Here is a 118789-nt window from a genome sequence, read left to right as displayed (position 1 = left end):
CCCCCCCTCATTCCTCAGTCTCTCCTCACACCAGTATCCCCACTCCACGCTGGCCCCGCTCTCTTCATGGAGACCCATTCCCCTCAGGTCAGGGCTCCAGCCCCAGGTCCTACTGGGACAGGCGTGCTAAGAGGTGGGTCTCAGGGAGCCAACCTCTGTCTTTCTAAAGGTGCAGAGCAGTGTCTTCTCAACCCCTTCCTCCGGGGTCCTTGTTGATGAATCATCGCAAAAAGTAGACAGGAGAGGAATCCAGGGCAGGGCCAGGTTTCTGACCCTGCCTCACTGGAAAGTGAGGTCAGAGGGAGGAGGAGCTCCCCAGCCTTCACAAACCATGGGATGTGGCTGGTCCAGGCCTCTGTCTTTCTGATATGCTGACAGCAGGACACATCTCCCTTCAGGAGCCAGGTCTCAGGGCTACCCCGTTCCACTAATGTAACCCATGAGGAAGGGTCAGCATCTGAGGAGGCCGTTCTAGGGAACTAAGGGACGCGTGATTTGAGGAGATTGCAGCTTCGTGAAAGGCCCCTGGATGAAAGATTTTTCCCATTTCTGAGGCAGGGGCAATGGAAGTGGCGCTGGTCAAGGAAGGCCTGGCCCTCCCTCAGGCAGGATGGTGACCTTGCCTTTCACACCTGGTGCAATGTGCTCCAGGGCCAGCAGGTGGCGCTGTGGGCACGTGCCTCAACCACAAGGTAGCGCCCAGAGCTGGAGACCAAGCACCTGGCTGCTTAGTAGGTGTCCCCTGCTCAGGGATGCCTGGGGCCCAGCAGCCCCTTTCTCCCAAGGCCCTAGATGTCCCCACAGAAGAAATTCACCAGTCCCATGCTCTTTAAATACAACTTTGAAGCAGAGGGTATTGATTCCTGGTTGATGGAGAGGTTGGGGCAATCCGGAGGGATGGGGAATAATCTGAATGATGGGCCCTGTTCCCATCAGAGTGAGGGAAGGGATAAGAGAGGCTGGGGGATCTCTATCCCAGCGGGAGTACGGGGAGAAAGTTCTTGGGTCATCTCTACCATGCCCTGGACCCCTCTCCTCTTCACCTTTCTCACATACTACACAGACGACTGAACTCTGACGTCAGTGGTGGGGGAGGGGGGGTCCTTCGGGGGATAACTGGGTCTTTTCTTTCTCCTGGGTCCTTATCTTGAGTTGTTGGTGGTACCCTGACTCTCTCACTCTGTCCTTCACTTTAGGGTCCTTGGCATGGTCTTTGGTGAACCAGTCACCATCACCTACACTCGGAGTAGCAGCAGCACCAGATCTGATAATGGTGTGGGTTCCAACTCTTAGTGCTGTTGTTCCCCCAAATACTGGCTTTTGGAAGTACCTGGCCATCAGGGGTTCTAGATTGATCTTCTGCCTCCAAGTCAGATAGATACATGGCTTCACAGACCATCTGTGGGCTCCAACCTGAGGATGAGGTTGATTCTTACTGTCTCACAAATGACAGAGACCTCAATGCCCACACGGTGCTGTGTTCCCAGGAGAGATTGAAACATAATACACCCTCTGGGGTCCCTGATCAGACCTTCCCACCCTTGCAAATTGCTGTCACCATGACACCAGCACCTGAAGGTCTGAAACCCTCTGTATATCTGTTGATTCAATAATGTCCCCACCTCTGATCCCATCCAGGCTTGAGGCTGAGACATTCTTATGATGACTCCTCTTCCCAGACATGTCCACATAGGCAGGAGCTCAGAGTCTGTCTCAAACACAGAGACATGAAGAAGGCACTAGAGCTGAACCCAGCAGCCTCTGAACTCACGTGGATCCTCAGTTACTGCAGATGAGTATAAACAAGTTAGTGTATTAAGGGTTGGCCAACTGGCCGCATGAGGTGCAAGAGGAAATATTCTCGTTTTCACAGTTGTAATACATGATCTAATCATCAGGAATCCTAAGCATCAGGAATAGGTGATATAATAAAATTCTGCTGATGCAGCTGAGACACAAGCTTTCTATGGCCCCTTTGTAGTGAGAGGGGCCTCCCTTAAGCCCGATGCCCCCTTCTTCAAAATTCCCAGATGCCCTGGGTCTCTCTGTGACATCAGGAGCAGCTCAGAAAAGAGGGTCAGGACAACCCGTGGAACTCTAACTGGGGTGACAGGAGTGCAAGAGAGGACAGGGAGTGTCTGGGGTCTGATGGCTTGTGAGACAGGCTGGGACAATCCTGTGTGGCCCCTGCCAGCAGAGACAGCACTCAGGGCCTCCAGGGTGGTCAGGCATCAGTGTGCTCACCAGATATTGCTGACCTGCCAGGACCCAGGGGCCATCACCACACGGGCCACCTCTATCCCTGAGTCAGCTCCTCACCTGCTCCTCTGTTTCCTTCTACCTGTGAGAGGCCCTGACAGGGAGGCCGGACAGATGGACAGCAAGGGCTTAACTGAGCACAGCAAGCCCACCCCTGTGGAACTTTCCAGAGAAGTAAAGAGACTTTGGGGTGCTCAGTATCCATGACAGAGCTTTAGCGTCAGAGTCTGGGTCTTAGGACCTGGGTTCCTCTCCTCCTCACCCTCCCCACTCTCTGCACAGATGAGGGCAGACCTCTCCAGGGTGAAAGAACCCCCCAACTCTGCTCCACACCCCCACTCTCCCATGCAGTGGGATGCCATCCTTTTCACATTCCTCTCTGTCCCCTTACAGTGTCTGTGACCCAGGTGGGGCTGAATCAGCCACCGTCGGTGACCAAGCCCACCCTCAGTGACCAAGCCCACCCACAGATGGCCACATTCACCTGCACTGGAAATAGGAACACTATTGGCAAAAAGTGAGCAGCTTGAAGGCAGCAACACCCGGGCCATGTCCCTACACTTCAAATCAACAAGAAGAAAGAACACCTGGCCCTCTTGTTCTCCCATAGAGCTTCTGGATGCAAGTCAAGCAGGCTGGCCTCTCTGACCACCCCTGAGTCCCAGGCTGAGGACGAGGCTGATCACTCCTGCTCAGCATGGGAATGCAGCCTTGAAGTTTGCACAGCACTTCAGGCCAGTGGGGAAATGAGACACCAACCCTGAGCTCCCAGGCCTCACTGGCATGCGGGGCCCTCGCAGAGCACCATGTCACCGGCCCACAAAGAGACAAGGGCTGGGTTCCACCTGACAGTTGTGTGGACTACTCGGGATTATAAGAAATAATAACGTCAAGAAAAAAAGGCTGGATCTGCAGAATTAGCAAGTGCATATGGACAGCTTCATTATGACTCTATTTGGCCTTTATGAATACATGTACACTCGCGTGCTTTCACAAAGAGTGAAAACAGATTTCAGGTTTAAGTGAAAGGATATTTACTTTCCTAGGTCTTTCTCTCTATTTCATTTGGAGATGCTGGATTCATGTGCTCAGCTGGTCCATCCCTATGACCTTGAGTACATATCCGCCAGGGTCACCAGCCACCAGCCCCCCCTCCCCGTTTCTCCAGCCTTGACACATGTCCTGACCTCTGACCCAGGGCTCCTCCACTTCTTCAGGGACTTCACTCGGCTCACCCTACAGATCTCACCTTACATACCATAGCTGTGCTCAGATTCCTCTGTCCCAGCTGCCCATGTGCACCCCACATGCACACAGGCAGTCTCCCCATATGTGTGCCCCTGCCGCACCCCCTTCTGTCCTTCCAGGTACCACATGCAGCAGGAGACACGGTTGGAGCTCCAGGGATACAGTTGACAGAGATGGACCTTTTGAAATAAATCATAGATTTCCACTGAGGTGACATTCCAGTTAGGAGGCTGTCACTGTTCCCAATGAGAACTTAGACATTTTCTATTCCTTTAGATACTATGGGAAAAAAATAGAAACCAAATAAATTGGAACCATCTGATCTCTGAGTGGTTTCTATATGTTCCCTGGGAAAATGTCTGTATCTTCTGACAATCTGTGGAGGGGTTTTAAAATCACATTTTTTTTATTGTTTCTAATAAAAGTATTCTACTTACTCAATTTATGTCTGCTGGAGCCAGTTTTGTATCTTCCTAGGAAAGCGTGTATTTTTTCCAGTGGAGCAGAGTTGAAACAAAATGTTAGTTTATACCTATGCTTAATACAGGCTCTCAGATTTTTCGTTTTTCATTTTTCCACATAGGACCACCAGGTGATGCTGTGGGACTGTCCTGTGATCCATACACAGCTGCTCAATAAAGATCTTTCTTTCACTCAAAGGAGATTTGCTTCAGGGATGGGCCTTGTGCTCCTGTTGGAGACTCAGAACCTGTGTCCTCTCTGGTCTGATAGAGTCCTCCGAGTAGGAACATGTGTTCCCTCAGCAGGTGTTTCCTCCCAGGGCTCTCCACAGGGGTGAGGCCAACCTCCATGGTCCCCAGTGTATGGTCTGAGCTGAGCTCCAGCACCAGGGCTCAGGGACGGGCTGGGCAGTCACTGGATGAACCACATTTGCATGGACAGCCCCTCCTGTGGCAGAGGGTGGAGGAGAAAAGGAGGCCCGGGGCGGCCCAGCCCACTGTGGGGACCAGGGGCTTTGTCACCATGGCCTGAACTCCTGTCCTCCTCGCGGTCCTCTCTCAATGCACACGTAGGGACAGGCACCAGGGACACAGAGAAGCCTTCCAGATGGTCTCAGCCCACCTGGCTCAGACACTAGGAAACTTTTTACACTGGTCCCCGCCCCATCGCCCATGAGTGTCTGTGTTTGTAAGTTCCCTGTCCCAGTCTGTGCTGACCCAGCCGCCCTCCCTCTCTGCATCTCTGGGAACAACAGCCAGACTCACCTGCACCCTGAGCAGTGGCTTTGGTGTTAATGCTGTATCCTGGTTCCAGCGGAAGCCAGGGAGCCCTCCCCAGTATCTCCTGTACTACTACTCAGACTCAATTAAGGAGTTAGTATCTGAAGTCCCCCGCCGCTTCTCTGGATCCAAAGATGCCTCGGCCAAGGCAGGGCTTCTGCTCCTCTCTGGGCCTCAGCCTGGGGACGAGGCTGACTATTACTGTGCTACAGCTCATGGCAGTGGGAGTGGCTTTCATTAGTCACAGCATCTCAGATAAGGAGGATGTGAGGCAAAAACTCCTGAACCCACAGACCTAGTCTCTGAGTATTTTTCCTGACAAGCTTCTGTGGAGGCTCCTGTAGGGGAGACACCTCTGTGGTGAGCCCTGTCCTTGAGGAGAAAGGAAGATTACACTGTTGCTGGGACAGCACAGGGGTTCCAGGAGCACATGTGGGTGGGAGCATAGATCCCAAGTGCACATGCCCCAGGGTGTGGAGAAAATTAATAAGAATGAATCATATAAAAGCAAAAGGCCTCAGTTTTTCCCTCCCACTGTATCTCTTTTATTATTCATCCAGAATGTTTTATTTCTCACACTTTGGGTCACCAATTCTATGTTTTGTTTGTCAAGTGATTGTCTACAACATCAGTTGCGGGTTCTACAATTTAAATAAATGTAACACTCAACTTATCTGCCTGGAAATGGTGTCAGATACACAGGTTAGGGGCTCTGTCCCAGGAGACGACTTCTATTCCAACGCCGACAACAAATAGTAGTTAACCCATAAGTTCTGTCCAACGTGATGCTAACAGGGGTTCCCGTGAACCCTCCACAGGTTTGATTTATTTGCTAGAGCTGCTCACAGAACTCAGGGCAACTCTTACTTCCACTTGCCAGTTCACAGAATGATACTGAAAGAGTAGGATGAACGGTCAGACGAAGAAGCACATGGGTAGGGGTCTGAAAGGAGCCCCCAAACAAGAGCTCCCGTCCCCGTGCAGTTGGGGTGTGTCAACTTCCCTATATGAATGTGTCCACCTATGTGGGAGTCTTTGAATCCCATATTTTGGCATTTTTATTGAGTCTTCATGTAGACGTAATCAACCATTGACTCCACATTCAGCTCTTCTCCCCTCTCAGCAAGGGGGAGGCTGGATATTCCAAGCGTCTGGTCATGGCTGAGACTTTCTGGGGACCACCCCCAGCCAGGAGCCTTTCTAGGGTTGCCTCACTGAAACAAAAATGCTCCTAGTGGCCTTGTCACCTAGGAAATGCTGAAGGCTTCGGGAGCTCTATGCCAGGAATCGGGACAGAAACCCGTGGTTTCTAAGATCTCACAATATCGTCTCAACTGAAAATGATGACAGTCATACTCATCCATTAAATGTAACTCTTTGTACTAATGATACATCCATAGCTGATATGTTAATACCTACCTTGGTCACAGACACAATTTTCTCTTTCTCTTAACCAGCTGACAAAAAAGTGGTCACAACTGCTTCTTACACTGACAATACCCCCCCCGCCCCCCCGCGTACCATACCCCACCTTTTCTCCCCTCTGTTCCTGCCTCCCTCAGGCTTCAGTCTATCCCTCTGGCTATTCAGGTGTGAATGCTGTCTCCAGGTTAGGATTTTAGAGAACACTGGAAACGATCTTGCTGTAGTTTCCAGTGTGCAGTGTCCATCTGTAGGGAGAAGTCGCAGAGATTGGATCAGCAGGAAATCCCTTCATCATTTGATTCCTGCTGTCATCCCCAGATTGTAGCTCCTATGCAGCATCAGCCTCCGTCAGTCTCTAATATGCCGACACGATTACTGTATTTCTTACAAACGAATGCTTATCTAGACTTGGAGCTATCGGTGTACTTATTTATCTTCTTCAGAATTAGTGAGGACCCGCAAAAGGTCACTGTTGAAATAGTCAAAAAAAGGAAGGATTGATTGCATATTTCAATACATGCTAACTTCTCTTGTTCCCCAAAATATTTGTTTCCTAAGACCATCAGGACACTCACTCAGCCACACACACTTTGCTCCAATCAGCGGAGTCTCATGCATCGGCCCTTTGCCAGAATAAGAGTAGATGCTCTCTCATGGTCAACACAAGGGAGGCATCGGGAGATCCTGGAGGTGCAGGGAGGATGGCTGTGATGCAGGAGTTGGGGGAGGGGGAATAATGGGGATGTCTGGTAACCCCTGGTCCTGTGCCTGCGAGACCTGAAGACCCCAAAGCTGCGGGGCTTTGTGTCTAGAGGGATGAAAATGGACAGAAGTCTCTCCATCCAGAAGACTTGGACTTCTGATTCAGTGGAATTACTGTCAGAGCTAATCTGCACCAAATTCCTCCTCCTCATGTAAATTCCATCCTTGTGCAAGAGAAATAGCACTCAGGACACTGACCTTCTTTAGCTCCAAGCTTCAGGACACTGGTGTGTGTTGCAATGAGCCAGCCCCAGGAATCAGTTTGCATGGAGATCAACACTCAGGGAGTTGAGAAATCAGAGACGGGCAGGGGAACACTTGTATTCATGCTTGTCCACTGAGTGAAAATCTTCCTGAGGGCACCGGGGCGTATTTTTGTTCTTTCTTTCTCTCTCTTTCATACACACACACACACACACACACACACACAGCTCTCTCCTCTCTCTCAGTGTCTATTGTCATGGGCTCTGCAGTTTCTGGGATTCTCTGTCTTTCCAGAAGTCAGGTTCAGCCTGTGCTCACCCTCAGAGTCACAACGTCCGGGAGGCAGAATCTTTTCAGCAGGAAATACCATGGACATCGAGTGTGACTGGGATTCTGTCACCGGGGCAGAACATGCCGCGAACACCTGCTCTCCTGGGACAAGGCTGATGCTCAGGAATCCCAGGGCAAGTCTCTATCTCTGTGGGCAGTTCAGCCCTAATAATCTTTGAGCTCCAGTCCATGCCTGAGGCTGATCAGCATGTTGATTCTGGGACAGCAGCCTCAGTGTTGCTCCCACAGAGCTCAAGGCCCTGGGGATGTAACACAGTCTCCCTGCGCTCTCAGGGCTGAACTGTCACTCCTGTGACACTCCAGTGGCACCTCCAGCCAGGATGGACCTCTGTTGAAAAGTCAATCTAACCAAGGGCTACAGGGACTGTGACCTCAGGGACATAGTGCCCCTTATCTCCACCTTACCCAGAGTCAAATGTGGGATCTTTGAAAGAATTTTCTGGGTCAAATTGGCCTTGGGTAATAGAAATACATTCCTCTGGTCATGGGTGACTGAATGAGCAATTAATTGCTCTGTCTTGAACATATGGGACACACAAAACACAGCAACGATTGTTTTACCCACCCCTGAGATGAGTCTGACTCCTAGTCAGTCCATCCTGGAAGTTCTGTGTTTAATTCCATCACTGAGATGAGTCTGAAGTTCACAGGAACAGGCTACTAATGGTGCTTCCCTGGGCACCATGTTGGGCTTTCCTTCTTGAAGGACCAGACCTAATATGCAAAGTCATGATTAAAAAATAAATTAATAATAATAACAACAGTAATAAAAATGATTTATTTTTTATTTTTTTCTTAACTTTATAATGTTTATTTAGTTTTGAGAAAGAGAGAGAGAGAGAGAGCAAGCATGAGCAGGGGAGGGGCAGAGAGGGAGATACAGAATCCAAAGCAGTCTCCAAACTCCAAGCTGTCAGCATAGAGCCCTATGCGGGACTCCAACCCATGAACTGTGAGATTATGACCTGAGCTGAAGTTGGATGCTTAGCCAACTAAGCCACCCAGGTGCCCAAAAGCATGAAGTGATTTAGAAACAAGTTTACAACACCCCAATTAAACCAAGAACTAAAGTCACATCTTTTCCATTAGGTTTTCATCCATTTTCTCAACTACTGTTTCAATCCATAATTTCTCTGCAATAAGCATGAATCTATGAAAACATACTCATGATTGTACCCGCATCTTCCCATTAATAGTGTCATTGAGTTTAAATAATTCCTGCTGAACTGAATTTTGTATAAAATCACCCACCTTCACTTTGAGGTAGCAGTTGTCCAAGTGGTGACAGACACATAAAGTCTGCGACGAGGTCCCCATCAGAGCACCCGCAGCTGTCACTCCTTCCCTCCTGGAGCTTCCTGCAGGTTTGCCCTTCGTGCTCTGAGGTCAGTGCCACACCCGGGCTCCTGCAGACTTGGGTCTGTGTGCTGGGGGGACAGATCATAGGAGGGAAGTACTAAGCACAGGGTGTGGAGAACTGTTGTTTCGCGGAGGTGGAAGTAGTGACAGACGACGAAGATGGTCAGTGTGTAACCCCCCTAGGAAGGCACAGGAGAGCATCTACCCACAACCTGGAGAAAAGGGCTCCCTGTCTTCTCAGTGCTGAGGGAACTTCTGGGAAAGGATAACTTTGAAACCAGAAAGGAAACAAGCAGAGGAAAGAAATCAGCCTCCTGCACAGAACTGGCCAGGTGCCAATGTGGACCCATCACTGTTCTGGAGCTGATCCTCATCTGTGTGGTTGTACAAGAGTCACCACCTTAGTCCTGCCCCATCAACAGACAAGGGAGCCGTGGACACACTCACTATGTGGAGCCTGAGTAGAGCACAGTTTGTCCTGAGGTGATGGGAAGTCACACAGGGGGACACCTGGCCTGGCCTGAAGGAATGGGACAGTGGACACAGCAGTGAGGGGGCAGGAACTCTCTCTGATGGGCTCTAGTCACCATGTCACATAATGTTGTGTCCAGACCTGGACACCAGGGGGCACATATCACTTGTTTCTGAGGAGTCACAGATGACCAGAGCTGGGACCTGCCACCTGCCATTGCTTGTGCCCTCTGCTCAGGGCTCACAACTGTGACCTCACCACCCTCTTACCCAACAGAGCCCCTCCCCTTCCCTCCACCCTGACATCCTCAGGCAGAGGGACCTGACCCCGTGCCATTGAAATGTCGAAGAGCTGAAGGTCTCATTTGCATGGATGGGCCCTCCCTCTCTCAGAGGATGAAAAGGAGAAGGAACAGATTAGGGGACGTCTGCTCAGCTGTTCAGCCACAGAAGGCAGGATCAGTGATGATCTCGACCATGGCCTGATCCCCTCTCCTCCTCACCCTCCTCATTCACTGCACAGGTGACTAGATGTGGGAACAAGGGAAGCGGTCCTGGGATAACATGTGTGACCTGATTCTTCATCACCTTCTCTTTGTCTCTCCCACTTCCAGGGTCCTAGGCCCAGTCTGTGTTGAGTCAGCCACCCTCAGTGTCTGGGGCCCTGGGCCACACGGTCACATCCCCTGCGCTGGAGGTGCCAACAACATCGGTATTGCTGGTGTGAACTGGTACCAACAGCTTCCAGGAAAGGCCCCTAAACTCCTCATCTATGATAGTAGCGATCAACCCTCAGGGGTCCCTGACAGATTTTCTGGCTCCACATCTGGCAACACAGGCTCCTTGACCATCACTGGGCTGCAGGCTAAGGACGAGGCTGATTATTACTGCCAGTCTCTTGACTTTACTCAAGGTGCTGACACAGTGCTCCAGGCCTGTGGGGAAGTGAGACAAAAACCTGCTGTCCTCCCAGCAATGGGACTTCCCATCTATCCCTGATTTTTGGCCAACTGAGCTGCTGCTTTGTTTGATATAAACTGGGGTCTGAGACCCACCTCAAGGAAGTTTGTCTACAGTCTTTCCACATTCTCTGAAATTTCTCCTTGAAGCCTCTCATTGGGAGCAAGATATTGTGTGATTTTCTCAAACTGAGCACAAATTTCTGCATTCCAGGGGCAGGCTGTCCTGAAGACACAGTCCATGACAGGTCACGGCAGACACAGGGACACAATATTCAGCTCTGTCTGAGTCAGGACACATGAGGAATGTCCAATATGTGTCCTGATAACAACAGTTCCCATAAATTGCCCCTAAATCCTCATCTATTATGATGGTTAGACCCTCTGGGGACCCTGATTCATTCTTTGATTCTGTGTCTGGAAACTCTCACTCTGAGATCATCACAGGGCTGATGTCTGAGGATAAGGCTGCTCCTCCCTGCCCCCTCACCCCCTCTGTGACAGCATCTTGGGCTCACACAGAGTCCCAGGCCCATGAGAACTGAAAGCAGACCCCTTTCTCACCTTCAGAGAGGGCGAGGCCGCAGCAGCTTACCAGGCTCAGCTTGTGGCTTCTGCTTCTGATGCTCCTGCTGCTGCCACCATGGGCCCGGTGCATGCAGCAGCACCACCTGGGAGTGAGGGCTCCTCCTTCTCTTCTGTCCCCAACGTCACGCGCAGCAGCCCCTTCCTAGACAAAGGGTCTCAAAGGACACAAGGAAGCTCCTCTTGCCCATCAGGTTGAGACACAAGGTTTCTTTGCACCGAAGTTCATGGACTGGGGGTTGTAGTTCCAGTGTTCTCAAGTCCCACCTGACCTCTGACGAATCCAGGGTCTCCATCCTTGGTCGTTTACCCATTTCTAGAAGTTTTCAGACCTATGTAACCCTCTTATTAGTCTTCAATAAGAATTCCTGTACTTTTTTTGCTCTTTGGGATGATTTCTTCTCTCACTGCAGCATAAGCCCTGGATTACCTATAGCTGAAACATATATTTCAGTCATTTGAAATGAGTCCCTGTCCATTCCCATCAATGCTGAGACCCAACCAATGACTTTTCTTCTTCACTTTCATTGTATAATACTTGCAGAAAGATGTTGAATAATAATGGTGTTTAGCTCAGATTAGTCTTTTCATCTTATAGAAATGTCCCCCCGTCCCCACCCCATTAGCTAATTTTCTGGTTGTGGGACTGAGTCTGATGTGTGGGTACAGAGTGTGTTATCACATTATAAAATCTCTGCTTCCATTTTATGTGGTTTTTATTAGAGCTTTGCTTTCAGGTGGAGTGGACCAAGATGGTGGAGCAGCATGGAAGTTCTAGGCTTCTTTCATCCCTAAAATGCAGCTAGATCAGCACCAAACCACTATTTCTAGCACACCTAGAAAATTGCTCTGAGGATTCACACAACAATCCGCATAACTTGAGCCACAGAACTTGGAAGGTACTTGGCATGGAGAGGTGAACTGGGGGAGAGAGAAGCCACAGAGGGTAGGGAATGGTATTTGGGGACAGAGGACAGAGAATGGAAGGAACATACAGGAAAAGCACTCCCTTCAAAAGTAGTTGGAGAGAAAGAGTGGAAGCACCCATAAGTGCCTGAATAAGAAAGGGAGAAAGCAGAAAGCAGAAAGGAGAGGGTTTTAGTATCATTAGGACTCTATTACCAGGGCAGGACAGCACTGGAAACACTGCAGCGCATTACCTGGCAGCGTGCTGGTGGGAAGACCGAATTCCCAAGGACAGGCAGTGAGGTCTGAGGGATCGACGGGCCACATGGGAGAAGCAGTTTCCCTGGTACCCTGCTAGGAGGGCATTTGGTAGAGGTTGTACAGACTCCCCACAGGCAAAGCTCCCAGCGGACCACGGAGAACACAATTGCTGGTATCGGAACAGAAACGCCAGGGTGAGGCAAAACCTGACGTGGGTAGTGTGTTGTTATTGCGTTGAAATGCTACCACTACACGATCGCACAAACTTATTCTGTGGCAGGCCAGCATCCAGCCACACCTCTGAGCCTCTACAGCTGCGTGATAGCAGGAACTTTCCTGGGGGCAAGCCGGCATCTGGCCATGGCCTAGGGAAACCATCCGTGAAAAGGTTGGAGCGGGTCCAGGTGGCAGGGCCCTCAGAAGTGAAGGGTTTGGAAATACAGCCCCATATGACATAAAATTTGGGAGGGAGGTGCTGCCTGGCAGGCTGATGTCTTGGACAGGGACAGTATAGAAGTGGGGAATGGAAGGACCCCAGAGACCAAGGAGGGGTGCTTGATTGCCAGTCAGAGCACAAAGTTCTGATCTAGAGACTGGAAAGTTAGGTGACGCCATTTTAACCTCTCCCATGCATCAACACACATCCCGCACACGGTGCCACACCAATCCACTTCAGTAAGTTAAGTAGCACCACCTAGTGGAGAATGGAGCCATGACAAGAAGCCCCGACCAACTGCACCAACCAAGCCCTAGAAGAACACCACAGGTCTCTCCCACTCCTTAGGGTATGGACCATAAAGTGCTTCATAGTTTGACTTGTAGGGGAAACTGGATGTAATTTCATTCGGATTTCATTGTGTTTGCTGGTCCATCTATTCATTTCTTTGTTTTGTGTTTTCTTTTTTTTCCCTCTTCTTTCTTATTCTTGGATACAGAAAGAGAAAAAATTATTTTTTACTTTCCACTTTCATATAATTTTTTTAATTTTTTGACTATATTTTTTGGAAATTTATGTTTTATTCTATTTTACCTTCTTCAACTCATTTTATTCTGTTTTATTGTATACATTTTCTTAATTTTTAAACATTTATTTTTTTTTCTTTTCTTTCCATTCCCTTTTTTCACTGTTCAATCAAGCTTCTTTCAACAACAAGACCAAAGCATACCTAGGATCTAGCTTCCTTTATTTGATTTTTTGGTTTGTTTTTAATCTTCTTAATTTTTATTTTTTATTTTATTAATTCTTTTTCTTCCTCCAAAATGACAAAACAAAGGAATTCATCCTAAAAGAAAGAATAGGAAGAAATGACAGCCAGAGACCTCATCAACACAGATATCAGTAAGATGTCTGAACTAGAATTTAGAATCATGATAATAAGAATATTAACTGGAGTTGAAAAAAAAGAAAAAAATCCCTTTCTATGGAGATAAAAGAAATAAAATCTAGTCAGGAAGAAATTAAAAATGCTATAACTAGGGGCGCCTGGGTGGCGCAGTCAGTTAAGCGTCCGACTTCAGCCAGGTCACGATCTCGCGGACCGTGAGTTCGAGCCCCGTGTCGGGCTCTGGGCTGATGGCTCAGAGCCTGGAGCCTGTTTCCGATTCTGTGTCTCCCTCTCTCTCTGCCCCTCCCCCGTTCATGCTCTGTCTCTCTCTGTCCCAAAAATAAATAAACGTTGAAAAAAATTTTTTTTTTTAAAAAATTAAAAAAAAAACAAAAAAAAAACCAAAAAAAATACCGCTATAAATAAGCTGCAATCTCGAATTGATGCCATGGCTGCAAGGTTGGATGAAGCAGAAAAGCAAATTAGTGATATAGAAGATACAATTACAGAGAATAAGGAAGCAGAAAAAAGGAGAGAAACTAAGGCAAAAGAGCACAATATAAGAATTAGAGAACTCAGTGACTCACTAAAAAGGAATAACATCCAAATCATAGGAGTCCCAGAAGATAAAAAGAGAGAAAAACAAGTAGAAAGTTTATGCAAGCAAATCATAATGGAAAACGTTCCTAACCTGGGGAAAGACACAAACATCAAAATCTAAGAAGCACAGAGAACTCCCATTAGATTCAACAAAAACCAACTATCAATAGGCATAACATAGTCAAATTCACAAAATAGACAAGGAAAGAATTATGAAAACAGCAAGGGGAAAAAAGTCCTTAACCTATAAGGTAAGACATATCAGGTTCACAGCAGACCTATCCACAGAAACTTAGCAGGCCAGAAAAGAGTCGCAGGACATATTCAATGTGCTGAATTGGAAAAATATGCAAGAAATAAAGAAGTTCCCAGACAAACAAAAACTAAAGGAGTTTGTGACCATTAAACCAGCCTGCAAGAAACTTTAAGAGGGAGTCTCTGAGAGAAGAAAAGACAAAACGAAACAAAAAAGGCCAAAAGCAACAAAGAGTAGAAAGGACCAGAGAACACCACCAGAAACTCCAATTCTACACGCAACACAATGGCACTAAATTCATATCTTTTAGTACTCACTCTAAATGTCAAAGTTCTAAACATTCCAATCAAAAGACATAGGATAACAGAATGGATAAGAAGAGAAGATCCATCTATATGCTGTTTACAAGAGACCCATTTTAGAATTAAAGTCACCTTCAGGTTGAAAGTAAGGGAATGGAGAACCATCTATCATGCTAATAGTCACCAAAAGAAAGCCAGAGTAACCGTACTTATATCAGACAATCTAGATTTTAAAATAAGGACTGTAAAAAGAGATGAAGAAGGGAATTATATTAAAAATAAGGGGTCTATCCACCAAGATCTAAGAATTGTAAACATTTATATCCCCAATGTGTAGATACCCAAATATATAAATCAATTAATCACAAACATACAGAACCTCCTTGAAAATAATACCATAAGAGTAGGGGACTTCAATACCCCACTAAACAGCAATGAACAGATCATCTAAACAGAAAATCAACAAGAAAACAATGACTTTGAGTTATACACTGGACCAGATGGACTTAACAGATATATTCAGAACACTTCATCCTAAAGCAGCAGAATACACATTCTTCTCGAGTGCACATGGAATATTCTCCAGAATAGATCACATACTGGGTCACAAATCAGCCACCAGCAAGTTCAAAAAGACAGAGATCATACCATGCTTATTTTCAGACCACAATGCTATGAAACTCGAAATCAAACACATGAAAAAATTTGGAAAGACAATGAATACTTGGAAATTATAGAACACCCTACTAAAGAATGAATGGGCTAACCAAGAAGTTAAATAGGAAATTAAAAAGTACATGGAAGCCAATGAAAATGATAATCTGACAGCCCAAAACTTCTAGGATGCAGCAAAGGCAGTCATAAGAGGAAAGTATATAGCAATCCAGGCCTTCCTAAAGAAGGAAGAAAGGTCTCAGATACACAACCTAACCTTACACCTTAAGGAGCTGGAAAAAGAACAGTAAATAAAACCCCAAACCAGCAGAAGACATGAAATAATAAAGATTAGAGCAGAAATCAATGCTATGGAAATCAAAAAAATAGTAGAACAGATAAATAAAAACAGGAGCTGGTTCTTTAAAATAATTAACAGAATTGATAAACCCCTAGCCAGTTTGATCAAAAAAAAAAGGAAAGGACCCAAATAAATAAAATCAGAAATGAAAGAGGAGAAGTCACAACCAACACTGTAGAAATACGAAGAAGAAGAAGAAGAAGACGAAGAAGAAGAAGAAGAAGAATATTATGAGCAATTATATGTCAACAAACTGGGCAATCTGGAAGAAATGGACAAATTCCTAGAAACATATAAACTACCAAAACTGAAACAGGAAGAAATAGATTATTTGAACAAACCCATAACCGGTAAAGAAATTGAATTAGTAATAAAGAACCTCCCAAAAAACAAGACTCCAGGGCTGGATGGCTTTCCAGGAAAATTCTACCAAACCTTTAAAGAAGAGGTAACTCCTATTCTTTTGAAGCTGTACTAAAAAATAGAAATGGAAGAAAAACTTCAAAACTCATTCTATGAGGCCAGAATTACCTTGATTCCAAAACCAGACAAAGACTCCACTAAAAAGGAGAACTATAGTCCAATTTCCCTGATGAAAATGGATGCAAAAATTCTCAACAAGATACTAACCAACCAATCCAACAATGCATTAAAAGAATTATTCATCACAATCAAGTGGTATTTATATTTAACATGCAGGACTGATTCAATATCTGCAAATCAATCAATGTTATACATCACATTAATAAAAGAAAGGACAAGAACCACATGATCCTCTCAATAGATGCAGAGAAAGCATTTGACAAAATGCAGCATCCTTTCTTGATAAAAACCCTCAAGAAAGTAGGGATAGAAAGATAATACCACAATATCATAAAAGCCAAATATGAAAGACCCACCGCTAATATCATCCTCCATGGGGAAAAACTGAGAGCTTCCCCCCAAAGGTCAGGAACACGACAGAGGTGTCCACTCTCACCACTGTTGTTTAACATAGTATTGGAAGTCCTGGCCTCAGCAATCAGACAACACAAAGACACAAAAGGCATCCAAATAGGCAGGGAGGAAGTCAAACGTTCACTCTTCACAGATGACATGACACTCTATAAGGAAAATCCAAAATATTCCCCCAAAAAACTGCTAGAACAGATCCATGAATTCAGCAAAGTTGCTGGATATAAAATCAATGCACAAAAATTGGTTGCATTTCTATACACCAATAATGAACAACAGAAAGAGAAGTCAAGGTATAAAACCCATTTACACCTGCACCAAAACCCATAAAATACCTAGGAATAAACCTAACCAAAGAGGTGAAAATCTACACACTGAAAACTATAGAAAGCTTAAGAAAGAAATTGAAGAAGACGCAAAAAAATTGAAAAATATCCCATGCTCAAGTATTGGAAGAACAAATATTGCTAAAATGTCGATACTACCCAAAGCAATCTACATAGTCAATGAAATCTCTATCAAAATAACACCAGCATTCTTCACAGAGCTAGAACGAACAAATCCTAAAAATTATGAGGAACTAGAAAAGACCCTGAAGAGCCAAAACAATCCTGAAAAAGAAAATCAAAGCTGGAGGCATCATAATTTCAGACCTCAAGATGTGTTACAGAGCTATAATCATCGAGACAGTATGGTACTGGCACAAAAACAGACATTCAGATCAATGGAACAGAATAGACAACCCACAAATGGACCCACAAACGTATGGCCAACTAATCTTTGACAAAGTAGGAAAAAATATCCAATGGAATAAAGACAGTCTCTTCAGCAAATCGTGTTGGGAAAACTGGACAATGGCATGCAGAAGAATGAACCTGGACGACTTTCTCACATCATACACAAAAATAAACTCAAAATGGATGAAAGACCTAAACATAAGACAGGAAGCCTTCAAAATCCTAGAGGAAGTAGCAGACAAAAACCTCTTTTACCTCCACTGCAGCAACATCTTACTCAATATGTCTCCAGAGGCAAGGGAAACAAAAGCAAAAATGAACTATTGGGACTTCATCAAGATGAAAATCTTCTGCACAGCGAAGGAAACAATCAACAAAACTAAAAGGCAACCTACGAATGGGAAAAGATATTTGCAAATGACATAAAGGATAAAGTGTTAGTATCAAAAATCTATAAAGAACTTGTCAAACTCAACACCCAAAAAGCAAATAATCCAGGGAAGAAATGACATGAATAGACACTTTTCCAAAGAAGACATCCAGATGGCCAACCGACACATGAAAAAAATGTGCAACATGACTCATCATCAAGGAAATATAAGTCAAAATCACAATGAGCTACCACCTCACACCTGTCATAATGGCTAAAATGAAAAACTCAGGCAAAGACAGATGTTGGTGAGGATGGGGAGAAAGAGGAACACTTTTGCATTGCTGGTGGGAATGCAAACTGGTGCAGCCACTCTGGAAAACAGTATGGAGGTTCCTCAAAAAATTAGAAATAGAACTACGCTACGACCCAGCAATTGCAATACTATGTATTTATCCAAAGGGTACAGGGGTGCTGTTTTGAAGGGGCACATGCACCCCAATGTTTATAGAAGCACTATTGACAATAGCCAAAGTAAGGAAAGAGCCCAAATGTCTATCAACAGATGAATGGATTAAGATGTGGTACATATATACAATGGAGTATTACTCGGCAATCAAAAAGAATGAAATCTTGCCATTTGCAATAATGTGGATGGAACTAGAGGGTATTATGCTGAGCAAAATTATTTAGCCAGAGAAAGACAAATATCATATGACTTCACTCATGTGTGGAATTTAAGATACAAAATAGATGAACAGAAGGGAAAGGAAGTAAAAATAATATAAAAACAGGGAGGGGGACAAAACATAAGGGACTCTTATAATACAGAGAATCAACTGAGGGTTGCTAGAGTGGTTGTTATTGGGGGGATGGGCTAAATGGGCAAGGGGGCATTAAGGAGGACACTTGGGTTCAGCTATGGGTGTTATGTGTAGGAGACGAATCACTGGATTCTACTCCTGAAATCATTATTGCACTATATGCCCACTAACTTGGATGTAAATTTTAAAAAATAAATAAAATAATTTTAAAAACTTTGCTTTCAATTATGCAGATGACTTTTCACAGTCCAGAGAGATCACGTGATTTTCATCTGTTGATTTACTAATTTGTTGTCTTACCTTAGAGGAATCACCCATATGTAATCCCACTCCATATTTACAAAACTCACATGTGGTCATAGTATATGACTATTTTAGTCTGACAAGGGTATCCCACTATTGATATTTTATTTAGAATATTTATGTCAATATTTCATAATATTCCACAATTTTCCTTTTTCTGTATTTTATGTGCCAAGTGTTTGTATCACTGTATATTTCTTTCCATAAGAATTTAAGTTTTCCATTGTTTTTTGATGATTTGAATATATATATATATATGCTTCATATATACATATATGCTTCATATACATGTTATGCTTATATGCATATATATATGCTTCATATATATATATATATGAAGCAAGCAAATGAAATTATGATCTCTGAAGATTGCTAGTGGTTTTTTGTGAAGTTAATCACATCTTATGCCTTTTTGTGGAAAAGTTCCTAATAAATTATCTATTCTTTTTCTAAGGAAATTGGTCTGCTTTTATTTTTGGAACTTTGTTTATTTTTTAAATGAAACCATTTTTATTTCCTAGTAAAGTATGCTTTTATTTATTATTAAGAGAGGTTAACAGTATTATTTTTTTTCATTTTTGATTTTTGTCCACGTGTCATTTCTCCTTTGCATATTTGTGTATTATCCACTTTCATGTAAAGGTTAGTAAGTGGATTGTTCTATTTTCTTATCAAAATCCTGATTGTTGGGGCGCCTAGGTGGCTCAATCGGTTAAGTGTCTGACTTCGGCTCAGGTCATGATCTCAGAGCTCGTGAGTTCGAGCCCCTCATCAGCCTCTGTGCTGACCGCTCAGAGCCTGGAGCCTGCTTCGGGTTCTGTGTCTCTATCTCTCTCTGCCCCTCCCCTTCTCTCTCTCTCTCTCTCTCTCTCTCTCTCTCTCTCTCAAAAATAAATAAGCATTTAAAAATGCATCTTCAAAAGACTAAACAAAAACCTGATTTGGGGGAGGAGGAGTTAGGATGGCAGAGCAGCATGGAGACCCTGAACTTGCCATATCCCTGAAATGCAGCTACATCAGCACCAAACTATTTTGAACACTTAGGAAATTGATCTGAGGGTTAACGCAACAATCTGTGCAACTTGAGCCACGGAACTGTACAGGTATGCGATGCAGAGCGGTCATCTGGGGGAGAGAAAATCTGCAGAGGGTATGGAGCCATTTTCGCTGAGGGAAGAGAGAAAGAGAAAGAGAAGGAGGTGGGGGGAGTGCAGTGCATCAGGATCGTGCCAGAAAAGCAGTCCCCCTGCAAAAGTAGCTGGAGACAAAGAAAGAGGGAAAAAATACTTGCAGGGGGCTGAACAAAACAGTCTGTTCCCCAAAACCATTGATGGGGAGAAAGGAGAGGTTTTCAGTGCCACCAGGATTCTATCAATAGTGAAGCACAGAGTCTGAAGTTTTCAGAGCTCAGCCCATGGCAGTGTCCTCAGGACTGGAACTGTGACCTCCTCCCTTTGCCTCCTCTTGCACCTGGACCTCAAACAGGTCAAAGCTGAGGTGTCTCAGGGAATGAGAGCCTTGTAAACCTGCAGGTCCTTGCACGCACAGAGACAACTACCTCTGCCCCAAGCTGCATGCCTGGGAGGGAAGACTCTGTGGGAGACTCACACATCTTAGCCCTCAGCATCTCTGGGGGACACGGTGAAGTCCTCAGACCCTGGAGTAGCCATGGGACCATCGCCATCATGCTCAATTATCAGTTCCTTGTGCTGCCGTGACCTAGACCCTGTCCTTGCCCCCATTATACTTCCAGTCTGACACATGTGGACATTCCATATGCATTTGCTTAAAGAATGAATGAGTGAGTGATTGAATGGATGAATCAATGATGCAGACAAAGCTCTCAGGTAGGCAGTTACTGTAACAACTGCATTCTTCCTATAGGGGAGGAAAGGCATTCCTGCAGCCTTGATTGTCTGTGACATTTCTACACCTCTCCACACTTCATGGTTTCAATGTGACACAGGGACAGCAGACCCATCACCTGCCCTCCACCTGCTCTCCCACCTGACCTCACCTGTGACATTCGGGGCACCCCTATCTCTGTAGTATCACGATCCATCCACCTGACACTCTGGACCATCCCTCCCTCTCCCATAGCCCAGGGTCCAGTCAGTCATCTCCCTATGCCCCATCCGGGGACTTGTGCCATTTCTCCCTTCCCTGTTTCCTCTGCTGCCATCTTCCTCCAGCTGCCCCTCTGCCCAGTGTCCCCTTCCAGGTATCCCTGTCTCAAGTTCTGTCCTGGAACTTCCCTCAGAGCTCTATCTCTAATAAGCAGCACTGATGACAGGCATAGCTGGTATTAAAAGTCTCCCAGCACATGGAGTGGAGGTCACAGGATGGCGCCGTAGTGGTCCCTGCCCTGCCCAGGTCCTATTCTATCCCCACAACTGCAGCAGCCGCATCAGGGTTTGCTGAGTCCTGTCTGTCCTGCTCCAGAAAGGCCTCACATTCCCACAATGTGTGTCCTCCTCAGTGAAGGTGTGTGTCCCCTAAGATAGCTCCTGTCCACACTCTGCCCCCAGAGTCAACCCACCTCCTCTGAGCCCTTCCCGGGGACAGATCCCCTCTGTTCTCTGTTCCCTGTGTCTTGTCCTCAGCTCCACAGCAGTTCACAGGCTTTCCCGGGTCAGGACTGCCTATGTCCTTCCCCTTGACTCCCATCCACAGAGGATGCATTATCAGGGACAGCACACCAGGATGGCATCTCTGTCCTTCCCTGGAGGGCCACTCTCATTTGATGGAAACACAAGCATCAGGGAAGCAGGAGAAAGAGATTTGAGCACAAAGGGAATGAAGGAGGGGTTCTCGTGGCGACCAGCCGGGGGCGATGTAAGACCATGTCTGGGGGTTTCTGTAGGACAGGGGTCCCAGCTGACAGGAGGCCTCAGGGCCTGACCCTGGCTTCCTAAGGGGACAGGGCAGGCATGCCCTCTCTGAGCCTGGCTGAGTCCCCTTTACACGGACCTGTGTGTGGTCTCAACAATTGCTTCCTCCAGGCCCAGTCATGGGGAAAACTAGAACATCAGATAGGCTTCCTGTCCAAAGGCTCCAGACCCTGCGTGTGCATACAAGGAGAGGCAGGGATGGGTCACATGTGCATGAGAAGCCCCACATGTGTGAGTTCCATGGGGAGGGGATAAAAGAAGCCAGAGGCAGCCCAGCCCCAGCTCTGTGGCCTAAGAAGAGGCTGTGTCACCATGGTCTGGCCCCTGTCCTCCTCATGCTCCACTGTCACCGCATAAGTAGAGACAGCCCTCAGGGCCTCAGGGAAGCCCCCTAGCCTGAGACAAATGCCTTTGGCTCGGGTTCCAAATAGCTGCAAATTGTCCCTTCTCTTCATTCTGATGTGCCGGTGTTTGCAGATTCTCTGTCCCAGCCACCCTCCCTCTCGGAATCCCTGGAATCATCACCAGACTCACCTGCACACTGAACAATGACATCAGTGTTGGCGGCTGTGGCACATACTGTTAACAGGAATATCAGCATTAGCTGGATATTACCTCAACACCTAAATTTTCCATATTTTTAATATAAACAAACACTAACAAAAAGAATACTTCTTGGGAAATTAGAGGCAGATAAAAAATAAATTGTTTTATTTCATTTTTTATCTTATATCTAACATTGACATAGAGGGTAAAAATTATCAAAGAATATTGCTATGGCCAATACTACTTAATATTTCTCTTCAATTTCTTACTAATACAAAACGAATCTAACTAAAATGAGAAGTAAAGTGTAATGAGAAGGAGTCGAGTTTTTTTTTTTAACTTTATTTATTTATTCTGAGGGGGGAGGGGCAGAGATTGAGGGAGAGAGAGAATCCCAAGCCCGCTCCACACTGTCAGCTCCGAGCCTGATCCAGGAACCGTGAGATCATGACCTGAGCTGAAATCAAGGGTCAGATGCTTAACTGACTGAGCAAACCAGGGACCCCAGGGTTTTTATTTGAGAGAAGAAATATATTACATAGTGAGTTCAGGGTACTTACTTTAAAAATATTTTACTGATAAAATAATTCAGTAAAACCATTAGAAATATATAAAATAAAACTTGTATTACTTATTTTAATCATTTTAAAGAAGAATTATACTTCTTCATAAATTAAAGATAATGAAAGTGATTCTAATGGTGTTACCAAAAAGGTAAACGTGCCAAGTAAACATCTTGAGACGTGTGCAATCTGTTTTAAAAAATAATTGCAAACTCCCTGAAAAATATGAAAGCAAATTGGAAAAACAAATTGAACATTTTTTTTGTCTTGAATGAGAAAACCAACTGAGTACATCAACAGTTAGTAGGTGATGCCATATAACTTACTTTCTACTTTCTGTTTTCCAGTGTGGAGTCTGAATGGAAGATGTTTTCTAACTACAAAGAAATTGAGGAAAATCTGACTATGTATTGCAGACAGGGAAAGACATAACAATGGATTACAGAAAGGAATGTGAGAAATGAAAGGTCATGGAGTGTCTGAACTAGGGACACCCCGGAGGGAGTTTCATAAATCCATGGTGGGAGCCGTCAGCATGGCCGTGTGCACCTGCAGCCACAGTCAGGGGGCAGATTGAGGGGGAGAAGAAGCATCCTGGTGGATGCCATGGGCGTGGGGAGGGGCTAGTGAGGTGAGGAGACTAATCCTTGGTGGGTGATGAGGGATGGAGCACGGTGATAATGGTGACCCATGACTTGATGTAAGTGAGGAGGGACAAGGGGTATAAGGAAGTGAAGAAATCAGCAGGGAAAGGGAAAGAGAAAATGCAGTTTCTTTCCTATTCCAAAAACCCTCCAACTCACCTTCACCCTGGACAGGAGGGGGTGCTATCTCTCCCACCCTGCCTCCTGCCTGGTCACCTTGACACCTCGGTTGTCGTAATTGTCACAAAAAATTGATTGTGATAAAAGTTGATCTATTAAAAACTAGATGACAGCAGGGCTCCCTCAGCCTCTCAGGAGGTGTGATTCTCTTCCAGAGACTTCCTGCAAACTTCAGAATATAGAATCATTTTTCTTATGCCCCAGAATCTCTTTCTTAAGAACTATCTGGACAGTAGATCCCCCATGGAACCATTCTCCTCTTGTCCCTTATATCACAGGCTTTAGCCCATCTCTGTCTCCTACTCAATCCCAGGAGACACCTGGGGACCCAGGGGGCTGTGGGTTGGCTGTGGGTTGGCTGTGGGTTGGCTGTGGCTGTGGGGGCAGGAAGGAGGGGGTGTGTGCTCACCCCCTGTCCTGTGATCTCTGACACTTGAGGATAGGATGACTATAAGCTTTGTGTCTGTAGACAAAAAAATGGGACAGATTCCTGTCACTCAATAAGACCTGGACTTCTGATTCAGTGAATTGCTAACAGGTCTGTTCTTAAAGGAGTCCTCACTGCCGAATTAAATACTCCTCCAAGAAAAGTTCTTTCAGACCCTTGCCCTTTTAATCCAGAATCCAGGGTCCTGAACATTTTAACAGAGAATCAGCTTCATGGATAGATTTTTATGGAGAATCATCTTTCACAGTGTAAGAAAGCCACAAGAAGAACTGAGGGCCAGTTGGCCTCATTTTTGGTCACACAGAAACACACACACACACACACACACACACACACACACACTCATAGACACACAAGGATCTTCCCTCTCTCTGAGTGTCTACTATTTTTGACTCTTCAGTTCCTAGGCCTCTTTGTCCCTCCAGAAGTCAGGGACAACCTATGGTCACCCAGCCATCCTCAGGATCTCAGTAACTGGGAGGCAGAATCCCCATTAGCAGAAAACCCCAGGAATAATGAGTGTAACTGGGGTCCTGTCACCAGGTAGCCAGGATGTGCACTAAACACCAGCTCTCCCGGGACAAGGCCGATATCAGGAAACCTATAGCAGGTCTCTGTCCCCATGGGAAGCTCAGTCCACAACCATCTCTGGACTCCAATCTGCACCTGAGGGGCTGTGTGTTACATTGATTCTGAGAGCAGCAGCCTGAATGCTGCTCTCATGAGGCCAAGGCCATAGGGAAGTGACACACAATCTCCCCCTGCTGTCAGGGCTGGGCTGACACTCTCTCAGCGACACCTCCAGACAGGGTGGACTTTTACAGCAAACTCTACCATTCGAACCCAGAGCCACAAGGCTTGTGACCTCAGGGACACAGTCCCCCTTATCTCCACCTCTCCACCACTCACATGTGGGCTCTTTGAATGACCTGGAACTTCTGGGTCCAGGTGGCCTTGGGTAACAGAAATTCATTCTTTTAGTCATGGATGGATGAATGAGTACTTGCTCTGTCCTGAATATGCTGCACACAAGGCACAGGGATACAACTTTGCACACCCCAGAGACAATTCTGACCCCAAATAGTTTTGTCCTGGAACCTCTCTCAGTGTTTAATAATTCCATCACCGAGATGGCTCTGAGATTCAAAGGAACAGGCCCCTTATAGGGTTTCACTGGATACCATGTTGGGCTTTCCATCTTGCTAAATCAGACCCATGATAATAAAACTCATGACTAAAAAAAAAATAAGAAGAAATGAATAAAAAATCAAACTACTTTAGTAAAATTTTATAGACTCCTATTCACCTGAAAACAGAAGGCATTCCTATTCCATTGTTTTTCTATCCTTGATTTTAACCACAATCTCCATCCATATTCTCTCTGGAGTAAGCACAGACCTGGGAAAAATACACTAATGATTTTACCTGCATCTTCTCAATGACATCAGCATCAAAATTAAATCAATCTTAATGAGACGAATTTTATGTAAAAGGACACACCCATTTATATGCAGGTTTGGCTAAGTGGTGACTAATACATAATCTCTGTCAACGGATCCTTGTCAGAGCATCCGCAATTGTTATTCATTTTCTCCTAGAACTTCCTACAGGTTTGTTCCTTGTGCTCTGAGGTCAGTGCCACACACAGCCTCACATGGCAGGGCTCCTGCAGACTGTGCGCTGGGAGAACAGATCCTAGGAGGGAATCACTGCCCACAATGTATGCAGAACTGTTGTTTTAAGCAGGTGGAAATCATAATGGATTACAAAGATTTTCAGTGAGTAACCCCTCTATGCATGGGCACTAGGACTTCTATGCACAACCTGGAGAGAATCTCTCCCCATCTCCTCAGTGCTGCAAGAACCTCAGAGGAAGGAAATCCTGGAAACCAGGGAGGAATCACATAAGAGGAAAGATCCAGTGACCTGCACAAAAGGGGCCACGTGTCCATGGGGACCGGTCAGTGCTTTGGACTTGAACCTGATCTAAGAAGAGTTTGTGTAGAGACACCTCATCAGACCAGACCCATGAATAGCCAAGAGAGACATGGACAGACTCACCCTGAAGAATCTGAGTAGAGCATAGAGTCTGCCTTCAGGTGATGGGAAGACATATAAGGGGACACTTGACTTGGTCCTAATGCAGGAAACCGTGGACAGAGCAGTGAGGAGGCAAGAGCTGTCTCTGATGAGCTCTGGTCACCATGTCACACAATGGTGTGTCTGTGTCTGGACATTAGGGGGAGCTCAAGGCCAGCTTCAGAGGAGTCAGGGGTGATCAGAGCTGGGACCTGGCACCTGGCACTGCTTGTGCTTTCTGCTCAGGGCTCACAGCTGTGACCTCACTGATGGCCAAGGGACCTGACCACGCCCAGTGAGGGATCTAGAGCTCAGGTTCTCATTTGCATGGATGGGCCCTCCCTCTCTCCGAGGATGAAGAGGGGAAGGGAGACATTAGGGGAGGTCTGCCCTGCTGTGGGCCTGCAGAAGGAAGGAAGGATCCGCAATAACCTCCACCATGGCCTGGTCTCCTCTCCTCCTCATCCTCCTCGCTCACTGCACAGGTGACTGATGTGGGGACAGGGGAAAGGGACACACTTTCCTGGGAGGACAAAATGGGCCCTGCTTCTTCCTCCTGTCTCTATACCAGCATCACCTTCTCTGTCTCTCCCCCCTTTACAGTGTCCTGGGCCCAGTCTAGGCTGACTCAGCCGCCCTCAGTGTCTGGTTCTCTGGGCCAGAGGGTCACCATCTCCTGCGCTGGAAGCAGCTCTAATATTGGTGGTTATGTTGTGAACTGGCACCAACAATTCCCAGGAATGACCCCCAAAACCATCATCTATGGTAATAGCAATCGACCCTCTGGGGTCCCAGATCGATTCTCCGGCTCCAAGTCTGGCAACACAGGCACCCTGACCATCACTGGGCTCCAGGCTGAGGACGAGGCTGATTATTACTGCTCATCGTGGGACAGCAGTAGCAGTGCTCGCACAGTGTTCCAGGCCTGTGGGGAAGTGAGACAAAAACCTGCTTTCTCGTCTGTAAAGAGAGGGAACAGACCAGCAGTCGCCTGCTCAGCTAGGCCTGTGATGCTCCTTATTTTTTTGCTGATACTCTGGGCCCAGGTCCATCCAGCGACACCTCGTGTGACTGAGGCTCTTCCTGTCCCTTCTGTTCTCAAATTCACTCTGAGCAGACCATTCTTAGACAAAGAGTCTTCACGAAACAGATGTTTTGGTTTTGTTTTTTGTTTTCTGAGTTATTTTGCTTCTAGGCTGGATCATATTATTTTTTTCTTTTTTTTTTTTAAATAAATGAAACATTTTATTTTGCCTCTGAACTTACCATGGGACCTCAGTTACACCCATGCTCTTCTTGAAGAAAAAGTCAGTCTTGTTTGCGTATGATATTTTACCCAATTGGTTATAAATGGTGCTGGTTAGTTTTTGTCTTATTTCCTGATTTGAGAAATAGATGCCAACTTAAAATTACAAAATTATAAAAATAAACCCCAAAAAAATTTGTCCATAGGAAAAAAACTGCCTGTGAGTGTCTATAGCAGTTTCATTCATAAACACTAAAAATTGAAAGCAACCAGAAATCTGCACAGGGATGTTTTTTCCAGGCTTATCTCTAATCACTCAAACCTGGAACCAACTAAGATGCCACCAAATAGGTGGTACATTTATAAAATGGGATATGATTCACAGGACGATTAGAGTTATAGCACATACTGGAAAGGGCAAAACTCTCAAGAGTATGAACATTTGTGGTTCCTGGGGGACTGAAAGTAGAAAAAGAGTTGATCATATGAAGAGAGGAAAATGTTTCCCAGCAATACAATTATTCTATATGATAGTAATGACCCTGAAATGACACTATGGCATTGCCAGAACTCATGGAAAACTGTACAGCCACATGACAGAACCTTAGAGTGCACATGCAAAAAACTAATTTAGGAGAGTTGGGGCCCATGATGGAATGCAGAATGTGACAATTCTATTGACTTCCAAGACAAATGCGTGAACCCACCTCGGTGCAGTGGTTGGGAGAAAGCTGCTGAGCTGTGTGACTTTGCAAATGAGTGGAGCCTCTACATGTAAAGACGTAAGAAACTGCATGCAAGTTCTGAACTCTAGGAGATAAGGTGGTATCCCATGGGGGAACAGGTAGATTATTTTGAATTGGCTGCACTATGTACTGGAACGGAACAAGCAAGTAAATGGTGGTGGTGGGGCCAGATTGCTCACTTTAAGAATGGAAAGTCACAGCTATAACCAAGGGAAGAGACTTAAGTGAAGTGTGTGGTCATGGATTAGAGCGGGAGACGGCAGTTTGGAATCATGTGTAATATGGAAATAGTCACCAATATGTGCACATTGTTGGGTTAGTGTACTCATATATATGTCTTTGTCATCTGAACAAGACTGGAAGCAATGATGCCTCATAGCCATGAGATGCATTTTCCCACATACTGCCTTCTAATACTGTTCTCCAGGGAAGAGATGTAGGCTTCTTTGGAGAAATGCTTAATTCCTAGTCAGGAATTACACAGGATGAGCATAGAGTAACCTGTAGTGTCAGAAAGTGAAGAATCCTTCAAAACACACAAGCGCATCCATGCACACCCACCACATACATGCAAGTGTGTGTGCGTGTGCGCGTGTGCACACACACACACACACACACAGCAGGGTGTGTCAAGGACCTCATGAGCCAAATTAAAGGGCTCCCATTGGGCAAAACTGGAAAGATTTGAGCAACCAAATAAATGTAATAGTATGGGGTTAAAACTCAAAGTCTAAAATATCTGTCCATGATCCATATTGTTAACTGGTTGTGTAAGTGAATAAATGGAAGGAGAAGAGACATATTCCCATGCAGATATTTCAAGGAACAAGTGTAAATACTTGGCCCTGAAGGATGTCAGGCATAATCCCCACTCAGTAAGTATGGACAAAGGTACAAAAAAGGAGAGTCTAGGGGCGCCTGGGTGGCTCAGTCGGTTAAGCGGCCGGCTTTGGCTCAGGTCATGATCTCACGGTCCATGAATTTGAGCCCCGCGTCGGGCTCTGTGCTGACAGCTCAGAGCCTGGAGCCTGTTTCAGATTCTGTGTCTCCCTCTCTCTCTAACGCTCCCCCGTTCATGCTCTGTCTCTCTCTGTCTCAAAAGTAAATACACGTTAAAAATTTTTTTTTAAAAAAAGGAGAGTCTAAGAAAGTTTCACAATAAGAGAAGCTTAAGGAAACATCATGACTAAACATCACAAAGAATCCTTGAACTGGATCTTAGAACAGAAGAAGGACATTAGGTAAAAACTAAGAAAATCTGAATAAATTGTTATGGGTTAAACTGTGTCTCTACCAATTCATGTGATAAAAAGTTCCCCCAAATCTTATATTTCAGGATGTAACCTTATTTGAAATGAGATTGCTGCAGATCTAATTGGCTAAGGTGAGACCACTAAGGTTTAATTGCATGTGTCATAATTCTTTTCTCTCTTTGGTTTTCCTCTGACTCTTTGGTTGGAGTGATGGTCAATTGTGTATGAATATTTTAGAGAACAGAGCCTATGAACCCATTCTTCAATTTCATAGAAGGCCTTGAGATTACAGAAAAGAAATATATAAAATGCTGTTTTCTTTTTAAGGTCAATCCCTAGGGCATTTACCAAATAAACATGATTAAGGCTAAATATGGGTTGGGTACCTTATCCTGGAGGCCCTTTCATGTAGAAATGGAGAAATTCTAAGACAGCAGAGGGCCCTTGTACAGTGTAATGGTTTATACCGGTCCTCATACTGAGAACAATTATAAATCTGGACTAATAAAAAGGAAAGTGAATCATATGTATGTCAGAGAGACAGAAGAAATAATGAATTCCCAGGGTAACTGTAAAGGGTAAGTGAAAACCCAGCCTGAGAAGCATGAACAGTAGACACGTTTTGGTTGAAAGCATTTTAGTCTCATGACAAATACAGACATCAAATCTCAGGACCTGTGCAGGGGGTTATGGTATGTAACAGGACACTCTCATAATACAGCAACATTGGTCTCCCTGTAAGGAAAACTGAAACAAACTTTTTAAATTTTTATTTACTTAAACTCAATTAGTTAACATACAGTGTAGTATTGGCTTCAGGGGTAGAACCCAGTGATTCATCACTTACATATAACACTCAGTGCTCATCCCAACAAGTGCCCTTCCTAACGCCCATCAGCCATTTAGCCCATCCCCCCACATACCTCTCCTCCAGCAACTCTTAGTTTTTTATGATGTATTTAAGAGTCTTTTATGGTTTTCTTCCCTCTCTGTTTTTATCTTATTTTTGCTTCCCTTCCCTATGTTCATCTGTTCTGTTACTTAAATTCCACATATGAGTGAAATCAGTCTTTCTCTATCTCACTTAGCATAATACACACTGGTTCCATTCACATTGTTATAAATGACAAGATTTCATTCTTTGTGATTGCTGAGTAGTATTCCAATGTATATATAGATACCACATCTTCTTCAATCATTCATCAGACGATGGACATTTGGGCTTTTTTCATACTTTGTTGATTGTTGATAGTTCTTCTATAAACACCAAGGTGCATATGCCCCTTCAAATCAGCAGTTTTTGTATACTTTGGATAAATACTTAGTAGTGCAGCTGCTGGGCCATAGGGTAACTCTATTTGTAATTTTTTGAGGAGTCTCCATACTGTTTCCCAGAGTGGCTGCACCAGTCTGCAATCCCACCAACAGTGCAAAAGTGTTCCCCTTCTACACATGCTCACCAACACCTGTTGTATTTAGCCATTCTGACAGGTGTGAGGTGGTATCTCATTGTGGTTTTGATTTGTATTTCTCTGATGATGAGGGATGTTGAGCATCTTTTCATGTGTCTGTCAACCATCTGGATGTCTTCTTTGGAAAACTGTCTATTTATGTCTTCTGCCCATTTCTTCATTGGATTATTTTTGGGAGATGTTGAGTTTGATAAGTTCTTTATAGATTTTGGATATTAACCCTTTATCTGATATGTCATTTGCAAATATCTTCTCCCATTCCGTCGGTTGCCTTTTAGTTTTGTCGATTGTTTCCTTCACCATGCAAAAGCTTTTTATCTTGAAGTCCCAATAGTTCATGTTTGCTTTTATTGCCTCCAGAGACATGTCTAGTAGGAAGTTGCTGTGGCCAAGGTCAAAGAGGTTGCTGCCTGTTTTGTCCTGTAGGATTTTGGGTTTTTGTTTTGGGTTTTTTATTAATATAATTTATTGTCAAATTGGCTTACATACAACACTCATTCCAACAAGTGCCCTCTTCAATACCCTTCATCCATTTTCCCCTCTCCCCCACCCCCATCCACTCTCAATTTGTTCTCTTAAATACAGAGGCAAACCCTCCCTCTCTGTAACTATGTTTTCCCCTTCCCTTCTCCCATGGACTTCTGTTAAGTTTCTCAAGATCCACATATGAGTGAAAACATGATATCTGTCCTTCTCTGACTGACTTATTTCACTCAGCATAATACCTTCCAGTTCCATCCATGTTACTGCAAATGGCATGATTTCATTCTTTCTCATTGCCAAGTAGTATTCCATTGTATATATAAACCACATCTTTTTTATCCATTCATCATTTGGTGGACATTTAGGCTCTTTCCCTAATTTGGCTATTGTTGAAATCACAGCTATAAACATTGGGGTACATGTGCTCCTATGACTTAGAACTTCTATATCCTTTGGGTAAATTCCTAGCAGTTCTATCGCTGGGTCATAGGGCAGTTCTATTTTTAATTTTTTGTTTTCGAGAGCAGCTGCAACAGTTTGTATTCCCACCAACAGTTCAAGAGGCTTCCCGTTTCTCCACATCCTCGCCAGCATCTATAGTTTCCTGATTTGTTAATTTTAGCCACTCTCACTGGTGTGAGGTGGTATCTCAGTGTGGCTTTGATTTGTATAACCCTGATGATGACTGATGTTGAGCATCATTTCATGTCTGTTGGCTATCTGGATGTCTTCTTTGGAACAGTGTCTAATCATGTCTTCTGCCCATTTTTTTCACTAGATTATTTGTTTTTGGGATGTGGAGGTTGACAAGTTCTTTATAGATTTTGGATACTAGCCCTTTATCTGATATGTCATTTGCAAATACCTTTTCCCATTCTATTGGTTGCCTTCTAGTTTTATTGATTGTTTCTTTTGCAGTGCAGAAGCTTTTTATCTTGATGAGGTCCCAATAGTTCATTTTTTGCTTTTAATTCCGTTTCCTTTGGAGATGTGTTAAGCAAGAAATTGCTGCGGCTGAGGTAAAAGAGGTTGTTGCCTGCTTTCTCCTCTAGGTTTTGATGGTTTCCTGTGTCACATTTAGGATATTGTTGTGTTTCATTGCATCACTTAGTTCTCTAATTCTCCCCTCATACTCCTGGATTTTTTATCTCTCTTTTTCTCAGCTTCCTCTTTTTCCATAATTTTATCATCTAGCTCACCTATTCTCTCCTCTGTCTCTTCAATCCGGGCTGTGGTCGCCTGCATTTTATTTTGCACCTCATTTATAGCATTTTTTAGCTCCTCATGACTGTTTCTTAGTCCCAAGGTATCTGTAGCAATAGATTCTCTGCTGTCCTCTTTGCTTTTCTCAAGCCCTGCGATTAATTTTATGACTATTATTTTAAATTCATGTTCCGTGATATTGCTTAAATTGTTTTTGATCAATTCGTTAGCTGCTGCTACTTCCTGGAGTTTCTTTTGAGGAGAATTCTTCCATTTTGTCATTTTGGATAGTCTGTGGGGTGGCACAGAACTGCAGGGCACTTCCCCTGTACTGTCTGGAGTAACTTGTGTTGGTGGGCGGAGCTGCAGTCACACCCGATGTCTGTTCCTAGTCAACCGCTGGCATCACAGTGAGACTGGTGTGTACCTTATCTTCCCCTCTGCCTGGGGCAGGACTCATTGTGGAGTGGTGTGGCCCCCGTCTGGGCTACTTGCACACTGCCAGGATTGCGGTGCTGCTTGTATGGGATCTGGTGTATTAGCCAGGGTGGATCCGCAAGGTGCACCAGGGAGGGAGGGGTAGGCTCAGCTCAGTTTGCTGTCAGTGGTCACCTGCGGGAAGGGCTCTGCAGCACCAGGAGGGAAGCAGACAGAACCTTCCAAGGGATGGATCTACAGAAGCACAGTGTTGGGTGTTTGTGCGGTGCAATCAAGTTCGTGATGCAACTGGTTCCCTTTGGGAGTTCGGCTCCAGGATGGGAGAGGGAGATGGTGCTGGAGAGCACCCTTGTTCCCCGTGGAGCTGAGCTCTGTCTTCTGGGGCTCAACACCTCTCCCACCCGGTGTCCTTTTGCCCTCCCGCTCTCCGAGCAGGGCTGTTGACTTTTAACATTCCAGATGTCAAGTCCCGCTGGTTTTCCGAACTCATGGAATCCGGCCCCTCCGCTTTTGCAAGCCATACTTGGGGGCTCTGCCTTGCCTGGCACGCTGCCCGCCCTCTGCCCCAGATCCCTCCCACCAGTCCGTGTAGTGGGCACCACCTCTCAGCCCTTCCTACCCTCTTCCATGGGCCACTTGTGTACGCTTGACTCTGGAGAGTCCATTCTGCTAGTCTTCTGCTGGTTTTATGGGTTATTGAGCAGATGTGGGTGCAATCTAAGTGATCAGCAGGACTCAGTGAGCCCAGCATCTTCCTACGCAGTCAGCTTCTCTGAAGAACCTGCCTGTGTATATAAAATTCTAAAGATTGTACCAAAAAAATGTCAGAAGCAAGAAATAAATTCAGTAAAGTCACAGGATACAAAATCAATGTACAGAACTCTGTTGCATTTCTATACACTGATAACGAAGCTGCAGAAAGAGAAATTAAGAAATCAATCCACCTGTCTCTGGTTCTCACTGTGGCTTATCCTCTGGGTGCTCACAGGCCCTTGGGGAGCCCCAGGTCAGGCCCCACAGCTTTCGCTCCATCCCCTCCTGGGGTGAGATTTCCAGACAAGGGTCAGGTTCAGGGTTCAGGCTGGGGCTGGCCAGCCAGGGGGAGGGGACTGGTTTGCATGAAGGGTCTCTCCCTCCCCTTGGGCTGCTGGAGGCAATAAGAGAGACTCTGGGAGCCCATCTGAGGGACATTGAGGACACACTGCTGAACAGGGGTCTCCACCATGGCCTGGGCTCCTCTCCTGCTCACACTGCTGGCTCACTGCACAGGTGGCTGGAGGCTGGGATCAGGGCTGGAGACGACAGGACTGTGGAACCATGTATGGGCGGTATCCATTGACCCCTCTCTCTCACCCCGTGTCTCTCTTCTGACTTGCAGGGTCCTGGGCCCAGTCGGTGGTGACTCAGCCATCTGCAGTATCCTAGCCTGTGAATAAGACTGTTACCATCTCCTGCACCAGAAGCAGCAGCAATGTTGGGGCTGGAGGTGTGTCCTGGTACCAGCAGCTCCCAGGCAGTGTCCCCAACATTGTCATCTATGGTAGCAGTGCTCCGCCTGCGGGGGTCCCGTCCAGACTCCCAGGCTCCAGGTCAGGGAACGTGACCTCCCTGAGCATCTTTAGCCTCCAGGCTGAGGATGAGGCTGATTATTACTGCTCAGTGTGGGATCACAGTCTCAAAGCTCACACACTGCTCCAGGCCTGTGGGGAAGGGAGACCCAAACCTACTGTCCCCTCAGCAATGGGACTTCCTGTGCAGCTCACACCCCTTGGCCCACGCAGCTGCTTCTTTTTCGTGTCTTCTAATAGTGGAGTCTTAGGCAAGGCTAGGGAATTTCGTCTAGAAATAGTGTCCTTGTTCTCTCCAATTGTGCCCGTTAACCCAGCCCTACTCAGCAAAACATTGTCTCATTTTCTTCCGTTGGGCAAGATTTACTGCACACCTGGGGTCAGGCTGTCCTGAGAATTGAGTCCCCGTTGGGTCAGACCCCGGCAGGTTTCATGTGTTCCTGATCAGGATAGACGACTGTACAGAGATCCGTCCCTGCACAGCCTGTGGTGAATACCAAGTATGTGCCAGGCATGACTCTTGGGCTTAGATACAGCATGAGTGCGCTAGGGACAATCTACGTCCTCATGCTGCTGAAAATGTCCTGGGAGAGAAAGAGGACAAAGAAGTATGAATAGCAACACATAAGATGTTTCTGGAGAGTGAACAAGGGTGAGGCAGTGAGGTGGACCTGGAACATTGGAGGGGTTGACAGGAAACCCCTGAATCTGACGTGCTGAGATGATGTCTCAGTGCTACATAGATGATCAAGGAGCCAGAGGGGAGCGTGAAGAGAGGACCTGGCAGAGGCTGTTGACTGTGTCCCCATCAGACCCCTCCTCCTCAGGTCAGGGGTCCAGGCTTGGGTCCTGCTGGAAGAGCTGTGCTGAGAGGTGGGTCCCAGGGAGCCACCTCTGTCTTTCTGACAAGGCAGAGCTGCCTTTTTCCAATCCCTTCCCCTGTGGTCCTTGTTGATGGACTCCCCAACTCCCACAAGCAGTAGACAGAAGAGGAATCCAGGGGAGGGCCCGGGGGTCTGACCCTGCTCAGTAAAGTGGGGTCAGAGGGAGAAGGAGCGCCCCAGCCTTCCCAAGCAGTGGGATGTGGCCAGTCCAGGCTTCTGTCTGCCCCCTATGCCAGCCGCAGGACACATCATTCCTCAGGGGCCAGGTCTCTGGTCACCCTGTCCTCCACTCATGTAAACCCATGAGGGAGGGTCAGGATCTGGGGAGGCTGCTGTAAGGAATGGAAGGGTGGGTGGGGGTCAGAAGGTTGCAGCCTAGTAATGGGCCCAGAGGTGAGGGATCTCCCCCAGTAGTGAGGAGGGGGCCTTGGAACTGGCGGGAGTCAAGAGGGCCTTCCCTTCCCCCAGGCGCGATACTCACATTGCCTTTCACGTGCTTTGTCACCTGTAACGGGGCCAGAAAGGGGTGCTGTGGGCACGTGTATGAAGCACACGGGTGAGCCCAGAGCTGTGGACCCAGCACCTGGCAGCCATCAGGAGCAGCTCAGTAACGAGGGTCCAGACAACCACAGGCCTCTAACTGGGGTGCCAGTTTTGTCACAGAAGACAGGGTGTTTTTGGGGTGTGAAGGTATGTGGGATAGAATGGAATAATCCATGTGGTTTTGGCCAGCAATCAGGGACAGAAGTCAGCGCCACCAGGGGGCCAGCCATCAGTGTGATCGCTAGAGGATACTCACCTGATAGGACCTGGGGCTCATCACCACCCAGGCTGCCTGTGCCCTTAGGTTAGCTCCTCTCTTCTTCCTCTGGCTCATTCCACCTGTGAAATCCCAGGGCACGGGAGCTGGACAGACGTACAGCAAGGGCGTACCTGAGTGCAGCAACTCCACCCACATGGGAATTTCTGGATAGAAGGAGATTTTCAGGAGCCCAGTCTCCGTAACAGAGCTTTAGAGGTCAGAGTCTGCGTGTCCATCATGACCTGGGCCCCTCTCGTCCTCACCTCCTTTCCTCCCCACACAGCTGAGAGCCAGACTCACCCAAGGTGGGTGGGAGATGCACCAGCTCTGCTCCAAACCCTCACTCTCATTCACAGTGGACTCCTGCCCTGCTCAGACTCCTCTGGGTCCCTTTAGAGTGTCTGTGAGACAGGCAGAGCTGACTCGGCCACTGTCAGTGATCAAGGTCCTAGAATGATGGCCAAGTTCTCTTATACTGGACACAGTAACATTGCTGGCAATGAGGCAGAAGCTTGGCTTCAGCAACACCTGAGCCATGTCCTCAAACTTCATTTCAATGGAAGAACAAACATCTAGCCCTCTGGGATCTCCACAGATTTTCTGGATGCAGGGCAAGCAGCCTGGCTTCCCTGAACATCCCTGGTTCCGGCTGAGGGGGAGGCTGTTTATTTCCGGTCAGCATGGAAAAACAGCCTTGGAGTTGCACAGTGCCTCAGGCCAGTTGGGAAGCGACACCCCAACCCTGAGCTCCCAGGCGTCACCCATCACCTGAAGACCACGTCACTGGCCCCTGAAGAGACAAGAGCTGGGTTTCCACTGACAATCCTGTGGACCACTCAGGATTGGAAGACATAATAATGTGAGGATAAAAGGTCATATCTGCAGAATTAGCAAGTGCATGGGAAGTATCATTATGAATCTATTTGGCCTTTATGAATATATGTACATTCACGTGCTTTCCTGAAGGGGAGACACAGATTTCATGTTTAAGTAAATCGGTACTTATTTTTCCAGGTCTTTCTGTTCCATTTGGAGATGCTGAATTCATGTGTTCAGCTGGTCCATCTCTCTTCCCTCCAGGAGACATGTTCACCAGGGTCACCAGCCCCCACCCTCCCCTGTTTCTTGGGCCTTGGCACATGTTCTGCCCTCTGACCCAGGGCTATCTCCCTTCTGCAGGGACATCAGTTGGGTCACCTTACAAGATCCCACCTTACATACCACAGCTGTGCTCAGACCTCTGTGTCCTGATTCCCGTGCACACCGCTCATGCACCTGGGCAGTATCCCTGTCTGTATGTCCTTGGAGCACCCCGTGTGTCCTTCCAGGTACCACATGCAGTGTCTGACAACAGGAGACATAGTTGCAGCTCCACGGATACAGTTGACAGAGGTGGCCCTTTTGCGATAAATCATAGTCTTCACTGAGGTGCTCTGCCCTGAACACCTGCTCTCCTGGGCTGAGGCTGATGGTCAGGAATCCCCAGGAGAGTCTCTATCCCTGTGGACAGCTCATCCCCCAACCATCTACAGCTCCACTCAGAGCTTGGTCAGGACACTGATTTTGTGACATAGCCTCAGTGCTGCTCTCACGGAGCTCGAGCCTCATGGGGACAACAGACACAAACCCCCTGTGCTGTCAGCGGTGGGCTGTCACTCCCTCAGTCACTGCAGTGGTACCTCTATCCAGGCTGCATTCTGAAGGAAAGTCTTCTGTCCCAAACCAGAGCCACAGGGGCTGTGATCTCAAGGACAAAGCCTGACTTTTCTCCACCTCTCCATCACTCAGATGAGATAGCTTTGACACAATCTTTGGGGTCCAGGTGGCCTGGGGTACTAGAAATTCATTCATCTCGTCACGGGTTGTTGAATGAATAATTGCTCTATACACAACATGCTGGACACAAATTGCGGGGACTGTAGCTGTTCCCACTGCAGAGAGTGGTCAGCCCCAAATCCTTTTGCCTTAGAAGCTCTGTCTTTTGGTAATTTTATGAGTATTATTGTTCTGAGTGCCTAAGTAGAGACCCCTCAAAGGGTTTCATTGGGCATCATGTTGACCTTTCCTACCTGGAAGACTAGACCCACAATATAAATAAGTGATTTTAGAAAAAGGATATAAACCCCTCTTATACTGAGAACAGAACAAATTCCTGCACAGCAAGACCTTTCTCTTTCCCAGGAGGGTCAATCTCAAGTTATGGAAACACAGGCATCAGGGAAGCCAGTGGTGGGAAAGGAGAGGTTCACCCAGAGACCAGCAGGGGGCACTGTGACACTGTGTCTGGGGCTCTCTGCAGGACAGGGGCATCCAGCTGGGCAGTCCTCCACTGACAGAAAGCAAGGACTGGGCCCCTTGCGTCTAGTGGGCCAGGGCAGGTGTGTCTGGTCAGGACCTGGAGGAGTCCCTGGACCTGGGGCTGTGTGTGGTCCCCACAGCTGCTGCTTCCAGGCCCACCCAGGGGAACCCAGTGCATCAGGAAGTCTCCGTGTCCAAGGGCCACAGACCCTGTGTGTGCACATGGAGAAGAGGCAGGTGTGGGTCTCATTTGCATGAGCAGCCCCTCCTCTGTGACCCTGTGGTCGGGGATAAGACAGGCCAGGGCCATCCAGCCCCAGCTCTGTGGCCTAAGAAGGGCGTCTCTGTGTGTCACCATGACCTGGATCCCCATCCTCCTCGTGCTCCTCTGTCACTGCACAGGTAGGGACAGGATCCAGGGCACCAGGGTGGGCCCGCAGCCAGAGTCAAATCCCTGTGGCTCAGCTCCCCAATCTCATGTACCCTGTCCCTTGTCTTCCGTCTGCTGTGTCTGTGGTTGCAGGTTCCCTGTCCCAGCATGTCGTGACTCAGCCAGCCTCCCTCTCTGCATCTCTGGGAGCCACAGCCAGACTCACCTGCACCCTGAGCAGGGACATCAATGTTGGAAGCTATAACATATACTGGTACCAACAGAAGCCAGGGAGCCCTCCCCGGTATCTCCTGTACTACTACTCAGACTCAGATAAGCACCAGGGCCCTGGGGTCCCCAGCCGCTTCTCCGGGTCCTAAGATGCCTCGGCCAATGCAGGGCTTCTGCTCATCTCTGGGCTGCAGCCTGAGGACGAGGCTGACTATTACTGTGCAATTTGGCACAGTAGTGCTGGTCACAGTGACACGCACTCATGGGGAAGTGGGACAAATACCTCAGCCTGCTCAGACCCCTGCACTCTGACTCTCTTCCAGTTGAAAATAACTTGAATGCACACTGACTGTCTTTGGAAGTAGCTTCTAGGTCACAATACGCTTCCTCCTCCCACTGTCCTATTCAAGTTCTTTGTGTTGTCAGGAAAACAAACAAGCCAACAAACAAACAGGCATCAAAGAAACCCACGACAATGCCAACATTTTGTCTGGTGGTTAAAGTGTAAAACTCAGAGAGTGTTGAGCTGGCCCTTTTTCTCTTTACAAAGGCACATCCACTGTCTTAGTTTTCTGGTCAGAGTCTGGACCATCGCAGCAGGTGGACAGTCCTCCAGAATGTGGACTCTGTTCCTCCAGGGATTGGGGCAGAGGCTCCCTTCCCTGCAAGCTCCTGTGCTCAGAGCTGGCTGAACAGCTGTGTGTTCCAGGTAGGATGTACTAAATACGATTGGTGCCCAAGGAAGACTCAGAAGAGAAGAAATAGCGGGCACAGAGCTGGCTGGGCAACCAGGCTAGCTACTTGGCCCTTAAATTGTGACGTCAGGGGAGGGGGGTTAGCCAGGGGAGAAACTTAGGTGTCAGCAAAACTCTCCGTAGTGCTTGTGAAGGTAACATGCAGCGCTCCTTCATTGCTACAAAATGCTGGGTCTGCTCTTGGGAAGGTGGGAAGTAGATCCCACAGATGTGAATTTACCAAAGCAGACACCATCAGGGACTTTGGGTACCTCTGTGGCTGGTTTCCTGAACTCCAAGGCCCTGACTCTGTCCTCCTCTCTTCTCCTGTGACATCAGGGCTCATCTGTGATCCAAGCAGCAGGGAGGTTGTGGGGCGACAGGGCAGGAGGTCCCCTATCTGTGCACAAAGAAGTCCAGTCCTATGTCTTTCCAGAACGAAGTTCTTCCATTTGTGACAACATGGACGAACCTGCCAGATATTACCCTAGGAGAAATAAGCCCTACAGAGAAAAAAAATGCTATATGATCTCATTTATATGTGGAATCTACAGGAAAAATAATTTTAAAAATTACTGTCAAGTTTTACTGATGACGATGAGTTACAATAGGGTACCACATACCAGGACAAGAAGGATATTTGTATTAGTACAGCTTCTTACATATAATTTGATTTTGAACTGATAATTTATAGTGATGAAAATAAACATAACAAGATTTAATATTTTAATCACTCTTTATTGTGGAATTCAGAGATACTGAGTATACTCACCATGTTTTGTAACCACCACAACTGTCCATTTCCAGAGCTTTTTCATCATCGCGAGCACCCAACAGGGGAATGGGTAATCAGGAATGGCAGAGGAGCCAGGCCCCAGGAACCCATGCCAATGCAGGAAGCAGCAGAGGGCAGAGGGCAGCTCCCATGGGGGCTGTTGGCAGATGTGGCCTGACGCGGCTGAGAGAGTCTTTAGGCTGGGCTTCTTACCCCGGATTGACCATGTCGATGCATGCTGACCACCATGGCATGCGTACCAATGTGTCCCATTGCCAGGTGTCCAAGAATACCAGCTTTCTCTCCCAGAGTGTGTCAGGAACACCAGTGAGAACCTTAGGATCTCGATTGGGTCACCTGCTGTATGATTCATCCATATGCCTATCTGAATCCCCTCCAAACTCCATGTCACTTCTCCTCTAGGAACTTTGCAAAGGCCCTGTTTTCAGTGTACTTACTCCTTGGTGGTCAAGAGGAACTTGGACTACCTTCTGGTCTTTTTATTCTGTGGTATCTATCTATGTGTGGCTTTCTAGGCCAGTTTCATACTGTTTGTATTCCTAGAACCTTGTGTTAAATTTAAGCAGGAAGTATGGTGCCTCCAGATTTATTCTCCTTTCTCAAGATAGCTTGGGCACTTTTAGGTCTTTTTCTGCCTCTATATAAAAGTCAGGACTTTTTTTTCTATTTCTGTGAAAAATATCATAGGAATTTTCATAGGAATTGCCGTGAATCTATAGATTGTTTTGGGTAGTATGGTCATTTTAAGGTTACTTTTGTTGTGGAAAACACTGGATATAGGAATTCTGGATGAAATACATTATACACACAGCTTCCCTTATCAGCAATAGTCACAGATAAGGTTCAGAGTATTCTGTGACTTCTCATGTGCTTCAGCATTTTGTAGTGACGGATGTGAACTGATAACTTTTCTCTTAAGTTTTAGGTCTTCTTCTTCATCTTGAAATCTGATGCATATAATTACACCTTAACCACTGCCTCAAGAATGATTTTGGCTAATAGAATTGGATTTAATATGAATCTTTTTTTGACATTTATTTATTTTTGAGGGGGTGCAGAGAGAGAGGGAAACAGAGGAACAGAAGCAGGCTTGGCATTGATAGCAGAAAGTCCAATGCAGGGCTTGAACCCAGGAACTGTGAGATCACGACCTGAGCTGAAATCGAAAGTCAGATAGTTAATGTACTGAGATACCCAGGTGCCCGAATTTACTATAAATCTTTATGTCTGATGTGAGTTAAGTCTCTGAACACAGTTGATGACAAAGAAAGCAATGGCCGTATACGTATCACGAAACAATCTACTAACCATTCAGAAACGAGCATTGGATCACATTCTTATTCCACAGTGGGATGAAGTCCAATTTTGTGGCTTTTCTTTCACCTATTACTCCAGAAATTGTATGTTTTTCCATTTCCCCGGCCACCCTTCTAGTTCTTTCTGCTGCATAGCGACTACACAAGGCAAGGGTATTTTACAATGCCTCGGGATGGTTACACAATGTTTTCAGACAGTGCCATTTTCGTTCAGATTCTTATTTTCCCTGATGTTTGGAGAAATCTCATAATTTAATGGTGATATGATTACCTTCCCCTCAAAACCAGCAGTTACACTGTTGCTACTTCAGATAATAGATGGCTTCCAAGAGCAAATGAGGGTGACTTCCACAGCCTGGGGTGCCTCTGGTGTAGACTCCCCCACCTCTGGTCTTCTGCCCCGTGGCTATCAGGAGACAGGGACTAGGACTGAGTCAGAAGAGACCCTGTTTGTTCATACCCAGTGCGGGCTTTGAAATTCCCAGTGGACTCACTCCTGGAGGACTGACCACTAAGTTTCTCCAAAGAGACAAGAGTCCATTTCATTGGGGAGGGCAGAAAATATTCCCAGGGATGGGGTACATGTGGAATGAACTAGAAGCATGGCCAGGATGTGAGAAGCAGATGCATGCCCTCAGTCTGCCTTTCCAGGCAAGAAACTTGGGACTGAGGCCACCAGGGACATGGAGGAGATGACTCGGGGCAAGATGTCACCTTGTCACTCAGTGTCCCAGGCTCCCTGCAGTCATTGATTCTGGGTAGTCCCAATATATGCCTCTTTCAAGGTCTCCCCCAGGGGACATCAGGGTGACCAAGGGGCAGTAAAAGAGAGGAAGTTAATTTGCATGAAGCACCTCTCCTCCTCATAGGTCTGCAGGCATGAAAAGGCCCAGAGGAGACCCCAATCCAACCCAAGAACATGAGGAGGAAAGACTTGTGAGGATCCCCACCATGGCCTGGATGGTGCTTCTTCTCAGGTTCCTTGCTTATGGCTCAGGTCAGGGGAAGAGACTGCTTTCTTGGAGGGCACATAAAATCAAGGTTTCAGGGTGACCCTTGCTTCTCATAATAACACATGTGCCTCCTTTTGGTTTTAGGAACCAATTCTCATACTGTGGTTATCCAAGAGCTATCACAGTCAGTGTCTGCAGGAGTCATGGTGACACTCACCTGTGACTAGCTCTGGGTCAGTATCTATCAGTAACTTCCCTGGCTGGTACCAAAAGACTCCAGGCAGGGGTGCCCACACCCTTATCTACCATAAACAGTCACCTGTCTCAGGTCCTTGATCACATCTCCAGGTCCATCTCCAGGAACAAAGCCGTCCTCACCATCACAGGGGCCAGCTTGAGGATGTGGCAGATTAGCACTGTATGCTGTCTCCGGGTAGTGGCATTCCACAGTGATCTCAATCTATGGAGATGTGCAACCAGGGCTCAGAATGTCTCAGCCCTGAGCAGCAGGGAAGCAAGCGAGGGGGAGGATGGTCGACACCACCATGGGAAGGGAGGCTCCCTAGCCTGATTGTGCTGTGCAGTGGTTCATCCCGATGTGCCCATCCCATCTCTCCCAGTGTGTGTCCATCTCACCAGTGTGACCCCAAGACTGGGCTTCCTTTCTACATCTGCACATATAATGAAGGGGAGGGGGTTCAGCACCTAAATATATCAACAAATGGTCAGAGCCAGCAACCTCAGCAACCTGCTCCCTGTGAGATGCTTATTCATATGACATTAAGAGCCATGTTGTCATTCACTAATCTGCTGATGGGGACAACTGAATAAGTTATGCAGGCCAAGCCGTCAGTCAGGCAAATACTGTAACACCCACATCCTTCCTATGGGGGACAGAAGGCGTCTCTAAAGCCCTGGTTGTCTGTGATGTTTCCACGCCTCTCAACATGTCACACCGTGGTCTCAGTTTGACACGGGGACAACAGACCCATCACCTGCCCTCCATCTGCTCTCCCACCTGACTTCCCCTGTGTCAGTCAGAGCATTCCTGTCTCTGTGGGCATCACCCTCTAGCCACGTAACTCTCTGGACCATCACTCCCTCTCCCACAGCCTGCGGTCCATTCAGTTACCTCCCTGTGTCCCACTAGGGGACACAACCCATTTCACCCTTCCTGTTTTCTCTGCTGTCATCTTCCTCCAACCATCCCCCGGGGTTGCCTTCTACTTCTCCTCGCCCCAAAATCTGTCTTAGAACTTCCTGCAGTACTAAATCTCTAATGAGCAGCACTGACCAGGAGAAGCCCAGCTGGAATGAAAAGACTCCCAGCACAGGGATGGGAGGTTGCAGGATGGCCCCACAGTGGTCCTACTGGACTCCCAGGCCCTGCTCTGTCCCCATACCCTCAGCAGCCTCATCAGAGTTTGTGGAGTCCTTTCTGCCATGCTCCAGAAAGGCACAGATTTCCATAATCTGTGTCCTTCTCTGTGAAGGTTTGTGACCGCTCACCAAGTTCCTGTTCACTCATCACCCAGAGTCAGCCTGCCCCCTAGGAGCCCCCTGTGGGGGCAGATCCCCTGCTCTCTGTTCCCTGCATCTTGTCATCAGTTCCACCGGGATTCCTAGACTGTCCTGGGTCAAGATTGCTCCTGTTCTTCCCACAATAGCCCTGCCCAAGGAAAAACCCGGTTCAGGGAGAGAACACCAGGACCTCCATCCTTCTCTGAAGGGTCTGTCTCACATGGTGGAAGCACAAACATCAGGGACGCAGGTCAAGGAGAGCATTAGCAGCAGTGGGAAAGAACGAGAAAGTGGAAAGAATGAGACGTTTGCCCGGAGAGCAGCAGGGGTTGATGTGAGATCATGTCTAAGGGTTTCTGCAGGACAGGGGATCCAGCTGGCAGTCCTGCACTGACAGGAGGCCCCAGGTCTGGGCCCCCGTGTTTCCTGTGGGGACAGGGCAGGTGTGTCCCATCAGGGCCTGGTGGAATCCCCTGGACTTTGACCTGTGTGTGGTCCCCTCAGCTGCTGCCTCCAGGCCCACCCAGGGGGAACACAGTGCATCAGGAAGTCTCCGTGTGCAAGGGCCACAGACCCTGTGTGTGCACATGGAGAAGAGGCAGGTGTGGGTCCCATTTGCATGAGCAGCCCCTCCTCTCTGAGGCCTGTGCACAGGGGATAAGAGAGACCCGGGGCAGACAAGCCCTAGCTGTGGGCCGAAGAAGGGGGTGTGTCACCATGACCTGGATCCCCATCCTCCTCGTGCTCCTCTGTCACTGCACAGGTAGGGACAGGATCCAGGGCACCAGGGTGGGCCCGCAGCCAGAGTCAAATCCCTGTGGCTCAACTCCCCAATCTCATGTACCCTGTCCCTTGTCTTCCGTCTGCTGTGTCTGTGGTTGCAGGTTCCCTGTCCCAGCATGTCGTGACTCAGCCAGCCTCCCTCTCTGCATCTCTGGGAGCCACAGCCAGACTCACCTGCACCCTGAGCAGGGACATCAATGTTGGAAGCTATAACATATACTGGTACCAACAGAAGCCAGGGAGCCCTCCCCGGTATCTCCTGTACTACTACTCAGACTCAGATAAGCACCAGGGCCCTGGGGTCCCCAGCCGCCTCTCTGGATCCAAAGATGCCTCGGCCAATGCAGGGCTTCTGCTCATCTCTGGGCTGCAGCCTGAGGACGAGGCTGACTATTACTGTGCTATATATCAAGGTAGTGGGAGCAGCTATCGTTACTCACAGTGATTCAGATAAGCAGGAAGTGAGACAAAAACCCCTGCATCTCTTTTATTGAGAAGCTTCAGTGGAGGCTTGTGTATGGGACACCACTGTGGGAACACCTGTCTTTGAGGAGGAAGGAGTGGCACAGTGTTATTGCCTGACACAGCACAGGCATCCTAGGAGTGCACACAGGTGAGGGAATAGAGCCAAGTACACATGCCCCAGGGTCTACAATAGGTAGACCCTTTATGATGATACAAACCCAGTTGGAGGTTTTAGTCACATTCGGTTTGCAGAAATGACTGAGTTTATATCTCCTAGCTGAGGCCAGAAGGTATCTGTGTCCTGCTAAAGGGTCAATCAGGGAACATAAAAAAAAGTCTACGGTTTGATTGAACGACCTTCCTCCCCCTGGGACTGGGCAACATAAGGATGGTTTTCCTGGAAAGAAACCTGGTCATGGCTACGCTGCCTTCTTTCTCTTTTAGGACCTGTGGCTTCAATACGCATATGCCTAATTGTTGCCCCTTCCCCCCTCCAATTTAATCCACTTTTGAACTTTGTGTCCTCCAGAATGCAAGAATTCCATATATGAATGATGGTTCAACAAGGATTCCAGCCCGGGGCAACAGAGGATCCGCCCCTCCTAAATCCCATGGACCAGGCCACCAAGGAATTTCACTCAAATCACCCGTCAGCATGATAGTATAATAACATGCTCTGGTCTATAACTGCACATAACCCCAGACGGACAGACAAGTTTATGTATAGACAGCACACCCCCACTGTTCAACATGAGCCGCTACTGAAGATGAGACCTCTGCCCAAATGGCAAGGATTTGTCATTGTTGATCTAGCAAGCGGGAACATAGAGGCCAGTTTTAGGCGACAGGCTTGAGCAATGGTCACCTGAGTATGGTAGAAGGTCCCACAGTGACGAGTGGGCTGGGTGCAAACAGGCCCGTTAGACAAGTCACCTCAAAATATCTATAAGCCCTAGCTGACTCCTACCCAGACACAGGTACCAAAAAAGGAAAAAAAAAGCCAAATATTTCACACCTCCTTACCTTCCCCTCTTGACCACAGCCCCCACCACTGCCTCCTGGGAGACCATCTCTGCTTTGCTGTCCTGCCTGCTGCTCCCTTACAGCGTATTCCCTAAACTTCTATCTCCTTTGCTCTGCTTGGGTGAATTCTTTCACCACCCATGCTGCTGGCCTACACCTGATTGGGTTGCCCAACAATCCAAAGTTTACTCCTAAATTAATCTAAGAAAGCAAAAACCTTTGTTGCACAGGTGGTAAGGAGGCTGTAGTGAAAATGGCGCCCCCAGTCTCACGGGTAATTATGACACAACGGTGCCACAGGCCCACTAAACTGGGACACTGGGCTGGTGCTCCTGGAATAGACCTTCCAGCACAAACAAACTTGAAGGTTGAGGTGACAGATGTTTCCTAGGGTCTGGAAACTCTCATGACTAACTCCCCCAACAGCAGGCCCATCTGGACCAAGAGAGAGACAGAGGCATAGACAGACAGAGGGAGAATGTTCTCCAGTCTGTTTGGTTGGCCAAAAAGTTGCACCCAAACAGGTACATTTTCCAGACTGTGAACACCAGGCAGAATATGCTCACTAGTCATAAAGCCAAGATATTAAGGTCATACAAGATGAAAGAGAAATCCACATCTGTTTATAATAATAATAACAATAATTATTATTATTCATTTATTCTGGCTAGGGCTTGGTTTCTTCAGCCACACCAATCCCTAGGAGGGATGTGGCATGGGGTTGGGAACTGAGGGGTGCTTTACAGTATACCTTCTTTCATGGAAGTTTTCCTCAGATTGACAGATCACCTAGTATCAATCTAATTTATTCTGCGACCAATTTATACTAACACATGTGTCTTCTTGAAGTGCTGAGTGCTCTAAATGCTTTGAAGACCTAAGCTCTGGGGAACTAGATGGCTCAGTTGGTTAAGCATTCCCATGTTGGCTCAGGTGATGATCTCATGGTTCATGGGTTTGACCCCATATTGGGCTCTGTACTGACAGCTGAGAGCCTGGCACCTGCTTCCAATTCTGTGTCTCCATCTCTCTCTCTGCCCTTCCCCTGCTCACACTGTGTCTCGCTCTCTCAAAATAAATAAATAAACACAGACAGTGTAAATAAATAAATAAACACAGTGGGTAATGGACAGAAGCCTGAGACAAAGGAGAGGTGACAGGGTGCGCATCCAAGAGGGTGTGAAATTTTTCTGCTCAGGAGACTAGAGAGCAGGATGCAGCCATTTTCGCCTGTAGCAGACCCACACTTACCCACCCCAGTGAGCGAAGCAGCACCACCAAATGGAGAATGGAGCCATTACACAGAGCCCTATCCATCTGCAACCTCTGGGCACATCCCCCAGAACAAGGCAAACCCCTTCCATGGGCTGAATCTGGGGACCATGTTGTGCTACAAAGTTTCAGTTCTAGGAGACACTGGATCTAGCTTCTTTCAATTTCATTTTGTTTGCTTGTTCGTTTGTTCTTTTGTTTGCTCCAGTTTTTGTTGTTGTTTTTATTTCTTTTCTTTCTTGGATAAAAAAAGAGCAAAACTTTTTACTCTATTTTATTTTCTTCATTTTGTATACTTTTATTTTTTAAAAAATATTGTAAATTTGTAAACTGTTTTTCTTTTCTCTTTTTTCTCTTTTCCATCAAAGATCTCTCCTCAAGCAGACCAAGACACATCTAGCATCTAGCTTCCTTTCTTTGCTTATTTTAAAAAATTTGTTTAATTTTAATTTTTAATTTTAATTTATTATTATTTTTCCCCAAAGTGACAAGATGGAGAAATTCACCCCAAAAGAATGTAAAAGGAGAAATGATGTGCAGGGATATAATCAACACAGATATAAGTAAGATGTCTAAATTAGAATTTAAAACCATGATTATAAGAATTCTAGCTGAGATTGAAAAAAACATAGTAGACCCCTGAGAATCCCTTTTTGCAGAGACAAAAGAACTAAAATCTAGTCAAGCCCAAGTTGTAAATGCTGTAACTGAGATGCAATCTTGAATGGATGCCATGACAGTGAGGATGGATGAAACAGAGCACAATCAGTGTTACAGAAGATAAAATTATGGAAAATAATGATGCCGAAAAAAAAGAGAAAAACAAAGGCAAAAGATGACAACACAGGATTTAGAGAACTCAGGGACTTACAAAGAGGCATACGTTCATATCATGGGTGTCCCAGATGATGAAGAGAGAGAAAAAGGGGAGAACATATATGTGAGCAAATTATAGCTGAAAAGTTCCCTAATCTAGGGAAGGTACAGACATCAAAATCCAAAAGGACAGAGAGCACAAATTAGATTCAACAAATAATGGGCATTACCAAGGCATATCATAGCTAAATTCACAAAATACACAGAAAAACTGAGAGTCATGAAAGCAGCATGGTGGAAAAGGTCCTTAACCTCTAAGGGAAGACAGATCAAGGTCACAGCAGATCTGTCCACGGAAATTTGGAAGGCCAGAAAGGAGTGTCAGGATATACTCAATGGGCTGAATGGGAAAAATATGTAGCCAAGAATCTTTCCTCCAGGAAGGCTGTCATTCAGAATGTAAGGAGAGATAAAGAGTTAACAGGGAAACAGAAGCTAAAGGAATTTGTGACCACTAAACAAATCCTGCAAGAAATTTTAAGGGGGAGACTCAGAATGGAGAAGACTCCAGGGTGCCCAGCCTCTTCGCTGGATCCAAAGATGCCTTGGCCAAGTCAGGGCTTCTGCTCCTCTCTGGGCCGCAGCCTGGGGACGAGGATGACTATTACTGTGCTACAGCTCATGGCAGTGGGAGCGGCTTTCATTGCTCACAGCATCTCAGATAGTGAGCAAGCGAGAGAAAATACCTTTGAACAAAGATCATGATCCCAACATCTTTTCAGTATGAAACTTACCTGGAGACACATGCAGATGGGATTCTACTGCAGAAAGATCTTTCCTTGAACAGGGAAAATAGAAATGCTCATGTTTGAATGTAATGTGAGAAAAAATTGGGCATCCCGGGAAGACACTGACAGTTGACATAACAGAGGCCAACCGCACATCCCCATGGGGTCTGGAGAAGATGTACAAGAATAAATACTGTGTCTGCACCTGAACGTGCTGCCCAGCAAACATTCATCCACACATCAGTGTCACCATGTGGTCCTTAAAGGGCTTTGTGTCACTACTGATGTACCCACAGGTGACATATGGACAATAACCCTAGTCATAGTCAAAGTGCCCTCTGTCTGAACCAGCTACATGTGAATCTGGACCAGATCCTGCAGACTCTCCCTGCCAACACCCCCCAAACCCTCCCTCCTCTTTTCCCATCTGTTCCCATGTCCCTCAGACCCTCAGTCTCTCCCTCTGGCTCTTCAGGTCTGACATCCATCTCCATATTAGGATTTCAGAGGAAACTAGAAGTGATCTTGCTGTAGTTTCCTATCTCCAGGGTCCATCCCTCGGGAGGAAAATGGACAGAACATACAACTGCATGTAGACCCCTCACATTCCCTTCCAGTTCTCAGACAACTGGGGAGTCCCCTGTCCCTCTGTCAACCCCTTTGGATCAGACCCCCAAGCAACTTCACCTCCATCCCTGCCCCATTACACAGGAGTGTCTGTGTTTGGAAGAAGCAAACCTCTCCCAGCCGGTGCTGACCCACATCTGCACCCTGAGAAGTGACACCATATATAGGCACTGGCAGAAGGCAAAGAACCATCCCTGGTTTCTGCTGAGATACAAATCAGAGTCAGATGCACTCCAGGGATCTTGGGTCTCCTATCATTTTCCGGATCCAAAGATGCTTTGACCAGTTCAGGTTTTCTGATATCTCTGGACTCCAGCATGAGGACAAGCTGACTATTACTGTCTCATATGCCAGGATAGTGCTAATGCTTATGTAGTGCGTCAGTCCCATTGGGAAGTGAGACAAAATCTCCCTTCACTCTCTGGGTCTGGTGACATTACCCTTCAGGTGGCTCAGGGGGTGACTTCTGTGCTCAGATCTTCAACAGACCCTCCGTTGTCCCAGAGACAGATGATGTGACACTGTCATATCCTTTCCTTCAGTTATATTTTTAGACTGATGACCCATTCTCACCGTGCTCATGTTTTCAAAGGCAAACTTTGTTGCTGAGAGATAAAGAAAATATTCAGTGGAGATGTCCGAGAAGAAAAGGTGTTGATTCCCAATCAGATCTAGGGCTCAGTCGCAGATGGTTTGGGTCTGATTGCTTCAATTCTGGCCTTCAGGTTACAAAAACAGAATGAGGAGATAAATGGTAGTCTATATAGAGGCAATAAACCATCAATACATAAAAATAAAAGCAGTTCCATTTATAGTGATATAATTATGCAATTCTTAAGGATGTATTTTGGAAAAATTGAAAGCCTTGTATATGGAAAACTACAAAGCATCGTAAGAGAAATTAGAGAAAACTGGAATGAATGAATAGATATTCCTTGCTTGTCGATCAATATGCTGAATTGGGTTAAGGTAAGAATTCTTTCTTTTTTTTAAGTTTGTTTGTTTTTGAGAGAGAGAGAGAGAGAGAGAGAGAGAGAGAAAACGAAAGAGGGGAAGAGAGAGAGAAACCCAAGCAGATTCTGCACTGTCAGCACAGAACCCTCTGATGGGCTTGATACCATGAACCGTGAGACCACAACGTGTGCAGAAATCATGAATAGTACGCTGTGCCACCCTGGTGCCCCAGAAATCATTCTTTCTTAGATTGTCATTCAGTAGCTGGTGTCAATAGCACCCTAGCACAAAATAGACAAAAAATGGAATATGTCACACAAATAAGCAGAAAACTATTTCAAAGAAAATAAAAAAAAAAAGGTATTCAGTTATCTACATGTATCACAAGAAATACACACAACGATGAAATGGGGTGTATTGTGGGTATGCAAGGCCAGTTTTATATTAAACAATCATTCAATGTAATCTCTAATATTAACAGGCTAAATAAGAAAAACCCTGGGGCACCAGATTGGCTCAGTTAAGCATAGGACTCTTGATTTCAGCTCAGGTCATGATCTCAGGGTTCCTGAGGTCAAGTGCTCCATGGGGCTCCACGCTGACAACATGGAACCTGCTTGAGATCCTTTCTCTCCTCTTCTCTCTCCCCCTCCCCAGCTCAAGCTATCATTCTCTCTCTAAATAAATAAATGAATACACTGAATTTTAAAAATTATTTAAAAAAAAACCTGGTCTTATCAATCAATACAGAAAAAGCATTTCACACAATGCAAAACCTATTCATGACAAAGAATGAGAATGAATGAATGAATGAATGAATGAAAAAGACAACATTTCTCAGGGAATGAAAATAGAGGAGCACATCCTCAGCTTGATAAAGAAAATGATGAAACACCACAGCTAACACACACTGAGGTGAAGCTCTGAAAGCTTTTCCCCCAGGGTGGCAACCAAGGTCATCATGTCCAGTCTCAATACTGCTGTTAGCCATAGGACTGGATGTGACTGACCAAACCATAAGGCAAGTCAAACAATGAGAGGCACCAGACTAAGGAGAACAAGAGCCAAAGGTCCCTATTTTCAGGCCAGAGGATGATATAGGGGAAAAATACAAAGGGAGCTATGAATATGTATGTAAATATATGAATTCAAAGGGTAATAAGCAATTTCGGGAAGGTGGCAGAACACATGATCAATGTAGAAAGATCATTTAGTTGCGTCTATACGAGCAATAAACTTGTGAAAAACAATGTAAAAATAACACTTCAAACCACTCCATGATGAAGTATTTGGGTGAATATTTAACAAAATATGTACAGGACATGGATGCTGAAATCTCGACAATGCTGGGAATGTAATCAAAGTGGATCTAAAACCGTGGAGGGATATGTTGTGTTCAAGGATTAGAAGAGTCAATATAGTAGAGATGACAATTCTTCCCAACTTGTAGAGAAGTGTAATTCAATTCCTATCACAAGACAGAGTGGTGTGGATGGAAGGTAGACACAGTGGCCAAAGTAACAGAACAGAAAACTCAGAACCAAACTCACAAAAGCATGGATAAGAAATACGTATGGATACTTATGGATAAGAAAACCTTATTGACAAGGTTGCAGAAGCCTTTCAGAGGAGGAAGGATGGCCTTTGAACAAATGTCCACAGAACCACTGGATGTCCATCGAGAGAAATGAAGCTCACCGAAAACTGTCACTTCATAAAAAAATTCACTAAAAGGATTATTGACATACTGTAAAGTATACAGTTGTAAACATAAAAATGGAAAAAATCTTCAGGCTCTAGGGTTTGTATAAACATGTTTAGATAAGACCCCATTAGCACAAGCCATAAAAAAACTGATCCATTGGACTTCATCAAAGATAAATTCATTGTTTTCCCTTTCCTTGATAAATCACTTAGCCAATAAATGAGCTAAAAAATCGCAGATTAAAACAAAACCCAATTTACTGGACACTCGTTGGCATCCATTGCTACAATGCATAGGAGCTGAAAAACATTCCCAAGGTTTACAGATGCTACATCACACACCAGTGCAGGGATATGATGTCAGCAGTATCTTCTGCCAGATGTCAACAACTTACCACTAACGGGAGGTAATGTTTGCATCTCACAGAGACCAGGACTCCTTCTGAGAGTGCAAAATACTGCAGTCATCACAGGCGGTACTATGGGATCACGTTGGCCATGATTCAGCTCAAGGATGTGTGAACAAAAGGAGCTGAGGAAACCAGCTGGGCTCTCAGGGCTGTTGGACACAGTGAGGTATGTGCCTGTCAGCCAAGAGGGGGCGCTGTGGGAGTACCCTGTGGTATCTTCACAACTGTGCAGAGCCTGGGTCTGGGGACTGGGCTCTGCGCTCCCTGATGGGAAGTCGGCACGTGTGTCCCTTCTGGTGTGGCAAGGTCCCCCGAGCAGGGACCTGTGCATTGTGCATGCAGGTGCTTCCTCCCAGGGTTCTCCCCAGTGGTGAAGCCAACCTCCATCGTCCCCAGGGTATGTCCTTCAGCTGGGCTGAAGCACCAGGGCTCAGGGAGGGGCTGGGCAGTCACTAGATGGACTTCATTTGCATGGACAGCTCCTCCTGCAGCAAGGGTAGAGGAGAAAAGGAGGCCTGGGGCAGCCCAGCCCAGTGTGGGTACTAGGGTCTATGTCACCATGGCTTGGACTCTTCTAGTCCTCATGTTTGTGTCTCAATGGACAGGTAGGGGCTTGCCTCAGGGACACAGGGGGATCTCAAAGGGTGCTTGCCATGCTCAGCATCCTGGGACATTTTCCTTGCATTTCTGGTTCCATTACTGACGAGTGTCTGTGTTTGCAGGTTCCCTGTCCCAGCCTGTGCTGACCCAGCCGTCCTCCCTGTCTACATCTCCGGGAACAACAGCCAGACTCACCTGCACCCTGAGCAGCGGGTTCAGTGTTGGAAGCTACCACATATACTGGTACCAACAGAAGCCAGGGAGCCCTCCCTGGTATCTCCTGTACTACTACTCAGATTCAAATAAGCACCAGGGCCCTGGGGTCCCCAGCCGCTTCTCCGGGTCCAAAGATGCCTCGGCCAATGCAGGGCTTCTGCTCATCTCTGGGCCACAGCCTGAGGACGAGGCTGACTATTACTGTGCCATAGCACATGGCAGTGGAAGCAGCTTTGGTTACTCACAGTGTCTCAGATAACGAGGAAGTGAGACCAAAACCCCTGGGTCCACAGACCTTGTGTCCAAGCCTCTTTTATTGAGAAGCTTCTGTGGAGGCTCCTGTAGGGGAGAGTCCTCTATGGTGAGACCTGTCCTTGAGGAGGTTGAAATGACACACAAGAAATTTAATAGTGAACATATGGGAATCAACAGAGACCTAGAAAGTCAAAAGACATGTAGAGAAAATGAGATCTATGTTTTTCTGAATTACATGGACGAGGTAGGGGTCTAGTATTCAATGCAAAGAAATGCACATCACAGAGAGAAAAGCATAGAGTAGATGTTGGGAAAACAATGTGTGCAGGGCCCCTGAGAAATGATGGGACACAGAGGACTGTGACCAAACAGGCCTTGCTGGCCGCCCCTCCCCCCACCACGGTCTCCCCCACCATGTCCATATCCTAGTGCAGTTGTCTGTGGTGCCAGCTGGCTTCCCAGAGCAGGTGCTCACACTGAATTTTTTATTCAGTTGAAGAGACATGAAGAGCTTCTCCTGTGTGTGTGGACCTTGACTGCTTTTTAACTCAAAATAATCTTCATCCCAGGGAGCCTGGGTGCCTCAGTCATTAAGTGTCTATTTCTGTCGGGTCATGGTCTCCCGGTTCGTGGGATCGAGCCCTGCATGGGGCTTTGTGCTGACAGCTCGGAGCCTGGAAGCTGCTTCAGGTTCTGTGTTTCCCTCTCTCTCTGCCCCTCCCCCACCGTTGCTCTGTTGCTCTCTGTCTCAAAAGTAAATAAACACACGAACGTTTTTTAAAAATAATACATAAAAAAACTTCATGCCCAGTGGCTCATCGAGGGGAGGCCTGCCCTTGTGTCCTGCAGTTCCAGTAAGAATTTGCTATGGCCGAGGTCAAAGTTTGCTGTCTGCGCGCTTCTCTTGAATTTTGACGGTTCCCTGTCTCACCCGTGGGCCTTTCATCTATTTTGAGTTCATTTTTTTAAATTTTTTTTAAAAATTTTTTTTCAATGTTTATTTATTTTGGGGACAGAGAGAGACAGAGCATGAACGGGGGAGGGGCAGAGAGAGAGGGAGACACAGAATTGGAAACACGCTCCAGGCTCTGAGCCATCAGCCCAGAGCCGGACGAGGGGCTCGAACTCACGAACTGCGAGATCGTGACCTGGCTGAAGTCGGACGCTTAACCGACTGCGCCACCCAGGCGCCCCTATTTTGAGTCATTTTTGATATTGGTGTAAGAAAGTGGTGCAGTCGTTCTTCTGCATGTTCTGCACGTTGCTGTCCAGTTTACTCCACACCATTTGTTGAAGACACTGTCTTCTTCCCATTGGATATTCTTTCCTGCTTTGTCCAGCATGAGCTAGTGTATAGTGTCCTGGACTTGACACTTTCCAGGTTCCTCTGTCTCCCCAGGAGTCATTGTCAACCTGTGCTCACCCAGCCTTCATCAGCGTCACAATCGAGGAAACAGAATCCCCATGAGCAGGAGACCCAGTGACAGCGAGTGACAAACGAGAGCTTCTACACAACCTGGAAAGGAGTGCTCCCCAACTCCTCAGGGCTGGGTGAACACGTGTGGAAGGGAAGTTCCGGAAACCAGGGAGGATTCCCATAAGAGGAACAGCCAGCCTCCTGGACGGAAGGGAACACCTGTCCATGGAGACCTGTCACTGTTCTGAGCTTGATCATGATCTCAAAGGAGTGTGTCCCAGAGATGCCAGCTCAGTCTTGACCCATGAACGAGCAAGGGAGCAGTGGGGAGGCTGGAGCTCTCTCTGATGGGCTCTGGTCACTATGTCACACAATGGTGTGTCTGTGACTGGACACTAGGGGTCACTCAGGGCCTGGTTCTGAGGGGTCAGGGTTATTGACTCTTGGGATGTGCCACCTGGCACGGCCTTTGCCTTCTGCTCAGGGCTCCCATCTGGGACCTCCCCACCCCCTGGCCCCACACAGACCCTGCCCTGCCCACCCCTGACCTCCTCAGGATGAGGGACCAACCGGGGCCTGTGAAGGGTCAGAGAGCTGGGGGTCTCATGCATGGATGGGCCCTCCCTCTCTCAGAGGATGAAGAGGGGAAGGAGGGGTTAGGGAAGGTCTGCTCAGCTGTGGGGTCACAGAGGGCAGGAGCAGTCATGAGGAACGGGCCTCCACCAAGGACTGGGTCTCTCTCTTCCTCATCGTACTTGCTCACTGCACAGGTGACTGGATGCAGAGACAGAGGAAGGGGCCCTGCTTCCTCCTCTTGTCTCTAGACCCCAGCCTCATCCTCTCTGTCTCTTCTTCTTCCAGGGTCCTTGGCCCAGTCTGGGCTGACTCAGCCATCTTCATTGTCTGGGTCCCTAGGCCAGATGCTCACCATTTCCTGCACTGGAAGCCCAGCCAACATTGGGGCCGGTTATTGTGTGTTTTGGTACCTACAGCTCCCAAGGATGACCCCTAAAACCATCATCTATGAGAACACTCGTCTTTTGGGGGTCCCAGACCAGTTCTCTGGCTCTGGGTCTGGCAATTCTGGCTCCTTGACCATCACTGGGCTCCAGGCGGACGACGAGGCTGATTATTACGACTAAGCGTGGGACAAGAATCTCACTGCTTACACAGTGCTCAGTCCTTTGGGGAAGTGAGACAAAAATCTGCTGTTTCCCCAGCAACGGGGCTCTTCTCACAGCCTCCTCTCTTTGACCAAGTCAGCTGCTTCCTTCGTTTGGTGTAAACTGTAGTGTGAGAACAATGTCAAGGAACTTTGGTTAGCAAATGATCCATATTCTATTACCTTCAGGCCCCCAAGCCTGTCCTCGGCAGGAACACAGTGTAGGAGATTCTTCTACCGAGGAGAAATTCCTGGGCGTCAGGGGCCAGCTGTCCTGGGGACAGATCTGTGACGGGTCAGGACAGAGCCAGGAACAAAGAGTCCAGGTGTGTCTGAGTGTTGATACAGTGCTGCCCAGATAATGTGCATCCATAGCACTTCCTGAACACGTAGTGTGTGCCACAATGACTCTAGGGATGTGGGATCCATGTGGACGTGACAGGAAGGGTCCCCATGTTCAGGGCGTTGACGGTGTCTAGGACAAGAGAGAGGACACAGAACCTAAACGTGTTGTAAAGGAAGGTTGTGTCCCAGGATCTTGAGGAGGGGTGAGGTTTTTGGGGTTGGAGCTGGAGCACTGTAGAGTTTGACAGTGAACCCCAGATCTGATGCCCCGTAATGACATCCCAGTTGTGCACAGATAAGGAAGGAGCAGGAGGGGAGCAGGAAGGTGTGACTTGGCAGGGGCTGTGGACTGAGCCATAGTCAGGTTTGGGGTTCCGGATGAGAGGTGGAGGGATGGGGAAGGTCAAGGGCCTCATGACAGGAAGGAATCAGGGGCTGAGGATGGGGAAGGGAAGGAGAGGAAGAACATGAAGGCTCCCTCTGTGTGAGCTGCTGTGAAGGTACATCAACTTTCTCTGAAGTTACAGCAAGTTGTTCAGATTTACTTTGCACGACTCCTGGCAAAGGGCAGTGTTAGTCCAGCTCAGCTGCTGGGAGAAAATTCACAATGTTAGGCTTGAGGGGCACCTGGTGGCTCAGTCAGTTAAGTGCCTGAATTTGGCCCCTGTCATGATCTCAGGGTTTGTGGGTTCAAGCCCCGCGTCGGGCTCTGTGCTGACAGCTCAGAGCCTGGAGCCCTGCTTTGGGTCCTGTGTCTCCCTCTCTCTCTGCCCCTCCCCTCCTCAAGCTTTGTCTCTCTCTGTCTCTCAAAAATAAACAAATGTTGAAAAAAATTAAGATAAAACAATATTACATTTGAGACTTGTAGTCAGACAGTGTAGGAAGCTATAGAAATCAGTTTCTAGTCCAGGTTATAATGAACAGGATTAGAATCAAGTATTTACTCATGTGTTTATTGAAAAAATTGTTTTTCTCTACAACGCCCCCTGTATCTCCAACTTACAGCCAAATGGACATTCATTTGTTTGCAAAATAAGTGTAGTTTGAAAAAGAACTTGCTGTGATGATTATTTACCTAACTACAGCAAAATAGCTGTTGAAAACCTGCTTTGCTGGAACTTTTATAAGAAAGCTCTACGGTGAACATTTAGCAGCCCCTGCAGGCCAAAAGTCCAGCCAAACTGGTGCCAAAAACCTGCCATCAGACTTAGCCTGCAACGTCTACAGAAGTGGGCAATTTCTCTGTGCTCAGGGTCCCAGTATATCCCAAGTTTCCTGCAACTTCCAGAAAATGTCCTGCTTGACACACTGGAAGAGTTGCTGGGAACTCTGTAAGCAGGTGGCAGGCTGATACTTCCAAGAAGCTGCATTGGAACCATAAAGTCAAGGTTAGGTCCGTAAAGCTGTCTGGTGATATTGAGTATCTGCATCTGCATATCTCTTTCAAATACGACATTCTTGTCAACCTCTTGGTAATACGACCAATGTTTCCAATTGTAGTCTGTTACAAGAAAAATGGAATCTTATCAAACTTGTGCTAATAAATGTATCACCATAAAAATATGAGAGAGTCACTGACAGTTTCTGAGGTCTGGAGGGATCAGGTAGGGAAAAAAATTAAATGGCTTCATTGGTTGACAAAGGTAGATTTCATCATGTCATTATGTGTAAGTGAGCTTAAAAGAAGTGTCTTGAAACTGAAGGAAAAAAACCTGTTTTTAAAAGGCAGCAATGTTTTAAAGAAAACATCACGAAAATTGTACGTATCCTTCTCTGTACATTCAGTGTCATGATATTAAGTTTTGTGCCATTTGAATCCAGTTTTCCTATTTGTTCTTGGAATTTATACCTCTGTGTTACTATCCTAACGGTATCAAAACCCGAAGTTTGTCAAAAGACCTCTCCATGAATATCCTTGACGATGAAACACATTGCAGGAGCCTGGGAGTAACATGGTCACTGTACATGAGAAGCCGTACGTCTTCTCATGGCCATGGTCATGGCCAAAGACGTGAGTAGAGTTCATTACGATGCAATCGACACGAAAATGTGTTTATTCCTGTGACACCCAACACAAACACATTTTAAAAGCAAGTAAAGTTACCTAGTTATAAGCAACACGTAGGACTTCTGAAATGTTATAAATAATTTGTTTTCAATGAATGACATTTCTGATGAACATAGGAAATATTTTGGCAAAACAGAGTGCTTGTATTCTAGGCAGATAAGGTTAAAAGTGAATAAGCCTTTTGTTTACCGTTTTTAATAAGAGCAGACCAATAGTTCAAGAAAATTTTCACCTTTTAACCCAGAGAAAACACAATTTTAACTTTTCATCCATGTATTTTGATATGAAACACCACTTCTTTACTGAATATTTTTAAAATTTGAACCAGTACTGACCACACTTAAAATTCCTTTCCAGGTTTCTTTTCCAAAATCCTACTACAGCTTTCTCTTATACATTTAGATCTTGATCTAAGGATTCTTTGAATAACCAGACTCATGTTAGGACAAAATTATTTTTCTTTTCCTTCAACACAAAATGTATTCCCATTCTTCATACCTTCCCCCCCCCCCCCCAAAAAAAAAAAACACATGTCTTACTTTCCTGGAGCACATAGTTGTTTTCCTTATTATTTTTAGTCGTCTAAATTATATTTATTAGAATTCCTAACTCTAGAAACCTTAGTTTTCTGGTGAAAATTAAATAGGAAGTAAATGTGAACTATTTGCTATGCTAGTATTCTTTAGAATAGCAACTTTATGACTACATTTCACAATTTCCAGAAACATAATAAAATATTTGAGTAAAAAACAACCCGTGTTTACTAATGGACCCGTATTTATCTTTATAGTTTTTCTGTACTAAGACAAAAGTAGATAAACAGATGTTTAACATGAATGTTTTATTATTTTACCTTATTTAACTTGTAACACAAATAAAGAACTACAATTGTTAGGAAGCCATACTCTCCGTAGCAATTGGTAGATTACATGCAATCCCTATCAAATGTCCAAATGTCTATTTTGCACTGTAAGAAAAGATGACCTTAAAATTTCTGTGGATTTGCAGGGACTCAGAACATCCAAAAAATCCTGAAGAAGAACACATTTTCAGGACTGACAATTCTAGATTTCAAAACTCACTGGGACACCTGGTCGGCTCAGTTGTTTGGGAGTCCGACTTCTGTTCAGGTCATGTTCTCACAACTGTTGAGTGCAAGCCCCGCATTGGGCTCTGTGCTGAAAGCTCGGAGCCTGGAGCCTGCTTCCGATTCTGTGTGTCCCTGTCTCTCCGCTCCTCCCCTGCTCGCACTCTGTGTCCATCTCTCTCTCTCTCAAAAATATATAAACATTAAAAAAATTTTTTTTTAGATTTCAAAACTCACTTACAAAGCTATAGTCAAGATGAATGTGGTACCGGCCTAAGGATAGACAGAGGTATAAATTAAACTTATCTCGGGGCACCTGGGTGGCGCAGTCGGTTAAGCGTCCGACTTCAGCCAGGTCACGATCTCGCGGTCCGTGAGTTCGAGCCACGATCTCGCGGTCCGTGAGTTCGAGCCCCGCGTCAGGCTCTGGGCTGATGGCTCAGAGCCTGGAGCCTGTTTCCGATTCTGTGTCTCCCTCTCTCTCTGCCCCTCCCCCGTTCATGCTCTGTCTCTCTCTGTCCCAAAAATAAACATTGAAAAAAAAATGTAAACATATCTCAGAGGCCAGAAAGAAATCATTCATCTATGGTGAACTGATTTTCAAAAGGGTTCTCAAAGAATGTAGTGTGAAAAAAAGTTCTCTCCTACCAATGGTGCTGGACCAACTAGATATCCACACACAAAAGAATGAAGTTAGACCCTTACCACATACTATAAACAAAAATGGGTGTAAAATGGATCAAAGATCTAAATTTTAGAGCTAAAACTATAAAGATCTTAGAGGAAAACAAGAAGGAAATCCCTATGATTTTTGGGTTTCGCAATAGATTCTTCACTTAGGATATCATAAGAAACAGCAGAAAAAGGGGGGAGATCATCAATTGAGCCTCTCAAAAGTTACTATATTTGAACACCCAAATATACTATCAAGAAAGAAAATGCAACCCTAAGTATAACCCCATCTCCCAGACACCACTGAAGGAGATAAGAAATGTCTGGGACAGCCTAGCTCCAGCCATGGGTTCTCAGTAGGGCTGTGACCACCATGGTGTAACCTCTTCTCCTTGCGTTCTCTTCTTACCACACAGGTAAGGACGGTCCTCGGTGACCCAAGCAGCCTCTGAGCCTATGTCCACACCTTTGGATCAGACCTCCAAGCAGCTTCACCTCCATCCCTGCCCTATCACCCATGAGTGTGGGTGTTTGCAAGTTCTTTCTGCCAGCTTTTGCTGACTCAGTCACCCTCCTTGTCCGCATCTCTGAAGAATCTAATAGACTCATTTTCACCCTGGGAAGTGACATCATTGTTGTTTTAAGAAATATGCATAATGGTGCCAGTAGAAGCCATGGAATCCTCTGTGGTATCTCCTGCGATTCAAGGCAGGGTCAAATACCACACCAGAGATCCCAGTGCCCTGTCATTTTCTGGATCCAAAGATGTTTTGACCAATGCATATGTTCTGACGTCTCTGGAATCTTGTGTGCAAGGAAGTGACTCTGTGTCATATATGCCAAGATAGTACCAATGCTTACACAGTGCTTTAGATCCATGGGGAAGTGAGAGAAATTCTCCCTCCACTCTCTAGACCTGGTGGCATCCCCTGTCAAGAGGTTCCAGGAGTGACTTTTGTTGTCAGATCTTCCAAAAGATTATTTGTTGTCCGGGAATAAGATGATCTGAGAGTGCCATATCCCTTCCTTCAGTTATATCTTCAGAGTGATCCTTACTCACCCTGTGTTCATATTTTCGAAGGCAAACTAGCTTGTTCAGAGTTACAAATGACTCAGTGGAGGAGAGCCTGGCTGTCTCAGTGGTTAGAGCATGCAACTCTTGACCTTGGGTTCATGAGTTCAAACCCCACTTTAGGTACAGAGGTTACTTAAAAACAAACTGTTGAGGGTCACCTGGGTGGCTCAGTTGGTGGAGCGTCCAACTCTTTGATTTCAGCTAGGTCATGATCCCAGGGTGTTGGGATCGAGTCCTGTGTCAGACTCCACACTCACTTTCTCCCTTTTTCCTGAGATGGAGCTCTGCTGAGCTCCTGAGTTCCCTGGTGCTGGGCAGTGCCTTCCCAATGAGCAGATCTGAACAGATCCCTTAACAAGGAAGATAGACAAAATGACTATTACACATGCAAAGTGATTTCCAACTTCATATGTCATTGTGGTATTACAAATTGAACAAGGACATACCAGAAGCCTCCCATGACCATGGCTAAAGTTCAATACAGTGACAGCAGCAATACTACCGAGGATGTGGGGCAGCAGGAACTCTCATTCACTGCTGGTGGGAGTGCGAAAAGCCCCATCACTTGGGAAGATTCCTTGGCAGTGTCTTCCATGGCAAACAAAGCCTTAAGGATAATGCAAAAAGAACAGTCCTACGGATTACTCTAAATGAGGTTCTTGTGTGCAAATGAGAATATGCACCTAAATGTTTCTTGCTGTCTTATTTATGATTGCCAGGACTCGAAAGTGACCAACGTACCCTTTAGAATGGGTAAACAATATCTGTGTGTCCACACATGGAATAGGATGCAGGAGACAGACATGAGTTATCAGGCCACAAAACACATGGATGAAACTTCCATGCATATGTCTTAGTGTCAGAATCCACTGTGAAGAGTCTGCAACAGTGAGCAGGGGGGATGAGGGGCTGGGACCCAGGCCTTGGGTCACTGTGCATCCCATGTCCACCAGAGGGCGATGGTGTTCCCCCAGTTCCTTAGCTGAAAGGTCCCCTTTCCCTGTATCTAGAAGGTTCTCCTGATGATTTTCACAGATGGGATTGCAAGTCTGCCAGAACACGGAGGTGAGGTCGCAAGATGGCCTTGAAGTGGTCCCTGCACTGTCCCCACACCTGCAGCACCCTCATCAGGGTTTGCTGTGTCTTGTCTAGAGGGACCCAGCATGCCCATTCTACGTGTCCTTCTGTGTGAGTGTGTGTTCCCTAGGTGAGCTCCTGTCCACATCCGGCACCCAGAGCCAGCATGCATTGTCTGAGCTGGACCATTGGGACAGATGGTTTCTATTCCCTCTCCCATGTGTCTTGTCCTCAGCTCCATAGTGGTTCACAGGTTCTCCTGGGTCAGGACTGCATGTGTCCTTGTCACAGACCCCGCCATCCATGAATGATACCTGATGGTACAGCAAGATCTTTCTCTTTCCCTGGAGGATCACTCTCAGGTGGTGGAAACATAGACACCAGGGAAGCCTGCATTGGCAAACGAGAGGTTCACCCAGACACCAGCAGGGGGCATGGTGACAAGGTCTGGGGGTTTCTGCAGGATGGGGGCTCCATGCTGAGGAGCCCTCCATGAAAGAAAGCTCCAGGGCTGGGCCCCTTGTTTTTAGTGGGGACAGGGCATCTGTGTCCTCTCTGTTCCTGGACGAATCTCTGAACTTGGGCCTGTGTGTGGTCCCAACAGCTGCTTCTTCCAGGCCCACCCAGGGGGAAACCAGTGCATTACATGGTCTTGCTGTCAACGTGCTACAGGCCTCTAAGTGCACAGGAGCGAGAAGCAGGCGTGGGTCCCATTTGCATGAATAGCCCCTCCTTGTGAGCTCTGTGGACTGGGGATAAGACAGGCCTGGGACAGCCCAGCCCCAGCTCTGTGGTCTAGGAAGGGCGTGTGTCATCATGGCCTGGACCCATGCTCTCCTCGTGCTCCTCTGCCACTGCACAGGTAGGGACCGGACACAGGGCCCCAGGGTGGGCCTGCAGCCAGGGTCAAATCCCTCTGGCTCAGCTCCCTAATCCCATGTGCGCTGTTCCTTCTCTTCTCTCTGCTGTGTCTGTGTTTGCAGGTGTCCTGTCCCAGCCTGTCGCGACTCAGCCAGCCTCTCTCTCTGCATCTCTGGGAGCAACAGCCAGACTCACCTGCACCCTCAGCAGGGACGTGAGCGTTGGTAGTAAAAACATATACTGGTACCAACAGAAGCCAGGGAGCCCTCCTCGGTATTTCCTGTACTACTACTCAGACTCCAGCAATGAGCTGGGACCCGGGGTCCCCAATCGAGTGTCTGGGTCCAAAGATGCCTCGGCCAATGCAGGGCTTCTGCTCATCTCTGGGCTGCAGCCTGAGGACGAGGCTGACTATTACTGTGCAATCTGGCACAGTGGTGCTGGTCACAGTGACACAGACACATGGGGAAGTGGTACAAATACCCAGTCTGCTTAGACCACTGTACTCTGACTCTCTGAAGTCTAATATAACTTGAATGCACAAGTACTATACTTGGGTGTAGCTACTGGATCTGAATGTCCTTCTTCCCAGTTTCCTACCAAACCTGAGTGAACTCTCTGGAAAAAAGAAAAAAAAAGAAAGACAAACGACAACAACAATAAAGCAAACCAAAGACAACAAAAAAGTCATAATGATGCAGAAATTTCACCTACTGATTCACACATAAAATTAGAGCCTGTGGATTTGGCTTTTTTCTCTTCACAAGGGTAAATCAACTTGCCTTTTTTTCTGGTCAGAGTGTACAGACCATCTCCCCAGCAGACAGTCCTCCACTGCATGGCCTGTGTTCCTCCAGGGGTCAGAGCAGAGGCCTTCCCTTCCCTCCAGGCTCCTGTGCTCAGGGCTGACTCAGTAGCTCTGTGTCCCAGCGAGGAGACACTAAGGGATCACAGGCGCAGAGCTGGCCTGGCCCACTGGCTGGGTACCTGCCCTTCAGTTTTGATGTCAGGAGAGCGTGACTGCCCTGGGAGAAACTGTGTGTGCAAGTCAGCAAACTTCTCAATGGGGCTTGTGAGGGAAAGGGGGGAGTGCCACCATTGCACCAAAATTCTCAGTCTGCTTGAGAGGTTTCACCAATGTGACTTTCCTACAGCTGACATCATCAGGGCCCACGGCAGACTTGTGGCTGGTTTCTGGAGCCCAGAAGAATGGACTGTGTCCTCCTCTCCTCTCCTGCCACATCGGGGTTGTCTGTGATCCATGCAGTAGAGGGGCTGCGGGGCACGATGTTGTATAAAGGAAGTCGATCCCATGAGCCTTTCCAGGAGAACGTCTTGTCATTTGTGACAACATGGACGAACCTGTGGGACATGACCCTAAGAGAAATAAGGCCTACACAGAAAGGCAAATGCTTTATCTCATTTACATGTGGAATCTACAGGAAAAAGATAATAAAATCTCTGTCAATTTTTAGTGATGAGGATGGGTTAGAATAGGGTAACACATATAAAGATGGGAAAGAGATTTGTGTGAGTGCAACTTCTTAAACATAATTTGCATTTTCAGCTAGTAATTTTTAATTATGAAAATACACACAACAGATATTTACTCTTTTCATTACTTTCTTGTGCAATTCAGAGATATGAAATATATTCCCCATGCTGTGTGACCATCAAAACTCCCCATTTCTCAAAACTTGTTATCATCCCAAACAGTAACTGTGCACCCAGTAGGAAAATGGGTCAGCTGGGTATACAGAGAAGCCAGGGCCCCAGGAGCCCATGACAATGCAGGAAGCAGCAGAGGGCAGAGGGCAGCTCCCATGGGGCTCTTTGCCGATGTGGCCTGACCCAGGTGGGCTTCTTACCGCGGAATGACCATGTGGGTGCACGCTGCAGCCCATGGCACGGGGATCCGTGTGCCCGCTGCAGGAGGTCCAGAAACTCCAGCTTTCTTTCCCAAAGTGTGTCAGGGAACATCTGTGAGAACTGAGGTCCTCCTATGAGGCATCTGCGATATGATTCATGCTTATTCTTGTCTGAATTCCCTGCAAAACCCATGTGTGCTCTCCTCCAGACACTGAGGAAAGCCCTCATTTTCAGTCTCCATTCTCTGTGCTTGTCAAGGGGAACTTGCACTTATTTCTGGTCTTCTTATTTATTCTATTTGGGTATTTTTAGGTTTATTTATTTATTTTAAGAGAGAGAAAGAGAGAGAGAGAGAGAGAGAGAGAGAGAGAGAGGAAGGAGCAGAGAGAGAGGGAGAGATTATCCCAAGCAGGCTCAGAACCCGGCTCAGGGCTCAATTATACAAGTTGAGGTCATGACCTGAACTGAAATCAAGAGTCTGACACCCAACCGACTGAGCCACCCTATTTCTGGCCTTTTGAATCTGTACCACTGATATATGTGTCTGTTTGGGACCGATACCATGCCAATTATAGGTAATGTAGAAAATGCAAAGTTTGATAGATGATAGAGAGATAGAATATACTCACGTGATCTATAGCCATGCACCGTCATTGATCTACCTCATCGAGGTCAGTGCAGAGGGTAATGGGGACTGGCCCACCAGAATGGGAATTGAGATGAGAAAACTGGGATGTCCCCTCAGGGCTCCCGAAAAGGCTGTGGAGGGGCGTGCATGCTCTCGGCTCTTGTGCTCACTGGGCAGAAACATCATCTCCGAGCGGTCCAAGAGTCTTGGCCCCAACAACACAAGTCTCTAAGTAGTGGGAGGAGCCCAGGGTGATTCATGCTGAGGAGGCCCTGTGTCTGCAGCAAGGACTGAGGTGTGGTGGCACCTGCAGCACAGGAAGAAGCCCTGAGGGAGGAGAAGATCTGGCCCTGTGTGGGGGTGGACAGTATGCCAGGCTGACTGAAGTCCTTAGTGCCCTGGTGTCTCTCTCACAGCTCCAGGATGTCCTTTCCAGTCATGGGTGTGGCTGGACACTGAGACAGCAGGGGGCGCTGTGGGCCTGTCCCCGAGGGGTGTGTGTGGGGGCAGAGGTCCCAGCTGAGCACCCAGGCCTGGAGCCCTGCCTTGTGCCCCCTGCAAAATTGTGCCTAGAGGAGTTTCCCTGGTCCCACCCCACACTCAGCTGTCACCACATTCAGTCCCAGGGGAAGGAGAGATTTGCATGAAGGCTTCCTCTCTCTCTTCCAGGAAGGCAGAGGATAAGAGAGGCTTTGTGCAGGTCTCTCCCTTGAGGGCTCAGAAGCACAGCCTGGGGTGTCTCCACCCTAGTCTGGATCCCTCCCCTCCTCACCTTCCTTGCTCTCTGCTCAGGTTACTGGCTGTGGAAAGCAGAAGAATTGCTTCTGGGGGACCCCTAAGTTGCTTGTTTCCCCCATTTTGAGAACACACTGTGAGTAATAACCTGACACTGACCTGTGTCTCCACTGCTGTGTTGCTGGGTCCTGGGCACTGTCTGTGTTGACACAGGAAACCTCTTTATCAGGGTCTGTGGGCTAGAAGGTCACCCTCAGCTGCACGGGAATCAGCAACAATGTTGGGTCGTATTAGGTGGGCTGGTACCCACAGATTCCCCACCGTGTCCCCAAAGCTGAGATGCTCAGAAGCACTAGGCCCTCCGGGATCCCAGCTGGGTTCTCGAGAACAGGGCCTCTCTGATCATCTCGGGCCTGCGGCCTGAGGACGAGGCTGGTCATTACTGACACAGTGCTCTAAGCCCGTGGGCAAATGATACAGCAACGTGCCCCAGTTTCCCATGGTCACTGCCAGTGACAAATAAACAGGGAGACCGAGGACACCCCGGAGGGTCTGAGGGTCTGACTCTCTGAGCACAGAACAACTATGAAGAGTCAGTGACAGTAGCTGCGTCTTGTGTTGTTTTCTTCTGAAAATAAGACAAATCTCTTAAGATAATTTACAGGCATAAAGTGCAGTGATTTAAATGGTACGATTCAGTGGTCTGTAGTATGTTTCCTGAGTTTGGCAAACATCATCAGGATCAAATTGACAACATTTCCATCACCTGCAGAAAAACCCCTGACCCCCGAGCAGTGAGTCCATGGCCCCCCTGCATCAGCCCTTTGGAGCCAAAAATTCCTTTCTGTCTGCAGTGATTTTCCTGTTGTGCACATTTCACAGGTGCCGAATCACACCACGTGCCCCCGGAAGCGCACCTTTCAGTGGCATCAGCGTGTGCATTGTTGAAGGAACATCATGGGCACCATATTTAAATACAGGGAACGTTTCATCGTTTCATCTAGAAACGTGTTCATCTTGTGCCTAGGACACACGGATCTATATAGATGGCTGCAATTTTAATAGAGGCTGTCCAAATAACATAATTATTTTCCATGATGGTGTGTAATCACAGATTCTTCTTTAAAAGTTTATTTTCCGATGGCTATTGTCCCCCATTGTCAATTTTTATTTTGTAGATTTTTGCATACTGCAATTTTATTCAATAATTTAGCCGGCATTTGTTTATTATTATGAAGAATAATATTATGTGTTACGGTCCATATTTCAAGTTTTTGTCTCATACCTTTTTCCTTTCCTTGTGGTGGGGAGGTGGGCTCTCTGGCCTTTCTCTTTTTCCCATTCCCTCATGCCCAGCAGACTCTACATGTCTCCTCCGCCCTCTTTTTCCTTCGTGAGATGTTTCCAGAACGTCCTTCCTGACTTGGCTTTCTCTCCCATATACCCACAGCACTGCATCTGAGAACTCCCGTTTCACTATTGCTTGCCCTCAATGCCCATCCTGTGGTCAGGGCTTGGGTCTCTCCACTTGCTGTCCTGTGTCTTCACTCTCAGGGGCTGCCTCGAGTGATGGTGGTTCAGACCCACGGCTAGCTTTCCCTTTCTGTCACCCCAGCCTTTTTGGGAACTGACTTCTCTTTCCACTGACACTCATGATTTGTGATGTGAGCCTGGGAGCCAGGCCACCAGGGATTCTAGGCTGGTTTTGTGTTCATTTATCATTGATTTTCACTTCCAGGTTGGAGAAGTTGATACATAATAAGTCTCATTTGGATATTACTTCAGCTACCCAGAATTTTTCATGAAAAATATTAAGTCTAAACTAATAACAATAAAAGGAGACCTCCCTTAACAACAGATACCCTTAAAATTATTTCATTTTTTTCTAACTTACTTCGATATAAAGGGTGAAAATGAGCAGACAAAGATAATTTTAAGATAACTGTTACTTAATATTTGTCTGAAATTTCTTATTAAGAGACTTAAATGTCACTAAAACCACAGGTAGAGAGTAGAGAGAAGAAGGCAGGTTTCCAAGTTAAGGGATGAAATATATTACTTAGAAGTGTTGGAGCTCCTTTGAGTTCACTCCTTGGTGAGGTACAGTCAGAGGCTTCAGCAGATGCTGTCACACAAAGGAAACTTTATTTGCCACAGATAAGGGGATCAGGGACAAGAATTATCAAAGCTGTGTCTCCCTGAGTGGAGGCGAGTGGGTTCCTTTCGTTCGGGGTTAGGATGGATACCCAGAAAAGGGAGTTTTGTCATCTTATGCAAGAGTGGGCATGAGGTTGTGTAGGAATCTGGAGCAAAGGAGCTTGTGTCCCCATCATGTGGTAGGTCAATGAAGCTTGTCCTCCTCCTAGGGCAGAGGCTTAACGTTATAAAGAGGCAGAGGTCCCTGGAGGACACTCCCTGGTCCACCTGCACTGGTGGAGCTGTTGCAGGAGATAAAACTGGTCTAGGCTCCCAGGCTCTTTCTGCTGTTTGCCTCTGAAATACTGGAACATTCCTGTGAAAAAGAGGGGTTGTCAGCGGGGGTCCTGCTGGTGACTGTTTTAACCTCATTACCCTGTGGGGCAAGGTTTCAATCCTGCAAAAACAACTCAAGCATGTGCTTTAGGTCAAAGTTTACTTTTGTTCCTGCACTGGGACTTTTCCTCTGGGTCACTGTCTCTGAAGCACTCAGGCTATTTCCTGGCCTGGTGGAGACTGGTAGGTTGGCATCCCCTTTGTTCTCCTCAAACCCTGAACTCCTGACCTTGTTGCATTTCTGTTTTCTTTTCCTCCCAGGAAAGTGCTCAGTATGGGTGCTGTGCACGTAGAACCTGCAGGGCACAGACCACAGAAAATAGCTCGGGGCCTCAAATGAGTGCTCTTGGGGCAGGAAAGCTGTCTCCTCTTTATATACAGAGATTGTTTTCCCACCTGGGGACCCCTTCAGTTCTGCTTTCAGACGGCTCAGGGTATTTAGTTTAAAAACATGGTGCTAACAAGCGGCCCTGGACGGCTTAGTCAGTTGAATGTCAGACCTCAGCTCAAGTCATGATCTCCTGGTTTGTGATTTCAATTCCCAAGTCCACCTGTCTGCTGTCAGCAAGGAGCCAGCCTAGGGGCTAAGGCAGACAGGGGGAACAACCTCAGGGTTAACAAGGCACCTTTTCTTTTGTTAACCATCTCTGCTCTGGGCTGCTTTGCCTGCAGTGTAGAGGTCTGTAGCTCAATTTACCTGTTTATCTAACTTGGTCCTTTCCTCCAGTGAAAGCAGCTTTTCTGCTATAGTGCTAAGTTGGAGAGTGCTTCTGCCCTAAATGCCTAATCTGGCTTACCTCATATACCTTTGTATGGGGAGCCTTTGTGCCTGTTCTTATTTTAGGCCTTTTCCCCTCCCTCTCTATTCTGGGGGCTCTGCAACCCCTTTCTATTCTGGGGTGCCTTTGCAGCTCCCTATTCTTGGGATGCCTTTACATCCACCTAGTCTTGGGGTGCCAATCCGGTTTGCCCAAACTCAGTTGCCAGAGTGCAGCTCCAGCAGATCCAGGGGTTCCCGAAGGATGAACGGCCTTGGCGATAAAGTGAAAATAAAACAAAACTAAAATAAAAAACTAAAATAAAAACAAAAAATAAAAATGGACACAGACAACAGCATTGTGTTGAACCGCCCGATTTATTGCAGGAAATGTGGAATTATATACGTTAGTGATTTCCTTGTAGCATACGTCAACTATGTTTTTCTAACATTACCTAATTTTGAAAATGTTCCTATGTGCAAACAACCTTTAAGAAATAACATGGTGATTTTGCCCTAACTTTGCCGCATACCCTTTGATTATAGATTAATTTCTTACATTATTCCATTATGCATCTGCGTTTGTCTATAATCTACAAAGGATTTGCTTAGCTGTTCTGGTGAAAGGCCCTCCATTTCTTAACACCTCAAGTGGAACAGTTATAGGGACATGACCTCCTAACCACATGAGGCCAGAAGAACAATGTGTTTGCCTCGGTCCGAGGTGCCAGAAAGGGGCTGGAAAAGCCTTAGAAACCCATGCCTCATACATTCTCAGAGAGACAATGCACCTAGGAACCAATGAACCATTCTGTAGCTTAACAGACTAGGTTCAGTCACCATTTGGAATGCCTCTGGGGGGCCAGGTGGGCCTAGAGGTTGAAGTCACCTGTGCCCAGAGATACACTCCTTAGTTGCCACAGTGAGGCTTTCAGATCCGTATGTCTCTCCTTACAGGCCCTCTTTGCTGGCAAATGCATGAGGCTAACCTTCCTGCAAGTAGAGGAGTCTCCATAGGGGATGGCAAGGGCTAACCGTAAGGCCGCCCTAAGTCACCAATGCGTCCACAGCCCGGGGCCTGCCACTCAGGCTGGGAGAGCTTGGCTCCCAGCTCTCAGTTGTGAGCATTCTATGGCATTGTATTTCTTTATGCCTTGTTAGCCCCTTGGTGTAAGCCCAGGAGACTCCGACGCTTATGCCCCACAGTGAACATCTTCTTTTGTCATCAATAAGAAAACAAAACTTAAGCCTGTTCACAATTAGTGGGTGACACCATGAAACTTACATTCTAGCTTCTATTTTCCGTGTGGAGTCTGGGTGGAAGATACTTTCTCATTTCAAGGAGATTGCAGAAGTCTGACTGTGCACTGTAGATAAGGACAGCCCTAACAATGGACTACAGAGAGGAATGTGAGAAATGAAGGATCACAGGGTGTCTGACTTGGGATGCCCTGAAGAGAGTCTCATACATTCACAGCGGGAGCAGCCATCACGGCCATGTGCACCTGCAGCCAGTCAGGTGGGGGATTCAGCTGGAGAGGGAGCAGTATGTGGATTTGAGGGGGTGGGTGGTCAGTGAGGCGGGTGGGACTAAACCTCGAGGGGTATTTGGAATGGATTGTGATCATGCTAATGATGACCCAGGATTTTAAGAAAGTGAGGAGGGATAGGGAGTCTAAGGAAGTGAAGAAACCAGCAGGAAAAGGGAGAGAGAAAATGCCATTTCTTCCATGTCATAAGTATCCTCTCACCCACCCTCATATTGGACAAGAGGGAGTGGTATCTGTCTCACCAGGCCTCCTGCCTTGTCTCCTTGACACCAAAGGAGAAGTAGAAATAAATCAGTTGCGATAATAGCTAAAGTATTAAATGACAGCTGAGGGGCCCCTGGGTGGCTCCGTCAGTTAAATATGTGATTTCGGTTCAGGTCATGATCTCATGGCTACTGAGTTCAAGTCCCATGTCGGGCTCTCTGCTGACAACTCGGAGCCTGCAGCCTGCTTCCCATTCTGTCTCCCTCTCTCTCTGCCCTTCCCCCACTTGGGTTCCGTCTGTCTCTCTCTCAGATATGTATAAACATTAAAAAAATTAAAAAAAGAAAGACCGATGAAAGCTTCTTCCTCACTCTCTCAGGTAGGATGAATTCTCTTCCACTTCCTGCACAGCTCAAGACCTATTTGTGCTCATGGAAAAGAATGAATGAGTATATGAATGAGAGTGATAAAAGTTTTCAGAGCACAAAGAAGAGCACATCTTCAGTTTGGTAAAGAAAACTATAAAACACCTTCCCTTCGGTGAACACACACAGAGATGAAGCACTGAAAGCTTTCCCACCTCGGGTAGGGAGCAAGGCCTCCATGTGCTATCTCAACACTGCTGTTCCACATAGGACTGGATATGTCTGTCAGAACCATAAGGTAAGACAAACAATGAGAGGCATTCCGATGAGGAAGAACAAGAGACAATTGTCCCATTTCAGGTGAGAGAATGACCTACAGGAAAACTACAAAGGAAGCTACAATTGAGTATGCAAATATATAAATTCAAAGAGTCATAAATAATTTTGGAAACATTTTAGAATAAAGATCAACATAGAAAGATCATATAGATGTATACATACTAGCAATAAACAGGTGAAAATAATAAAAAAAACCTTAAAACCACTCGATGAACTATTTAGGGGCATATTTCACAAAACAAGTATAGGCCACAGGTGCTGAAATCTGGACAATGCTGGTAAATGTAATCAAAGTGGATCTAAAACAAGGAAAGGTAAGTTCCGTTCATGGGTTAGAAGACTCATTATAGTAAATATGCCAGTTCTTCCCAAATTGGATAAAAGTGTAATTCAGTTCCTGTCCTAGCAAGTGAGGGTGGTATGGATAGAGGATAGACACATTGGCCAAGATAACAGAACATAAAACCCAGAAACGGACCCACAGAGTGAAGGATAAACACTTTTTTTCTTTTACAAAGTAGAAGAATCCTTTCCAAGGAGAAAGGATGGACTTTTGGACAAATGGCCACAGAACAATTGGATATCCTGAGAGAGAAATGAATCATACATAAAACTCATTTTATATATATTAAAAAATCACTAAAAGGATTATAGAAATAACTGTAAACATAAAGCTACAAACATAATAAAGGAGAAAATATTCAGGATCTAGGGTTTTATAAAAATGTTTAAATAAGACACTGTCAGGCTAACCCATGAAAAAACAAAAAAAGAAAAACAAAAAATGACACTTGCTAAATAGGACTTCATCAAATATAAATTCGTTGTTATTTCCTTTTCTTTTTAATGTAGTAAGCCAAGGAAATTACCTAAAAATATAGAAGATTAACATAATACTCAATTTAATGGACAGTAGCTGGAATCCATTGCTTTAATGCACAGGAGTTTTCAAACATTCACGAGATAGACATATTCTCAATTATAGGCCAGAGGAGGGACATGAGGTCTGGAGTATCTTCTGCAAAGAACTGGCAACTTACCATTTAATTGAGGTAAATGCCTCCAAATTCTATGGACTAGGGCTTCTTTGGAGACTGAAAAATACTGCATTGAACATGGGCAGCACTACAGGGTCACATTATCCAAGATTCAGCTCAATGATGTGTGAATAAACAGAAGTGAGGAAACCCGCTGGGCTCTCAGGGCTGTGGGACACAGTGGGGTGTGTGCCTTTCAGCCAGGAGGGGGCGCTGTGGGACTGCCCTGTCTCCCTACACAGGGCCTCAGTGGGGACCATTCACCAAAAGGAACCTGGGACTGGGGACTGGGCCCTGTACTTCCTGAGGGAGACTCAGCAGCTGCGTCCTTTCTGGTGTGGCAGAGTCCCCACTTGAGCAAGGACATGTGTATTGCTTCAACAGGTGCTTCCTTGCTGAGGTCTCCCCAGGGGTGAAGCCAACATCCATCTTCCCCAGTATGTGATGTGAGGTGGCAAGAGTGACAGCTGACAAAGATTTTCAGTGTGGAACCCTGTAGGAATGCACACGAGGGATATGGGCTTCTACCCACAACCTGGAGAAAAGGTCTCCCTGTGTCCTTAGTGCTGAGGGAGCTTCTCGGAAAGGAAAACTCTCAGACCAGAGAGGAAGCAGGGAAGGGGGAAGAAATCAGCCTCCTGCACAGAACTGGCCATGTGTCAATGTGGACCCATCGCTCTGTGGCCCTGATCCTCATCTGTGTGGTTGAACAAGAGTCACCACGTCAGTGCTGCCCCATCAATAATAGCCAAGGGCGCTGTGGACAGACTCACTATGCGGAGCCAGAGGAGAGCACAGTGTGTCGTCAGGGGATCGGAAGCCACACAGGGGACACCTGTCCTGTCCCGAAGGAAGGGGATGGTGGACAGAGCAGTGGGAAGGCAGGAACTCTGATGAGATCTGCTCACCATGTCACATATGCTGTGTCTGGGCCTGGACACCAGGGGGTGGTCGTCACCTGCTTCTGAGGGTCGGCCATGATTAGAGCTGGGACCTGAACCTGGACAATGCCTGTGCCCTCTGCTCAGGACTCCAAACTGTGACCTCCCGTCTCCTGGCATGGCCCCAGAGACCACCTCCCCATCCAACCCACCTGACATCCTCAGGCAGAGGGACTTGACCCAGGGTCAGTGAAGTGTCAGAGAGCTGCTGGTCTGATTTGCATGGATGGGCCCTCCCTCTCTCAGAGGATGAAAAGGGGAAGGAAGGGATTAGAGGAGATCTGCTCAGCTGTGGATCCACAGAAGGCAGGGTCGGTGATGACCTCCACCATGGCCTGGTTCCCTCTTCTCCTCACCCTTCTCATCCAAAGCACAGGTGACTAGATGAGGGAACAGAGGAAGTGGTCCAGGGAGGACACTTGGGCCTTGGATTCTCCTCTGGTCTCTAGATTCCAGCATCATGCTCTCTTTGTCTCTCCCCTTCCAGGGTCCTGGGCCCAGTCTGAGCTGACTCAGCCGCCCTCAGTGTCTGGGGGCCTGGGCCAGAAGGTCACCATCTCCTGCGCTGGAAGTAGGAGCAACATCGGTATTGCTGGTGTGAACTGGTACCAACAGCTTCCAGGAAAGGCCCCTAAACTCCTCATCTATGGTAGTAGCAATCGACCCTCAGGGGTCCCTGACAGATTTTCTGGCTCCACGTCTGGCAACACAGGCTCCTTGACCATCACTAGGCTCCAGGCCGAGGACGAGGCTGATTATTACTGCCTGTCTGTTGATGTTACTCAAGGTGCTGACACAGTGCTCCAGGCCTGTGGGGAAGTGAGACAAAAACCTGCTGTCCCCACAGCAATGGGACTTCCTGTGCAGGCCTGACTTTTTGGCCAAGTCATGTGCTTCCATGTTTGTTTTGTACAAATTAGGGTCTGAGACACTCCACAAGCAATATGTCTACAAAGTCTTTCCACATTCTTTGCAATTCCTCCTTGAAGCCTGTCCTTCGGATCAATATACTGTGTGATTTTCTCAAACTGAGCACATTCCTGGGTGCCAAAGGCAGGCTGCCCTCGGGACAGGGTCCATGACAGGTCACAGCAGAAACAGGAACACAAATCCAGCTCTGTCTGAGTCAGGACACATCAGGAGTGTCCGCTATGTGTCCTGGTAACAAAAGCTCCCACTAATTGCCCCTAAATCCTCATCTATTATGATAGTTGGATCCATTGTGGATCCTGATTCCCTCTTTGGCTCCATGTCTAGCAACTCTGGCTCCCAGATCTTCCCTGGGCTAAGGGCTGAGGGCTGAGGAGGAGGCTTCTGGTCCCTGCCCCGCCTGGGACAGCATCGTGGGCTCACACAGAGTCCCAGGCCCATGAGAACTGAAAGCAGAACCCCTTTCTCATCTGCTGGGAGGGTGAGGCCCCATCAGCTGCTCAGGTTCAGCCTGTGACTTTTGCTTCTGATGCTCCTGCTTCTGCCAACATGGGCCCCGCTGCAGGCAGCAGCACCACCTGGGAGTGAGGGCTTCTCCTTCCCTTCTGTCCCCAACGTCACTCACAGCAGCCCCTTCCTAGACAGAGGGTCTCAAAGGACACAGAAAGCTCATCTTGCCCATCATGTTGAGACACAAGGTCTCTAAGTTCATGGACTGGGGGTCGTAGGTCCAGTGTTCTCAGCTCCCACCTGACTTCTGAGGAAGCCAGGATCTCCATCCTTGGCCATTTACCTATTTCTAGAAGTTTCCAGCCCTATGAAATCCTCTTATTAGTCTTCAGTAGAAAGAACTGTTCTTTTGGCTCTTTGGGATGACTTCTTCTCTCCCTGCAGCACCAGCTCCAGAGTATATATGACTAAATCACAATTTTTTTTGCCTTTTGAAATGAATCCCTGTCCATTCCCATCAATGCTGAGATCCAAGCAGTGGTTTTTCTTATTCACTTGCATTGCCTAACACTTACAGAAAGATGATGAATAATAATGGTGTTTAGGTCACATTAGCCTTTTCATCTTGTAGAAATATCCTCCCCACCCTCATCTCATTATCTAATTTTCTGGGTGTGGGACTGAGTTCTATGTGTGTGGGAGACTGTGTGTTATCTCAGTATACATTTTCTGTCTGTGAATGCCGAGGGGGTTGTAGACAACTGAAACTATGATCTCTGAAGGCTGTTACCGTATTTTGTGTATTTTTCTAGTGTATTATTTACTTATTTATTTGTCTATTTGCATCTAAATTAGTTACCGTATAATCCAATAATAATTTCAGGAGTAGATTCCAGTGATTCATCCCCTATGTAAATACCCAGTGCTCATCCCAACAAGTGTCTTCCTTAATGCCTCTTACCCATTTAGCCCACGCCCCCCCACAACCCTGCCAGCAACCCTCAGTTTGTTCTCTATATGTAAGAGTCTCTTATGTTTTGTCTCCCTCTTTGTTTTTATATTAATTTTGCTACCCTTCCCTTATGTTCATCTATTTTGTATCTTAAATTGCTCATATGAGTGAAGTCATATAATATTTCTCTTTCTCTCCCTGGCTAATTTCACTTAGCATGCTACACTCTAGTTTCATCCACATGGTTGCAAAAGGCAAGACTTCATTCTTTTGATTGCCAAGGAATACTCCATTGTGTGTGTATATATATATCACATCTTCTTCATCCATTCATCTGTCAATGAACATTTGGACTCTTTCCATACTTTGGCTATTGTTGATAGTGCTGCTAGAAACATTGGGCTGCCTGTGCCCCTTTGAAACAATACACTTGTATCCCTTGGACAAATACCTAGTAGTGCAATTTCTGGGGTAGTACTTTTTGTTTTCTGTACATACAATACCCAGTGCTCATCCCAATGAGTGCCCTCCTCAATGCTTATCATCCATGGGTAGTTCCATTTTTGGTTTTTTGAGGAGCCGCCATACGGTTTTGAGAGTTACTGTGCTAGTTTGCATTCCCACCAGCAGCGCAACTGAGATCCTTTTCCTCTTCATCCTTGCCAATATCTGTTTTTGCCTGAGTAGAACCTTTTTTCATGTGTCTTTAACCATCTGGATGTCTTCTTTGGAAAAGTGTCTATTCATGTCTTTTGCCCATTTCTTCACTGGAATATTTGTTTTTTGGGGGGATGGTTTGGTGTTTGAGGGCATGTGGGAAAGGCTGGGGCAATCCTGTTTGTCCCCTGCCATCAGGGACACCATTCAGGGCCTCCAGGGTTTCAGGCATCAGTGTGCTCACTAGACAATGTTGACCTGCCAGGACCTGGGGATCATCAGCACCCAGACCACCTGTATCTCTGGGTTAGTTCATTAACTCCTCCTCTGTGTGCTCCCACTTGCTAAAGCCTTGGGCAGGGAAGCTGGACAGACAGACAGCAAGGGTTCACTTGAGTGCAGAAATTCCACCCCCATGGAAGTGTCTACAGGCTGGTCCTGTAGAATTAGCAAGTAAACATGGGTAGCATTGTTGTGACTATAATTGTGGCATATCAATATATGTGTATTCACAATGAGAAAAAACCATTTCAGGTTTTCGTGTAGGTATGTTTATTTTCCGTGTTTCCCTTCCAATTCCATTGGGAGATGTTGGATTCATGTGCTCATTGGTCCATCAGTTTGGCTCTGAGAGGATATTCGCTAGAGTCACCTGCAACCAGCCTCCTCTCTTTTTCTGGCCTTGGCACATGCCCTGACCTCTGACCCACGGGCCCCCCAGCTCTCTGCAGGGACACCACTTGACTCACCATATAGTCCCCACCGTATGTACCACAGCTCTGATGGAAGTTCTTTGTCCCAAATTTCCATGCACTTTGTCCCAAATTTCCACATGAACTTGGGCACTGTCTCCATATGTGCCCCAACGACACCCCTTCATCGTCTTTACATTTACCATATGCAGTGCCTGCAAACACAAGACACACTGTGCGTTCCAGGGATATTTTGGGCAGAGATGGATATTTTGAAATAAATCATAGTTTTCCACTGAGATACATTTCCAAATGTGAAAGTGTCATCATTCCATTAAGACACCTAGAAAGCCCCTTTCTTACTCCACTCTGTTGGGTCATGACGTCAGTAAGACTGCTGCCTAAATGAACATTCTGCTTGGAGTGTAGAGGGGACCACAGCAGCCGGAAGACATGGTGCTGAGGGCAGCAGGGGAGCAGTGTGGCAGGGGCCTGCAGAGGGGAGGGGCTGAGCCAGACAACTGGGAAACCACTCAGCTGGTGGGAGGGGCAGGAGGCAAACTGTATCCTCACTGATATGTGACCAGCTTCCACCTGTGAGCTCCCATTGCTCTGTGACCTCCTGGATCTGGATGCTTCACCACATAGAGTCAAATGTGGATCATGTCCTTTTTCTCTATGGCATCTGGTTTGTTTGAGGCTGATAGACAACGACCGGCTCGAATGTATTTCCAAGGAGGAAGTGGGCTCTCAGGAGAGTCTGCCCAGAAGATAAGAGAGCTTGTGGATAGCATCCCCGCATGGAACCTCAGAAGACAGAGCTCTGTGGGGTCTCCACCATGTCCTGGAGTCTCTTCTTCAAAGCTTTAAACAGGAAGCCTTTGCCAGATTTTACAAAAGGAGTCCCTGAGATCACACAGGACCTGCCCTTTCCTCAGCTTATCAAGGAGCAGGTGCAGTGACATCAGACTCACAATCCATCTGTTGGTGAACCGGTCACTTCAGCAAATGTCCCCAATTTCTGCACTGAAAACCTCTGCAATATGTACTATTGTGGGTCTGAGGCAGAAGCCCCATGAATGTGATGACTGGCATCATGTAGAATGCAGCCAGCGTGGGAGGAAATAATCACTTCAGATCCAGGGTCACTGGCCCACACCTTGCACAGGGCTCTTCACCCAGTTAAGTGGGACAAGACCTCTCTCTGCTGCCCTTGTTCCACCCATCTTGTCTCTGTTACTTAGTGTCACCAGTACTAGTCACAGTCAGTGACTAGCCCTCACTGAGGAGATCTCTGCCATCACGGCCAAAGCAACACAGGTCTACCTAAGGCCATGACGTCCATCTGTATATCCAAGAATGACCACTTGTCTTTTGCCATCAATGCTAAGTATTAATCATTGATTTTGACTTTTTAATTACATTTTCTAACTATTGAGGAATAATTTAAAAATAATAGAAGTTAAGATCTTCTTTACCTGTTCTTGAACTTTGTGGAAATCGTCTCCTCACTATGGCAGGAAGTAAGATGTGGGCCTTAGGACTACATCATCTGTGTGTGAGAGAGTGTGTGTTTTACCATATTATAGATGTATCTGATTGTATTTTTATGGGGGCGTTATTAGGATATGGTGTTAAATGTGGTGAAAGGCCCTTTTGAGATGAACTGGGGCAATATGGTCATATCTCATGATGTAATAATATGGTGTGTAATATAAAACTCTTTCTTATTATGTAACTCAACTTGTATCATTGGAATAAATCACACTTAATGATAGTATTTCAATTTATTAATATGGTATTGAGGTCTCTTTGTTAATATTTTGCACCCAACAAGTCTATCAATATTTCATGATACTGTTCTACTATTTTCCTTTTTGTAAAAGCTATTTTGAACGTGTATTTATGAGTTTTATAACGTTTTTAAAAGAAGTAAGAAATATTCAATACCGTGTTAAATTATGAAAAAATATGAAGTAAGTAAGTGGAATCATCTAAATTCTGAAGTTTTGTTAGATGTCCCTTGTGAAAACGTCTGTACCTAATGCATTTCTGTTGAGTGCTTCTGTAATAACCTTTTCCATGTTTTTATTGGAATTGGTCTATTCAGTCAATGTATTTCTAGGACAGCCAAATTTGTAACTTCTAAGAAACTATGTATTTAATGTATTCTTACCAACATGTACCACTTACAAGTTCTTTTTATTCATTTTTCATTTTTCCATGTGAGATTAACAGGATGCGCTGTGGGACAGCCCTGTGGTCCCTACACAGCTGGTCAGTGAGGACCAATCACTCAAAGGAGACCAGACCTTGAGGCTTTGTGGTGTTGCAGCAGGTGCTACCTCCCAGGGCTTCCCCAGGCAGGAGTTCCATCCCCATCCTCCCCAGTGTGTGGTGTGAGCTGAGCTCCAGCACCAGGGCTCAGGTAGGGGCTGGGCAGGCACTGGATGGACCTCATTTGCATGCACAGCCCCTCCTGTGGCAGAGGGTGGAGGAGAAAAGGAGGCCTGGGGCGGTTCAGCCCAGTGTGGGGAGCAGGGGTTGTGTCACCATGGCCTGGACGCTGCTCCTCCTCCTGTTCCTCCCTCACTGCCCAGGTAGGGACAGGCCTTGTGCTCACAGGGTGGTCCCCACATCACTCCTCCTCTGCTCAGAATCCTGAATTTTGGTTACCATTTCCAGCTGCATCCCCAAAGGGTATCTCCCTGGGAGATCCACAGGTATCTCCCAGCCTGTGCTGACCCAGCCGCTCTCCCTGTCTGCATCTCCGGGAACAATTGCCAGACATCTGCACGTTGAGTAGTGTCTTCAGTGTTGGCAGCTATTACATACATTGGTTCCAGCAGAAGCCAGTGAGCCCTCCTCTATCTCCTGTGCTACTACTCAGACTCAAATAAGCACCAGGGCCCTGGGATCCCCTGCCGCTTCTCTGGGTCCAAAGATGCCTTGGCCAATGCAGGGCTTCTGCTCCTCTCTGGGCCACAGCCTGAGGACGAGGCTGACTCTTCCTGTGCTACAGCTCATGGCAGTGGGAGCAGCTTTGGCTACTCACAGTGACTCAGATATGGAGAAAGTGAGTCAAAAACCCCTGGGTCCACAGACCTTGTGTCTGAGCCTCTGTTATTGGGAAGCTTCTGTGGAGGCTCCTGTGGGGGAGACACCTCTGTGCTGAGAGCTGTCCTTGAGGAGGAAGGATGGACACACAGATGATGCTCTTGCCTGAGACAGCACTCGTGTCCCAGGAGCCCATGAGAATCAGGGAATAGAGCCCAACTGCACATGCCCCTGGGTCTGGAGAAAAGTAACAAGAACAACTATTTTACAACCAAAATCTCTGTCTCTCCCTCTAGTTATATCTCCTTTACTACTCACAGAATATTCACTGCACACACTCATGTTCATCAATTATACGTTTTGTATCTGTTTTCCAATATCTAGAAATTCTGTGGGACACACAGTGAGTGTCCTACAATTTACCTGAATTTAAGGCTTAGTTTGTCTGCACAGAGAGAGTGTCAGATCCACAGCGGAAGGGCTCAGCACCAGGAGGCTGCTCCCCATTTTGATGCCAACAACAACTAGTAGATTGCCGGCACCCTTTGTCCAACGTGGCTACACGGCGAAGGTTCCCATGACTCCCTCCTCAGGTCCATTAAGGTGCCAGATCAACTCACAGAACTCAGGGAGACACTGACTCCTTCTGTCACCTCATTAAAGATATGAAAAGGACAGGTGAACAAGTAATGAAGAGACACCTAGTGTCAAGTCTGGGAGCGTCTCGAGCACCAGAGCTTCGGTCCCCGTGCAGTTGAGGTGCATCTGTTCTGAGAGTGGATGTGTTCGCCCAACCGGAAGCTCTTCAAACCCTGTACTTTGGCATTTTTATTGAGGGATCGGTAGACGTGATTGGACATTAACTGCACTGTCAGTCTTCCCTCCCTGTCTCAAGTATGAGGGGGTGAATATTCGCAGCCTCTGATCAAGGCTTGGTCTTTCTGGGCACCAGCCCCATCCAGGAGCCCACCCAGAGTCACGTCATTAGAACTAAGATGCTTCTAGTGCTCTTGTCACTTAGGAAATGACAAGAATTTCAGAAACTCTGTGTCACGATCCAGGGTGCAGAGACTCCTATATAGTTTCTAAGATCACACAGTAGTATTGTCTCAACTGGACAAGGTGAACTAGACAGTCATGTTCATCCACAAATCTCAGGCCAGAAACTGTGATTCTTGTGTTACTGATGACACATCCATACTCGATATGTTAATAAGCACCTTGGTCATAGACACAATTTTCTCTTTCACCCATCTGACAAAAAGTGAGTCACAACTTCTTCAGACTCACCTCACCCCCTCCCCCTCCCAACACAGGTTCCTCTTCTCCCTTCTGCTCCTGCCTCCCTCAGGCCTTTAGTCTCTCCCCATGGCTTTTCAGGTCTGAACCCATCTCTATGTTAGGATTTCAGAGAGAAGTAAAATCTTACAGTAATTTCCACTCTCTAGGGTTCATCTCTACGGATGAGAAGTCGCAGAAATTGGACTGGCAGGAAATCCCCTCATCATCTGATTCTTGCTCTCATCTCTGTTTGTAGTTTCCATGCTCACCGGTCTCAGTAAATCTCTGTAATATGACAACAATATTATTGTGTTTCTGAAAAATGAAGGTTCATTCAGCCTTTGAGTATTTGCCCACAAAAGCCATTAGTACAATGACTTTTCCCCCTTGAAACTTACTGAGGTTCTACAAAAGGTAACTGTTGACCTAGCCAACAAAGAAGGCTTGGCTACATAGTTCCAGACATGACAATGTTTCTTGTTTTTGAGAATATTTGTTTCTGAGGCCATCAGGAGATTAATGCAACCACACACTTTTGTTCCAATCATTGAAGTCTCATACATTAGCCTTTTTCCGAAATATAAAAGGCATTCTTTCATGGTCACCACCCAGGAGGCATCCAGGGACCTTGGGGGCACAGTGGAGGGTGGCTGTGCTGTGAAGGGCAAGAGGAAGGGACTGTGTTGTCATCCCTGTCTTGTGCTTCCTGAGACCTGAACCCACAGATGTGGGATAAGTATCTGTTGGGGTGAAAATGGACTTAAGACCCATCCCAAGGATCCAAATTCATGATTCAATGGAATTCCTATCAGAACTAATCTGCACCAAATTCCTCTTCCTTGTGTAAATTCCATCCTTGTGCAAGGGAAGTGACCTTCAAGACACTAGCCTTCTTTAGCTGCAAGCTCCAGAACACAGGAGGCTCTTTAAAGAGCCAGCCCCAGTGATGGATTTGCGTGGAGAACCACACTCAGGGAGCGGAGAGAGGACATTAGAGGGTCAGGGGTACACTTGTCTACGTAGTTGGCCTCTGAAGAAAGACTTCCTGAGGATACATGGAGCATATTCTCTCTTTCTCTCTCTGTTTCTCTGTCTCTCTCCCTCTCTTTCTCTGTCTTACACAAACACAGACACACACGCAGATGGACACACACACACACACACAGACACACAACTCTCCTTTGAGTGTATAGTGTCCTAGAGTCTTCAGTTTCCCAGCTTCCCTTTGTCTCCAGAAATCATGGTCAACATGTACTCAACCAGTACTCCCAGGATCAGAATCCCAGGAGGCAGAATCCCCATCATTAGGAAACACCAGCAACATCCAGTGTGACTGGGGTCCTGTCACAAGTGCAACCAGCAGACGCTCTGAACACCTGCTCTCCTGGGACAAGGCTGATGCTCAGGAATCCAAAGGAGACTCTTTGTCCCCATGGGCAGCTCAGTCCCCAACAATCTCTGGGATCCAGCCAGCCCCCAAGGCTGATCAGTTGATTGATTCTGGGACAGCATCTTCACTGATGCTCCCACGGAGCTCAAGGTACATGAGGACATGCGACAAAATCTGTGCGTGCTCTCAGAACGGGGCTGTCACTGCTTCAGTCTTCCCAGTGACACCTGCAGCAATCTGGACTTCTGCTGAAAATTCTTCTGTCCTAATCAAGGGCCGCAGTGACAGTGACCTCACGGACACATTTCCCCTTATTGCCATCTCTCCACCACTCACATATGGAACCTCTGACAGAAAGTTTTCAGCCCCGTTGGCCTCAGATGATAGAAGTTCATTCCTCTACTCATGGATGTCTGAATGAGCTTTTTTCTATCCTGAATATGCTGGACACAAAGAACAGAGGTAGAGCTGTGTTCACCCCAGAGACAAGTCTGACCCCAAATCGCTCTTTCCTGGAAGCTCTCAGTGTTTGGTAATTGCATTACAGAGATGGTTCTGGAATTCATAGAAATAGGCCCCTCGTGGGATTTCACTGAGCATCATGTCGGGCTCTCCTACTTGCAGAAAAGTTCCACCATGCTATACTCATGACAAATAAAACATGATTTTCGAAACACTTTACCGACTCCTATTCAACCTCCAACAAAGGGATTCCCTTCTCCATTGTTCCCACAATTTCTATTTTTCTCTGCAATAAAGACAGATCTGTGATTTGTAATAGATAAATACAATCTAGTGATTGTATCTGCATTTTCATAAGAACATTTCAATTTCAAGAATGTTTCAATCTATGTTACTGAGAGAAATTTTGTATACAGAAGCACACACCCATTTATTTTATTATTATTATTTTTTTTTCATATGAAAATTATTGTCAGATTGGTTTCCATCAACACCCAGTACTCATTCCAACAGGTGCCCTCCTCAATACCCATCACCTATCCTCTCCTTCCTCCCAGCCTCCCATCAACCCTCGGTTTATTCTCAGCTTTGAAGAGTCTCTTATTTTGGCTCTCTCCCTCTCGAACTTCTTTTTTTCCTTCCCCTCCCCCATGGTCTTCTGTTACAATTCTCAGAATCCACATAAGAGTGAAAACATATGATATCTGTCTTTCTCTGACTGACTTTACACTTTATGTATTTCATACATACACTAAAGTATTTCATACATACACTAAAGTATTTCACTTTACATAATACCCTCCAGTTCCATCCACATTGTTGCAAATGGCCAGATCTCATTCTTTCTCATTGCCACGTAGTATTCCATTGCATATATAAACCACATCTTCTTTATCCATTCAGCAGTTGGTGGACATTTAGGCTCTTTCCATATTGGGCTATTGTTGAAAGTGCTGCTATAAACATTGGGGTACAAGTGCCCCTAAGCATCAGCACTCCTGTATCCCTTGGGTAAATTCTTAGCGGTGCTATTGCTGGGTCATAGGGTAGATCTATTTTTAATTTTTTGAGGAACCTCCCCACTGTTTTCCAGAGCAGCTGCACCAGTTTGCAACCCTCAGTGCAGGAGGGTTCCTGTTTCTCCACATCCTCTCCAGCATCTATAGTCTCCTGATTGGTTCATTTTAGCCACTCTGACTGGCATGAGGTGGTATCTCAGTGTGGTTTTGCTTTGTATTTCCCTGGTGAGGAGTGATTTTAAGCATCGTCCATGTGCCTGTCGGCCATCTGGATGTCTTCGTTAGAGGAGTGTCTGTTTATGTTTTCTGTCCATTTCTAAAGTGCACACATGGCTAAGTGTTGACTAACACATAAACCGTGTCACTGGAACCCTGTCAGAGCACCTGCTGCGGTCACTCCTTCCCTCTTGGAACTTCCTGCAGGTTTGTCCTTGGGCTCTGGGTTCAGTGCCACACACAGGACCCCTGCAGAATTGTGTCTGTGTGCTGGGGGGACAGATCCTGGGAGGGAATCACTAACCACAGTGTGTGGAGAACTGTCGTCTCAAATAAGCAGACATAGTGACAGATGGCAAAGATTTTTAGTGGACAGTGCCCCTGGGAATATACACAGTTGTTCCTTCCCACAGCATTGAGGACAGAAGGAGAGCTTCTGTTCAGGCTGTGGGAACCTCAGAGCAGGAGAGATCTGGAAACCAGGGAGGAAGCACATAATAGGAAAGAACACAGAATCCTACGCAGAAGGGGCCACGTGTCCATGGTACTCGTCACAGCTCCGGAAATGATTCTGATCTAAGTGGCATTTTTGTAGAAATACCACCTCAGTCCTGACCCATGAAATATACAGGGAAACATGGCCTGGCTTTTCCGGAGGAGTCTGAGAAGAGCAGAAAGTCTGGTTTGAGGATATGGGAGGCTACCCAGAAGGATACCTGGCCTGGCCCTGGGAAAGGGGCAGTGGACAAACAACAGGGGACAGGAGCTCCTTTTATGGGCTCTGGTTACCATTTTGCACAATGATGTTTCTGAGTCTGGACACAAGAGGGCTCACAGGGCCCATTTCTGAGGGTTCAGGGGTGATGAGACCTGAGACCTGCCACCTGCACTGCCTGTGCCCTCTGCTGAGACTCATAACTGTGACTTCTGCACAGTCTGGCCCCACACAGCCATTCCTCTGCCCACCCCCTGACATCCACGGGCGGAGGTACCTGACTCAGGTCCAGTGAGGGGTCAGAGAGCTGGGGTATCATTTGCATGGACAGACCCGCCCTCTCTCAGTGGATGAAAAAGGAACAGATTAAGGGAGGTCTGCTCAGCTGTGGGGCTTAGAAGACAGGATCAGTGATGGTCTCCACCATGGCTTGGTCTCCGGTCCTTCTCACCCTCCTTGCTCACTGCACAGGTGATTGGATTTGGGGACAGAGGAAGGGGCTCTGGGAGGACACGTGGGCCCTGCTTCCACCCTCTTGTGTCCAGACCCCAGCTTCACCCTGTCTGTGTCTCTCCATTTTCCAGGGTCCTGGGCCCAGTCTGTACTGACTCAGCCATCCGCGGTGTCAGGCTCCTTGGGCCAGAGGGTCACCATCTCCTGCACTGGAAGCAACTCCAACATCGGTAGCAATTATGTGAACTGGTACCAACAACTCCCAGGCACAACCCCCAAAACCATAATCTTTTGGGATGATAGCAGACCCTCGGGGGTCTCTGAATGATTCTCTGGCTCCAAGTCTGGCAGCACAGGCACCCTGACCATCACTGGGCTCCAGGCTGAGGACGAGGCAGATTATTACTGCTCAGCATGGGATGATAGTCTGAGAGCTCACACAGAGCTCCAGGCCCATGGGAAAGTGAGACAAAAACCTGCTGTCCCCACAGTGATGCGCTTTCCTTGTGCAGCCCCCACCTTCTGCCAACACAGCTGCTTCCCTAAAACGGAGGTCTGAAATCCAAACCAGTGAACTTTCTCTTGAGTATGTGTCCTTGTCCTCTCAATTCAGACACCAAACCCTGTCCTTGTAGGAGCACATTTTCTGTTTTTTGCAACCTGAGCAGAAATTCCTGGATGCTGGGGCCGGTTGCCCTGGGGACAGAGTCCTTGAGGATTGTGCCTGCCTTCTGGGGCTGCCATAACATAATACCACCCATTGGTGAGAAAATCAAAAGATACTTATTTCTCACAGTTTTGGAGGCTAAATGTCCAAGTTCAAGGTGGTGGCAGGTTTGATGTCCCCTGCAGTCTCTCTCCTTGGCTTGCAAATGGTTACATTCGTCCTGGGTCCTCACGTGGCATTTCCACGTGTGCTCACCCATGCTGTGTACCTCTTCTATAAACTCTATGAAGTCACAGTGTGGGTTTCATATAGGAATCTCCGGGGATACAGTTCAGCCCATATCAAAGCACCAGGACAGAACCAGCGACACAGAGCATAGCTGTGTCTGACTGAGGATAGTCAACCGTCCACATGCTCTACATGCGCGGCATTGAGAGAACCCTCACTACATGATCTACGTGGGCTCGGGGCTCAGATCACAGTACAGAAATGACAGGGAGGGTCCCCATGCTCACAGAGCTGACACCGTCTTGGGCAAGAAAGAGGACACATAAGCCAGATGTACTGTGTCTCACACTGACTTCCCACATGGGGAAAATGTGTCTGCAGTCCCAGGTAATGTCCACACAACATAACGTCTGGATGACAGAGACCGGCCCTTACTGACCCACTGGTAAGAAACCCCAGCTTTCAGGATGACTGGATCAATCCACGCCACCCTCAGCCCTGACACCAGCATGGCAACCGGGGAAGGGACACCTATTGCTTGGGTAGCACAGTGACTGTCTGGTGGGACCTGGACTCACTGACTAACCGTGTAGTTGGGAGAGTTGGGGTCCAGGTAGAAGAAAATGATGGAAGCTTCGCCAAAGAAGTCCCAGCCACCTGTACCATCTTCCCTCCATCCTCCGTGTTATTCAATTCGTAGCACGGACTATGGACAATCTGCACAGGAGACACAGGCCAGGGTCTTTATGTCTCATAAAACTACAGCTCAGCCCCCAGACCATTCTGATGCCCTTGCACCAGATCAACTCCAGCCCAACACACCCTCAGTGGCACGAGGTTCTGACCTGCAATGCAAACAGTTCCATGAGAAATAGAAAGCAGAACACATATTCCTACTATGATGGCCTCCTATTCCCCGAGGTTGTTAGAAGGTACAAAGTTTTCCAGAAACCTTAATGGTGACCATTTCTAGACCACCACGCACCTGAGACCTCTTCTTTTGCTCTCACTCTGTCATGTGAGGAACAGAGTTAGGGGCCAGTGTAGGAAGCACTCTTTTGTCCACACAGTCCATATGGGGCTGCTCCTGCTCTCAGGCTCCCTCAGTCACCTCTGTGTCATTGCTGAGTGTTTCCACCTCACAGGGTCCTGGTCACAGGGAGTCAGATCACTGTCTGCCTGATTCCAATGCCACTGTGACTCTGCCTCTGAAAGACACAAAGCTTACTATTAAGAGTCACAAATGAAGTCTCCTGGTTATCCCACACTTGGAACTCTCTTTGTCAGTGTCCCACCTGAATGTTCTTTCTCTATTCATTAATGTCATGTTACATCTCCAGGCCTAGGGTCGTTTCTTTTCCAAATTCCACTCTTACCCTTATCCCTCCTCCCCTTTCCACTAATCAGCTCATGAACCTATACCGTCACCTCCTGTCTGTCGCCACAGTAATGTGGGGTGCATTGCAGGAAAAACACAGGGTCATTAAAGAAGGGTTTACTTCCTAGGAATCACTCCAGGGTGTAAGAGAAGTCATTCATTTTTTAAAGAATTTTTAAATGTTTATTTATTTATTGAGAGAGAGACAGAGAGAGAGGGAGAGCATGAACAAGGGAGGGGCAGAGAGAGGGAGACAAAGAATCTGAAGCCGGTTCCAGGCTCTGAGCTGTCAGCACAGAACCTCATGTGGCGCTCAAAGTCATGAATCGTGAGTGAGACCTGAGATAAAGTGGGACACTTACCCAACTGAACCAGCCAGGAGCACCTAGAAAAGGCATCTGCCCTTAAAGATTTCAGCCTCAAATGACTTTTTTTTTACATATCAAATATTATTTTATTTATTTATTTTAAATATTAAGTTTATTGTCAAATTGGTTTCCTTACAACACCCAGTGCCCATCCCAACATGTTCCCTCCTCAATACCCATCACCCACCCACCTCTCCCTCCCACCCCCATCAACCCTCACTTTGTTCTCAGTGTTTAGAGTCCCTTATGGTTTGCCTCCCTCCCTCTCTAACCTCTTTTTTTTCCTTCCCCTTCCCCATGGTCTTCTGTTAAGTTTCTCAGGATCCACCTACGAATAAAAACATATGGTATCTGTCTTTGTCTGCATGACTTATTTCACTTAGCATAACACTCTCCAGTTCCATCCACATGGCTACAAAAGGCCATTTTTCATTCTTTCTCTTTGCCACGTAATATTCCATTGTGTATATAATCCACAATTTCTTTATCCATACATCAGTTGATGAACATTTAGGCTCTTTCCATGATTTGGCTATTGTTGAGAGTGCTGCTATAAACATTGGGGTACAAGTGCCCCTAAGGATCAGCACTCCTGTATCTCTTGGGTAAATTCCTAGCAGTGGTATTACAGGGTCATAGGGTAGTTCTATTTTTAATTTTTTGAGGAACCTCCACACTGTTTTCAGAGAGGCTGCACCAGTTTGCATTCCCACCAACAGTGCAAGGGGGTTCCCATTTCTCCACATCCTCTCCAGCATATAGTCTCCTGATTGGTTCATTTTACCCACTCTGACTGGCGTGAGGTGGTATCTCAGTGTGGTTTTGATTTGCATTTCCCTGATGAGGAGCGATGTTGAGCTACTTTCCATGTGCCTGTTGGCTATCTGGATGTCTTCTTTCGAGAAGCGTCTATTCATGTTTTGTGCCCCTTTCTTCACTGGGTTATTTGTTTTTCGGGTGTGGAGTTTGGTGGGCTCTTTATAGATTTTGGATACTAGCCCTTTGTTCGATATGCCATTTGCAAATATCTTTCCCATTCCATTGGTTGCCTTTTAGTTTTTTTGACTGTCTCCTTTGCTGTGCAGAAGCTTTTTATCTTGATAAGGTCCCAATAGTTCATTTTTGCTTTTAATTCCATTTCCTTTGGGGATGTGTCAAGTAAGAAATTGCTGCGGCTGAGGTCAGAGAGGCTTTTTCCTGCTTTCTCCTCTAGGGTTTTGATGGTTTCCTGTCTCACAGTCAGGTCCTTTATCCATTTTGAGTTTGTTTTTGTGAATGGTGTAAGAAAGTGGTCTAGTTTCTTCCTTCTGCATGTTGCTGTCTAGTTCTCCCAGCATTTGTTAAAGAGACTGTCTTTGTTCCATTGGATATTGTTTCCTGCTTTGTCAAAGATTAGTTGGGCATACTTTTGTGGGTCTAATTCTGGGGTTTCTATTCTATTCCATTGGTCTAAGTGTCTGTTTTTGTGCCAATACCATGCTGTCTGCATGATTACAGCTTTGTAGTAGAGGCTAAAGTCTGGGATTGTGATGCCTCCCGCTTTGGTCTTCTTCTTCACAATTACTTTGGCTATTCGGGCCTTTTGTGGTTCCATACAAATTATAGAATTGCTTGTTCTAGCTTCGAGAAGAATGCTGGTGCAATTTTGATTGGGATTGCATTCAATGTGTAGATAGCTTTGGGTAGTATTGACATTTAACAATATTTATTCTTCCAGTCCCTGAGCATGGAATGTTTTTCCATTTCTTTATATCTTCTTCAATCTCCTTCATAAGCTTTCTATAGTTTTCAGCATACAGATCTTTTACATCTTTGGTTAGGTTTATTCCTAGGTATTTTATGCTTCTTGGTGCAATTGTGAAGGGGATCAGTTTCTTTTTTTGTCTTTCTGTTGCTTCATTGTTAGTGTCTAACAATGCAACTGATTTCTGTACATTGATTTTGTATCCTGCGAGTTTCCTGAATTCATGTATCAGTTCTAGCAGACTTTTGGTGGTGTCTATTGGGTTTTCCATGTATAATATCATGTCATCTGCAAAAGGTGAAAGCTTAACTTCATCTTTGCCAGTTTTGATGCCTCTGATTTCCTTTTGTTGTCTGATTGCTGATGCTAGCACTTCCAACACTATGTTAAACAACAGCAGTGAGAGTGGACATCCCTGTCGTATTCCTGATCTCAGGGGAAATCTCTCAGTTTTTCCCCATTGAGGATGATATGAGCTGTGGCCTTTTCATAAATGGCTTTTATGATGTTTAAGTATGTTCCTTCTATCCCAACATCTCGAGGGTTTTTGTTAGGAAAGGATGCTGAATTTTGTCAAATGCTTTTTCTGCATCAATTGACAGGACATATGGTTCTTATCTTTTCTTTTATTAATGGCATGTATTACATTGATTGATTTGTAAATGTTGAACCAGCCCTGCAGCCCTGGAATGAATCCCACTTGATCATGGTGTATAATTCTTTCATATGCTTTCGAATTCAATGTGCTAGTACCTTATTGACAATTTTTGCATCAATTTTCATCAGGGATATTGGCCTGTAGTTCTCTTTTTTTGCTGGGTCTCTGGTTTAGGAATCAAAGTAATGCTGGCTTCACGGAATGAGTCTGGAAGTTTTCCTTCCCTTTCTATTTTTTGGAATAGCTTGAGAAGGATAGGTATTATCTCTGCTTTAAATGTATGGTAGAATTCCCCTGAGAAGCCATCTGCTCTTGAACTCTTATTTGTTGGGAGATTTTTGATAAGTGATTCAATATCTTTGCTGGTTATGGGTCTGTTCAAATGTTCAATCTTCTCTTTGAGTTTGGAAGTATGTGGGTGCTTAGGAAAGTGTCCATTTCTTCCAGATTGTCCAGTTTGTTGGCATACAATTTTTCATAGTATTCCCTGATAATTGCTTGTGTTTCTGAGGGATTGGTTGTCATAATTCAATTTTCATTCATGATTTTATCTATTTGGGTCATCTCTCTTTTCTTTTTGAGAATCCTGGCTAGAAACTTATCAATTTTGTTTATTTTTCCAAAAAACCAACTCTTGGTTTCGTTGATCTGCTCTACAGTTCTTTTAGATTCTGTATCATTTATTTCTGTTTTGATCTTTATTATTTCTTTTCTTCTGCTGGGTTTGGGGTGTCTTTGCTGTTCTGCTTCTATTTCCCCTAGGTGTGCTGTTAGATTTTGTATTTGGGAGTTTTCTTGTTTCTGGAGATAGGCCTGGATTGCAATGTATTTTCCTCTCAAGACTGCCTTCGCTGCATCCCAAAGCGTTTGGATTGTTGTATTTTCATTTTCATTTGCTTCCATATACTCTTTGATATCTTCTCTAATTGTCTGGTTGACCCATTCATTCTTTAGTAGGTTGTTCTTTAACCTCCATGCTTTCGGAGGTTTTCCAGACTTTTTCTTGTGGTGGATTTCAAGCTTCATAGCATTGTGGTCTGAAAGTATGCATGGTATGATCTGAATTCTTTTATACTTATGAAGGGCCATTTTGTGACCCAGTATGTGATAGATCTTGGAGAATGTTCCATGTGCACTCGAGAAGAAAGTATATTCTGTTGCTTTGGGATGCAGAGTTCTAAATATATCTGTCAAGTCCATCTGATCCAATGTGTCATTCAGCGCCCTTGTTCCTTTATTGATCCTGTGCCTAGATGATCTATCCATTGTTGTAAGTGGAGTATTAAAGTCCCCTGCAATTACCACATTCTTATCAATTAGGTTGCTTATGTTTGTGATGAATTGTTTTATGTATTTGGGGGCTTCCGTATTCAGTGCATAGACATCTATAATTGTTAGCTCTTCTGTAATTGTAATTCTGTAATTATTATAATTGTTAGCACTCTGTAATTATAATATAATGCCCTTCTTCATCTCTTGTTACAGCCTTTAATTTAAAGTCTAGTTTGTCTGATATAAGCATGGCTACTCCAGCTTTCTTTTGACTTCCAGCAGCATGATAGTTCTCCATCGCTTCACTTTCGATCTGAAGGTGTCCTCAAGTCTAAAATGAGACTCTTGTAGACAGCAAATAGATGGCTCTTGTTTTTTTTATCCATTCTGATACCCTATGTCTTTTGGTTGGAGCATTTAGTCCATTTACATTCAATGTCATTATAGAAACATAAGGGTTTAGAGTCATTGTGATGTCTGTAGGTTTCATGCTTGCATTGATGTCTCTGGTACTTTGTGGTCCTTGCAACATTTCACTCACAGAATCCCCCTTAGGATCTCTTGTAGGGCTGGTTTAGTGGTGATGAATTCCTCCAGTCTTTGTCTGGGAAAACTTTTATCTCTCCTTCTATTCTCAATGACAGACTTGCTGGATAAAGGATTCTCAGCTACATATTTTTTCTGTTCATCACATTGAAGATTTCCTGCCATTCCTTTCTGGCCTGCCAAAGTTCAGTAGATTGATCCGTCACTAGTCTTATCGGTCTCCATTGATATGTTAGGGTGTGTTTATCCCTAGCTGCTTTCAGAATTTTCTCTTTATCCTTGTATTTTGCCAGTTTCACTAGGATACGTCAGGGAGAAGATCGATTCAAATTACGTCTGAAGGGAGTTCTCTGTGCCTCTCGGATTTTAATGCCTTTTTCCTTCCCCAGATCAGGGAAGTTCTCAGATATGTTTTGTTCAAGTACACCTTCAGCCCCTTTCTCTCTCTCTTCCTCTTCTGGAATTCCTATTATATGGATATTGTTGTGTTTCATTGCATCACTTAGTTCTCTAATTCTCCCCTCATACTCTTGGATTTTTTTTATCTCTCTTTTTCTCAGCTTCCTCTTTTTCTATAATTTTATCTTCTAATTCACCTACTGTCCTCTGCCTCTTCAATCCGGGCTGTGGTCGCCTCCATTTTATTTTGCTCCTCATTTATGGCATTTTTTAGCTCCTCATGACTGTTTCTTAGTCCCTCGATATCTGTACCAATAGATTCTCTGCTGTTCTCTTTGCTTCTTTCAAGCCCTGCGATTAATTTTATGACTATTATTTTAAATTCATGTTCCGTTATATTGCTTAAATCGTTTTTGATCAATTCGTTAGCTGCCGCTCCTTCCTGGAGTTTCTTTTGAGGAGAATTCTTCCATTTTGTCATTTTGGATAGTCTGTGGGGTGGCACAGAACTGCAGGGCCCTTCCCCTGTACTGTCTGGAGGAACTTGTGTTGGTGGGCAGGGCCGCAGTCACACCCGATGTCTGTTCCTAGCCAACCGCTGGCATCAAAGTCAGACCTGTGTGTACCTTATCTTCCCCTCTTCTTAGGGCAAGACTCACTGTGGAGTGGTGTGGCCCCCGTCTGGGCTACTTGCACACTGCCAGGCTTGCGGTGCTGCTTGTATGGGATCTGGCGTATTAGCCAGGGTGGATCCGCAAGGTGCACCAGGGTGGGAGGGGCAGGCTCAGCTCAGTTTGCTGCCGGTGATCCCCTGCGGGAGGGGCCCTGCAGCACCAGGAGGGAAGCAGGCAGACCCGTCCACGGGATGGACCCACAGAAGCACAGCGTTGGGTGTTTGCGCGGTGCAAGCAAGTTCGGTGATGGCAAGTGGTTCCCTTTGGGAGTTTGGCTGAGGATGGGAGAGGGAGATGGCGCTGGCCAGAGCATTTGTTCCCTGCAGAGCTGAGCTCTGTCTTCTGGGGCTCAACACCTCTCCTTCCCGGTGTCCTTTTGCCCTCTTGCTCTCTGAGCAGAGCTGATGACTTTTAACATTCCAGATGTCAAGTCCCGCTGGCTGTCAGAACTCACAGAATCCGGCCCCTCCGCTTTTGCAAGCCACACCTGGGGGCTCTGCCTTGCCCAGCGCACTGCCCCCCCCCACTCTGCCCCGGATCCCTCCCACCAGTCTGTGTAGTGCGCACCACCTCTCCGCCCTGCCCTTCCTACCCTCTTCCATGGGCCACTTGTGTACGCTTGACTCTGGAGAGTCCATTCTGCTAGTCTTCTGGTGGTTTTATGGGTTATTGAGCAGATGTGGGTGCAATCTAAGTGATCAGCAGGACGCGGTGAGCCGAGCATCTTCCTACGCAGCCAGCTTCTCTGAAGAACCTGCCTGTATATATAAAATTCTAAATATTCCACCAAAAACTTGTCAGAACCAAGAAATAAATTCCGTAAAGTCACAGGATGTAAAATCAATGTACAGAGCTCTGTTGCATTTCTGTACACTGATAATGAAGCCACAGAAAGAGAAATTAAGAAATCAATCCCATTGAAAATTGAACCAGGAATAATAAGATACCCAAGAAGAAACTTAACCGAAGGAGTGAAAGACTGTTACTATGAAAAGTATAAAGCATTGATGAAATAAATTGAAGATGACACAAGAAACGAACAAACATCCCTGCTCATGGATTGATAGAACAAATATTGTTAAAATGTTTATATTACCCAAATCGATCTATAGATTGAAGTCAATTCCTATCAAAATGCCAAAAGCCTTTTTCACAGAACTAGAACAAACAGTCCTAAAATTTGTATGGAACCACAAAAGTTCCCAAATAGTGAAACAGTCTTGAAAAAGAAAACCAAAACTGGAGGTATCACCATTCCAGATTTCCATTTATATTAGAACACTGTAGTAATTTAAACCGTATGGTACTGGCACAAAACAAGACAAAAAAAATAAATGAAACAAAATACAAAACCCAGAAATAGGCCCAAGATAATATGACCAATCAATGTTTGACAAAGTAGGCAAGAATAGGCAATGGGAAAAAGACAGTCTTGTCAACAAATGGTGCTGGGAAAACTGGACAGCTACATGTAAAAGAATGAAACCAGACCACTTTCTTTCACCATACACAAAAATGAACACAAAGTGGATTAAAGACCTAAATGTGAGGCCTGAAACTATAACAATTCTAGAGAGAACAGTCAGTTATCTCTCTGACTTTGGCCGTAGCAACATTATTCTGGGGATATCTCCTCAGGCAACGGAAATCAAAGAAAAAAACACACTATTGAGACTACATCAAAATAAAAAGCTTCTGCAGAGTGAAGAAAAAATCGACAGAACTAGAAGGAAACCTGTTGAATGGGATTAGTCAACGTCACTAACTTTTGCAAAGGAAGCCCGTATGCAATGGCAGACTGATTCAGGTTCCATGATTTTTCCCTCTGACCCCCTCTCAGAATCTAAAAGGCCTTCCCAGTCCCAGGCTCACCATAAAAGGGGTGAACTTGTTGCCCCTGTATTACAACAAACGTTCTCCCTCTTCACCTTTATTCATTTTTCCTCTTAGGCAGCTGGTGACCCTGTGAGGGCCCCCCATATTCTCTGTGGACAACATCTCCATTTCAGTGACTGCTGCTCAGAAAGTGATGGGGACGAGGAGAGTCTGATACTTATAAGAATGTAGGCTGGAGAATGGTTCCTCCATCTACTCTGAAACTCTGTTCAGGGTGTTTTGAGAGTCCTTCGGTAGATGTTCATCATCCGTGAAGATGTTCACCATGCGTGATGGGGAGTAAAGACTCCCTTTGGATACATCTCTTCTTATTTCAGGGAATTCACAAAATACATGTGACATATATTTGCATCTAACAAACGATTGCAATAACGAGGAAATGTAGGGCATAGACTTCTTTATACATATCCTTTCTACTGCAAATGGAAGGTGATTTAAGGAGAGAACTATTTGTTTGTTTTTAATTTAAAAGATAAGCCTTCACAATAGGAAAGAAAGAATCTCAATTTTAAAAATGCAGATTATCTCAACAAAGGTGACATTCACGTGACATAAATAAGCTTGAGAAAAGCTGTTCAACATCATATGTCAGTAAGAAATTGCACAAAAACACAGCAATGACATAGTATCACATACCCATTAGAATGGCCAAAATCAAAACCACAGATGACACCGTCTGGCCAGGATGTGGAGCAACGGAACTCTATTTCATTGGTGAGGGGAATTCAGGATGGTACAGCTACTTTGGAAAAGATTTTAGCAATTTCTTTTAAAACTGAACATTCTCTGAATTCTTGCCATTTGCAACAAACGTGGATGGAACTAGAAGTTAGTATGCTAAGCGAAATTAGCCAGAGAATCACCAATATAATATGATTTCACTCATATGGGGAATGTAAGATACAAAACAGATGAACACAAGGGAAGGGAAGCTAAAATAATATAAAAACAGGGAGGGAGACAAAAAATAAGAGGCTCTTAAATATAGAGAACAACCTGAGGGTTGCTGGAGGTGTTGTGGGAGGTGGGATAGGCTAAATGGACAAGGGGCATTAAGAAGACATTTGTTGGGATGAGCACGGCCTGTTCTATATAGGGATGAACCACTGGATCGTACTCCCCAAATCATGATTATTGCTAACTAACTTGGATGTAATGAAAAAAAATTTTTTTTTACACCCAAAAAACAAAAACCAAACAAACAAAACCCCGGATCATTGTCTTGCTTTAAAATCCAGGGATCATGCATCTTTGCATTTAAAGGAGTTAAAAACAATGTGTACAAAAAAACCCTGCACAAGTATGTTGACAGTGGCTCTATGCATAACTGTCCACACCTGGAAGCAGTCAATCGCAATGCTTTTCAGGAGGTGACAGGTGAGTAAACCCCAACGATAGAATATTGATCAGAGCTACAAAGATATGAGGCACCAAGACATAAAAAGACACAGAAGACATTTTGTTGCACGTTGCTAAATGAAAGCAGCCAACGTGTAATGGCTGCATGCTGTGTGACTCCAAGCATGTAACATTCTCCAAGAGACAAATCTATTTAGACAATAAAAGAATCAGTGGTTGCAAGGGGTTGAGCATAGGGAGGGATGCACAGCTGGAGCACAGAGGATTTTGTGGCAGTGAAAGTGCTCTGTATGATTCTAAAATGGATATATATCAGTGTATAGCTCTTGACCTATTGAATGAACAACGCCAAGAGTCAGCTTTGCTGTTGTAAATATAGACTTTGGGTGACAATGACTTGTCAGTGTTGGTTCATGGTGTATAACAAGTGACCACACTCAGGCTAGAGTTGGATGATGGGAAAGACAAGGTGGTGGAGGGGGTTGGTGTATTTGGGAACTCTGGAAATTCTACTAAATTCTTCTGTGACAATAAATCATAAAGTCTATTGATGTTTTTAAGTATTCTGTGGGCAAGACCAAACATATGGGCATGTCTGGGTCTTGGGCAGCAGTGGGCGCTGTGGCCTGTCTCTGAGCCTTGTGTGCTGTGATCCCAACTGGGAGCCACCTAGCTCTGGTTGTCACAGTGGCTTAGCCTCTGGGTGCTCACAGGCCCTTGGGGAGCCCCAGGTCAGGCCCCACAGCTTTCGCTCCTTCCCCTCATGGGTAAGATTTCCAGACAAGGGTCAGGTTCATGGTTCAGGCTGGGGCTGGCCAGCCAGGGGGAGGGGGCTGGTTTGCATGAAGGGTCTCTCCCTCCCCTTGGGCTGCTGGAGGCAATAAGAGAGACTCTGGGAGCCCGGCTGAGGGACATTGAGGACACACTGCTGAGCAGAGTTCTCCACCATGGCCTGGGCTCGTCTCCTGCTCACACTGCTGGCTTACTGCATAGGTGACTGGAGGCTGGGATCAGGGCTGGAGACGACAGGACTGTGGAACCATGTATGGGCGGTGTCCATTGACCCCTCTCTCTCACCCCGTGTCTCTCTTCTGACTTGCAGGGTCCTGGGCCAGTCAGTGGTGACTCAGCCATCTGCAGTGTCCAAGCCTGTGAATAAGAATGTTACCATCTCCTGCACCGGAATCAGCAGCAACGTTGGGGCTGGAGGTGTGTCCTGGTACCAGCAGCTCCCAGGTTGTGTCCCCAACGTTGTCATCTATGGTAGCAGTGCTCGGCCTGTGGGGGTCCCGTCCAGATTCTCAGGCTCCAGGTCAGGGAACGTGGCCTCCCTGAGTATCTCTAGCCTCCAGGTTGAGGATGAGGCTGATTATTACTGCTCAGTGTGGGACCACAGTCTCAAAGCTCACACACTGCTCCAGGTCTGTGGGGAAGGGGACGCAAACCTGCTGTCCCCTGAGCAATGGGACTTCCTGTGGAGCTCACATCCCTTGGCCAACACAGCTGCTTCTTTGTTCGTTTCTTCTAAAAGCGGAGTCTTAGAGCAAGGCTAGGGAATTTTTTCTAGAAAAAGTGTCCTTGTTCTCCCAAATTGTGCCATTAAACCCAGCCCTACTCTGCAAAACATTGTCTGATTTTCTTCCATTGGGCAGGATTACTGTGCACCTGGGGTCAGGCTGTCCTGGGAATTGAGTCCCCATTGGGTCAGACGCAGGCAGATTCCATGTGTTCCTGATCAGGATAGATGACTGTACAGAGATCAGTCCCTCCACACCCTCTGGTGAACACCAGGTATGTGCCAGGCATGACCCTTGGGCTTAAGTACAGCGTGAGTGCGCTAGGGACAATCTATGTCCTCATGTTGCTGAAAATGTCCTGGGAGAGAAAGAGGAGAAACAAGCATGAATAGCAACACAAATAAGATGTTTCTGGAGAGTGAACAGGGTGAGGCAGTGAGGTGGACCTGGAACATTGGAGGGATTGACAGGAAACCCCCGAATCTGACGTGTTGTGATGATGTCTCAGTGCTGCATAGATGATCAAGGAGCCAGAGGGGAGCGTGAGGAGGGGACCAGGCAGAGGCTGTTGACTCTGTCCCCTTCAGACCCCTCCTCCTCAGGTCAGGGGTTCAGCAAAACTGAATGGCAACATGCAGAAGAATGAAACTGGACCTCTTTCTTGCACCATACACAACAATAAATCCAAAATATATGGAAGACTATATGTGAGACAGGAAACCATAAAAATCCTAGAAGAGAACACAGGCCTAAACTCTTTGACCTTGCCTGGAGAAACTCTTTATGAGACACATTGCTGAAGGCAAGAAAGCACATGCAAACATGAATTACTGGGACTTCATCAAGACAAAACGCTTCCTCACAGCAAAGGAAACAATCAACAAAATGAAAAGGCAGCCTACAGAATGGGAGAAAGTATATGCAAAAAACATACCTGATAATAGGTTAGTATCCAAAATCCATAGAGAACTTTTCAACGTTAACACCCCAAAAACAATTAACCCATTTAAGAAATTAGAAGAAGACACGAAGACACTTTTACAAAGAAGTCATCCAAATGGCTAACAGATACTCAACATCACTTGTCCTCAGGGAAATAAAAATGAAAACCACATGAGAATCCACCTCACACCTGTCAGAATGGCTACAATTAACAACACAAGGAACAACAGGTGTTGTCAAGGATGCAGAGAAAGGGGACCCTCTTGCATTGTTTATGGGAATGCAAACTGGTGTAGTCACTCTAGAGAAGAGTACAGATGTTCCTCAAGAAACTAAAAATAGAAATACCCTATGATCCAGCAATTGTACTCTTAGTTCTTTACCCAAAAGATACAAAAGTATAGGTTGAAAGGGGTACATGCACCCCAATGTTTATAATAGCTTTATTAACAATAGCCAAACTACGGAGAGAGCTCAAATGTCCATCACCTGATAAATGGATAAGGACGCGGTCTGTATCTGCAAAGGAATATTACTCATCCATCAAAAAAAAATGAAATCTTGTCATTTGCAATGACATGGATGGAGCTAGAATGTTTCATGCTGAGTGAAATAAGTTAATCAGGGAAAGAAAAATACTGCATGATTTCACTTGTATCTGGAATTTAAGAAACAAAACAGATGGACATATGGGGAAGGGGTTGAAGAGAAGAGAGCGAAACAAACCTCTCAATGATAGAGAACAAAGTAGGAGCTGACAGAGGGAAGTAGGTAGGAGATGGGCTAGATGTGTGATGGGTATTAAGGAGGGCACTTGTGATGAGCACTGGGTGTTGTATGTAAGTGATGAAATCAATGAATTCTATTCCTGAAACCAATATTGCATTGTATCTTAACTACCTAAAATTTAAATGAAACAAATTTAAAAAATTCAATAAAGCCAAAATCACGAAAATAAATAAAAAAGATAAACTGTGGTTTGAGACCAATCTCAGGAAAGTTTGGCTACAAAATCACCCACATTCTCTTAAATTCAGCCCCCTCAATCCTTTTCCTGGTGGGGAAACATTGTAGGATTTTCTCATATTAAGGAGAGATTTCAGGGTGCCGGGCGCAGGCTGCCCTGAAGACAGAGTCTGTGACAGGTCAGGATAGAACCAGAGACACAGCGTCCACCTATGTCTAACTGAGGGTAGAGCACTGTCCAGATATTGTGCATCCACACCACTTACTGAACACCTAATATATGTTACACCTGAGTCTAGGATGTGGGACACATCTGGACATGACAGGAAGGGTCCCCATGCTCAGGGAGCTGACGGTGTCTGGGGGAAGTGAGGACACAGAAATTAAACATGTCTTGAAGGAAAGCTATGTCCCAGCAACATGAGTAGGGTTGAGGTTGGTGCAGTGGAGCTGGAGCATTGGAGGGGTGAAGAGGGAACCCCAGAATCTGATGTTTGGTAATGACATCCTAATTCCGCATAGATGATAAAGGGACAGGGAGGGAGCAGGAAGCTGTGACCCAGCAGGGGCTGTGGAGTCTGTCCCAGTCAGACTACAAGTTCTGGACAAGGGATTGAGTGGGGATGAAAGTCAGGGTCCTCATGACTTGGAAGATGCAGGGACTGAGGATAGGGATTTGAAGGAGGGGAACCTGGTAGGGGGCTTGGGAACTGTGTGTGTGTGTTGGTGGGGGGGCTCCACCAGCTGGAACAGTGTGGGAACCTATCTCTGATGAAGGAGGACTTCTACCTCATGTTTCCAGGAAATAGGATCAGCCCCTGACGTAGGGAACTGTACATCAGGAGTCCTAGGAATTCAATGTTTGCTTACTCTTGTCTGACCTTTCATGAAACTTCATGTGGGCCTATTGTTGGTGGGGGGGAGAGTATTTCCTGAGTTCTTCAGGGTTCTTCTAGCTGGAATATGAATCACATTTACATTTGGCAAATTCGCTGGAGAAAATGAAATTTAATAGCCTACATAAAGGGAATCCACAAAGACACGGTAGATTCAAAGACAGGCAACATGACACATATGAATAAAGGAGGTAGGGGTCTCAGGTTCAAAGAGGAGAAAGACCATTTTTCACAGGAAAGCCAGAGGAGATGTCGGGAAAACAAAGATAGATTGCTCCTCTATCTATCTATCTATCTCATCTATCTATCTTTTCTATCCATCTCATCTATCTCTCTATCTCTCCATCTCTCTATCTTATCTATCTATCTATCTATCTATCTATCATCTATCTATCTATCTATCTATCATCAATCTATCTATCATCTATCTGTCTATTGTCTATCATCTATTTATTTATATTAAGTTTTTAAAACCTTATTTATTTATTTTAAGAGAGAGAGAGAGAGAGAGAGAGAGAGAGAGAGAGAGAGAATGAGAGGGCAGAGAAAGAGGGAGAGAGAGAGAATCTCAAGCAGGTTCCACACTGTCAGTGTCGAGCCCACTGTGGGGCTCAATCCCATGAACTGCAAGATCATGACTTTATCTGGAATCAAGATAGCCCACTGAACTAAATGAGCCACTTAGGCACCCCACTCTACTATTGAGGTACATGTCATAGGTAAAGAGGAACACGAGTTGATAGTTCTCTTCCTGATACAAGCGGGCAGTTTGGGGGAAGGTATAGAACTTTTCCTAAATATGCTGAGTTTTATTTGCTTTTAACTTGAAATAATGCTCATGCCAAAATGACCCATCTTGGGGCAAAACCCATGTTGGGGCAGCCTATTCCTGGCCAGTTTCCTCCCTCCTCTGAAACTTCCCTGAGATTGCACATGTTAAAGGTTGGGCTGGTAGATTGCTCAGTTTCTTGAACCTCCCCCGACAACAGGCCAGTTTCGATAAACTCATTTCAGGAGGGGGTGATGTGAGTGCATTCTCCAAGTAAGGCCTGTGCTTCAAGAAATCAGGTATTAGGAGGCACTTCTATGGAAACAAACAAAAATGATGGTTAAAGATTGGATCAAATTATAAAGCAGTTCCTGAGTTTAAATTATGATATTGCTAAAGGATAATGAATGTACGAGTGCGAGTGTGTGTAATGTGATGGGAGGGGGGAGAGCAAATGTGGAAGCACATTAATTGGGCAATCTGGTCAAGGGAATGTGAGAGCTCTTTATATTCTGGCAATTTTTCTGTTAAATGACATTATTTCAAATGCATCATTTAATACAAATTGTAAAATAGACAAAAACAAACACAACTTTTGTTCAATGAACCAAAGTCCTGATAAGCATAGGAAATATTTTGGCAAAACACAGTGCTTGTTTTCTAGGCAGATAATGTCAAAAGTGAATAAAATTGTTTGTTTACCATTTTTTGGTAATAGCTGACCAAGAGTTCAAGACCGTTTAGTCCTTTTAAACAAGTGAAAACAATTTTAATTTTATATCCATGTATTTTGACATTAAAATTCACGTATTCACTTGAATGTTCTGAATTTTAACCAGTACTAACCACATATCAAATTCCATTCCAGATTCCTTTTCCAAAATCCTAGTACAACCTTCTCTTCTACATTTAGATTTTTAAACTTTCTTTATTTATTTTCATTTTTTAATTACATATTTTTTAAGTGTTTATTCATTTTTGAGAGACAGAGTGAGGAAGAGGCAGAGAGCGAGAGACACAGAATCTGAAGCAGGCTCTAAGCTTTGAGTGGTCAGCACAGAGCCCTCGGTAGGATTCCAACTCAGGAACTGTGAGGTCGTAATCTGAGCCAAAGTTGGACACAACCCACTGAGCCAGCCAGGAGCCCCTATTTATTTATTTCTGAGAGGGGGTTGCAGAGACAGAGAGACAGAGAAAGAGAGAGGGAGGGACGGAGAGTCCCAAGCAACTCCCTGCTCAGTTCAGAGTCCAATATGGGTCTGGATCCCAGGACTGCGAGATCATGACCTGAGCCAATATCAAGATTCACAGGCTCCATTGGGTCAGGACTGCATGTGTCCCTCCCGATAGAAGCGCCCTCCACCCCCCGGGGGAAACCTGATCAGTGACAGCACAACAGGACCTATCTCTTTCCCAGGAGGGTCATTCTCAGGTTATGGAAACACAGGCATCAGAGAAGCCAGAGGTGGGAAAGGAGAGGTTCACCCAGAGACCAGCAGAGGGCACCGTGACACTGTGTCTGGGGCTTTCTGCAGGACAGGGGCATCCAGCTGGGCAGTCCTCCACTGAGAGAAAGCAAGGACTGGGCCCCTTGCGTCCAGTTGGGGCCAGGGCAGGTGTGTCCGGTCAGGACCTGGAGGAGTCCCTGGACCTGGGCCTGTGTGGTCCCCACAGCTGCTGCCTCCAGGCCCACCCATGGAGAACACAGTGCATCAGGAAGTCTCCATGTCCAAGGGCCACAGACCCTGTGTGTGCACATGGAGAAGAGGCGGGTGTGGGTCCCATTTGCATGAGCCGCCCCTCCTCTGTGACCCTGTGGACAGGGGATAAGACAGGCCAGGGCAGTCCAGCCCCAGCTCTGCGGCCTAAGAAGGGGGTGTGTCACCATGGCCTGGATCCCAGTCCTCCTCGTGCTCGTCTGTCACTGCGCAGGTAGGGACAGGATCCAGTGCACCAGGGTGGGCCCGCAGCCAGAGTCAAATCCTTGTGGCCCAGCTCCCTAATCTCATGTACCCTGTCCCTTGTCTTCCCTCTGCTGTGTCTGTGTTTGCAGGTTCCCTGTCCCAGCCTGTCGTGACTCAGCCAGCCTCCCTCTCTGCATCTCTGGGAGCAACAGCCAGACTCACCTGCACGCTGAGCAGGGACATCAATGTTGGAGGCTACTACATATACTGGTACCAACAGAAGCCAGGGAGCCCTCCCCGGTATCTCCTGTACTACTACTCAGACTCCAGTACACAGTTGGAACCTGGGGTCCCCACCCGCTTCTCTGGATCCAAAGATGCCTCGGCCAATGCAGGGCTTCTGCTCATCTCTGGGCTGCAGCCTGAGGACGAGGCTGACTATTACTGTGCAATCAGGCACAGTAGTGCTGGTCACAGTGACACAGACACGTGGGGAAGTGGGACAAATATCTCAGCCTGCTCAGATCCCTGCACCCTGACTCTTTTCCAGTTGAAAATAACTTGAATGCACACTGACTGTCTTTGGAAGTAGCTTCTAGGTCACAATACCCTTCCTCCTCCCAGTGTCCTATTCAACTTCTTTGTACTGTCAGGAAAACAAACAAGCCAACAAACAAACAGGCAACAAAGAAACCCACGACAATGCCGACATTTTGTCTGGTGGTTAAAGTGTAAAACTCAGAGTGTTGAGCTGGCCCTTTTTCTCTTTACAAAGGCACATCCACTGTCTTAGTTTTCTGGTCAGAGTCTAGACCATCGCAGCAGGTGGACAGTCCTCCAGAATGTGGAGTCTGTTCCTCCAGGGGTTGGGGCAGAGGCTCCCATCCCTCCAGGTTCCTGTGCTCAGAGCTGGCTGAACAGCTGTGTGTTCCAGGTAGGATGTACTAAATACGATTGGTGCCGAGGGAGGACTCAGAACAGAAGAAATAGCAGGCAGAGAGCTGGCTGGGCAACCAGGTTAGCTACTTGCCCCTGAAATTGTGATGTCAGGGGACGGTGATTAGCCAGGGGAGAAATTTCAGGTGTCAGAAAAACTCTCAGGAGTGCTTGTGAAGGTAAGTTGCAGGGGCTCCATCATTGCTACAAAATGTTGGGTCCGCTCTTGGGCAGGTGGGAAGTAGATCCCGCAGATGTGAATATACCAAAGCTGACACCATCAGGGACTTTGGGTACCCCTGTGGCTGGTTTCCTGAACTCCCAGGCCCTGACTCTGTCCTCCTCTCTTCTCCTGTGACATCAGGGCTCATCAGTGATCCAAGCAGCAGGGAGGCTGTGGGGCGACAGGGCAGGAGGTCCCCTATCTGTGCACAAAGAAGTCCAGCCCTGTGTCTTTCCAGAAGGAAGTTCTTCCATTTGTGACAACATGGACGAACCTGTCAGATATTACCCTCGGAGGAATAAGCCCTACAGAGAAAGACAAATGCTATATGATCTCATTTATATGTGGAATTTACAAGAAAAATAATTTTAAAAATTACTGTCAAGTTTTACTGATGATGATGAGTTAGAATAGGGTACCACATACCAGGACAAGAAGGATATTTGTATAAGTACAGCTTCTTACATATAATTTGATTTTGAACTGATAATTTATAGTGATGAGAAGAAACACAACAAGATTTATTATTTTAATCACTCTGTATTGTGCAATTCAGAGATACTGAGTATACTTACAATGTTTTGTAACCACCACAACTATCCATTTCCAGAGCTTTTTCATCATCCCGAGCACCCAACAGGGGAATGGGTAATCTGGAATGGCAGAGGAGCCAGGTCCCAGGAACCCATGCCAATGCAGGAAGCAGCAGAGGGCAGAGGGCAGCTCCCATGGGGGCTGTTGGCAGATGTGGCCTGACGCGGCTGAGAGAGTCTTTAGGCTGGGCTTCTTACCCCGGATTGACCATGTCGATGCATGCTGACCACCATGGCATGCGTACCAATGTGTCCCATTGCCAGGTGTCCAAGAATACCAGCTTTCTCTCCCAGAGTGTGTCAGGAACACCAGTGAGAACCTTAGGATCTCGATTGGGTCACCTGCTGTATGATTCATGCATATGCCTATCTGAATCCCCTCCAAACTCCGTGTCACTTCTCCTCTAGGAACTTTGCAAAGGCCCTGTTTTCAGTGTACTTACTCCTTGGTGGTCAAGAGGAACTTGGATTACCTTCTGGCCTTTTTATTCTGTGGTATCTATCTATGTGTGGCTTTCTAGGCCAGTTTCATACTGTTTGTATTCCTAGAACTTTGTTATAAATTTAAGCAGGAAGTATGGTGCCTCCAGATTTATTCTTCTTTCTCAAGATAGCTTGGGCAATTTTAGGTCTTTTTCTGCCTCTATACAAAAGTCAGGACATTTTTTCTATTTCTGTGAAAAATATCATAGGGATTTTCATAGGAAGCCTTGAATCTATAGATTTTTTTGGGTAGTATGGACATTTTAAGGTTTCTTTTGTTGTGGAAAACACTGGATATAGGAATTCTGGATGAAATACATAATACACACAGCTTCCATTATCTGCAATAGTCACAGATAAGATTCAGAGTATTCTGTGACTTGTCATGTGCTTCAGCATTTTGTAGTGACGGATGTGAATTGATAACTTTTCTCTTAAGTTTTAGGTCTTCTTCATCTTGAAATCTGATGCATATAATTACACATTAACCACTGTCTCAAGAATAATTTTGGCTAACAGAATTGGATTTAATATGAATCTTTTTTGACATTTATTTATTTATTTATTTATTTTTAAATTTATTTTTAACGGTTATTTTTGAGACAGAGAGAGACAGAGCATGAACGGGAGAGGGGCAGAGATAGAGGGAGACACAGAATGGGAAGCAGTCTCCAGGCTCTGAACCATCATCCCAGAGCCCGACACGGGGTTCAAACTCACGGACCGTGAGATCGTGACCTGAGCTGAAGTAGGACGCTTAACCGACTGAGCCACCCAGGCGCCCCGACATTTATTTATTTTTGAGGGGGTGCAGAGAGAGAGGGAAACAGAGGAACAGAAGCAGGCTTGGCATTGACAGTAGAAAGTCCGGTGCAGGGCTTGAACTCAGGAACTGTGCGATCACCACCTGAGCTGAAATCGAAAGTCAGATGGTTAATGGACTGAGACACCCAGGTGCCCTGAATTTACTATAAATCTTTATGTCTGATGTGTGTTAAGTCTCTGAACACAGCTGATGACAAAGAAAGCAATGGCCATATACGTATCACGAAACAATCTACTAACCATTCAGAAATGAGCATTGGATCACATTCTTATTCCACAGTGGGATGAAGTCCAATTTTGTGGCTTTTCTTTCACCTATTACTCCAGAAATTGTATGTTTTTCCATTTCCCCGGCCACCGTTTTGGTTCTTTATGCTGCATAGCGACTACACAAGGCAAGAGTATTTTACAATGCCTCGGGATGGTCACACAATGTTTTCAGACAGTGCCATTTTCGTTCAGATTCTTTTTTTCTCTGATGTTTGGAGAAATCTCATAATTTAATGGTGATATGATTACCTTCCCCTCAAAACCAGCAGTTACACTGTTGCTACTTCAGATAATAGATGGCTTCCAAGAGCAAATGAGGGTGACTTCCACAGCCTGGGGTGCCTCTGGTGTAGACTCCCCCACCTCTGGTCTTCTGCCCCGTGGCTATCAGGAGACAGGGACTAGGACTGAGTCAGAAGAGACCCTGTTTGTTCATACCCAGCGCGGGCTTTGAAATTCCCAGTGGACTCACTCCTGGAGGACTGACCACTAAGTTTCTCCAAAGAGACAAGAGGCCATTTCACTGGGGAGGGCAGAAAATATTCCCAAGGATGGGGTACATGTGGAATGAACTAGAAGCATGGCCAGGATGTGAGAAGCAGATGCATGCCCTCAGTCTGCCTTTCCAGGCAAGAAACTTGGGACTGAGGCCACCAGGGACATGGAGGAGATGACTCGGGGCAAGATGTCACCCTGTCACTCAGTGTCCCAGGCTCCCTGCAGTCATTGATTCTGGGTAGTCCCAATATATGTCTCTTTCAAGGTCTCCCCCAGGGGACATCAGGGTGACCAAGGGGCAGTAAAAGAGAGGAAGTTAATTTGCATGAAGCACCTCTCCTCCTCATAGGTCTGCAGGCATGAAAAGGCCCAGAGGAGACCCCAATCCAACCCAAGGACATGAGGAGGTAAGACCTGTGAGGATCCCCACCATGGCCTGGATGGTGCTTCTTCTCAGGTTCCTTGCTTATGGCTCAGGTTAGGGGAAGAGACTGCTTTCTTGGAGGGCACATAAAATCAAGGTTTCAGGGTGACCTTTGCTTCTCATAACACATGTGCCTCCTTTTGGTTTTAGGAACCAATTCTCATACTGTGGTTATCCAAGAGCTATCACAGTCAGTGTCTGCAGGAGGCATGGTGACACTCACCTGTGACTTTAGCTCTGGGTCAGTATCTATCAGTAACTTCCCTGGCTGGTACCAACAGACTCCAGGCAGGGGTGCCCACCCCCTTATCTACCATAAACAATCACCTGTCTCGGGTCCTTGATCACTTCTCCAGGTCCATCTCCAGGAACAAAGCCGTCCTACCATCACAGGGGCCAGTTTGAGGATGTGGCAGATTAGCACTGTATGCTGTCTCCGGGTAGTGGCATTCCACAGTGATCTCAATCTATGGAGATGTGCAACCAGGGCTCAGAATGTCTCAGCCCTGAGCAGCAGGGAAGCAAGCGAGGGGGAGGATGGTCAACACCACCATGGGAAGGGAGGCTCCCTAGCCTGATTGTGCTGTGCAGTGGTTCATCCCGATGTGCCCATCCCATCTCTCCCAGTGTGTGTCCATCTCACCAGTGTGACCCCAAGACTGGGCTTCCTTTCTACATCTGCATATATAATGAAGGGGAGGGGGTTCAGCACCTAAATATATCAACAGATGGTCAGAGCCAGCAACCTCAGCAACCTGCTCCCTGTGAGATGCTTATTCAAATGACATTAAGAGCCATGTTGTCATTCACTAATCTGCTGATGGGGACCAACTGAATAAGTTATGCAGGCCAAGCCATCAGTCAGGCAAATACTGTAACACCCACATCCTTCCTAGGGGGGACAGAAGGCGTTCCTAAAGCCCTGGTTGTCTGTGATGTTTCCACACCTCTCAACATGTCACACCGTGGTCTCAGTTTGACACGGGGACAACAGACCTATCACCTGCCCTCCATCTGCTCTCCCACCTGACTTCCCGTGTCAGTCAGGGCATTCCTGTCTCTGTGGGCATCACCCTCTAGCCACGTAACTCTCTGGACCATCACTCCCTCTCCCACAGCCTGCGGTCCATTCAGTTACCTCCCTGTGTCCCACTAGGGGACACAACCCATTTCACCCTTCCTGTTTTCTCTGCTGTCATCTTCCTCCAATCATCCCCCGGGGTTGCCTTCTAATTCTCCTTGTCCAAAAATCTGTCTTAAAACTTCCTGCAGAACTAAATCTCTAATGAGCAGCACTGACCAGGAGAAGCCCAGCTGGAATGAAAAGACTCCCAGCACAGGGATGGGAGGTTGCAGGATGGCCCCGCAGTGGTCCTACTGGACTCCCGGGCCCTGCTCTGTCCCCATACCCTCAGCAGCCTCATCAGAGTTTGTGGAGTCCTTTCTGCCATGCTCCAGAATGGCACAGATTTCCATAATCTGTGTGTCCTCCTCTGTGAAGGTTTGTGCCTGCTCAGCAAATTCCTGTTCACACTCATCACCCAGAGTCAGCCTGCACCATAGAAGCCCCCTGTGGGGGCAGATGCCCTGCTCTCTGTTCCCAGTATCTTGTCATCAGCTCCGCTGGGATTCCTAGACTGTCCTGGGTCAAGATTGCTCCTGTCCTTCCCACAATAGCCCCTCCCAAAGAAGAACCTGGGTCAGGGAGAGTGCACCAGGACTACATCTCCATCCTTCTCTGAAGGGTCTGTCTCACGTGGTGGAAGCACAAACATCAGGGGTGCAGATAAAGGAGAGCATTGGGAGCAGTGGGAAAGAACAAGAAAGTGGGAAAGAATGAGACGTTTGCCCGGAAAGCAGCAGGGGCTGCTGTGTGATCATGTCTAAGGGTTTCTGCAGGACGGGGGATCCAGCTGCCAGCCCTGCACTGACAGGAGGCCCCAGGTCTGGGCCCCCTTGTTTCCCGTGGGGACAGGGCAGGTGTGTCCAATCAGGACCTGGAGGATCTGGAGGACCTGTATTGATTGTACCAATCAATACAGAAAAAACATTTTACACAATTCAAAACCTATTAAGGACAAAGAGGGAGAATGAATGAATGAATGAATGAAAAGGCAACGTTTCTCAGAGAATGAAAATAGAGGAGCACATCCTCAGCTTGATAACGAAAATGATGAAACACCACAACTTACACACACTGAAGTGAAGCACTGAAAACTTTCCCCCCAGGGTAGCAACAAGGTCATCATGTCCAGTCTCAATACTGCTGTTAGCCATGGGACTGGATGTGCCTGACCAAACCATAAGGCAAGTCAAACAATGAGAGGCATACAGACTAAGGAGAACAAGAGCCAAAGGTCCCTATTTTCAGGCCAGAGGATGATATACGGGAAAAATGAAAAGGGAGCTATGAACATGTGTGTAAATATATGAATTGAAAGGGTAATAAGCAATTTCGGGAAGGTGGTGGAACACAAGATCAGCATAGAAAGATCATTTAGTTGTGTATATACAAGCAGTAACCTTGTGAAAAACAATGTAAAAATCACACTTAAAACCACTCCATGATGAAATATGTGGGTGAATATGTAACAAAACATGTACAGGACATGGATACTGATATCTCGCCAATGCTGGGAAATGTAATCAAAGTGGATCTAAAACCGTGGAGGGATATGTTGTGTTCAAGGATTAGAAGAGTCAATATAGTAAAGATGACAATTCTTCCCAACTTGTAGAGAAGTGTAATTCAATTCCTATCATAACAAGACAGAGTGATATGTGTGGAAGGTAGACACAGTGGCCAATGTAACAGAACAGAAAACTCAGAACCAAACTCACAAAAGCATGGATAAGAAATACTTATGGATACTTATGGATAAGAAAACCTTATTGACAAGGTTGCAGAAGCCTTTCAGAGGAGGAAGGATGGCCTTTGAACAAATGTCCACAGAACCACTGGATGTCCATCGAGAGAAATGAAGCTCACCAAAAACTCTCACTCCATAAAAAAATTCACTAAAAGGATTATTGACATAATTGTAAAGTATACAGTTGTAAACATAAAAATGGAAAAAATCTTCAGGCTCTAGGGTTTGTATAAACATGTTTAGATAAGACCCCATTAGCACAAGCCATAAAAAAACTGATCCATTGGACTTCATCAAAGATAAATTCATTGTTTTCCCTTTCCTTGATAAATCACTTAGCCACTAAATGAGCTAAAAAATCGCAGATTAAAACAAAACCCAATTTATTGGACACTCGTTGGCATCCATCGCTACAATGCATAGGAGCTGAAAAACATTCCCAAGGTTTACAGATGCTACATCGCACACCAGTGCAGGGATGTGATGTCTGCAGCATCTTCTGCCAGATGTCAACAACTTACCACTAACGGGAGGTAATGTTTGCATCTCACAGAGACCAGGACTCCTTCTGAGAGTGCAAAACACTGCAGTCATCACGGGCAGTATTATGGGATCACGTTGGCCATGATTCAGCTCAAGGATGTGTGAACAAACGGAACTGAGGAAACCAGCTGGGCTCTCAGGGCTGTTGGACACAGTGAGGTATGTGCCTGTCAGCCAAGAGGGGACGCTGTGGGAGTACCCTGTGGTATCTTCACAACTGCTCAGAGCCAGGGCCTGGGGACTGGGCTCTGGGGTCCCTGATGGGAAGTCGGCACGTGTGTCCCTTCTGGTGTGGCAAGGTCCCCCGAGCAGGGACCTGTGCATTGTGCATGCAGGTGCTTCCTCCCAGGGTTCTCCCCAGTGGTGAAGCCAACCTCCAAGGTCCCCAGGGTGTGTCCTTCAGCTGGGCTGAAGCACCAGGGCTCAGGGAGGGGCTGGGCAGTCACTAGATGGACTTCATTTGCATGGACAGCTCCTCCTGTGGCAGAGGGTGGAGGAGAAAAGGAGGCCCGGGGCAGCCCAGCCCAGTGTGGGTACTAGGGTCTATGTCACCATGGCTTGGCCTCTTCTCGTCCTCATACTCCTGTCTCACTGCACAGGTAGGGACTGGCCTCAGGGACACAGGGGGCCCTCAAAGGATGCTTCCCATGCTCAGCATTTTGGGACATTTTCCCCGCATATCTGGTTCCATCACTGACGAGTGTCTGTGTTTGCAGGTTCCCTGTCCCAGCCTGTGCTGACCCAGCCGTCCTCCCTGTCTGCATCTCCGGGAACAACAGCCAGACTCACCTGCACCCTGAGCAGCGGGTTCAGATTTGGAGGCTACTACATAAATTGGTTCCAGCAGAAGCCAGGGAGCCCTCCCCGGTATCTCCTGTACTACTACTACGATTCAAAGAAGCACCAGGGCCCTGGTGTCCCCAGCCGCTTCTCCGGGTCCAAAGATGCCTCGGCCAATGCAGGGCTTCTGCTCATCTCTGGGCCACAGCCTGAGGACGAGGCTGACTATTACTGTGCTACAGGTTATGGCAGTGGGAGCAGCTACCGTTACTCACAGTGACTCAGATAACGAGGAAGTGAGACCAAAACCCCTGGGTTCAGAGACCTTGTCTCCGAGCCTCTTTTATTGAGAAGCTTCTGTGGAGGCTCCTGTAGGGGAGAGTCCTCTATGGTGAGACCTGTCCTTGAGGAGGTTGAAGTGACACACAATAAATTTAATAGAGAACATATGGGAATCAACATAGACCTTGAAATTCAAAAGACACCCAGGCAAAAATGAGGTCTATGTTTTTCTGAATTACATGGATGAGGTAGGGTTCTAGTATTCAATGCAAAGAAATACACTTCACAGACAGAAGAAGAAGAGTAGAGTAGATGTTTCATAAACAATATGTGCAGGGCCCCTGGGAAACGATGGGACACAGAGGACTGTGACTAAACAGGCTTTGCTGCCCCTTTGCCCCATCTGCCCCACCCCATGCATATCCTAGGGCAGTTGTCTGTGGTGCCAGCTGTCTTCCCGGAACAGGTGCTACCACTGAATTTTTAGTCAGTTGAAGAGACATGAAGAGCTTTTCCTGAGTGTATGGGCATCGACTGCTTTTTAACTCAAAATGACTGTTATGCCAGGGTCCCTGGGTGGCTCTGTCTGTTAAGCATCTAACTTCTGCTCGCGTCATGGTCTCATGGTTTGTGGGATCAAGCCCTGAGTGGGGCTCTGTGCTGACAGTTTGGAGCCTGGAAGCTGCTTCAGATTCTGTGTCTCCCTCTCTCTCTGCCCCTCCCCCACCGATGCTCTTGTGCTCTCTGTCTCAAAAGTAAGTAAACATGCGAACATTTTAAAAAAATAATAAATAAAAAAACTTCATGCCGAGTGGCTCATCGAGGGGAGGCCTGCTCTTGTGTGCTGCAGTTCCAGTAAGAATTTGCTATGGCCGAGGTCAAAGGTTGCTGTCTGCGCGCTTCTCTTGGATTTTGACGGTTCCCTGTCTCACCCGTGGGCCTTTCATCTATTTTGAGTTCATTTTTGATTACGGTGTAAGAAAGTGGTGCAGTCGTTCTTCTGCACGTTGCTGTCCAGTTTACTCCACACCATTTGTTGAAGACACTGTCTCCCCCCATTGGATATTCTTTCCTGCTTTGTCCAGCATGAGCTAGTGTACAGTGTCCTGGACTTGACACTTTCCAAGTTCCTCTGTCTCCCCAGGAGTCATTGTCAACCTGTGCTCACCCAGCCTTCATCAGCGTCACAATCGAGGAAACAGAATCCCCATGAGCAGGAAACCCAGTGACAGCGAGTGTCACTGGAGTCCCTTCAGCAGGGCAGGACTTGCTTTGAACACCTGCTCTCCTGGGGTGAGGCTGACGCTCAGGGATCCATGGGTGAGTCTCTGTCCCCATGGGCGGCTGAGCCCCCAACCATGTCTGGGTTCCAGGTAGCGCATGAAGCTGATCAGTGCATTGATTCTGGGACAGCAGCCTCAGTGCTGCTCCCTTGGAGCTCAAGGCCCACGGGGACACGAGGCACACTCTGCATCCTCTCAGGGCTGGACTGTCACCCCCAGACACTCCAGTGACACCTCCAGCCAGGATAGGCCTCTGCTGAAACGTCTGTCTCAACTCAGGGCTACAGGGCCTGTGACCTCAGAGACACAGTGCCCCTTATCTCCACCTCAGCTGGAGTCAATATGGGATCTTTGAAAGAATTTTCTGGGTCAAATTGGCCTTAGCTAGTGGAAAATCATTCCTCTAATCAGCGGCGGCTGACTGAGCAATTTTTCTATCCTGAACACGGTGAACACAAGACACAGTGACCATTGCTTTACCCACCCGGAGAGGAGTCTGACCCCTCATCGTTCCATGCAGCAAACTCTGTGTTTGTTCATTCCACCAGAGAGATCAGTGTGAGGTTCACTGGAACAGGCTCCTCATGGTGTTTCCCAGGGCACCATGTTGGGCTTTCCTAATTTACCTGTTAGACCAGACCTAATATGCAAAATCTTTATTAAAATCATAGTAATAACAATAATGAATCAAGTGATTTAAGCAAGGTATTGGCCCCTCTTCAACCAAGAACCAAATGTCACATATTTTCCATTATGTTTTCACGCATTTGGCAACCACTATTTTAAATCATATTCTGTCTGCAAGAAACATGGGTCCGGGGAAACACACTCGCAATTGAACCTGTACCTTCCCATTGAAACTGTCACTGAGTTTAAATCACTCTTTCGGAGCTGAGTTTTTGGAAAAAATGACACATCCGTTTTAAGGTAACAGTTGTCTAATAGGTGATTAACACATGAAGTCTGCCAACAGGTCCCTATCAGAACACCTACAGCTGTCACTCCTTCCCTCCTGGAACTTCCGGCAGGTTTGCCCTTTGTGCTCTGAGGTCAATGCCACACATAGCCTCGCTTGGCAGGGCTCTTGCAGAGTTGGGTCTATGTGCTTGCAGAACAGATAATAGGAGGGAATCTGTGCCCACAGTGTGTGGAGAACTGTTTTCTAAGCTGGTGGAAATGGTGACAGATGACCGAGGCTTTTAGGGCTTAACCCTTCTAGGAACAGACACGAGGGCTTCTATACAACCCGGAAAGGAGTGCTCCCCAACTCCTCAGGGCTGTGTGAACATGTGTGGAAGGGGAGTTCCGGAAACCAGGGAGGAATCCCATAAGAGGAACGGCCAGCCTCCTGGACGGAAGGGAACACCTGTCCATGGAGACCTGTCACTGTTCTGAGCTTGATCATGATCTCAAAGGAGTGTGTCCCAGAGATGCCAGCTCAGTCTTGACCCATGAACGAGCAAGGGAGCAGTGGGGAGGCTGGAGCTGTCTCTCTGATGGGCGCTGGTCACCATGTCACACAATGGTGTGTCTGTGACTGGACACTAGGGGTCACTCAGGGCCTGGTTCTGAGGGGTCAGGGTTATTGAGACTTGAATCTGCCACCTGGCACTGCCTTTGCCTTCTGCTCAGGGCTCCCATCTGGGACCTCCCCACCCCCTGGCCCCACACAGCCCCTGCCCTGCCCACCCCTGACCTCCTCAAGATGAGGGACCAACCGGGGCCTGTGAAAGGTCAGAGAGCTGGGGGTCTCATGCATGTATGGGTCCTCCCTCTCTCAGAGGTTGAAGAGGGGAAGGAGGGGTTAGGGAAGGTCTGCTCAGCTGTGGGGTCACAGAGGGCAGGAGCAGTCATGAGGAACGGGCCTCCACCATGGCCTGGGTCTCTCTCTTCCTCATCGTACTTGCTCACTGCACAGGTGACTGGATGCAGAGACAGGGGAAGGGGCCCTGCTTCCTCCTCTTGTCTCTAGACCCTAGCCTCATCCTCTCTGTCTCTTCTTCTTCCAGGGTCCTTGGCGCAGTCTGGGATGACTCAGCAGCCATCTTCAGTGTCTGGGTCCCTGGGCCAGACACTCACCATTTCCTGCACTGGAAGCCCAGCCAACATTGGGGCTGGTTATTGTGTGTTTTGGCACCAACAGCCCCCAGGAATGACCCCTAAAGCCATTCTCCACGAGAACACTTGGCCTTTGGGGGTCCCAGACCAGTTCTCTGGCTCCAAGTCTGGCAACACAGGCTCCTTGACCATCACTGGGCTCCAGGAGGACGACGAGGCTGATGATCACGGCTCAGCGTGGGACAAGAAACTCATTGCTTATGCAGTGCCCAGTCCTTTGGGGAAGTGAGACAAAAATCTGCTGTTTCCCCAGCAACGGGGGTCCTCTTGCAGCCTCCTCCCTTTGGCCAAGTCAGCTGCTTCCTTCGTTTGCTGTAAACTGTAGTGTGAGAACAATGTCAAGGAACTTTGGTTAGCAAATGATCCATATTCTATTAACCTCAGGCCCCCAAGCCTGTCCCCGGCTGGAACACATTGTAGGAGATTCTCCTACCGGGGAGAAATTCCTGGGTGTCAGGGGCCAGCTGCCCTGGGGACAGAGTCCGTGACAGGTCAGAACAGAGCCAGGAACAAAGAGTCCAGGTGTGCCTGACTGTTGATACCCTACTGCCCAGATAATGTGCATCCATAGCACTTCCTGAACACCTAGTGTGTGCCACAAATGACTCTAGGGATGTGGGTCCCATGTGGATGTGACAGGAAGGGTCCCCATGTTCAGGGAGTTGACAGTGTCTGGGAGAAGAGAGAGGACACAGAAGCTAAACATGTTGTAAAGGAAGGTTGTCAAAAGTCCTCTCCATGAATATCCTTGACGATGAAACACATTGCAGGAGCATGGGAGTAACATGGTCACTGTACATGAGAAGCCGTAAAAGTGTTCATGGCCAAAGACGTGAGTAGAGTTCATTACGATGCAATTGACAAGAAAATGTGTTTATTCCTGTGACACACAACACAAACACATTTTAAAGGTAAGTAGAGAACGTTACCTAGTTATAAGCAACATGTAAGACTTCTGAAATATATAAATAATTTGTTTTCAATGAATGACATTTCTGATAAACACAGGAAGTATTTTGGTAAAACAGAGTGCTTGTATTCTAGGCAGATAAGGTTAAAAGTGAATAAACCTTTTGTTTCCATTTTTAATAAGAGCAGACCAATAGTTCAAGAAAATTTTGGCCTTTTAACCCAGAGAAAACACAATTTTAATTTTTCATCCATGCATTTTGATATGAAACCTCATTT

At 46.5% G+C, this 118789-nt stretch overlaps 3 long non-coding RNA genes and 5 gene segments (V, D, J or C); 5 read left to right on the top strand and 3 right to left on the bottom strand.

Moving 5' to 3' along the window:
* Positions 1-8066: 8066 nt before the first annotated feature.
* Positions 8067-9407, bottom strand: LOC125148980 (uncharacterized). The gene is made up of 3 exons (XR_007145756.1): positions 9297-9407; positions 8742-8917; positions 8067-8204 (listed from the first exon to the last, which is right to left on the bottom strand). It is a non-coding gene; the product is annotated as an uncharacterized LOC125148980 (long non-coding RNA).
* A 632-nt stretch (positions 9408-10039) lies between these two features.
* LOC125148979 (uncharacterized) lies at positions 10040-24383 on the bottom strand. Its single transcript, XR_007145755.1, has 3 exons — positions 24373-24383; positions 20969-20972; positions 10040-10236 (listed from the first exon to the last, which is right to left on the bottom strand). It is a non-coding gene; the product is annotated as an uncharacterized LOC125148979 (long non-coding RNA).
* Positions 24384-38798: 14415 nt separating this feature from the next.
* On the top strand, positions 38799-39311 carry LOC125148965 (immunoglobulin lambda variable 5-37-like). The segment is given in 2 exon segments: positions 38799-38863; positions 38985-39311. Coding segments are annotated over 2 exon segments (273 nt in total).
* Positions 39312-45065: 5754 nt separating this feature from the next.
* Positions 45066-45610, top strand: LOC125149387 (probable non-functional immunoglobulin lambda variable 5-48). The segment is given in 2 exon segments: positions 45066-45145; positions 45267-45610. Coding segments are annotated over 2 exon segments (390 nt in total).
* An 8159-nt stretch (positions 45611-53769) lies between these two features.
* On the top strand, positions 53770-114198 carry LOC125149386 (probable non-functional immunoglobulin lambda variable 5-48). The segment is given in 2 exon segments: positions 53770-53829; positions 113855-114198. Coding segments are annotated over 2 exon segments (390 nt in total).
* Positions 63959-64570, top strand: LOC125148953 (immunoglobulin lambda variable 5-37-like). The segment is given in 2 exon segments: positions 63959-64060; positions 64182-64570. Coding segments are annotated over 2 exon segments (420 nt in total).
* Positions 75578-87115, bottom strand: LOC125148982 (uncharacterized). The gene is made up of 4 exons (XR_007145758.1): positions 87103-87115; positions 80556-80559; positions 77745-77750; positions 75578-75806 (listed from the first exon to the last, which is right to left on the bottom strand). It is a non-coding gene; the product is annotated as an uncharacterized LOC125148982 (long non-coding RNA).
* A 1318-nt stretch (positions 114199-115516) lies between the features above and the next one.
* Positions 115517-117830, top strand: LOC125149381 (probable non-functional immunoglobulin lambda variable 1-50). The segment is given in 3 exon segments: positions 115517-115520; positions 117157-117216; positions 117493-117830. Coding segments are annotated over 3 exon segments (402 nt in total).
* The last annotated feature ends 959 nt before the right edge of the window (positions 117831-118789 follow it).

Source organism: Prionailurus viverrinus, chromosome D3 (assembly GCF_022837055.1).
Source record: "Prionailurus viverrinus isolate Anna chromosome D3, UM_Priviv_1.0, whole genome shotgun sequence".
Classification (NCBI taxonomy): domain Eukaryota; kingdom Metazoa; phylum Chordata; class Mammalia; order Carnivora; family Felidae; genus Prionailurus; species Prionailurus viverrinus.
This window is presented reverse-complemented; position numbering and strand designations above follow the sequence as displayed.